The sequence below is a fragment of the Cydia strobilella genome, chromosome 3 (genome assembly GCF_947568885.1).
Source record: "Cydia strobilella chromosome 3, ilCydStro3.1, whole genome shotgun sequence".
In the NCBI taxonomy this organism is placed as follows: domain Eukaryota; kingdom Metazoa; phylum Arthropoda; class Insecta; order Lepidoptera; family Tortricidae; genus Cydia; species Cydia strobilella.
The window spans coordinates 8,284,968-8,408,023 of NC_086043.1; the positions used below are offsets into that span (position 1 = coordinate 8,284,968).

At 39.6% G+C, this 123,056-nt stretch overlaps 4 protein-coding genes, 1 long non-coding RNA gene and 1 other non-coding gene across 8 annotated transcripts; 1 reads left to right on the top strand and 5 right to left on the bottom strand.

Moving 5' to 3' along the window:
• Window positions 1-18,307: 18,307 nt before the first annotated feature.
• Trnap-ugg (transfer RNA proline (anticodon UGG)) lies at window positions 18,308-18,379 on the bottom strand. The gene has a single exon. It is a non-coding gene; the product is annotated as a tRNA-Pro (tRNA).
• Window positions 18,380-19,014: 635 nt separating this feature from the next.
• On the top strand, window positions 19,015-89,609 carry LOC134755754 (solute carrier organic anion transporter family member 3A1). 2 transcript variants are annotated; one of them, XM_063692322.1, is made up of 19 exons: window positions 19,016-19,418; window positions 45,035-45,083; window positions 55,834-55,959; window positions 60,461-60,631; window positions 61,327-61,456; window positions 61,956-62,172; window positions 62,653-62,834; window positions 63,271-63,412; window positions 70,880-70,987; window positions 72,415-72,648; window positions 73,940-74,104; window positions 80,664-80,865; window positions 81,203-81,375; window positions 81,698-81,926; window positions 82,405-82,596; window positions 82,714-82,862; window positions 83,350-83,483; window positions 86,566-86,787; window positions 87,111-89,609. In XM_063692322.1, exons 3-19 carry the CDS (start codon window positions 55,892-55,894, stop codon window positions 87,348-87,350), a joined length of 2,958 nt encoding a protein of 985 aa, XP_063548392.1. In that variant the 5' UTR covers window positions 19,016-19,418; window positions 45,035-45,083; window positions 55,834-55,891; the 3' UTR covers window positions 87,351-89,609. The 2 variants fall into 2 exon arrangements, with proteins under 2 accessions (XP_063548393.1, XP_063548392.1); XM_063692323.1 differs by lacking the exon at window positions 45,035-45,083 and having other exon boundaries at window positions 19,015-19,418.
• LOC134755812 (uncharacterized) lies at window positions 75,695-79,404 on the bottom strand. The gene is made up of 2 exons (XR_010129082.1): window positions 79,276-79,404; window positions 75,695-76,063 (listed from the first exon to the last, which is right to left on the bottom strand). It is a non-coding gene; the product is annotated as an uncharacterized LOC134755812 (long non-coding RNA).
• On the bottom strand, window positions 89,564-91,158 carry LOC134755797 (peptidyl-prolyl cis-trans isomerase-like). 2 transcript variants are annotated; one of them, XM_063692402.1, is made up of 3 exons: window positions 90,976-91,158; window positions 90,336-90,901; window positions 89,564-89,688 (listed from the first exon to the last, which is right to left on the bottom strand). In XM_063692402.1, exons 2-3 carry the CDS (start codon window positions 90,898-90,900, stop codon window positions 89,648-89,650), a joined length of 606 nt encoding a protein of 201 aa, XP_063548472.1. In that variant the 5' UTR covers window position 90,901; window positions 90,976-91,158; the 3' UTR covers window positions 89,564-89,647. The 2 variants fall into 2 exon arrangements, with proteins under 2 accessions (XP_063548472.1, XP_063548473.1); XM_063692403.1 differs by lacking the exon at window positions 89,564-89,688 and having other exon boundaries at window positions 90,225-90,901; window positions 90,976-91,155.
• A 24,417-nt stretch (window positions 91,159-115,575) lies between these two features.
• On the bottom strand, window positions 115,576-118,074 carry LOC134755731 (uncharacterized). Its single transcript, XM_063692276.1, has 2 exons — window positions 116,361-118,074; window positions 115,576-115,698 (listed from the first exon to the last, which is right to left on the bottom strand). Exon 1 carries the CDS (start codon window positions 118,006-118,008, stop codon window positions 116,419-116,421), a length of 1,590 nt encoding a protein of 529 aa, XP_063548346.1. The 5' UTR covers window positions 118,009-118,074; the 3' UTR covers window positions 115,576-115,698; window positions 116,361-116,418.
• Window positions 118,064-122,031, bottom strand: LOC134756204 (uncharacterized). Its single transcript, XM_063693033.1, has 2 exons — window positions 120,768-122,031; window positions 118,064-120,702 (listed from the first exon to the last, which is right to left on the bottom strand). The coding sequence occupies exons 1-2, from the start codon at window positions 122,029-122,031 to the stop codon at window positions 118,064-118,066; spliced, it is 3,903 nt and encodes a 1,300-aa protein (XP_063549103.1).
• Between the last annotated feature and the right edge of the window lie 1,025 nt (window positions 122,032-123,056).

Here is a 123,056-nt window from a genome sequence, read left to right on the forward strand (position 1 = left end):
TTCACATTATCCGAAATATCAATATACCGTATAATTTATCTGACAATGACGGTCAATTAAGTGAGACAGACCGATCATTTGAAAGAGAAGATAGATTCGTAATGTGTGTCGAGACATGTTCAAATACTGACCGTAATCTGAAGCTTTGTAGGTTGTGTACACTCGAAATAAACCGCCTAAATAGCTAACAAATTAGCATCTGCAAGTTTGGTCCCTATTCTAAAGACTAGAAATGTAAAATTTCATTTAAATATACTATTATTTTAGATATATGGCTGTGACGTACGGAAAGACGGACGGACGGACGGACAGAGAGACGAAACTAAATGTGTTCTGTTTATGCCATTTTGGCTACGCAATCCTATAAAAACGATACTAAAGGAAAAAAAACCGGCCAAGTGCGAGTCGGACTCGCCCACCGAGGGCTCCGTACTTTTTAGTATTTGTTGTTATAGCGGCAACAGAAATACATCATCTGTGAAAATTTCAACTGGTGACAGACAGACAGACAGACAGACAGACGGACAGACAGCGGAGTCTTAGTAATAGGGTCCCGTTTTTACCCTTTGGGTACGGAACCCTAACAATCGTTAATGCCCATCACAGTACCTATCTACACTGTTTATGTTTACTTACTTCACGTATGCATTTTATTGTAAAGTAATATAAAGTTGTATTGCTACCGTTATATCCGACTTCAAAAATTGTATGTAAGTTAATACATTATTAATTTCTAACAAACGTAACGTAGTTTCATTAATTTCAGTCAATAAAGTTTATATTGCGTAAAAGTTTGATGTTTTCTTAGCGTTTATCAGGCTTTGAAATTTATACGTAAGTGCCTACAACTTAAAGAACACATGATTACACTGCTGGAAATATTGCCAAGAGACCAAGACCGCGTACACATTAAGCAACAATGCCAAAAGTAAATACGAGTAACATTCAAGATAACACATTCTTACCGAAAGTCGTTAATTCTATTCAATTCAAACAACCTTCTGTGAACTTGTTCAACTGATGAATCAACTAAGTTTATGGCCTCCGATGTTGGCGATCCGTTAAAAAAGAGCAATGGCCTTTACGACTCCGGCATAAAGGTTCCAATTAGTTATTAATGTTATTATGTAAAAAAGGTTACCTATTGCTAAAAAAAGGTTCCGTTTTGTCTACGCAACCGTAAAAATGAGACATTTGAACGTCTTATTAGCATCATCTTCCTCGCATTGTCCCGGCATTTTTGCCACTGCTCATGGGAACCTGGGCTCCGCTTGGCAACTAATTCCAAGAATTGGCGTAGGCACTAGTTTTTACGAAAGCGACTGCCATCTGACCTTCCAACCCAGAGGGGAAACTAGGCCTTGTTGGGATTAGTCCGGTTTCCTCACGATGTTTTCCTTCACCGAAAAGCGAATGGTAAATATCAAATGATATTTCGTACATAAGTTCCGAAAAACACATTGGTACGAGCCGGGGTTTGAACCCGCGACCTCCGGATTGCAAGTCGCACGCTCTTACCGCTAGGCCACCAGCGCTTATTAGCATATGAATAGGTATTATTTGTTCTTTCAAAACCAAAAACAAATTATACATACAATGCAAATTAAAATTATAATTAAGTATATTAAGTGACTCTTTTTCGACGTGGGTGATGATAAACGAGCAGGTATCAACTTCACTAAATGTTTCTAAAATTATAAAAACTACAAAAATATGTATCACGTCTATGTTATTCCAGTTCACGTTACTCAAGCAATGAATAAAATCAACTATTAATGTTTTAAAATAATTATAATGAATTTACCACATAACTTGCCTTAAAAAACTTCATGCTTATAAGTATGAATTATCTCAGATGATTTTTTCGGGCTCCGGCCCTAATCTGTTAAACAAAAGGTATCGTTTCCTTTATGCAGTGGAGTGGTTACACTGCTTACTACTAATAGCCCCGACATAAGTAACGGGAACAAGCCCGTTTAAAAAGCAAATTTACCATCCTAATTATATATGGTTCAAATTCATGAAACAACCCATTCGGAGATAACACGTTTTGCTATCTTCAAAGAAAATACCACCCAGATTGTTCTCTGAATGAGCTGTCACATAAATTTGAACCTTAATACTCACGATATCACGATAGTTGCTTTTTAAGCGACATGGTTGCGACATCGCTCTTAAAAGAAACAAAGACTTGTTTAACAGATTAGGGCCCGAGCCCGAAAAAATAATATAATTCATAGGGTCTCTATTGTTTCTCATAAAGTTTTAAGTCATAATGTATTGTTTGTCCGAATTTTCGTTAGTCATAGTTTTTGTCAGAAATGCGTAACTTTTCAGGATTGCCATAAAGGATGACTCACGTTAGACCGGGCCGTGGCCGGACCGGGGCGGGCCGGAGCGATCCGACACAGGGGCTATCAGGAGCGCCACCGTCGCCGGGCCGTTCCAGGGCCGGGGCATCCGAGCAACGGACTGTTTAAAAACAAACCTAACTATCTACAGGATAACCTTACGAAAATCCTGAAATATTAACGGTTTCAGAGTTATGACTAATGATAATCTGACAATCATTACATTATGACTTCAATATTTATGTCAAAGAACAGGATCCCTAATTCATACTATACTTGGTCAGGGTTCTGTCTAATATTAAAGCCTGACCAGAAATATATGATCATTGTCAAGAGGGCGCTGTTATTCTCATGTATAGGGTGACAGTTCTGTATAGTATGTAAAAATTAGTTCCAGTGAAATTCCGCAACATGGCGCGAGATCATATATTCCTGATATTGTCTTCGGTTACCGCGATAGTTATTCATGAAATAAAACTATGAAAACGGATTATATCGCGTATATTGAATTTATAATACATCCCGACGTTTCGAACCCTTTACAGCGTTCGTGGTCAACGGGTGACTGAGGAAAAATTACAAAGTGCAAAAATACCCACATACTAAAATAATGAACAATCATAGACTATAAACTTTAAGGCTGGTTGTACATGCAAAATCGGTTCATAAGGCTAGTTATACACTACAATTATTTTCAAGTAAAGATATATATATATACGCGATAAAAACTACGCCGGCTCCAACCCTACACCACGGACCCGAGAAGATTTAATTCCCTCCTAAATTGTAGGAGGGTATCCCAATATGGGACCGGCAACAATCTCGGCGGGACACATCTTTTCAAAACATATTATGCTCAGAATGTCCAACATCATCCAACACTAAGGTCTCACAGTCTATGTCTCGCTTGCTCCTTTATCAGATGGACTACAGGATCCCAAGCTGGTGGTAGAGAAAAGCCATCTTCCCTATTAAAGTTTGGATATTTCTTAATCTCAATGGCCTCGCGTAGCATTCTGGGTATGTAACGCTTCTCCTTGGCAAGAACCAGAGGCTTATCAAACTTGATTGAGTGATTGGCTTTATCCATGACATGCTCAGAAACTGTAGACCTAGGTCGACGGTGCTTGACATCAGCTATGTATTCCTTCACCCGAGTGGAAATGCTCCGTTTCGTCTGCCCGACATATGATAGGCCACACTCACAGTCCAGCCTGTACACTCCTGCAATGTGTAGAGGGGTATTGCATTTTACAGGCCTCAGGAATTGTGACATCTTCTTCATTGGCTTGAAATATGTTTTATAGAAGCACGCTTCAAGATGTGGCTGATCCTGTCCGTGACCCCCCTGACAAAAGGCAGAATGGCAGGCCTGCGCTCGACTGTGGGGATCTTAATGTGGGACCTCTGGTTGACCCGCGGTATCCTGAGCTCGTTCGCCTGGAGCGCGCGCCTGGCATGCTGGAGCTCCGCGGCCAGATGCTGGTCATCACATATCCTCTGGGCTCTCTGAAACAAAGATTTGCCTACTGTAACAAGTTGACTGGGATGGTGATGCGATTTGCCATTTAAGTACCTATCAGTATGAGTAGGTTTCCTATACACAGTGCGACCTAGGGTGTTATCAGGATTTCTTTTTACCAATACATTCATGAAGGGGAGAGAACAGTCTTTTTCCAACTCCATAATAAATTTTATTTTGCTATGGATGGAATTTAGGTGATCTATGATTTTTTTTTTATCGCGTATATATATATATATCTTTACTTGAAAATAATTGTAGTGTATAACCTTATGAACCGATTTTGCATGTACAACCAGCCTTAAAGTTTATAGTCTATGATTATTCATTATTTTAGTATGTGGGTATTTTTGCACTTTGTAATTTTTCCTCAGTCACCCGTTGACCACGAACGCTGTAAAGGGTTCGAAACGTCGGGATGTATTATAAATTCAATATACGCGATATAATCCGTTTTCATAGTTTTATTTCATATATTCCTGGTCAGGTTTTACTAATATAAATTATTGAAACGAAGCACCTAAGCAAGTTCATCATTACGCAGTCCAACTTTCCGTAAAATTCTATCACGCGAGTTATTAGGAACACTTACGTTTTACGCCTACTTACAATTTATGACGTCTATTCATATTCGTTATAATTTTTCGTCTTGGCTTGATCTAATTCCAATTTAATCTGCGACTGCATTTCATTTCTCGCACAGGCTTTTGTGGAAGTGAGTGTCAGTACAATATCAAAACAATACCAATCAATACTTGTTAGCTACGTTATGTTTTTCGTTCGAGAATAAAACTTCCAAGATTTAATTTATGCCAATACGAAGAAACATTTCATAATTCTCACACTAAACAAATTAGTTAATTTATCTACATAACATTGTATATACTAACACTAACAGTATTGTAGTTATGCTTGAACTTTGAAGACCCAAACTCATCCATATGCCTTGCCAACCTACCGATTTACTTAAATAAATTATTCATATCATCATGTAGGATGGAGGTACATATTGAAATAAATATTACTTAGTCGCCCATTACTTAACACGATATAAAAATCTACCGGATACGGGTGTTTATCAGCAATTTTGACCATATCATATGAACAAGAAAATGATAACTTATAACTTATAAGTATTATAACCTACAAGACTATATATAAGTAAGTAATAATAAAGATTACCAAGCCCGTGTTAATTTGGTTGAATACTGGCTGATTGTGACGCACTTTATGTAACATAAACATAATTTTTATTACTTTCTAACAATAAATGATTGAAGTTCAGGCCTTATTCCCGCACTTATAAAATCTAGTATAATTTAAAAACGTTCTCATTCCCGCTCACGCGTATAAAAATTATAAAAAAGGGGATCACTTAATAGAAAAATAATAAGTAAAAGAGATCATTCATCGAAAAAACTTCTGCAAACAGGCTTATCTACCCTGTTCACTCGATGCCACCTACGCATACCTATATTACCTATAGTATTTTTCGATGGATACGCTGACAGGTGTCATTTCAATACAATACAATTTTGCGAGATTTGGCGTTTTTAGGATATAAATTATATGGAGATGACACCCTACCCATCCAGATTGAAAAATACTTACTATAATTGGTTGGACCAATGCCGTGAAAGGAGGACCACACAATCCGATTTCCTTGATGCCACAAATGGAAGTTATGGCACTGGAAACGATCGACAGACGCTTTTTATAAACTCATTTTAAAATGACCATCACTTGGCCTAAAATGGTACTTGCTACCGATGAAATGCTTGTACTTATCCGATTTTTTCTAGACATCCATACCATTCGTAAATTGTTTCACAAGTGTGAAACTGGCGAAAATAGGTACTCTCAAATTCTATTATAGAATCCTTCGCTTCGTTTAGGATTCAATTGTACGCCCTCACCGTAAATATGTCATTTTGCTCCCTTGTGACACAATCTACTATTTATCGACGTAAGACGTGTAGTAAGGCCCCCGCCGGGTCTGTCTGTCTGTATGTTCGCGATAAATTCAAATACTTCTGAACGCATTTTCATGTGGTTCTCACCTATCAATATTGATTATTGGGGAACGTTTATTTGCATAATTTGTTGAAGTTCTGTTTAACCCGTGCGAAGCAGGGCCGGGTCGCTAGTTATGAATAAAATATTATGGCTCATAATTAATATTATATAACATTTAAAACTTTCACGTTTTGAACACATATTAAATCACATTTACAAGCCAAGGGATTTATCTTCGGATGTGTGCGTGGATGTTGTGAGTGTTGAGTGATAATTAACATAATTAACATTTATGTGTAGTGGGTGGTTTGAAAATGTGATGTCCTGATATCTACCCCAAACTTTTTCATACACTTTTCGTCGGGTAGTCACACAAATCTCTGTTATGACATTTTGCTGGGACGTCAGTTAGCCGTTAGCCGCGACCACGACCAGTGAAATCTGTGCCTGTGTCGAAACGTCGGTAAATAAAGGTAACAAAATAAATTCGCGATAGACCCGATTGTAAATGTTATAATATGCCTATGTCCGCTGCCCATATCTGTTGAGCTTGGAAGTTTTGGCCGTAAACTGGTTTTATCCGAACCGGTAAAAGTAACGGCTAACACTATTATAAATATTAATGGTAGCTTTGTATGAAAAATTATTTATGATCGTCTGTGAACATTTCCATTTATAAAATACTAGCTTCTGTCTGCGACTTCGTCTGCGTGGAATGATAATGGTGATTGATTAAAACTACCTTATGATAACCCGATGTCATTTGCGGGGCCTTAAACTATGCCTCTATGCTTTAAACTATATTTCCATGCTAAATTTATGTAATCTAAATTGGTTCATCGAATTAAGCGTGAAGAGGTAACTGACAGGCAGAGTTAAAATCCGAATGTCACCTTAATTCCTAGTATATAGGTCCGCGCCAGTTGCACTGCGAATTTGACATTACTCAGTGTACCAGTAATATCAAATCATGAAATCAATATCAAACCTTCAATGCGCCGCGCCGTAAGTAGACAGTCTACAGATACCTACTAGGCACTAGCTATACAGATAGAATAGATTGAGAATTTTATTGAAAATTTGTAAAGAGAAGAGATATATTATATTTATATTTCTTGAGCAAAGAAATAACTCCTTGCAAAAATTGCGCTTGTATCTAATGCCGATAAATACTTACGTACAAGTAAAAGATATACCGAAATTCACGATAGGTACTTTACTACATACCTACAATTTTATTTATAGAGGATGGGACAGCTGCCGAGTCAAGAATAAGGAAAATAAGTTGTAAGCCGTGTAATTTGGCAGAAGGACCTTCACCTTGCAGTTAACTGTTCTTGTTCGTGCTTAATCTTAATGTGTACAAGAGATAAGAAGCTATTTTGAGAAATTTAATCCCTAAGAGGGTTAAAAATGGGATGAAAGTATGTATGGGGTTCAAGTTTTATTTTTAGCTAGCAATTTGAAACTTCGTAAATGATGTATTATTAAAATACAAGAGAACTAATTTCAGCGTTTCGGGACTTGAAACTTTGTATAAAGGCATATTATTAAAATACAAGAAAAAAAAAGCGTTTTTAAAAAATCAGCCCCTAAAATGGTTAAAAAAGGGTTGAAAGTTTGAATCCTTTACAAGTACTTTGAAACTTCTTAGAAAGGCATAATATTAGCCGATTACAAAAAAAAGGAATTTTGACGTATTTGGAAATTCAACGCCTAAGGGGGTTAAAAAGGGGATGAAAGTTTATCTGGGTGGGTTCAAATTTTATTTTAAACTAGGAACTTGAAACTTTGTAAAAAGGTATTATAATAAAATAAGAAAACTAATTTCAGCGTTTTTAAAAATTCATCCCCCAAGGTGGTGAAAAAGGGGTTGAAAGTTTGTATGGAGATCAAATATTTTTGTGAGTGCGGGACTTGAATCTTTATATAAAGGCATATTATTAGAATACAAGAAAAGTAATATAAGCTTTTTTAAATATTCATCCCCTAAAAGGGTTAAAAGGGGTTGAAAATTTGGATCCATTACATTTTTTTGTAACTGTAACTTCTTAGAAAGGCAGATAGAGATAAGATTAAGATTACAAAAAAAAGTTATTTCAACGTTCTCAAAAATTCAACCCCTAAGGGGGTTAAAAAGGGAATGCAAGTTTATATGTGGTACAAATTTTCTTTTAAGCTAGGAACTTATATAAGTTTCTATACTTATATACTCTTATATTAAAATAGACGAAAACTGATTTCACCGTTTTAAAAAGTTTGTATTAATAAAATTTGCATTGGAAGTGAATTTTTTTTAAATAGTGGACTTGAAAATCTTCTAAGAGGGTTGAGAGGGATTATATCGAGAACAATTTTTTTCAGTTAGGGGCTTGAAACTTCGTAGTTTGTGAAAGACAAATTTTATGCGTTGTATAATTATGAACAAATGATTAACCGTCCCTATTAATATCTTATGCTGCATAATGTTATATGCTCATGTATACCCGAAACTGGAATTCAAGACCTAAATATCTACCACAAGGTTGCCACTACAATACAGTGATACAGTATGATACATGTATGTATCATGTATCACTGTACAATCTACATGAATGACTGTTTTCCTGGCGTGTTTTCCAATAGAGTACAACCCTTTTCTTAGCAATGTTAAGATACCTACAAGACATAATTTTACACCCTCTTTTTGTATTTTTTTAAGAGCATTTTTTTTGCTCTATACTATCCAACAGGCGCAATCGAGGCTTGAACTCATTTTTTTTATTTGCCAAGAAAAGATTTAAATAACAGGAAATTTTACAAAATTCACAAATTGTTATTTCTACGTACTTAATATATAGTAGGTAAATACGAAACCGGTATAATTATTTACCTAGTAGAAGCTCTCAAATCCAGAGCATACAATATTCAACCATCTGTCTGCCAGTCCTCCGTCATATTTCAGAAACCAAGTTATCAAGTGAAATATTCTTGGGTTAGCCAAGTATATCCTGAACCTAAGAAAGTAAATATAGCACCTGCACTATACTAAAATTGTATTATACTGCTATGCTATGGTATGAATGGTATTATGCAGGATAACGATATACATACAACTGATAAATGATAAATGTTAATTTTACATGTTTTCGTGTTTTTTAGCTATCGAGCCAACTTTAACATTTTAAGGCAAATATATATAGTATATTATCCATGTATATTTTTTCATGGCAGTTGCCCTAGCTTGATTAAAATGTGTAACAATTCAATATAAAAACCGGAAAAGTGTGACTCGGCCAAACTGCGGACTCGCCCACCGAGGGTTCCGTACTTTTTAGTATTTGTTGTTATAGCGGCAACAGAAATCCACGTGAAAAATTTGCGGCTAACGCAATCAATCGTAACGAGTTTTTTTATATTAACATACAAAAAACCGGCCAAGTGCGAGTCGGACTCGCGCACGAAGAGTTCCGTACCATTACACAAAAAACGGCAAAAAAATCACGTTTGTTATACGTGAGCTCCACTTAAATATTTATTTTATTCTGTTTCTAGTATTTGTTGTTATAGCGGCAACAGAAATACATCATCTGTAAAATTTCAACTGTCTAGCTATCACGGTTCATGAGATACAGCCTGGTGACAGACGGACGGACAGCAGAGTCTCAGTAATAGGGTCCCGTTTTTACCCTTTGGGTACGGAACCCTAAAAACAAGCAAAAGCAACCTAAAGCGGCCCACTGATTACCAGTCCGCCGGACGATATCGGCCTGTCAGTTGTTCGGAACTGTCAAATTTTCGTTCTAACTGACAGGCTGATATCGTCCGGCGGACTGATAAATTGATAATCAGTGGGCCCCTTAAAGATGCCGAGCCATTATAATCTTGTACAGTACAGGTACCGTGAAACTAGCCAACTTCATTCAATTTTTTCGAAAAAACACGAATTTCTCAAAAAGCGAAATGACATCTTATGGTTTTTTTTTGCTCAGCACGTCCCTTGTGATTAAACGCATCAGTTTGAAAAAAATAATTTAAAGTAAAAACTTCTTTAGGCGCGTAGGGGATTTTTTAAGATAGGAAAAAACCATAGAACTCGCGACACTGTGACGGTAATCGACACCGACACCTGTATATAGATAGGTAAGTATCTATACTTACTTTATTTCTAGTACTTACAGTAGGGTGTTTTTAACTGTATTTAAAATAAATTATTCTACAACATGCATGAAATAAAGCACATGCAAGAAGATTTATTGTGAAACGTAGCCAGCAGTTATTTTTAGACACAATTTATATTTTAAACCCCGTATAAAACTATAAAGAGTAGGTAATTTGATTGTGACGTCAGCGTCACATGCTAGTGTTACATATAAATTTCGTAGTAGCAAAATCGTTTTGAAAGTTCGTAAAAATAAACTGATTTGACTAATAGTCAAATACCCTGTTCATAGTTTTTAAAATACGCATCATTATCGGACTATGGTTATAATACTTAATTCACGATCACGAAGGCTGATATTTGCTTGTAATTTCTTACAAAACTTTAAGGACAGTCTACTGTCTACCTTATTAACCTTAAAGGATTTGCCACACTGGATGCGTTCTGCGGTCAGCGGTCAGGTCAAACCCGCATTATGTATGAACAACATTGACGGCAACCTTTGAAGTTGAAGTTTAACCTGACCGCTGCCCGCAGAACGCATCCAGTGTGGCAAATCCTTAAATACGGTAAGGCTACTGTCAAATTCAAATAAATTCCATCAAAATACATAAAGAATAATGGGGATGTACCTACGTTAGTAAAATTCTACTTTATCTCTAGTACCTAAGTATTCCTTATTTTTATCTAGAATATTCGATATTCTAAATGTCAAAGAACATTCGCTACTCAAATTCTACGGTTATTGGCAAATTATATCATAATAGGAAGTTTACACTTACAGTCACATACGACTTTTTGTTTGAACATCACGGACGTCACCTAAGGCAAATTGTCATATCATAATAGGAAGTTTACAGTCGCATACGACTTTTTGTTTTCTAACATCACGGATGTCACGATTCCGTCCACGGTCCAATTCCGTCCAACTCACTCTCGGGTTCTCGTGTTCTTGTGTTCTCGAGTCCGACTCGCACTTGACCGGTTATTCTACAATTTTTTGCCCGCAACATAAACGCTATCGAGAGCGTAACTTACTTTCTATGCATCTCGCTCGTACTCGCATATTAGCGCAAGCGAGATGTACCTATAGATAGCAAGGAAATTACGTAATCGTTTAGCCGTATATGTCAGTTTTGACACTGTCAGTGACTCATGGTACGGGCCCAGTTAAGCACATGTGATATATAGTTTTGGCACAAATATAACCTATTTTCTAAAATAGTAGTGTTACTAACTATAACTGTTACACAGTTATCTACATTAACAAATTTGCTTAAAAATGTGTTTTTGGGCAAAGTTGGCTAGTTTCATGGTAATTTTTTGAGCCCGGAGCGAAGAATTGGCACAGGGACTAATTTTTACAAAAGCGACTAGGTAATTAACTTTCTGGTCCAGGAAAGATGTTGCGCGGTGATTTTCTAGTATATAGAAGGTAGCCGAGTTTTGGGACTAAAACTAGTTTATTTTATACATCTTTACTTACTTAACAGAATACAAATCGGCTTCTTGCAGCCAAGCCTTTAACCAGTCCGTGGTTGACCTTGATAACTTCTTACTAACCACACCAGTAGTTTTGCTTATTCAAAATAATTTAATAATAGCTTAATAACTTAATAGATCTACCTCCAGTGATGAAGTGATGTCCCCAGTAAATGTCCAACCTCAGTGATGTCTCAAGAAAGTAATCTACTAGGTACGAGAAGTAGTAGTAGTAGTTTTTACAACCTAAACTTTATACGTGTATTGTTTAATAACGAGTAGGTAATTAATTGGTTTAAAAAGATTGCCATAGTACATAGTACCGCCTACAAATTATCTGCTTTGCCCGAAGGTTGACTGGTAGAGAATGCCTCATAGCATTAAGTCCGCCTTTTGTACGATTGTATTTTCTTTTGTGCAATAAAGATTAAATAAATAAATAAATAATAGTACGTAGGTACGTCCGGTAAAACAAAATTGTAATGTAATTGACTGTGATACATTATGGATACCGGCTAGCATGACTGCAGCACAATCCGCTTATTTTGGCGAACAAGCGGATTCTGAATAGGTACAACTATGAAGTTGTTAAGTGCTCTCCGAGGCCGATCTACGCATCTTTTGCGTTAACTACCTACTTCAGGGGCGCAAGTTTCCTCAACTTTTCCTCAACCTTACCTATGTAAACAATATCAGTTACACAATATTTGCAGTTGATTGATTAGCTTGTTGTTTTGTTGAAGTAACGCAACGCACGCGGCGCTTCCTACTTGGGCGCTCCTGGCCATGGATTCCCATTTCATACATAACGCAGGCGATTTAAACAATGATACGCACCAATGTAACTTAAGACCCGTAATAACTATGTATTACAACTCGCATATGGTACTGGTTTCCCTGAGCGTCCAACGCATTGACTTTTTTAAGCGATTGTAACAACGCCCCTGCGTGTACGCTTGTATGTAATTTATAATTACCCATCAGCGAATTGCGTGGCCGAAATGATATAAGTCTATCAGTAGATACTAGATAGCGTTTAGCAAACTGTGGAACGTATGCTAGTTACACGCTGAGACTGCGAATAAGGCGATGGTAGAGGCATAGATTGCGTTATAGTTGTAGCATACCAGACGTGCCACGTTATTTTAAAAAGAATCTCGTATTGAAGCAGATTGAAGAATGGAAAATTAAAAAGCAATGTAGTGGAATCTGGATAATTAAATGTAACCTAGGTATCTCCTCGAAAAAAAAGTTCACAGATTAGGTAATACTAGCGCGCAATCGCGATGCAGTAAACAATCATTATACATAATTAAAGATTATTTGAGTGATAGAGTTACTTATTAAAAAAATAACTAACGATACTAATCAAACTCTATGAGTGGTGTATCTGCTCTATTATATAATGTAGGTAATCAGTGGTAGAGGCACCAGAACAACAGTACGCGTGGGACCATCGATAAAAGTCTGTTTGTTAATGCCGTTCCGACTTTCAAGTGTGCCACAATTTCGTGGTTTCGCTAACCCGAGTAGACGGTACCGGTAGTTTGGAATACGAGCTGAGGTTGAGGCACACCTCCTGTTTTACAAATTAGAACTTACGTTGACAACGGTGAAATAGTACTGTAATTTTAGCACGTAAATCTACAAATGTAATAGTCACAAAATGTGAGTGCCGAATTTGTGTAAATAATTAGGTGAATATTACGTAACAAAAGTAGCGCAACACTGATGGAACAACTCATAGTACAATATCTAAACTTTAAGTTTAAACTAACGAAGAGATTCAAAATTAAAATTAAATCTACACATTCATTTAAAGGTTTTAGAACCTCTTTGGAAGTCGGTTAAAATGTAGCTTTTTTTTGTCGCGTTGGCTGTAAAACCAACCACCAAAATCGGCTCGGTAGTTTAGATGCGGGGGACCTATAACAGCACATTTTTTTTCACAGACTAAGTATAACTACATCTTGTCTACAATTGGCAAAGAATAACCGCTGGACGATTACTTTAAAAACAACCAAAAACGTCACGTTTCTGTATAGGGTAACTGCGGCAATAGAAAAACACATTATTTCACCGGGTCTTGACATAGAGTCCGCTGACAGACAGACAGATAGCAATAAGCTTAGTAATAGGGTTCTGATTGTCATCCTTCGGCCGATTCAGATACGGAAACTTAAAATCTGAGTAAGGTGTAGCGGGGGGATTACGACTGGTAAATTATAAAGTACAACTTTGACTACCGAAAACTACTAAATATATACTCGTATTTAATAACAAAATCAACAACGCACAATAAATTCAACAAAACTTAATTACAGAATGAGAATTTTTCAACTTTGCCTCCAAAACGATTTAAAAAAAAACCTAAGTGCTATGCCTACACGTTGTTTTTAGGGTTCCGTACCCAAAGGGTAAAAACGGGACCCTATTACAGACTCCGCTGTCCGTCTGTCCGTCTGGCCGTCTGTCCGTCTGTCTGTCACCAGGCTGTATCTCATGAACCGTGATAGCTAGACAGTTAAAATTTTCACAGATGATGTATTTCTGTTGCCGCTATAACAACAAATACTAAAAAAGTACGGAACCCTCGGTGCGCGAGTCCGACTCGCACTTGGCCGGTTTTTTTCTTTTGCGGTTCGAGTAGACATTTTTACCGTTAATATTTAAATTAAATATTTTAAATGTGTATTTGTGTTATAGTTGGTCAAGCAAATCTTGTCTTGTATAAAAAGGCAGCAAATTTAAAAAATGTAGGCGCGAAGGGATATTGCCCCATAAAAAATTTGAATTTCGCCCCTTTTTCTACTGACATGATTTGCTTGACCAACTTTAGTTAAATTTGCAATAAAAAAAACTATTGGAATTTGTTATTAATGTTTTATTTATTATTTTATACAAATAAAACTGCAAAATATAGTTGGCCAAACCAAATTGTCAGTAAATAAGAACAAAAAAACCGGACAAGTGCAAAACGGACTCGTGCACCGAGGGTTCCGTACTTTTAGTGTTTGTCTTTATAGCGGCAACAGAAATATGCGGCGGCATCATCTGTGAAAATTTCAACTGTCTAGCTATCACCGTTCGTGAGATACATCCTGGTGACAGACAGACGGACAGCGGAGTCTTAGTAATAGGGTCCCGTTTTTACCCTTTGGGTACGGAACCCTAAAAAGAGCCACTTCCCGGCCTAGGCCTGCAACTTTGTATGAAATTTCATTAAAGACCTCTCGTCTAGCCGCGCTCGAGGCGTGATACTTCCCAGCCTAATATGAAGAACATATTATCAATATTTCATTGCAAGTTGAGAAAACTTAAAAATTTGACGCGTAATAAAATAAAAATAGAGTCCTTTAGAGTCTATTTTTATTTTATTACGCGTCGAATTTTTAAGTTTTCTCAACTTGCAATGAAATATTGATAATATGTTCTTAAAAATACTGAGTCCTTTAGAGTCAGTATTTTTAAATGAGGTAAGTATATAAACTTCATTAGATTAAGTGATATACAAACATAGAATAGGCTATAAATATGCGAGTCACCTTTGAAAAATATAAAAACACATTAGAAATCACTATTTTTATAGAATGTTTGAGGAGCCAACTAGCACGTGCACACAAAGGAATTTTGTCGAAAACAAAATAGCCGCGTAGATCACAGAGCATTCGGTCTATGAAAGCCATCTGTGGTGAGATTTAGAATAAGCTTTTCCGCTGTCTGGACATACTCGTAGATAACACCGTAGAAAAAAATGGAAGATATTTCAATTAGTTGAAATTTACCGCAGTCAGGATTGCCCCGCTAAACCCTCAATAATAGATTTTTCCCCTCACTAGCTCGGAAAGTTGTCGTTTATTCTTCAATACAAGCGGGGAAAAACGCGTTTTATCCACTAGTGGGGAAAGTAATTTGACCTTGGATGGAGCGTGATTAAGTAGCTTGACAGATAACAAAACGTAAAACGCTCATGATAATGGTTCGTTCGATATTAATTATCATTAAATAAATGGTTTGAGAATCTAATAAAAAATACCAAATTTAGCTTTATTTAATGATTTTAAGTCATAAACCTTAAAATTCCATAATGTTAAATATAATTCTGAACGCACAAGTTAAGTCGATGCAATTTCAAAACGCATCATTGACATTTCATACGTCAGAAATGTCAAAATTGTCAACAAAAATTTTACTTAAAAACTTCTCACGTAAAAGTACAGAATTTCCAGTTTTTTGTTATAATATCGTAAAAAAAATGAGTGATTCCAGTTGATGAAGATGATCTAACGCCTGTGGATGTTGCACTTTCCTCGCTATAGTGAGGGGAAAAGTTTTGTGTTACACACGGGTGCAAATGTATTTTACTTCTCGTGTGTTAAAACACTCGCTACTCTCGGGATTCTATTTTAGAACCACTCGCTTCGCTCGTGGTTCAACTATAGAATCCTTTCGCTTGCTCGTGTTTCAATTCCACACTCGCGGGTAAAATACAACTTTGCATAACAAATAACTATTTCCGACACGGTCCTTTGTCGTTCATGCTGCGATTACTGCGTTCCTAACGTTCCTTAGATAATTTTTAGGGTTCCGTACCCAAAGAGTAAAACGGGACCCTATTACTAAGACTCCGCTGTCTGTCTGTCTGTCCGTCTGTCATCAGGCTGTATCTCATGAACCGTGATAGCTAGACAGTTGCTGGACAGTTTCGAATCCAATGTCCGATGTAGTTGAAATTGTTAAGTGCGGTCTGAGGCCAGAAATGTGTGATGTACTTAATAAAATAAAATAAAATTTCTTTATTTCGGTAAAAGCATCCATAGAGTGTTAGTACTACAAGCAAAATCTTAATCTAGTGTTAGTATTTAATACAATAGGTACCTACTTATATTATGAATTGAACAACACTTTTAATTTGCTCGGTCCAGTGCTTGAGGATCGGACAATCAAACCTATCGGCAATTTCTCTTAGAATGCTGTTGGGACTACATCTCACACGACTTAGTAATGAGACTATATTTTTACGTAATATAGTCTCAAAACTATCCGTGCGAGCTGCCACAAACATGCCCGATGCAGAGCACCTGCTGGGCAGTCCCATCAGCATTCTAAAAGAATGGTTGTACTGTACGCGCAAGGCGTTGTATGCTCGTTTCGTGTACCGGACCCACAGGCTGCTCGTGTACAAGGATTGACAGTATGATTTAAACAGTGTGATTTTTACATCATGTGAGCAACGAGCTAACCTGCGGGTAATCATATTACTCCGAACCGCCAACGCCCTGCGCTCCCTTTCTAAGTCTAGACTTAAACTAGATTTGACTGTTTACTTTCTTTTAACTTTGTTAATTAAGTCTGATGTTTAATGGGGCGACATATTCGTTTACTCGAAAAAGGCCTTTTATAAAGAATAAAAAAGAAAGGCCTGAACCATGTTACTCGAGTGAAAAGCTCCCCATTCCCTTTATATCACAATATTATTTTGTCAGCGAAAAAAGTGAACGAAAAATCGATCACATTTATTATATGTATAAATAACGCCTTATGGGAATGGATTTCGTGGACACCTAATGGACTCTCTCTCTCTTTATTTATTATTTGCAAGTTGATATTGATGCTGCATTAGCGTGCACTTACCGGCTTTTAATTATTCTCAAAAGAGAAAATCATTAAACTCAGAGCATAATAGTACATTTCGATGCTAGTGCGGAAAGTATGTCATTACTACTACTACGAGTACCGAGATATACAACGAGTGAAGAATGACATTTCCGCACGTGTATCGAACGACGTTTTTTAATACAGATGCGAAAAAATAAGAAAATCAACAAGTAAGTAATAAAAACAATATCGAATGTTGCCTTTGGAAACTCAGCTTGCAGTAAGAAAAAACGCCTCTTCTTTGACAGGCGTTTCGGTAGCTATTCCTACCTCTACCTTCCATAGCTCTTCCGTTCCATTCAGACAACTTACTTGAAGTATTTGACAGAAATCAACTGTCAGATTTCAGAATTATTTAATGTCCCATAGCGCTTATCTTATACCTTTAAACGAGCAATATATATCGGGGATCTCGAAACGGCTCTAACGATTTCGATAAAATTTGCTATATGGGGGTTTTCGGGGGCGAATAATCGATCTAGCTAGGTTTTATCTCTGGGAAAACGCGCATTATAGAGTTTTTATATATGTTTTCCGAGCAAAGCTCGGTCTCCCAGATATTGTAACATTATCGAAGCAAAATGGGAAAAGCTTAAAAATCCCACCGATTCTCGCATATTGATAACTGATGAACACAGCGCCCTAATAATTTGCAAAAATAAAGATTTTTATTAACACAGTAATTATAGTTTGTCAAAGGACTGTCTCATTTCATACATAGACAGAGAAAATCATACTATCTTTGTCTTACCCAATAGAAAAGGATGAGTACCTATAGTTTTTTTTAAATTTTATTTACTGAAAATTGGGTTTGAACAACATAGTAGGTATCGCAATTGCTAAATATATTAAACTGTTACGTTTTATGTAAAGAATTAAAATTAGTTTCCTAAAGCGTTCGAAAATTATCGAAGATTACTCTGCCAAATGAAATTCTTCAAATAATAACAATTGACACTCCTAATTTACCTATAGAGAAGAGATTCTGCGTGTATACGTCGTGGTCGTGGTCGAATAAACTGCGAAACGATGTTCGACAATATAATGCACAAAAAAATTGATAGGGGAATTTATAACGAATTTATTTATTTTACCCATAACGTTCGTAAATTCTCTATTCCAAAAATTCAAAAAAGTGGGCCCCTCCGGGATTTGAACCCGGGACCTCCTGCACCCAAAGCAGGAATCATACCCCTAGACCAAGAGGCCACATATTCACTCGGACGAAATATATCATCATTACCTTAGTTCGTTTTGATAGTTACTTAACATAATGTGTGTGTGTGTAAGCTTGGTGTAAACTCACCATATGATCATTGTCAAAAGGGCGCTATTATTTTCATGTATAGGGTGACAGTTCAGTATAGTATGCAAATATTAGTTCCAGTGAAATTCCGCAACATGGAGCGTGATCATATATATATATACCTGGTCAGGCTTTACATATAAATTACATATATATGCATAAAACATGTCATATGTATATCATACAATTTATACAGATTTTTGAATAATTCTTTATTTCAAGATTTTTAACTCAAAAATAAATTGTTTTGATGATCATTACAAAATAAATAATATTTTCTATTTACAACCAACTTTTACAATCTAAAGCTATTTTTACAATACCTTATTTTTACAAAAAAATACCTGTCATTTTCAGTCTCGGAAAGTACAGCGCCATCTTGGTGTCTAGATTAGAATCAAGTAGTTCATACTTCTTGCCGCATTGTAGATCAGCGCCACCTATATGCAGTAAATCAGATCACTTACTAGTTCCACCGAGCTAGTGTTCCAGGTAGCCAATGTAGCCATCTGTGATTTGTGTAGGCATCATTCAATATTTACCTTAAACAGAGATGCCACTAGTTTTGCTAAATCAGCTGATGGATTGGCGTTTATGGTTCTCGGATAACTTCACACCGCTCACAATATTCTACAAGCCAGCCAACCAAAACTTACGAAAGGCCACCTCCACCAGTAGAACTTTGTACTCGCTTGTGCGAGTGTTTCGAGTCGATTCGTTCTAAATATTTTGTTGACAAATTTTATTGACAAGTGAACCTTGATTTGTTTATTCTTCTTTATTACCTGTGTTTGTGAAAATCGGATTGAAGAATTATTAATACAGTGCATTTACAGATTTTGTGTGACGTTCATTGCCTTTCTCTCACAAAGGAAACACTGGAGTCCTCATCATTGTTCTGTGCCCATTTCACCAGGAGTTCATTTACATCATACATATAACGTAAGTAAAAACCTCTTATTCAACCTAAATTGCGACATTTAATTGCAATAAGAACTCCGTTTAACGTTGAAAATGTTCTTTAAATGTGCAAGCGTTTTGCTGTTGCATTTATTTCGGGATCAGAAAATTCCCGTCTGTCTAGTCTAGTCAAAAACAAAAAGGAGCAAGATTACGGGTGAAACAGGTTTATATAATTACGGGAGCAAGTAAAAAATGGTAACACGCCATCACGTGGGTATTGATTTTGTTATTTTCGTTCTCTGCCCGTGTTTGGCAATCACAGCTGATTCGTCTTGTTGTGGAGAAGGAAAATTCTGCCCCGAATATGATGTTGACTGGACATTTCATCCATGTTTATGAATGTCCCATAAACGCAAAACATACTTTCATTTTATAAAATAATTTACGAGTGATAGTTTATTTTTTATGAAAGTACAGTAGCTTCCAATTTAGAACCAAACAATGAATTGTTAGTGTGAGCTTATCAGAATTGTAATGAATGTTATTATAGCTAGGACACACCATATTGACAAGTATACAACCCAGCCCAGGGAAAGTGTGTAACAGTATGTTACGTAATACCACCCTAATACTTAAAACAGGAGCAACACCTAGGTACCTACATTTTGATAACTAGTCAAAAATACCTACAGCAACTAGTTTCACCATGATGTTATTAAAGGCATCCAATACTCCTTCTTAAGCTTAGTCCTGGGCTAATTGCTTGTAGCATTTTGGTTTTGGACCAGAATAACTTTATTTATGCTCAGACATTTATACTTAAATACATATTAAGTATATGTATTGTGTTTCAAGCATTGTTTACTAAGGGCATTTGGTTTCATTAGACTGATTTAACCATCTGTGATTGATTACAATCTATAAAAATATTTGATAAAATTTCACTGTATGGGAAATGTTATACTTCTTTGTAGTACCTGATTAACCAATTAGTGCATACTTTGGCCCTCGATTAGGACACCAACTCCATAGGGACACCAAAATCTTAGGAATCAATTTAATATCATAGATGACTTCAGGAAGAAGGGGGCACCATGGTGTAGAAATATCTCAGACAACAAAATGTCTTAATCCAACATTGGTTCTCTTATGGGTTATTATTATTAAAAAACGTTTAAATATAAAACGTGTAAGAGTGACCACTTAGTATTTTGTATTTTAAGTCAAAAAAAGAAATTTTAAGGTTGAGTTAACTATGTAGAACGATTTTTACATAAAATTTGTGTGACGGATTTAATGTCTGTCTATGTTTCACGGTAGTTTCGTTATTAAAATTGCTAATCTCTTCTGGAATATTTTAATAAGTCTGCTGATTGCGACTTTTACTCCTCATCACTTTCCTTAGCTTACATCTTATGCGGGGTGTACATAGTCGACGAGAGACCCCGAGACAGGCCGAGAACGAGTATGTACATGCTTCTCCCTTCTTGTCTCACTCTTCTTTATTTCGTCTTGCGCTTCTCCAATTGGATCGGAGTGGTGACGAGTGTGTACAGCCGACATTACAAAAAGCTATAAGCACATTTGTTCCTGAATGCTACTGTTATTGGTCTTTCAGACCCAGAGGGGAAATTAAGTGTTGTAGGTATTAATACTGTTTCCTTGTTTTCCTCCACCCAAAAGCTAGTGCTTAAGTGGTTGCTAGTTTTTTTGCTAATTACTTACACTGTGTCCAATAAGTCCGAATACACATCTTTTTACCTTGGCTCTAAAGACATATGGATTACAGGCCATCAAATTCTTATTTTAAGAGGATCGGTGCACAATATTTTGAGGGTGGATCTTGGATGCCATGCTTATAAAAAACGCAAAGTACATGGCATTTCCGAAGCGACCAAGAAAAAGAGAGTGCAAAGATCTAACTTAATACTAGTAGAGATGGGTAATGAGTAAATACTCACGAGAAAATACAGAGTTAATACTCAGTATTTACTCAATTTACCCGTATTTACTCGTTTATACGCAATTTGGTTTGTATAAACTATTTAGAGTGCTGACACTGCTGACAGGGTATAGAAATTTGAAATAAAGGTGTATTTTGTACTGTATTTAGTAGTGCAATTAGTAAGATATATATTTTTAAGAGGGGTATTCCATGCATGTAACTGTCACAATAAAAAAATCGGAAACCACCAACGTGTGGCACATCATTAAATTGGTCCTTAAAAATTACTTCAATGTTATTATGCACTTTTTCCAATAAATTTAATACTTTTGGGAAAAAACCGTTTCCAAAGGCTAAAATAATGTTCAACTACCTATCTATAACTTTCGGAACAAAGTTCAATAAAATATGAACAAAAACTCGAAGGAAAAGAGCCAAAAAATACTTTCAGAGAAAAATACTTTGAAGTTGGGCCATTTTTGAGTTTTCTTTAAAAAACTTCATAAAAGGACGTAAGTGCCGCGTTACACGTACTTACGCACGGGTTCTAAAAGGCCGACCTGTGATTTCTTTTCCAGTCCTCAGAGCCACTTATTTTGGTGGGAGAGTGGAACATAGCGTAGAGCGACGCTTTCTAAGCAGCAGTTGACCGCAACTAGATGGGTAGTTAGTAGTTAGTAAAAAAAATCCACCTAATATTTACCTGTGTAACCTGTAACCACCTATTTACCACCCAAATTGATGTGTTTGTAACTATGTATTTAGTTTGGTTAAAATATTATTTAATTATAGTCGTTAGTTTTCAAGCTGGCCCTTTCGGCTAACTCTTTGTCTATTGTATGTAAGTAAAACCGCACGTGCTACTTACCTGCAAAAAAGGTTCGCTAGCTTTGACCGGGTATACTATACGGCTATACGGGTATAGTCGTTTATTTTCAAGCTGGCCCTTGCGGCTAACTCATTATCTATTGTAAGTAGAACCGCACGTGCTACTCACCCTAAAGAAAAAAGGTTCGGTCAATTTAACAGGTTATTGATTTACGACTTCTATGGAACTTGCAATAAGATTCCAAATTAACTCTTCCTTCAATTATCGTGATTTTTATGCCTGATAATTATCGATTTGATAATAACCTTTACGAAGATTCTTAGACGAGATATTAAAATTACCTAAACAATTCAAAGAAAATAAATATAGCCCCATCCATACCGATAATTATCAAAGACTATAATTATCTGGATAATTTCGAACCCGGGTCGAACGCTTGAGCATTCCATGAAATCATCAACTTTTTGTCCCTTACGAAACGCTATGGCAGCTACCCTAATAAAACGTATTAGCTGCTAAGAAACACTACCAATCTTAAAGCCGAGTTATGATATTACAATGCTAATATGTAATTAGTTTCCTAATTTTACTTCTCGCAAGTATTAAAAAGGCGGTGTCCCTTACGAAATATTTCATGGAATGCTCCCGCTACAGAACCAGTCTAAAAATGTGTCATCGAGATGCGTAACAAAGGTGCGTTATCCGATATAAAATGTATATATATATGTAGGTATATCGGAGAGCGCACTTAAACTGGGTGTTGGCCTAGGGGGTCATCCATAAATATCATCACACGAATTTCGTGATTTTTTGACCCCTCCCCCCTCGTCATACTTGGTCACATTTAGCAACCCCCTCCCCCTGGTGTGATTTCACATATTTGTAATTTTTTTTTCAACGAAATTACCAAATCGAATGAAACATTATTATTTTAATAAAAAATATTTTAAATTTCATTTCATTTATTCAGTCACAATTTACATTGTATATGAATATAAACTATAATGAAAATTAAATAAAACTTAAATAATATCATGCAACTATTTTACAAATATTAGCAATAAGTGTTAGAAATTTTATGACATGAAACACGAAACAGATTAGGAATAAAATTTTACGAATTCGTAATGTAAGTGAAACTGGCCCACAAGTGGCCTAAGGGTTTTACCATGAACCATTATTCGGAAAGCGGGTAAAAAGGTGATTTATTTGCTTAATTCTGAACATCTGTCCCTGCCTACATTTTTTGTTAGCGGCCGAAGTTTCCTTCTCCCTTTTAACTTTTCCGGATTGCTTGATGAATAAGTATGAAGTTGTTGTACCTACCTATAAAGTCCATTTGTAAAATGAGACAAAACTTGGTTCGAGATTTTTTTGTAAATACACCTAAATATCACGTATATCTCATTGTGGAGCTACTCTTATTATGTATTTGCGATTTGGTAGATTGTATTCTCCGAACCAATCATTTTCGCTGAAGCTACATGGGGTTCAAAATGGTAGCTTTTAAGGTCCCCTATCTTTCCTTCGTGAACCGTCCAGAACGTGGCAACCTATATTGGTATTATTCATTATTCATACATGCTTAATTCAATATCAAAACGAAACAAGGCTATCGAGTAAATCTTCAGCCTGTGCTCCCCCACCTTGTAAAGTTTGCTCCCTTTATCATCAGTCATCGCACCTATTTAAATCAATTCGCACCCAATAATCGGATCGCCCGTCGACAAAGACGGGAGCGAGTCCGCAAACCCTTTCATCCAAATAAATCATTACATTGTTTAGAAAATGTATCTACTTATAACGGTTATTAGTATATTTATAGGTACAATATTATCACTTAAACACAAGAGGATGGAAATGATGCTTGAAATCTTTGGGATGTTCCAAAAATAAACAAGACTAGATGTTTTTTTTCTGAATTGACGCCAAAACGTTTTACACACGTTTACTGGTAATCTTTTTAAGTCCGGTACCGAACTTTACATTTCTCAGTACATAATTTATTATTAGTCACGTTTATGGCATATTATGAAGGATCCGTCGCTCTCTCACTTATTTATCAATTAGATAATGTTGTTTTATCCATTGCTTAGTGACATATCACCAGAAACTTACTTTGCTTAATCGCCTAAAAATCAACATCATTGCAAACGTTTTGAACTTCAGAAATCAAACAATAATTCCGACCGACAGACTAGACAGAATACGGATATAACCAATACGCGTTCTTACACGTGATTCACACGCGTTACGAACTTGGAATGCATGCTTGCATATGTAAATTTTAACCTAAAATTATTCGATTTTGTAACTGCGCACGCTAAGCAGAAGAGCATGTAGCATGTGGGTCAGTAAAGCGCTTCCGCCTCTGCCGCCGACGCAGAATGCACAACGCTTGCCAACTATGCGCTCTTTGCTATAACCTTTTAAGTGGCATACGTCACTTTTGAGTTGAAGGAATTTCGATTTTATTTTAATTAATCAAATTCCAAATTTAAATTACTTAAATTGTCTGCGAGCCGGTTCCTGCCACTTCAAGGGTTATGTAGTAGGTAAACAATTAATCAGAATCAGATACTGTTGTGTTGTTCCTATCCCGTCACGTCAAACAACTTCATGTTAATGTTGCGTTGAAACCGAAATGTTGTTGTGCTCCTGGCGGTCAATAATATCGCGTAATTTTGCCGTCATTACACTACAATGACGGCAAAATTACGCAATATTATTTAATAAAACAACGCCTTATTGTATAAACAATTTATGTAGCACACGTGGATCTTGACCTGCTGACCCGAGGATTCAATTATACTCAATTAATCAACCGAATCATCGTTCCTTACCTGCGCATCACGAGTAATCCGACACATATTGAGGAAATGGCTAAATGTCAAGGATTAAAGTGTCCAAAACGAAACATGCACTAGCGTACATCCACTGGAAACAAACATGTTTTATTTCAGGCAAGAATAATGCCAATTTATAGGTTGTCAACAACGACTAGTTGCATGTTGCATCTTTACGTCTGTAGCCCTCTAGACTCTAGATAAACGTCAAAGTGGCTTAGAACGGCTCAAATAAATGTGCATAAAGTAGAGAGACCCAAGTCCACTCCGGGGCCGCGCCCTGACGCAAGCTGGTTGCGCAAACGCGCTCGTTGCCGTCTGGTCTGGCCGTCGGTGCACTATGTTCCTGCACGGTATTACTGTCTAGGTAGAGGTAGAGTAGCTTTAGTAGTGGCTTGCAGTTACTACTACTGCAGCTTGAATAAGTAGTTGTGGTTGTTCAGTTGTTTAGTGTCATGAAATTTCCTTAAAAATTTTTTTTTTTTAATCAACAGCTGAAAGCTAGAAAAAGCGTAAAACATATTTGTAGAGATGCATCAATGTACAAGTAGATACACAGTATAGTAAATGTTTCAAGTTTTTCAACGTCTTCCATACGGCATGGCCTTGCCTACCCTCAGGACCACGCAGTTTTCCCTGATTTGCATTTTTGACATTTAGAAGATTAACGAAGAGTGCTACTGCTATCTATGACCTTAACATATTCGAACAGTTATTAAAACTAAATAACTAGACATAGGTTTGAAAGCCTTGCTATATCTGTTCCGTAACCAATCGTACAATGCTCACTCTGCTCCATGTAATGAAAGTAAATAACAAGGTCGGTTTGAACGAAGTGATCCGTGCGGATAACATTGTTAACGCAGCAGAATGGCCAGCACGGCAGTCGGCAGTGAAAGACGTTCGATCACGTCACGAGTTCCGCTCAACGACTTGTGCAATTGTGTTATTGGCAATAATATATCGTGAAATAAATCGCTAATAAGGTATTTCTATATAGAAGTATGTGGGATCGGTTTTACTTGTTATGATCTTAAAGATAGAAATAAGTTAATTATTTGTCAAGACTTTAGACCGAATTAAAATTTAAGCGTCTGTAAATAAATATTTACAGTCCATACATACTTTTCTGTACATAGTGTTCGTTTGTCATTTTTAATAAAATTGTCTACGCTCAGTTTCTCAAAGGTTGACTGGAAGAGATCGGACAGGGATAAGTTCGCCTACTTTGTAAACTTTCTGTTTAATTGTATATCTTAACCTGTTTTATGTGCAATAAAGTGTTTACATACATACATACTTAGAAAGCTGAATGAATAAATAAACATAAACATTAGTAAATATTAACATAAAACCAATCCACTTGATGTTTTTAAAATATCATTCAACATATGATAAAATGCTGTTCCCATTAGCTGTAAGTATTGTACAGACATGTAAAATATTTACTTATATTGTATCAATAAAAGATTGATTGATTGATCAAATATAAGAATTCAAAAGACATAAATACAAGGCTACAAAACTCACTAGTTATAACCTATAAGTCATGACAAAATAAAGTACTAAACTAAGTAACTCGTCATTACACCACTGCAATTAATTTCGGATGAATGTTAATCAGCAAGTTTCGTTGGATGAGCGAGTGTCGCAACCTCGCAACTGACCTTACTGTTTGTTAAGTAAGTAGGTCTTCGTCCCGCGGAGGAAGCGGTTAGTTAAGGGCTCGCAATAAACAACGTTAACCGCTTCAACGTGGATAGATCTTAATCGCGGAGGTAACTCTACATTATCTTCCTCGCTGATCTTGCTTCTAGGTACTCTGCTCTAATATGAAGGATGGGCTATAGAAGCAGGAAATGTTAGACATCTTAACAATTAATTTCATTTATAGATAAGCCAGATCTTTATCTTATCAATCTGTTTCATGAGCTGTTTCAATTAAACCTCTGTGAAGGATTATCGTTATTGCTATATACTTTTACAGCCTACAGACACGTTGACCCGAATTTAAACAAATATCTACACCGTGTTTTATTAAACCGTTTTATGCAGCATTGAATTACATTTTATTTAAAAATATATATATACTTTGCCATTTTAGTTTTCTTAAATGTACTTTAGATACCTATATTCCGCCGAAGTTAACGGAATGAAAAAACCGGCCAAGTGCGAGTCGGACTCGCGCACCGAGGGTTCCGTACCCTTCAGTACGTACGTATCATTCAGTATTTGTTGTTATAGCGGCAACAAAAATACATCATCTGTGAAAATTTCAACTGTCTAGCTATCACGGTTGGTGACAGACAGACGGGCAGCGGAGTCTTAGTAATAGGGTCCCGTTTTTACCCTTTGGGTACGGAACCCTAAAAACGGTGTATTTTATCCCCAAAAAAATGCGTCTATTCTACATGTGAAGTATATCTGCATATTCCACTCCTGGGGGCATAACCAAGATGACAATCGTTGATAGATAACGCCAATCGAAACTTCAATAATGTATGGAAATAGTCGCGTGACTTTTCGTTTGGAGTTTGTCGATGTACGATTGTCATCTTGGCTTGGCCGCCTGGCATAGTTTCGTATAAAAATCATGGTTATTTAAGTAATTATTCCATGTCATGCCATGTCTGTAACTAAAGTGGCACCATAACCTACGCATAGCCTACTTCGCCTCATTTCAGAATATCTGCGATTCTTTCCTAAGCTTTTCTAATCATATTCATGCAAACAATGAATAATGAGGTAAAACATCGCGTATCCGTGTCAGAAATCTGAAATAACGTCACATCATTCAATGAATGCCTCGACGTAAGTACAATGGGTTCGACAAGGATAGCGATACCGAATGCGGAGCAGTTGTTTGTTGTCTAGCGTCGCGAACACCGGAACATATAACAACAGTTGATTGAATTATAACACCACTTTATTTTGTTGCAGAAGCACTTTGTTAAATTGAAGCCTAGGAGACGTAGTTCCGCTTAAATATATACCTACAGTATACACAATAGCAATGCAATGGTCTCTGTAATCTAAACGTACAGAGAGCATTTTACTAAAAGATGAATAAAGTTGCTCAGAATACCAGGAGTGGGAATCTTAATGCAACCTCCTACCTAATATGTTCTAGATTTAATAGCGCGTTACAAACCTACGCAGAAAAGAATTTGCGTCTCAAAGGTAGGTTTTGGCGCATGAGGCAAAAGCTAGGGTGGTAAAAGTACGATCTGATCCCGTCTGTACTGCTGTAGTCCGTTTACAACTGATTGCCCAATGAATTAAAACTAGTTGAAATGTCCGACACCTGCATATTGTTATATTTTATAATTTAATTATGTCTAATAATTTAATTGGATAGTCTAATATAATCCTATTTCTACTTGAACAACGACATATTTATAATTGTATGTAAAGTGTGTTAAACAGAAAATGTTAAATGACGTGTAACGCTTGTTATCAATAAACGATTGATTGATTGATTAAAGGGGCCCACTGACTATCAGTCCGCCGGACGATATAGGCCTGTCAGTTAGAACAAAAATTTGACAGTTCCGAACAACTGACAGGCCGATATCGTCCGGCGGACTGATAGTCAGTGGGCCCCTTTAAGCTGTTGACAAAGCGTCAAATTCTTTAGAAAAGGGTACTATTTAAACAACAGCAAAAAAATACTAACGTTACCTAGATATTACCTAATATTTAACCAAAAACCTAATTACACAGCAAAAGAAACTAAATATGTAATTGTAAAGCAAATCAGCATTCTGCTGTGCAAACTAAAAGTTTTTGAAAAAAGGTTTATTGTTAGATACGAATGGTACGATAAAAAAAATTGCGGCAAAAAATCTATCATATCGCTATTGTTATGTATTCATTCGAAAATTCGTGAAATTAGACTTTATATCATATAAACAATGATTTTATCATCTTCACGACCACATATACTTACGTCCCGTTGCACGCGGCAACAGGCAGCCACGTTAGTACAATGCGGATTGGTGACTTCACACACACACCAATTAATGTATGTTATAAATATTGAATTTCTTATTTGAAAACACTCAAAAGCAAATCTGACCAACACTAAAACGAAGATGGATCGATGTTTCGACCTCGTTAGCCTCTGGTTTGAAAATTAAATCGAATCATTACTTTACAATTTAAAACCCACCAAAACTCGGGCAAACTAGGATCACTCATGCGTCTGTCCGTCTGTCACAGCCTATTTTCTCCGAAACTACTGGACCAATTGAGTTGAAATTTCGTATACATATGTAAGTTTGTGACCCAAAGACGGACATGTAACGAAAACATATGAATTTTAAACATGAGGGCCACTTTTGGGGAGTAAATGAGAAAATTAAAAAAATAAAGTTTTTAAACTATATCGTGTTTTATATCAAATGAAAGACCTCATTGTGAGAATCTCAAATATATATTTTTTATAATTTTAGGATAAACAATTTAGAAGTTATTCAAGAAAATAGGCAAAAAATGACCATTCCCCCCCCCCCCCCCCCCCCCCCCATCTCCGAAACTACTGGGTCCAAAATTTTGAAAAAAATAAACAAAATAGATCTTTACCTATAATATATATATTACAGGAAAACCTATTAGAAATTGCAGTCAAGCGTGAGTCGGACTTAATTACTTAGTTTTTGATCCGACCCCTACAGGTTTTTTAAAGACATTTCACTCACGTTTCACATAAAAAATACATTGTTTAAATTGTGTAATATACGAAACCCTTGGAACGCGAGTCCGACTCGCACTTGGCCGGTTTTTTAATGTACCCTAGGTTGATCGAATCGTCGTTTCCATGCGTTGTAAATTGTAAATGTCATTGAAATCACTAAAACCTAAAACCATTTTTGAGAAATTACCAAAATAATTATTCTAATGTATCTGAAAAAATATGATAGATTAGTTATTTGCCGCTAGTGTAGCAGATAGGCTCTACCTAATTATAGTAATAATTGAAAATCATAAATGACGGTGTTGAAATTTCATGGGTTGAGGATTAGATTGGACAGCGTAACATTAGTTTTCTTACATTTATTTTCAGAAATAGGTACGAAATTAAGTGAGCGACACTGGTGGAATGAGCCCCTAATGGTATGCAGAGATATTGATTTACTTGTGCCTCTCATCAGGAAATAAGCTGTTCAAAGCTATTTATGGAACAAGACGACGGAAATAAAAACTACTAGAGCATAACATGAATGTCTGATCCCAAACAATTAACCAAGTTATGGACAGACAGGAATAAAACCTGTGATTATGTAGAAATTCTACAACTATTAAAACTGGCAAGTTTTACATACGTTTTTATCTGCAAGAGGAAATAACGTCGAAACCTCTATCTACATAAAATATATAAATTAATATTGAATTTAATTGACCGAACATCCTTTTTATGCATTTCGACGGAATATCACCTAAATACAGTTTTATCGTAATTGCAATCATGTAATTGGCATACATTGATATAATTGAGGATGTTGGGCCCATCGTTGCTACGAGTATACAATTATATATAAGTAGGTAAAAAAATAATACTGAGGTTGATTTGAGATATACAAACACGATATATTATTATAAATTAAGTTAAACTTTAAAAATCTATATTTAAGTTATTGATATATTGTATCGATACGAGTTCGTATCCATACAATATCGTCGTATCGGTCATAACAAGTTGAGATTTTAAAAGTGCTTGCGATGCAATGGCGTTATGCGAAGCAAATTGTCCAAGAAACGAGAGTCCGTCTAAGCTACTCGTAACTCTGTGCTGACTTTGACATGACAAAAGTAAGGAAATACCGTTATGTCAAAGTTTCATACAATATTCACGTTTATGGTGACACTGTCACACTCTGCCACTGCAATGTCTGTGCAGAGATAGCTTAATCTGACTCTATAATTATTTATTTTACAATTTTTTTTGCAGCGTAGTAAATTATATAGGACCTATCTTCAAGAACGAACTTAAAATTTCACATTGCGGTGCTTGTGATTTATTTGATAGATACTTTCTTACTAATAAAAAATACAAAAACAATAAGTATACATATCATATGTAGGTATTACATAGGTACTTGATTAATGTTAACCACTTCATTCTCATGTTTATCAGTTTCGTGAAAGGGGTCATCCATTAGAAATTAGTGTGACGTAATTAATGGATGACCCCAAACGTGTAACTTTATATTTATACTTAAATAAAATTATACCGCAACTTCATACCTACCCTAAATTAATATTAAAAACATATTTCATTTCAGTCATCGAGAAAACCATAACGTAAACATAACAGCAATGATAAACCTATTAATTACGTCAACAATACGAAATACCGCAGTAATGTTAATTCGAACGATTCAAATCAGTATTTAAAAAAATTTACCTATTTGTTAGGGTTGTCTCTGTGGCCTTGCAAGGTCGTAGCCGCATATACAGTGTGGAAAAAAATTATGGGCCCTGGAGGGAAAGTGCCTTAACGGCCCGGCCACGACATCGCGCGGCGGCGGCAGCGGCGAGCGGCGGCCATAGGTGGGAACGAAAGGTCCGATCGCTGTGTCTCGCTCCAACCTATGGCCGCCGCTCGCAGCTGCCGCCGCCGTGCGATGTCGTGGCCGGGCCGTAAAACCTTAAGCTAGCCCATTTTAATTAAAGGAAACATTCTTTTATAAATTTTATAAAATAAAAACTGCATTCAAAGAATTTTTTAGATTCGCTTGTCTCGCCTGGCAATCTAACAGACTAAAAAAACAAAAAAAAACCGGCCAAGTGCGAGTCGGACTCGCGCACCGAGGGTTCCGTACATTTTAGTATTTGTTGTTATAGCGGCAACAGAAATACATCATCTGTGAAAATTTCAACTGTCTAGCTATCACGGTTCATGACAGACAGACGGACAGCAGAGTCTTAGTAATAGGGTCCCGTTTTTACCCTATGGGTACGGAACCCTAATAAACACGCTATTTTATTCTACTAGTCGATACAGTTAATGTTAATGATAACATTTCTCCAAGAAACATTAGGTCTTACACTCGTCTGTCTTACAAAATATCCAGAAAATCGATTATTTAAGAATATTTTTAGACATGAGAAATTGAAAAAAAAAATGAAAATTCTTTAATTGCAGTTTTGTTTCTTTTTAAAAATAAAAGTATGTTTCTTTAAGTGTAATAAGCTAACTTAAGGTTTTAAGACACTTTCCCTCCAGGCCCCATTAATTTATTCCAACCTGTATATATTCCGTATTCCATACCAGGGGCAAAAGCACCTGTGTCATACTTGTAACCTAGCAAGGTGTCATATTCGACCCTTGTAGAACAGCCAACCGTAGGGAAAAGTAAACCCTGCTGCAAGCTGCAACGTAAATTAAATGCATCGAGGGTTACTTTTATTTTATAATTAGCTTCTGCCCGCCACTTCGTCTGCCTGGGATAATGATGATGATGATGGATAAAAACTATCCTGTGTCCTTCCTCGGGCCTCAAACTATCTCCACACTAAATTTCATATGTATATCGGTTCTGCAGTTTTAGCGTGGAGAGGTAACAGACAGACAGACACGGTTATTTCGCATATATTATCTTAAGTAGGGACTTTAGCTAACTGTATCTGAAGTATCTCGACTAAAGTTGATCCAACTTTGCAGCAGAGGTGGGCATTTTGCAAATAAAATTTCTATGTAGTTTTAGGTAGGTAAATATGCTGCAATAACTAACGATGACGATACCGTGACCTTGCTGTATAGCGGGTTATCGATTTCCAGAGTTCAATGCTCAGCCAATTATTTTTTAATTGATTTATTTTTGTAATTTTTGAGCCTCGTCGGAAATCCTGCCTACGAAGCACGAGATATGGCCGCAAGGTGGCGCAAATTCTAGCAGGCGTCCTTCCTTAGTGGGGCGCGGCAATTACTATGGCTATACACCAAAATTGGTGTGGGCCGCTTGGAGCCGCATGTAAGTACTTGTAGCGACGCGACGAAATAGCGGAGTAGTTGTGCATGCTCGTTCACTGAAAAGATCACTCCCAACGAGTACAATCTCAAAACTGTACTAGTTCGGTCTTTTAGTACAGTAGTACACAGAGAGAGTCGACGTTTAGTTTTAGTTCGGTCAGATGAGTCGGATCACTCGGATCGCTTTGCTGTCGTTGCCACTCCTCGGTCCTCGCTCCCATTCTGTTTCTTTCGCGTGTAGTGTATATACTAAAACGTACTAAGAGCAGAATCATTAGGGAATAGATCGGTCTAGTACAGTGGAGGGAATCGCGTCTTTTTAATTTTAGTACAAGTACTACACAAGCCTATTGCGGAGTGAGCCATGGCTGCTCCCGGGTTCGAATCCTGGTGAGGGCATTTATTTGTTCCTGAGTTATGGATGTTTTCTACGTATATAAGTTCGAGTATGTATAATTATATAAGTTATATATATCGTCAACACAAGACTTATTACTGAGCTTACTGGGTCGTACTGTACTGTGTGAAATTGTCCTCATTATATTTAATTTATTTTCTTACTATGATATGGATTACGTGGATTACTTTTATATTAAGTTATTACCTATAATACCGATAATATATTTTTGTGCTTTACACAAACGACCTGATACAATTAATCAGCAAAGAAATTACGGATATCAGCCTAATAGTTTTTGCAGATGATACTAATGCAATTATAAGCGCTAGTTCACTTGCGGCTCTGAACAGAAAGGCTAATCGAGCTCTGGAATTATTTTACTGGTGGTTCACCTCTAACATAACAACCTGAAGGTGAACCCAAGTAAAACTTGCGCCTTGCTCTTGACGTCTACAGTCAGACAAAGGGACCATTTGAGTATGTCATTCTGTGGCGATAAAATAGAAAACGTAAGCAGTGTAAAGTTTCTCAGTACTCACATAGACGAGTTACTCACGTGGAAAAACGAACTCGGAAGCATAGTAAACTCTATTAGCTTTGTTATATCTTGCGAAGTTTACGAAACATAGTGGAGCAAAGATACGTCAAGATGATATATCATGCACTGGTGGAATTAAAACTTCGTTTTAGTGTCTAGTGCTGGGGGAATAGCTATGAGTATAACATGAATAAAGCCTTTGTTATCCAAAAGCGAGCCATAAGGACTATAGTGCGTATTCCACAAACTGATTCCTGCAAGGAATATTTTATAAACCTAAAAATACTGACTATCCCGAGTCTGTACATCCTTCTGCTCCTCACTGACCTGGTAAAAAGTCTAAAGGAGTAGTAAAAGGAGTAGTACGAGACCAATGAAGAGAGGGAGTCACGCGTAAAGTACAAGAAGGAAATACCTACACTGTAAACTGCAGCCTAAACTTAATATAGTCACACATTGCGCAGAATTTCAGTGTGCAGCTCTACAATAAGCTTCCCACTACTTTAAAAGAACTCTTTTTAAGAGGCCGTAGTCGATTTTGGAGCAAAAATGTAAAATTGATAGATTTAGTCGTTGAAATTATACACGTTTTGTTACGTAATATCTAAATAACAAGTATTGATTTCTATTAGCACGTCTTCTCATCTTGCATTTTAATAATGAGGTCGCGGGCGTGCGTCACCGGTAATGCATGAAGAGAAGGGGCAGTTTTTAAAAATTCATCAAAAAATCATGGTGGTAAATTATACAAACTGATGTATAAGAATAGTTTCAGCAAATGTTGTAGATTGTTTAAGTATCAAAATTACGTTGACATTAAGTCGATTTTTAGAGAAATTGTCACTTGTTTTGAAGTAATTTCTGGAGAAAATTGATTTCGTCTAACTTTCATTTACACTACTTCAAAGTTATAATAGTTAAAATGTAGTCTGATAAACGTCAAGTACAGGATATGTGTAATACAAAATTACCATGTTTAGCAGTCCAAACTTTACGAAATTTACAAATAAGAGCGACAAAATCAGTGCTTTACGCGCGTTTACCTAAACGTCCATCAGAAAAGCAAACATTACTAATTTACTGAGTCTGTTTTCAAAAAATTGGTCTGATAAAAGGTAAGATAAGAAGACGTGCTAATAGAAACCAGTACTTGTTATTTCAATTAGGTAACAAAAGGTGTAAAATTTCACGGACTAAATCTATCAATTTTACATTTTTGCGACTAAAATCGACACCGGCCTCTTAAAGAAGATTACTTTTAAAGATATGACCCTTCATATCTTTAAAAATAAATTAAAAACACTGCTGTTGAAAGAGTGCATTTATTCTATAGAGGAGTTTACGACCTACTTAGTAATTTGTCTACGTAATGTTGATTAGTAATTATTTAATTAATTTAAGTAAATACTTCTGATATTGAGAAGCATGTTAATTGTACAATTCTTAGATTTAAGGAACTTATTATGTAGTTACATTCAAATACAACTGTTATATTGTTCATGAATTTAAAAAAAGTTAATAAAATATCCGCCAATCAAATTAGACAATAAATAAGCTACTTTGTTTGTACTTCTTGTAGATTTTTAAGAATATACACTTAAGATATATAAAACCATCATAAGACCTGTCGTCATGTATGGGTCAGAGTGTTGGGCCCTAAAGGTGACGGATGAAAAGAGATTGCGTGTAGCGGAAATGAGAATGTTAAGATGGATGTGTGGTGTGACAAGAATGGATAGGATAAGGAATGAGTATATAAGAGGAAGCCTGAAAGTTGCACTTATAGTAGAAAAAGTAAGAGCGAATCGCCTAGCGTGGTACGGACATGTAATGCGGAGGGATGAAAGGCATGTGACGAGAAAGGTATTACGAATGAATGTGGAGGGAAGTATCGGGAGAGGAAAACCTAGGAAAAGGTGGATGGACTGTGTGAGAGATGATATGAAACGAATGCGAGTGAGTGATGAGATGACGGGCGAGAGAGAGGTATGGAAGAAAAAGACATGCTGCGCCGACCCCAAATGAATGGGATAAGGGCAAGCGAATGACTTATATTAATTTCCTATTAGTTACCGTGCATTCGACTGCACCTGCACTTTATAGTTCACATACCAGATGCTATCTTAATTATTCTTGATTGAATTTGTTTTAGCTGAAACTAAAGCTACAATAAACAACAATCCTGAAAGATTGTGTGTATGTATAGTGATGATGAAGGATTGTGTGTGTGAATGTGTAGTAATGTTTTTATTATTATTATTTAATATCATACAAAGTGACCCATTTTCATTGCACTGTCATGTCATTTTATTGCGCGTAAATAGACCGTATAAATTAATGAGTTTTCTAATTTAATATACGGTGTTTCTGCTTGGTGAGACAGGAATCGCAAAGATCATTTTCTAGCTTATACAAACACGTGAAGGTCTGTTTATTGTGATACGAGCGTAAACATCCCCGCAATCAAATTGAACAAATCCCAGTGCGGCACCGGCACGCGGCAGCCTCCGCAAACTATGGCAGAATTACACGACCGGGAGTTCTGGCCATGAAGTTACCTGCATGGCAACCTTTTCTCGGCACAGTTCGTAGTTCGTACGCGCTTGGAACAAAAAAAATCATATGCGCAGGCAGATGGTGGCGATGATTGTGATATCATCTAATCTTCTTGCCACTGCCAATACAACTTGTAATTCGATCAATTATTGGCACTAAATCGCCACGATTATTTTTCTCTAAGTCAGAAATTAACTAATACATAATGAATTAAGTTGCGTTGATGCGTGGCCGTCAAAAGGTTAAATCATTAACAAATGTGGTTGCATTGCATACCGTTCATATGCTATAAGGGCATTAAGGACCTACTGTCTAAGGTAGGTAGGCAGTAGTGGTATAAAATTGGTACCGAGGAAGCGAAAACAGCAGCGCACTGCGACAATTCGCCGAGGTCATCGCCTCGCGAACCCGCTTATCAGCACCCGTTTGACCTCTATTAAATGAACCAATATTACGCCATTCGGCCTGATAACCCAACAATATGTGTCAATTTAAAGTAATTTTTTGCCATAATAAGGCTAAACTAATTGACAAATATGTTAATGATTGGGCCCAGTTTTTATGCCACAAAATAAATAATACTTTTTTTTTATACTACGTCGGTGGCAAACAAGCATACGGCCCGTCTGATGTTAAGCACCTCTCTCTCTGTGCAACTCCAGAGGATACTACTGCTCATGCATACAAATTAAATTGTTTCAAACTAATTATAAAGTGAACTTACACGAAAAATCATCACACCATCTTTTTCTCACGTAATCAGCATCGAGACATCTCTTGGTTACCCCGGTAGGATACCAAAAAAATTCAGAAGTCGCTTTCCAAACATCCTTTGTCTGGCTCGTCTTACCCATACTCTAATGTACCCAGAGCGATGCACTGCAACTGCGACATTATTTCAAGCAGCAGAAGCGTCCTTTCACAATGCGCTAGAATTCCATTGTTCCTACTAGAAAGTGCAGGACGAACTGGGATCACGGCTAGCATTCTAATTAGGCTACACATTTACTCAAGCCCACTCGACGAAGGGAACTCTTGTGACGGTTGCCATGTTCATGCATAAACAAGCAGACGAGACGTCATACGTAAACTAGTTAAATAAAGCTAATTCACTGCTCGACTATTGCCACGTATTACGGTATTACGTAGAACGGATTTAGTTACGCATGTGCTGTTCGACTTGTATTACTTACTCTACATAACTGTCTTATTTACTCTTATTTAAACGTCACATGCACAAATCGCTATACATTCAAGTAATAACACAATTCTGTAATCGTCCTACTGGCTCCTTGATATCGTAAATATTAGAACGACTTGAATAGTATTAGACAATGATCAATAATCGTAAACCGCGTATAGGTATGTTAAATTGTACACGGTAACACATGCATAGGTGATATTAGAAAAAAGTTATATTTAATTTATATATCCATAACTTAAACCCACTCTACATACGTATATGAGATGTAAATATTGTGTTAGATAACATACTTACAATACAACAATAGAGCTTAGTTAGTACTTAGTACTGGTACTCACACCACGTCACGTCATTGGCTTATCTGAGTTTGCCATTAACTGATAGACCTACTACATATTTAATATTGCACAACCGCACGTACTACCTGTTTTTATTAATAATGCTTCTGCTGTTTTATACTGAAGAAAAAGAACTTATTAATATTAAGATGAGTTATTGTGTCATAAATTTAAAAAAAATCTCAATCTCATTCGAAGGGAATGTTTAAAATATAAACATTGTATTGTCATGCGTTAAAAGTTTTCGCCGCTTCAAAAAAGTTACGAATTAGAATTTTTACCCGTTTCCCCCGGCCCGTAATTTTCTATTCATTAAGGTCATTACCATTATACCAAAAGTAGTTACACATTATAGGGACAAAGTGTGACCATCGAGGTCATCAAATAGAAATAATAATTGCGCAATCCATCTGCGCTTGCGCAGATGAATCAGAGTTGCTGCGTGTGCGCCGATGACCGGCGAGCCGGTCGCTCACCTCCGCGCTCCGCGGCTCCCGCGGCGGCAGGTTGTAGCCAGATAGCCAGACACAAAAATTAAATATTTTGTCTCGACTGTGACTCTAGCTTGTCCCTTAGCCTCATTCTCATAGCTTATCGGGGGCCGCCAAATCTGGTCTAGAAAAACCAGTGTAAGCTGTGAGTAAGTGTAAGAGAAAAACCGGTGTAAGTGAGAACCTCGATTCACGGACGACGACGACGGAGGTCACCCTTAAACTGGAATAGCCATAGTCTTTAAAGATTTAATATATGTATAGTCAGCCATTCCAGAGATAATTTTAAATTGAGCACACAATACTCTCAAAGGTAATAAAACTAGGTGACTTTTTTTCCTAACAAATAAAATCTATGTGTGTTTTATACGTCTACACTAATAGCAGACGAAAGTAGCTAAAGATGCTATTGCTACGACTCATATGGGCAATAAAAAATATTTACTGAGCAATAAGGCTAAGAGTGTCAACAACTCAACACGTGTTTCTTATTACATATTAGATACATATACCTGATATACCTAATAGAAAGCATACGCCAACGTTTGATCCTTCCAACAATTATTGTTATTTGTATGCTGCTTGCCGCACAAAAGCCACAAAACGGCCATCGCTAACTTGCTATAAAACGAGGACAAACCCGATATTGAAACCGTAAATTAGATAATCCAAAGCGAGAAATCGCAAACTTTCTTTTTTTATTCGAGCAATTTTAAGTATTTTAACCGTTCGGCGGAAATCGATTTCCTCTAATTTGAAATTTAGGATGAATGTTTTCGCAAACATTGAGCTAATCTTATTTCATGTCATCTTAGAATACTGACTCTCGTAAGCTGAACAATCACACGAACTCTCAGCAGCAGGTACAGACGTAGGTACCTATATTTAATAAAATAATGTCACCGGAGATTAATAGTGGAGTCAATATAAAGTTTAAGTTACATTAAATGCACACTCAAATTTTTCTACATGGGTGAATTCTATATCATATTGAATACCCGTCTGTAAAGTAACAACTTGATATCAGTTCCCGTTTTTGAGAAATAAAACTTTTTTTTAAATCTTTTATACTACTTAAACAATAATTCCCACATAAGATATTTTTCGTAGAATGGGTTATGAAGCTTATACGACTACACGGTCAGAATATCTCTCGACAAAAATGTAAATTATAGATTTATTGAAACAAATTATTATTTTGTAAGTTTTTCATGACCGAGGAACTCCCACACCGAGAGAAAAGTTTACTATGGTGGTTATGAAGTAGTTGTATCGATCATGTTTAAAAATCTCCCGAGTCACTACTATATTTGTAGAATAGCAGCAAGATTTTGGAAACAAACAGCAAATAATGTTCTGCACAATTAATGGACATTTCTAGTTTTTTGCCAGTAACTGCACAAGTTATGGAAGAATAACGTATTCATTTTTCTCTCGATAATTAAATCAATTTCCAGCATAAAAAAATTAAAAAGTATGCGGTATTTCCAGGCATTCACAGATGCCAATTCGAACTTTATTTAAGATGTCAATAATATATCATTTTGTTATCATTCGCCCGATCGTCTCGCTCGCTCCAAAACATATTTTAACTAGTACGAGCGAAACGCACACGCAAATTAAAAAAATGATATCTTTAATAACAAAGTTCGAATTAGCCTCAAGGTATATTAGGAAAGTATACCTTATGGCTTATGGCATTGCGTTAAGGTTCAATAGTTCAATGCATTAAGTGTCTGTCTTTATATGAAAAACGATAGCTGTCAAATTTTTATATCTATTCACAAAACGTTTAGAATACTGGATGCTGTGTCAGATATAAATAGACCCTTGAAGTCTTACAACTATCTATTATGCTTGATCTGAATCTTACTGGTTAGTAAGGACCGTCCACTTAGTTATACTTCGAATAGCCGCCCGGACAAATTATAAAGCTAATTTCGAATTTTAAATTTTGACAATTCACGAGAAGAGTAACGTAACGTCAAACGATATGTTTGTCCCTTTTCAACGATCCTGTCATCCGATGCTTTTAGTAGTGGGAGCTGTGAGAGTGAAAAGACGCAAATGTCAGCAATTCTTACCGCTTGGTATTTGTCAGCGAGCGCATCGCGACATGAAACCAGTATGAACCTGGCCCTCGATTACGTATAATTGTAAGGAAACTTGGGATCAAGTTATAATAGTCTAAGGTCTAACAGTTGAGAATAAGACGTGCTCTGAATATACAGTGTGGAATTTTTTTATGGGCCCTGAAGGGAAAGTGCCTTAAAACCTTAAGTTAGCTCATTTTATTTTTAAAAAGAAACAAAACTGCATTCAAAGGTTTTTTGAAATTCGCTTGTCTCGCCTGGGAATCGAACCGACTAAAAATTCCAAACAATAAACACCCTATTTTATTCTACTAGTCGATACCACGTCGATACAGTTAATGTTAATGATAACATTTCTTCAAGAAACATTAGGTCTTACGTCTTACACTCGTCTGTCGTACAAAATTTCCATAAAATCGAATATTTAGTACTCAAGAATATTTTTAGACAAGCAAAATTGAAAAAAAAAATTAAAAACCTTTGAATGCAATATAGTTTCTTTTTAAAAATAAAAGAATGTCTCCTTTAAGTAAAATGAGCTAACTTAAGGTTTTCAGAGAATTTCTCTCCAGGGCCCATTAATTTGATTATTAAATTATAGTGGTAAGTAAGCGCATTGAGTATGCACTTTTGTCTCAGGCGATGCCGCTTGGCACGATTGATTGTTCCTTAGGGCAAATAAAACTGATTCATCCCGGTAGCCACGAGATCGTAACGCCCCCCAAAAGGGGGGTGAAAGGGTCGGCTCCCCAAGTCCAATCTATGCTATATTTCTTCCTGTTCTTAGCAACTAGGGCAACTTATATAACATTTTCGTATAATTTAGGAACGAGGAATTCAATTCATTTTCTTACTAAGCTGCGTTTTAAGTTTCCAAGTTTTTATTCCTTACTTGTTGTTTTTATTCCTCACTTGTTGTTTTTATTATTTTTTCGCAACTGTGTTAAAAAACGTCGTTCGATACACGTGCGGAAATGTCATTCTTCACTCGTCCCGAGTCTTGCCAAGATACCTATCTCGGTACTCGTGAAGTAATGACATACTTTCCGCACTAGCATCGAAATGTACTATTTATTTCATTTGGGCACCAAGAAGTATGTTGGTAGTAAACCTTTTTGCGAGTAAAATAGTATGTAATAATGATTTAATATAATATTGTTAATTAACTAAAGTTTCATTATTGCGTCATTTCATCTCATAACCCTACTACCCATTGAATTGAATGACCTTTTTCACGTTTTCTGCAGCAATGCAGTCGACTGCAGCAATATTGAAGCGCGACATTGCTGTCGACTGCTACTGCAGTAGCCGTAAATGTCAAAATCAAATTTCCTGTCTGGATTTTGACGTTCATTTAAAATAAATAATCAAAGGGGATCATCGATTTTGGGCCCGGAGGACAAACCATCGCGTATATTATGGTACAATACACAGACGGTTACAGTAATTATAAACGCATTTGATTACGGAAAAAGATATAATATTGGGTGTAAATGAAACGGGAATGTATTATATTATACAATAAAATAAATTATATCTATTATTAATTTCCGTAAATCACACCATCATCTTTATTAGCATAGCATAGCATAGCTTAACGCTCAATTTCGCATAAACCGTGAGGTTTTCACTAAGGAGTTTAAAATTCTCTGCACTAAACTTTATGGTTGGCAAAAAAGTCTGTATTCTAATTTGGCACTAACTGCCACTGTCTGTCATTGCTATGTCATAGCCTCATATCTGACATACGTGAGATATATGCCGCAATGTATGCATTGCGCGTTTTATCGGAGCTTTGCCTGAGGTGTGTTAAGTAAGCGCGCAATCAAAATTAAACATGCGTAAACAATCGTTACGCGTACCGATGAAACTGGGTAAGTTAGTCATGGGAGAATTAACGGTCGACCGCATCGCGAACTCTCGGCAGTTCAAGCGGACCGATCGTCTACCGCGAACATTGAAGTGAGACGGAGATATGGAAGTCGATCAAACATTCTCTACAGTGAATCAGTACCCGTCAGTTAGTGCCTGCGTGGGTAATTTAAATAGCTTGGACGTCGTAATAATTATGGTTGTATTCCATACAATATTACATATACGTGAGATTTTTTTTATTATTACACTAACATGAGTAAGAGATTTATGAAGGTGAAACAAAAGTCGAGTGTCCATTTTCTATAAGCAACAAAAAAAAATTCGAAACAAAAATGGTTAATAGTAATTAAACGGATTCATTTACGTTAGAGATTTTTTTGTAGAATATAGTAAATATAAAGAGCTTAATTAACATGTAATTTTTATGTACACATTAGTTGTTATTTTTATGTAAAAAAATTTTTAATAAAGAAAGTTATTGGGGGCAGGTTTCTGTGCCAAGCTGGAAGAAAATATAAATACTTAATAAGTATATGCCTGAGAACAGCATATTAGAAAATCTCTAGTGTGGGGATTGATGTTTTGGTTTATTTCTCTATTTTAGTAATAATTTGGATTTATAAAAACAAATTGACATATTTTGTGGAGATTTTTTTCAAAATATATTATTTGTAACATAGGTAATCACATCTCAAAAAATCTCTAATGTGAGAATTAATGTAGATTTCTCATACATTTTGAACTGTGCGGACCGGCCTATAAGTAGAATGTCTTCTTTTGGGAGTCGGTTCATATGTTTATTGCAAAAGTAATGTATTGCAGAACAGAGACAGTTATAAACCGTCTCCTCTAAGATGTCTATTGTAGTTTCTCAAGTAATTTAGGCGAGATTCTTTTTTAGGGTTCCGTACCAAAAGGGTAAAAACGGGACCCTATTACTAAGACTCCGCTGTCCGCTGTCTGTCACCAGGCTATCTCATAAACCGTGATAGCTAGATAGTTGAAATTTCACAGATGATGTAATATTTCTGTGTTGCCGCTATAACAGCAAATACTAAAAACAGACTAAAATAAATATTTATTTGGGGCTCCCATACAACAAACGTAATTTATTTGCCGTTTTTTGCGTAATGATACGGAACCCTTCGTGCGCGAGTCCGACTCGCACTTGTTTATCTTTCCCAGGACAATGTGTGCGTGTGATGTTTTGACACGATATCAGAAGCATAGACATGGTATATACAAGTAGTTATAGACGCGCAGGGTAAGAGAAAGAATATTCATATAAAATTTGGGCAGCTTAGGATTTTTTCTCTTTCACTCTTATAAATTTCGGTATTTCTCCATCGCCTCCTACCTATGATGCCATGCAGTCGGTGATAAGGATAAGGACAAAGCATGGCACTATTTTTTCTTTCCTCTTATAGGAATCGCCATAAGACTATCTTTCTCTATTAAATAGTGTCAGGCCTTTGAACAGAAGTGTGTTTATAAAAGCCAACTGTTATTGTCTATTAAATTAAAACTAAATAAAAAGTTTATGTTGGGCATCAAAGACCAGGTAAAAACCTTAAAACAAACGTAGAAAAGACAAGTGTGGCTGCCACCAGTTTGGCACTGACATGAACGCTATCGCGCAGATTGTACTCGCATATTGGTGCAAGCGAGATGTATAGAAAGTAAATTACGTAGACGTTAGCGTATATGTCAGTTTTGACACTGTCAGGTTGGTACAGGTTACTGCAGATGGTGTGAAAATGTTTTTCTGTATAATTTTGATCTGACCAACCCGGTCACGATGGAATAATTTACAATATTTTCACTTATTACAATGTTTTCACAGACTTCTTGTCGTAAATGTCCGCCAAACATGACATACTTGTAGTTTGTTTGTCTGTGATAATGGAATCTAAAGCGATAAGCTTGTTACGTTTAGGCGTCACGGCAAATGTTTACCTACACGTAGTGTTTGTTTGAACGGCGATAACTGCGAGGCACTTTACCGCCGCCGTAGCCAAGTGAGTGTAGGTACGTGCTATTAGATTTTTCAACTACTAACACTTAATAACTTGAAAATAATTATATGCCCGGTATACTAAAATACTTAAAATAGTACATTACTACAGAGGCTGGGATTAGGAAGGAAGGGGTTGCCGGCCGAATGCATATAGACGGCGATTAAAAACTTAACAAATCTTCCTTTAACATTTAAATTTTAACTATGTTTTAATAAGATACAGAACCGAACCGTCCAAGTGCGTGTCGTGCCTCTTGCAATTGTAAGGTTCCGATTATTACTCGCTTACTTTTCTTAACACCCTACCTACAGAAAAATCTTTTTCAAGATTTCATTTTATCGCTTTGTTAGCGTGAGATGAAAGTTGCAAATATAACTTTAATGCATTAAGTGAAAAGATAAAACTGTCATGTGCGTTGTAAGCGTGTTTTGTCATGCGGTGTGTAAACTTATTTAAATGTAAAGATATTTTTGTAACACTAAATTGTAAAGATATCTTTGACCTCGACTGTACGTCAAGTTAAAGTTTGTTTTAAATTTTGTTCTAGGTTTTGGAATGAGAGTGAATCACCTGAAATAAAAGTCATTGTTGTAAAGGTATTGTACCATATTTATTATTATCTTTTTTTTTTTAGAAACAAACAGTGTTATAAAACAAGTAGGTAAATAAGCTGACAGCTAGAATTTCTTATAATGTAGACCTATAGTTTCCTGTATGTAAACATATTTTTATTTAATAAACTTAATACTATGAAATGCTATCTGAGTATAACAACTGTGAAATTAATAAATTAAATTAAATTAAATATTCGTTTATTTCAGGCCTGGGGCCCATATAAATAATGAGATTTACCTAACTTTCATACTAATTTAATAAAGAATAAACTTTCTTCTTAAATAACCCTAACGAACTGCCAAATATATCCGCGTTCATACACTTTTCATTATACAACCTGCATGCGCGTACAAAGCGAAGGATTCGGAACGCCTTTTTGTGCTTGTAAACGTGCTTACAATATGTGCCATTTTCATCCAAAAGGGTACTTATTGTCGGTTGTCAATAAGGTGCTATTTCCATATAGCTTCAATTTGAAATCAACCTTATCGACAAGCGACAATGTGGTACCTTTTGGTTGAAAACGTCACATATGGTCCCTGAAATTCAGGTCCGCATTCAAACCCACTCTTAGATCTCTTACTGATTCCACTCGTTTCAATTGCGATCCCAATACCAAATAATTCTAGGATAGTGGTGTTATGGCTCCGATGAATGTACCGGGTGTATTTGTATATAAATATGTCGTAAGTCAATTTTAAGGCACGTGTTGTAAGTCATTTTTATGATTCTTCGCGCGACATGTTTCATTACCTACCTATTAAGGCGACCATAATCGAGATTAGAAACATTGCTTCAAAGACCTCATTGTTACATTAAAATCCCGGACCACAGGGTATCGACCTCGTTCCCGTTTCAAACACGGCGTAGTTGCAACGTGATGCATGCAATCATGGTTTGATTAGCTGCAGCGATACATTCGGCCGTGACGCCCGTGACAACACATCGTTTCTTAGCGGCGGGGCGGAGAGGTTGTCCCGAATTACCTTAGATCAAATCTGTCATAGACACACTTTGATTGGTCAACTGTTGACAAGTTTGCGTTGTTAAACGTTTTCGGGAACCAATAGCCCATGCCGCCCGTAGCTATTATTTGACAAGAACGAGGAGTATATTGTCTATATGACTTCCGTTGTCGTCGCTTGAGTCGCTTCCCTCCATTCATCTTATTTCTCGGGTTATCCCGGGAACGATTACCTCGCGCGCCGCTCAGCTTGCTGGAGCTGTATGCAAACAATAGAGCACTTACAGGGACGTGGTAGGGCAAACACTCCAGAGCTTTGCCATTAGCTATTTATAGTTCACTTTCCACCTGCGTCGCTGAACATTCTTTAAGGAAACTAGAAGCTCTACTTAAAGATGCTGATGAGGATAGCTGGTCTTTGTTATTGTTATTCTTAATTTTTTGTACCTATCTCATTTTTAGGGTTCCGTAGCCAAATGGCAAAAAACGGAACCCTTATAGATTCGTCATGTCTGTCTGTCTGTCCTAGTTTGTCTGTAGTTTCTCTGAAACTATAAGAACTATACTGTTGAAACTTGGTAAGTAGATGTATTCTGTGAACCGCATTAAGATTTTCACACGAAAATAGAAAAAAACAATTAATTTTGGGGGTTTCCCATACTTGGAACTGATACTCAAAAAAAATTTTTTTTTTTTTCATCAAACCCATACGTGTGGCGTATCTATGGATAGGTCTTCAAAAATGATATTGAGGTTTCTAATATCATTTTTTGCTAAACTGAATAGTTTGCGCGAGAGACACTTCCAAAGTGGTAAAATGTGTGCTGTAACTTCTAAAATAAGAGAATGATAAAACTGAAAAAAATATATGTACATTGCCATGCAAACTTCCACCGAAAATTGGTTTGAACGAGATCTAGTTTTTTTTAAATACGTCATAAATCGTAAACCCCAATTTACCTTTCACTCACGTTTCACATAAAAAATACATTGTTAAAATTATGTAATGTACGGAACCCTCGGTGCGCGAGTCCGACTCGCACTTGGCCGGTTTTTTTGACAATAAATGCGGTATGGGTTTGAACACATTTTGTTTATAATTAAATAGATGGTCATTCACCAGAACGAATATACCTTAATAGGCGAAGAGTTGTAAGCGTAGATTCTCAATTAAATAAATGTTTTTAGCGCTTCTATCAACGTTACTGTTCCTAGCTTGTTTGAACTTCAACAGGAATTCTCTACAAATATTCCCGTGCTTGTTTTTTTCCAAACTGCCGCCGCATACCCGTGGCTCAGCCATTAAAGCCTTCAAATTACGGCCCTGTTTTTATGTATGGGTCATTCCAGGGTGATTCATCCTACCTTCTTTCGATTGAGCTGTTGCTCTTAGCGATCTCTGTGAACAATAAACTGACACGTAAGTATCATTCCACGCAATGTTTTATGATACTGCTTCGTTTCAAACACTGCTCATAAAGAATCTGTCATATTTTTTAATGATTACTAATTTCTGGCCGAGTTATCTTGTTACCTTTTTATTGTAACACTGTTTTGCAATCGGGTATTCATGTGTATGAGGCAGTGATATAAATCCGTAGACGTTTCAATATAACGCGCGCACAACACGTGCAGTTAACGTTGACCGACTAGCTAATGATTCACGCTTGTGCGGCTGCGACCGAACCGGCCCTGCCCGATTTGTATTCGTCCAGTCTCCGACTGACATTAGTCCACATGCGGCATTCACTTCTATAATTTCTATATGCACATTAAATAGAAACAAAAGGTTGGCTAATGCTAATATCGAATTACCTGCCTTACTTTAGTAACTTCCTGCTTATAGTTTCTTTACTTTTTTACTAGTTAATAATGTGCTAATGCTGTAAGCTCATTGAATAAAATACTGAGTTCGGTAGCTTGTTTTCGCAATTATTTGATTCTGCTCTGAATCTGCTCATATAACAATGGCTGTCCTTCACCCGGTTCTCGATAAACAGAACACACGTCGACTGCTCTTGGGCAGCAGTAGGTAGGTAACTTTAGATACAGTTTTGTTTACGTCAGCCATCTTGCTTCCTGTCTCTTGCTTGTTATTTATAATCGTGATCACTGAGTTTATTGATCTAGTGCACTATTTCCCAAAGGTGAGGTCTTTAAGCTGTCAGTATTGTCATTGTTTGTTTCCTGAGTAAACAGTGGCAGAAGTCAGTGGAACACCCGTTACTTCGAGTTAATTGTTAGTCCTCATTAATGCTGGTGCTGATCAAGTGATCATAGTTGAGACAAGTTAAAAAACAAAGCATGACGTTAAGCAATCAGCAAATTCTAACCGTTACCTCATTTTTAGTAAAATAAAAAAACTCCTACACACTAGAGATTTTAACAATACCACAGTTTATTTTGGTGCAACTAGGTATTTTGAAGTTAACATATACGGTTAACCAGAAATTCTTGTGGTTTTTTAAGGGCGGGGTGGAAGTTTTAGTTGCATGCAACTGATTTGTAGCAGGTACCTATGCTAAGTAAGTAAAAAAAATAATACTTAAACTAGAATTTTCCGCTACGCTACCATCTACTATAAAACGTCCGCAACGTTCTAACGTAGAACGTTTCGGAGCTTTATCACAATCATAATCGCAAGTGACACACAAAGAAGATTACTTAATTTCCCAAGATACTTAAGCACTGTGTTAAGCATTTAAGCACTGTTGGGCCATATGCAATCGGTACTAACGGTAAAGTTTTAAATCCTAGAAGATTTGAACAATACCACAGTTCACATTCACTACTCTAAATCAGATACCTAAATACGATTAGATCACCCGAACAAACGTTAATAACATAGCTTAACCAGTCTGACCTTGATGTTAATATTGATTGTGAAGATCCTGTTAGTGAGGTTCTGAGGTTGGTATCGAAATGTGGTGTTTGGTTGGATCGATCCTAAGCTGCCGGCAGCGTCGCCCACTCGCGGCCTCATGCCTTTCCCTCCGTGACGGACACGGAGGCCGCGGCGCGGACGCGTAACTACTGCCACACTTTTTGAAACAATGTATTATTAAGGACAAATTTGAATGTTTAGGTGACCTTACATTTTTGATACGTTGCGAACTCATTCTTGCTCGCTTCAGTTTAAAGAAGATTGCACAGCTTAAACTCGGAAATTGTTGAATGCCCTAATTTATGATGGTTGTCTATTTGGATATTCGTCCGTGAAAGCAATTTTGCTATCTGTTTTCATTATTACATCATCGGACCGCAAACATATTACTGATATCCTCGAGGCACCATTATGTTATAAACCAATGCTAGTTGTTGACGTTGTTTGACGAGAGCTCACGCTCAATTTCTGCTAAAATCGCAAACGCAAGTAAGACAATACCACAGATAAGCCGACTCCAAAACGCCAAACGTGACGCAACGGCGACGCAATCGCATCTGAAATCGCAGAACCTAACTGATTGGAAACACGCAACCAGCGTTATGCTTTTAATGACGACTGAATTTTGCCTGTCGTAATTTGAGAATGAATAAACTAGTAAATCTAGTAAAGACGTAGAAAATATCGACCCCACGCATGGTTAATGCCTACGTTAACCTTGAACGCACACCCTGTTTCACATAAATCTTGGCTTCGCATTCACTAATCTAATAGACGCTGTCAGCCTAACGAATAGGTACGCCTTTAATGTCCTGTTTGATCGACCAACAGCACGCTCTATCGAAATTTTCTTGAAATCACAATAGATTACGATCTAATTATTAGTGTCTATCCTTAAATTATACACTCCAGACAAAATAGATCATAGTCCTTCCTTTCATTAAAAATGTCTTATAACTTATTTCATTACAATAAATAAATACTTACACTGTCAATAGTAATGTCAGTACAGATATACGTAATGTGATAATTACTGAGTGTGTGGTTTGCATTATATTTAACCACCTACATTTTCATGTCATTATACTCATTATAGCAACAAAGTGATATTGTTATTCGACATGTTTTTACGTTGCTCAAATATGTTTGGCAGCCAGACGTCTGACGTCTAGTTTACTTACCAAAGGGTGTGACTTTATATAAGCTTTTACTAAATTGTTGTCATATGGTACGTGGCGGCTCCTTGATAGTTTTCATAGCTAGCAATAAAACATGTAGTTGTAGGTAAAAACTGGGAACAACGTACCTATCATAAAATCATTCAGTAAGCCGCTTTCGTTGTTTAATTAACCAGATACATTAAGATAAGCAGCAAACATAGGAGCTAAACGATTTAATGGTTTCCCGTAGTCACGTTTAGTCCGCAGCGGAGTTCGCTATTCTGCCTGAGCAAAATGTGCGGGAGTGAAATTTTGGCAACAGATCTACTCTGCAAGGTTACGTAATGTTGCAGGTCTACGAGGGAACGGATGTTTTGTCAAATATAACTGTTAGGGCCCTATCCTAATGGCCAACCTAATCGCCGATTTTGTTACTTTATAATTTTTAAGAATAAAAAACCGACTACCATGTGGGATGCCGGTGAAAGATTATTGTTGATGGTGCACGATTCCATACAATAAAATGATAAAGACAGCATCTGCTTGCCTGATTATGTAGATAAGGAAGTAAAACCACCCACTTTTCTAGTAGCATTTCGTTTCTGTGTGGATCGCAGTTCTAACCTAACCTAATTTTCTGATAGCAGTTCGGTTCTGTGAGGATCGCAGTTTAAACCTAACCTAACCCACTTTTCTAGTATCATTTCCGGGTCTGGGTTCGGATCCGGGTCCGTGTCCGGGGCCAAGTTTGGGCCCAAGTTCGGTCCGGGTCCGACTCCGAGTCGGGGTCCGGGTTCGAGTCCGGGTCTGGATCCGGGGCTGGTTCCAGGTCTAGGGACCAGGTCCATGTCCAGATACGGGTCCGAGTCCGGGTCCGTAACGAAGAGGACAAATCGGCAATAACGTGAACATGTGTCGTTGAAGAGCTCCATTCTGATTATCATCAGCAGTTCCACTTCATTAGATGTCAGTTTTTTAAATGTTAATGCTTGATTTGATTTGTTGATGAAAATACTAAAATCACTATATGTATGCCTTTAACATTTGAGGAGTTTCCTCGATTCTTCATGGATTCCATCATCAGAACTGCGTTTTGACGAAAACGGGACCAATCTGTATGTATATACTTACAATAAAAAAAAGAATTTTCATAATCGGTCCAAAAATAGCGGCGATATGGAGTAACAAACATTAAAGAGGAAAAAAAACATACAACCGAATTGATAACCTCCTTTTGAGATTTGGAAGTCGGTTAAAAACAGTTAAAAAGTAAATTCAGCTTATAAAGTTATCGGTGGACTTTATCAATATCACTTGAGACCATTGTAATTGTGACCTACGTGACAGGCAGAAACGTCTTGGTAAATTTAATATAACCGATATAACGTCCGCCTTTAAAGTTTCGTTATGTTATAGTACATTGTGCAACATGGGGCGTAAGTTAAATATTGCAAACGAGAGTATAGTTAAAGCGCGACAGCTTGCCGGAGCGATTTATAGACTCGAGTTTGCAATATTATTACGCCCCGAGTTACACACAATGTTTGTCATCACACTTGCGATACAAAAATGAAGTATAAAGAAAAAAAAACTGTTAATTATAATACTAGAAACTTCAACTCCCTAGGGAAAACGCTTTTTCTATAGTTCCCGCTAAGCCTGCGTGCAATTCCACATTTACTGAGCGAGTGTGATGAAAATGTTATGACCCTGTCACCGACAATGTAGCATCATTCACACATGTTGCTAACGTTCGTTCTACATCGTACTTTGTACTGTACAAATAATGCCCTGGAACATGCAATTTTAGTCCCGTTATTATAGGGGCATGACATGACTTCTAGTATACTAGGCAAGGTGTGACACAAGTGTTGCAGTTGACAGCTATGTTGGGACACATTCTCGTCACGTTGCACGAAAATATACGCTGAGTAAAAATATAATTTGTACATTAATATTTTTTTACTCAAGACAACGTAAGAAAAAGATTATCAGTTGACAAATTGCTAAAATAAATGTGAACCCTAAGGGCCGGTACAGACGGACTTCAACCCGACTGCAATGGGAACTGCAAGCCGACTGCACGCCAACTGCAATACAACGTCGGCCCTAAAATTAAACCTAATTCTAAAAATATTAAAGCCCGTTCTATGTTTGTCATTCCATTTTCCCTCCCCATAATCTGAAAGCTCTCAAGATAATATCAAGTGTAACGCAATAACAAATATAGACTCCTGACGCTGCGTGGGTTCGCATTATAGGTATAGTCATGGACTAAATCTGCCTACAGAGTTTACACATGATTGACCCCCACTGTCGTTCACCCGTTCTAATTTTATCAATTGGTGTTATTGATAGCTTGTTGGTATTATTTCTGTGATCGACATATTAAGGAAACTTTTTCCGTGTACAGTAAGCAGCAGAAGTTGTTAAGCGGGCTAGGTGTTCAAAATGATCTTAACGCGACTTTATTGTTGAGAGAATAAGAGCGTGTCAAGGTAATTTTAAACACCTCGCCCGCTTAGCAACTTCTGCTGCTGACTGTATGTCTTTCATATCATTTACAACAACAGTTTGTACCGTAGACTGAGGGGATTTCTAAAAAGAATGTGGCTACTTTGACAGCTTTAAAATTATATTCATGAAACGATGTAATTTTATTAAAATATAAGCCTCTACCTGTCAACTTCTTGGGCACTTTCGCTCGAAGCGATCAGTCATGGTATAGGCATAAGTTCGCCTTTTTGGTAATTTACGTTTTTAATTGCAATTTAACCTGTTTTGTGTACAATACAGTTTTTACATTCATATTATACGTTAACGTTAAGCAACTACGTTGTTATTGTTTGACTGCAATCTTCCTTGCGGTTTATCATTCACTATTCATAACGGTAACGGGGAAATATTTAATCGACATACGCAATTACGCACCTTAAATGTTATGCGGTCATTGCTTCATGTAATTCGCGAAACTTTGACCACGCTCATCGACCGTTACTAAAACCCGTCTACACGCAGGTACTTTTTGAACCCGCATCGTCGATTCAGAATTCATAGTTAACGGCATTTTCAGTGAAACGTTGGCCATAAATTCATGTGACCATAATTTAGTAATTTGAAAGCCCTCGTTCAAACTGGAGATAATAGGAACCTATTGTGAGATGTAGTAAATATCTAATCAACAAAAGGTCAGTCGGAGTAATGGAAGCAAAGATATGAGCATGTACCTTACAGCGTACACCTACTCTAGAACTACACATACTAGGGTGCGGGTAGAGGCACTTGTATCAGATACCTAACATTCGGAACCCTTACTTCCTTAGTATGTACTTTTGTTTCTAGAGGAGGTGCATTCGCCCCGTGGTTTACATACATATAGCTACCTGTGACTATAACTAGCTTTATCACATGAAAGTAATTAAAAGTGACACAATCTTTACTCATTATTTAAACTGCAACGGGCCTTTATCGCGTGCTCTTTTTATATCAGTTTTATTTTAATTAATTGCTTTATGATATTAAACGAACAACACCATCAGCTGTTAATAGTTATGTTATGTACAAATTATCAAAGTAAACCCAACTGTAACGAATCGTGTATGACAGAGGCATATAAATTGTAGACTGCTCACAACATTCAATGAATATCGCAAATATCGCATTTCACCTAGACTACCTATAAAGTAACTCCGAAAAATAGATCGCTATACAGAATTAAATACTTATTTAGGTCTAGGTTGAATGAATGATGTCGTCCTAACAGGCACTACAAGGGATGCTGTTTTAATAAGCGCTATGATGAAATCAATAAAGCGACCCCCCGGTTCGCATGACACAGCCATATTGTTTCACTGAATTACAACACAATTTTCCGAAAGTAACCTCTTCAGACAGCGGTCGTGGGTGTCAGTCACCTTTTGGTATATACAGATTAAAATACATTTATGTTTAATATCGTCCTGACAAACTCTTTAATCGATGAGTAAACACTGTTTTAACAAGTATAATAAGTACTTAAATTATATAAATACGGCTATAAGTACTTACATTATATAAATACAAACATTTGGGCACAAATCGACCTAGCCCCAAACTAAGGAAAACTTGTACGATGGGTACTAGGCGGCGATATAAGTACATACATACATAGATAAATACATTGTTGGATAAAAGGTAACATCCCTAACTCAGGAACAAATAATAATGTTAAAAACACATATAATGCCCTTACCGGGATTCGAACTCGTGACCTCTTGTTCGTTCGTAAGCAGGCTCACTACCGAAGTACCGACTAGGCTAGGCCGTCAATTATAGCATAGAATCCGACTCTCCCAGTTGGAATAACACAGCTATATTTGTTTACTGAGCATAATGTTCCACAAGACAATTCTCAGAAAGACATCTCCGCAGATAGAGGTCACGCGTGACCAGTGTTGAATTAACACATAAGGTCGTATAATAACGTCTTTACTATATTGATAAGGGATACTGCTTCGATTTGTGAATGTGTATTGTGTACTCAATTTACGTACGTATTGTGTATCTATACGTTATTGGATTAATTATTGCGATTTCCTCGTACGTATGCCATCGTATCGCCATAGGTTAAGTAAACATATTTGCTGAAAATAATTATACTTGGGGTAGTTAAAAATCTTCTTCAGCTTCTACACAGGTCGTGCAAATGCCCCTCGTGAGCAGGTGTTGGAATGTATAATGCAACTTGTGTCCGAAAACTCCGAAATCGAGGCCTTTCCTGAGGAGGTATCCGATTGGGGTATTTGGGGTAAACGTAATCTCGTCCAGTTTAACCCCAGTAAGACACATGTTTGCGCCCATTTGTCGTAGCGCCAAAATTCCAGAACATTCCTCTTACCATATCCAAGAGTATCGGGATTGTGATCGGGATAGTCGGTGTCGACATTACGAACGAAGTCCAGTTTCCGGGTCATTTGGAACTCAAAGCCAAACAGGCCTCTAAGAAGCTTGGGGTGCTTAATAGAGCGAAACAGTACTTTACAGCTGGTCACCGGCTTTCGTTATACAAAGCGCAGGTTCGACCACATATGGAGTACTGTTCTCATCTCTGGTCTGGAGCACCGAAATACCAACTTCTTCCACTTGACTCCATCCAACATCGGGCAGTTCGTATTGTTGGTGATCCCAATCTCACAGTCGGTTTGGAACATCTTAGCCATTGGTTCTTTGTGCTTGTTCTACCGTCTGTACAATGGGAAATGTTCTGAAGAACTTTTTGATTTGGTGCCACCGTCACGTTTTTACCACCGCACCTCCCGCCAAAGAAACAAAGCTCATCCTCACTTTCTTGACACGTGGAAAACAAAGAACAAGCTGGTATCTCGCTCGTTTTTGCCAAGTTGTGGAATGAGCTACCTTCTGAGGTGTTTCCCTTGACATGCTATGACATGGGGTTCTTCAGGAAGCAGGTATTTAGGGTTCTCAAAGGTTGGCAACGCATAAGTGGCTCCTCTGATGTTGCTTATGTCCATGGGCGGCGATGACTGCTTCCCATCAGGCGGCTCGTTTGCTTCCTATTACATATAAACAAAAATAAAAAAATATATAATAATAAAAGGAAGGAAAACTACATTACATACTCAATATGTAGTTTTCCTTCCTTTAAACCCATGCTGTTAATAGCACAAGTACACGGTAAGTAATAAAACTATTTTATGTTTATAATGATTATTATTCTTATACAGGTGGAGCAGTTGATCACAGTCGGTAATGGGCACGCGGTGAGCCTCGCGGGACTCCAGCATGACGGATGACCGGGCGCAGAGCGCGGGCGGCGCCAACGCCGCGCCGCAGCACAGGAAGGGCCACAGGTCTGTCAGCCATTTTTAGGGTTACGTACCCAAATTGTAAAAACGGGACCCTATTACTAAGACTCCGCTGTCCGTCCATCTGTCCGTCTGTCTGTCGGTCACCAGGCTGTATCTCATGAACCGTGATAGCTAGACAGTTGAAATTTTCACAGATGATGTATTTCTGTTGCCGCTATAACAACAAATACTAAAAACAGAATAATATAAATATTTAAATGGGGCTCCCGTACAACAAACGTGATTTTTTTGCTGTTTTTTTCCGTAATGGTACGGAACCCTTCGTGCGCGAGTCCGACTCGCACTTGGCCGGGTTTTTTTTATTGATAAGAGGTACATGGGGCACCACCAGCGATGGAAAAGCGGTCAAAGCACAAGAAGGGGCAAAGGTCTGGTAGTCATATTACCTATCTATAGCCCGAAACCTTTTACATTTTCTTGGTTGAAAAAAACAATTGACTACAAACAACTGGTTATATAGATTTACGGAGACGCACTGTGCTTACAGTTGGGTCCCTTGTACCGTCAATAAAACAATTCCTGTGAAGCTTTGCTAATTTAATTATAGACTACAAAGCAAAACCTATCATACTATACTTCTCAGTACACTTTCGAGTGTCGAGTAATTAACTCGATAGCATTCCCTCTCTATCGCACCAATACATCAGTGCGATCGAGATTACGAAGTCGCGAACGTAAACGTCAAGTGTCAATTCGTGGTATGGCCAGTGGGGTGACATTGGCACAGAATAAGTAATAGGATTATCATACAGAACGGCCACCCACCGCCCCGCCCCGATTCGAATTACCTGGCCCCGCGACAGCAGATTGACGGCCGTTTGCCGGCCGCTCAGTACTGTTTTTAAGCAACTTACTCACACAATGACGCATGCCGCGTGTACAGACGTGCCGTTCACACGTAGAAACGCAGGTGATTTTTGATGTATATCGTGTCCGCCCTGTGACACGTTACTGGCTGGACCTTTCAGGCGCTATCGGCTCCGATTGGCTCAGCGTTGCAACCAGCAATTATTAGGGTTGGCAAAACTTTATTACTATATAGACTCGTACATATTTATATATTTCGGGGATCTTCGAAACGGCTTTAATAATTTCGATGAAATTTGCAATATGGGGCGGGTTTTCTGGGGCGAAAAATCGATCTAGCTAGGTGTTATCTCTATTTTATATGTTTTCCGAGCAAAGCATCTCCCAGATATTTATATTACCTAATATACATATCGAGGATCAAAACAGGTCCGTTCGAGCAGAACGCTCATCTTTATGCTGACTTCGTTAAATATTATATTATACTATACTCCGTGGAAAATGTTTTATGCCGTTGCTAAACGTTAACTGTGTGTAATTGATTAGGTTTCATTTCACGGCTAAAGTTCCAACATACCTACATATACATACTGTTTTTCTACACTCGTGCATGGAATTGAAGGTCTTTGCTTTTAGTTATACATTTTGTAATTAAATAAATACTATGACATCACAACACAAATGATGTATGTATGATGTGATGTCGCAAATGTTCATGGGGCCTCTCATTCTCATTGAAAAATAATTGAATGATTTAAAAGTAACAAAATAAGTGTAAGCATATTCGCCAAAGTTACTTATTTTTACGATTCCGTACCCAAAGTGTAAAAACGGGACCCTATTACTAAGACTCCGCTGTCTGTCTGTCTGTCCATCTGTCACTAGGCTGTATCTCATAAACCGACATGACCGGATGAGCTAGACAGTCGAAATTTTCACAGATGATGTATTTCTGTTACCGCTATAACAACAAATACTAAAAACAGAATAAAATAAATATTTAAGGTGGGCTCCCATACAACAAACATGATTTTTTTGCTGTTTTTGCGTAATGGTACGGAACCCTTCGTGCGCGAGCCCGACTCGCACTTGACCGGTTTTTTGTATAGTTTATTTGCCAAAACTCATTAACTGCAGCTGGTGTCGCTGCAGGTATATTCTGCCCTCGGCTTATGTAACAAATATTGTCCCTATGATGCAATGAACTTTATTAATCTTTTAAATGTATTTTGGGTAGCAAAGTAAGCTAAAACTGCAGAAGACGAGATAGTGACAGCATCAATTGCCGGCTGAAAAATGCCACACGGGCGTTTACCTCGGTTTCGTTCGCGTTTTTCAATAGTTATTTGTGCAACAAGAGAGGAAAGTTGGTTTTTCTTGCGAGTATTTATCTTGAGCGTAGCGAGGGACTCAAAAGCACGAGATGTAAAATAACTTTGCTCTCGTGCACACATAATTTTTCACCTCAGTAGTGAGAACATTTTAAAGGTTAAAATGTATTTCGAATTACACAGAATAATTCAGAGAAACAAAAAAAATTGTAATCAAAGTATGAAGTGAGAGTTCATGGCCTTCACTAAATTAAAAAGCTACTTTGTTTCACTCCCTGGAGTGAGGAAAGTCGCACTTTCTTCACTCCCTGGAGTGAGCAAACTCGGCCTTTCCTCACTCCAGAGAGTGACGAAAGTAGTCTTGTTCCAGCTGCTGAGGTGAAAACGTAATTTTGGCCTCGCCGAGAATATAGGAATAAACGTTGACAATGATACTTACTCCCACTTTAAACATATAACCATGCACATTTACTTTAAAAAGTCATGTCATTATTAAATTTGATTTAGGTACTTCATTATAAATAGGTAGGAATTACCTATATAATAGTACGAGATTTGAAATGATTTACTGCTGATGCTGATATGCTTAATGCGAAAGATATAAACATACGTTGTTTCCACGTGAAAATTTTATCGTATATACCTATTACGGTTGATGCTACACAGTGAGTCACCATTCTTATCAGATCAATTGATGGCTCAGTATAGGTATACAATTGAATTATCTCATCTGTGCATGTCTAATATGTCTATCTAAGTGTCAACAACATACATTATTTGTCCAGGAATAGATTAGATATTGTTTTTTCGGAGCTACTGACTTATTTTTCTTGAAGTTTTCCGAAACATACTCGCATTGTATATTACAAATGCTTTAAATACATACAAAGACCTATATAACTATAAGATGAATAAAGTCTAAGTTCTCGCACAGATGGCGCTACCACATTTTTTTATATTTTTAGTTTTAATCGTGTGTCGATAGATGGCAGTAAATTTACTATGACAGTACCCCTCTATTCTATATATTCTCTTTGATACATATTTACACTCCTTCAACCACGACGCCCTTTCAGCAAGAAAAATCATTAAGTTTTATTGGAGCATAGGTGTATTGGTCGCATCTTTAACAATTTATTAGACAGCCAATTACATAATATCCATATTATCCTATTATGACTAAGGTTAAAAAGTCATGACTAATAATAATTATGCGTAACGCTTATAGTTAGGTAAAGTGTAACTATATAGTAGGTATATACCATGCAGCAATGAGCCTTTTTTCGTTTGATTGCCAAAGCTAATATCTTAATTCTGTTCTTAATATTTGTGAAGGCGCCGAAAAAGTCAGAATGTAGGTAGACAATTCATCCTCAAAACGTGGACATTTAAGAATAACCTAATACTTACGTTGTAACATTTGTAACACGATATCCGTGACGCCCCGCCACGTGTGTCACCACAGCACCCGAGCCACCGGCCTCTTACCCGATAACTCATCGCCGTATCTTTGCGACACCTGGCCCACATTCACATCTTAATCGGGCGATATCACTTCAGACAACAACACACACGCTTTACTCATTCTGATATGTTTAGTAGACCAGGTACGCTCTTCGAGCACGCGCGATACGCCTTCCGGACAAATACTAATTAGTAAGGAACAACGCGCTCTATGATGTGATCCAAAAGTATAAAACCTGTGTAAATAAGAGTCCAATAATTGTGAGTGTTCGTTGTTACAATAAAATTTTATTCGTTCGTTCGCATCTCGTTCTCCTTTGTTGTTGAAGCAGCTAGTTCATTGACAATGACGGAAAAAACAGAGGATCAACTACGTGGTTTCTTACACAGGTACCTACTCATCTCCGTGGGGCTTAAATGCATCATTAGAACTTCCATTTGTGTTTACTCCGTTTTTAATACGGAGCATGTTGAGGAAATGATTCGATGTCATCGATATGTTTACAGTTTTGCACCGTATGCCACTGTATTAAGGCGAAACATGTGTGCATACTTTTGACATCGACTATGCAATTGTTTGTTGTACGTGATGATTAACAGAAGCTTCCCACAGTTATCTACCTACTTTCCACCATTAGGTTAAATATGTGTATTGTAATATTATAAATGTTAATACAATTACTTCGAAATTGAGTGTTATGATGAACAATAAAAACTGTTAGTGTGTCATAAAACTGCTATACGATAACATATACATAATAGTCAGTTAGGTACATAAATTTAAACTTTATTGCAACTATTATTCTTGAACACTGAAATTGTAGGACCAAATGTTGGCCATGTGTATATTAACGTTATATTATTACCTACTGTTTGTTCAGGAGGCAAGAGTCAATGTACGCAATGACGGGACTCTACGCGGAGTCAGGTGGTGCGGAGGCCGACGACGCCGGGCCCGGGCCGAGCGCAGCGCATCCCCCGCTCCCCGCGCACCCGCCGCGGGACCCCGTCAAGTGCCATAGCCGGAACCCCTCGGCCGGCATATGCGACAGGTATATATGAAAGAAAGAAGAAGAAAGAAAGAAAGAAAATACATTTATTTGACGCCACAACATAGTACATAAAAAAGAAAAGCATGCAGACAAAAAACATTTGGACGCCAAAAAGGATCCCCACTCAGCATAGTGCCGCGGCAAACCGTGGCGCTGGTTTTCTGTGGGGACCTGGCTTAATCTAAAAATAATGGCGACACGTACGCCAACGACACACAAATAAAATTTACATTGACATAAAAATACAAACATTATTAAACAGAAAATTAAGACAACAAAATATTAATAACCGCCTTTTTTAAATATATGCACTTCAAAAGCATTTTTTACCCTTTTTCAAAGCTCTACATATTACAAAGCAGACATTGATGTCATATAAACAATTTTCATTACTGGGAAACCACTAATGTTTGAGTAGTTAAGGACACTGAAGGCTAACATTCACTCGGCTTTGTATACGCATACCCCGTGTGCCAAACAAATATTCAGGGTATTTTTTAATTAAATTTTAATCCAATCTGTCGCTAAAACTTATTTCTACCAGTCTCCTTTCATACAAAAATCTAAAGCAGGCGGACATACAATCGCACGGTATTACATATATATTATAAGGTGTAATAAGGGATCTTCAAGGACCAAGCTCCTTGCAAGGTTCCTTGAAAATGATGTGTGTTGAACATGTGGTTTCTTTACAGAGAACGCGAGAGAGAAAGAGAGAAACCTCACCAGTTATTCCCAGAAATATTGGACATTCCTCATGATGCGCGCGACTGCGGTATCCTTTCATGGAGACCGCTATTCATTCAGAGTTTTTCTAGTATTAAAGTAAGTTTTTTTTACTAAACATTAAAAATTTAACACGATCCTAGAATATTGTAAGAGGTTAAAGCAATAGTAATTAAACCGTACTTTATATTCACAAAGCTGATATGAAATTCGTACGTATTCTCTGTAAAACGAATTATCGCAGTCCTAAATTTAATCAAAGTATTAAACAACACTTATTACATGGGTTGAAATGTATAAAACAACTACAAACTTGAATCATTATATCATTCTGCAAATATAAACAGCCGATATCTTGTAATTTGACTTTATTTTGAATCTTGACTTGACTTTAACTCGAGAAACTTGTCGAAATTAGTATAAACAGTTCTTTCAAGCTATGACTACCTTACTTACTTTAGTCATCTTATAGGTTTAAGATCGATCACAAGGCAACGACTGTTTGATAAGTTACATACTGCTCAGCTATTAATCAACTAAACCCGCAGACATGCCAAGCCGTTTAAAAGGCTGTTTTTTAATAATGTTCCATTTGCAGGTATTTGTATTTTTCCTCTCGATCCTCGTGACGCTACAACAAGCCCTAAGCTCCGGCTACATAAACTCCGTGATCACGACGATCGAGAAACGGTTCGAGATCCCGTCGAGCCTCTCGGGGCTCATCGCGAGCAGCTACGAGATCGGCAACGTTATTACCGTAATCTTCGTGTCGTATCTCGGCAGTCGACGCCACATTCCTGTTTGGATCGCAGTCGGTATGAAATTCTATGAACCCATTATCTTATTGAGTCTCATCGCGAATAAGCAGCGAACGGTCTGTTTTTGTTGTCAATTTCTTTATTATGTACATCAATAGTAATAGAACTAACCTACGGGGCTAGTTATGTGTTTCGGCACTCGTTCGGTTTTGAAAATATAAATAAGTATAGTATAAAATAACTGAAATGCATCTCTTTTCTTTAGTCATAGTTTTCACCAGTATGGTGCAGTGTTTTTTTTATGTGGTCCAACTTTCGAAGCTGCAATGACAGTTCGATTGCCCAATAAAATACATAATCTGGCAAGTTTTGTATGATCACATATTAGATAGATATTGATGAGCAATGTTGCTTAGATCAATCACAATCGAACATGTATATTAAGATTTTATTTATTTACAAATATATACAAATGAATTTATTTCATTACTTTTTACAGATTTTCTTAGTTGTTATTGTTATTTACGTTTTTTTTAGGTGCGGTAATAATGGGCATCGGTTCATTAGTATTCGTGGTGCCTCACTTCATAGCAGAAATTAATAGTGAAATGACAGTTAACAATAAATCAGCCGATAATATTTGTTACCGGCCACCGGAGAAGAATATTCTAGCCCAAGGCCTGTCTCCTAATAACTTGAGGCCGGAAAATTGTATTAAGGTAAGAACTTTACTTACGCTGCTCTTTACGAGCCCCTGTATTTTGAAACAGTGCATTCATATTTTCTTTTTAACAAACGCATTCATGTCATTATTATACTATATTTATGTAGAGAACATAAAGCCATATAAGAAAGGAAGAGAGTGAAGAAAAGAAAATACCTACATTTATTAGTCACCACGGCCGTATAGGAATCGATAGATTTGTCTCAGTTTAGGACGTGACATTAGGTACAACCGGGATACACGGCACGGCAAAGCCGCCTAACCTATCTTATAAATAAGAAATCAAATATAAATAACGGGCACCATTATCCAATATTTTTAGTGTCCTGTCCTGTATCACTTAAGCAGTCGGGTCGGGTATCAGAAGTCAAGTTAAAAATAAATCTTAAAATTTTATTGTTCAGGAACTCATAAATAAATATTGTAAACAGAGCTCACCGAGCACATTCCTGCCGGTGATGGTGTTCGTGGTGGCGCAGCTGCTGCTGGGCTGCGGCGGCTCGCCGCTGCTCACGCTCGGCACCACCTACGTCGACGACCACGTGCGACCAGAGTCATCCAGCATGTATATAGGTACGTTGTCATGTCAATCAGAAAGACCTCATAACTCGCACACCTTCCTGTCCTCAACGATGCTCTTGGCTTCGCTTCAAACTCAATCTTAACAGCTCCCTCACTTTCGATGGACCGCCGATATGAGTGGTTTCGATTGCCGCTTACTATCGTCAACACAGCTTTTTTTTTATTTTTTTATTTATTGAATAAGGAAGCAAATTACAGTTTTTTAGATCATTACAAGACCCATCGTAGGCAAAACCTTATGGAGGTTTGTGTGCCGATGGGGAGTTCGAGAATAACATAAAGAAAAACAATATTATATCCTATATCTTATCAAAAATATGATTCTTAGTATACATAGCTTGTGTCGTTAGTTTTTAATAAGTGCATTTTAACGACATTTTTTATATGTTTACCATTTAAATATTTAGCACAAACAACTTCTGGCAGATCATTCAATATTTTAGGTAATATATATGTGTACAGCCTAGTGCCATATATGTTGTTATATTTGGGTATACAATATTTGTTTTGGTTCTGTAGACTTGTAGCTAATTAATCTTAAACCCTAATGCTTAGTTAAGAGTGTCGCTGCTAGGCATTAATCAATTTTACAATCCCGTAACTAAGTGGGATATCTAGTACCTACTTGAATATACCACGCAGCCACGAGGAACCCGTGTGATTTTAACAGTATACTTATTCCAGTAATTCCTGATCATATTTAAATACTAAAATGTTCTATAAACTTTTTTGGAATTCGCCTAGTTTCAGAGTTAAAACTTTTTATTATTACTTAGTGCAAAACCAGTCCAAATATCCTTAATTGATAAACTCATATAACATTTTTTCCTTCTCTAGGCCTCAAAAATGCGTCGTTGAAATCTCTCGGGTTCTTCGTGGGCACCTTTTATATCTAATGTTTGTTTGTATATCTTCTCCTTTACGCGCTCTTATATGTATACATAATATATGCTCGGTATAGAGATGTTAGTCTAACATTCACGTCATAATTTTTTTTGTCCGCTACAAACATGGACGAAGCAACGGTTTAGGTACAGTACAGTACAGTCAGAGACCAAAATATCTCATTCTGATGTACACCTGGTTTCATAACGTCATTACGACGCGTTCATCCTAACATATTACATTACGAACGAGTTGTCCGAATTCTTTGACCGTGTTTTAAATACGAGTTCGGAATGCGCCGTACCTCATGTCACTCCGTAGAAATCGCAGTTCGCGAACAAATTACAGTGAACTTCGCCATTTATCCACTGCTATAAATCGTTGACCTTTCTGTTCCTTTCGACCTTAGGGAGGTGGCACTATATTCCACGGCTTTATTATCATGCCTTGACTAGTGCCGTGCGCTCGTATAACCGCACTGCTTTGCCATGTACTAGCAGACATAAAGAAGTTCGTCGAACCTTGTGGCCAGATTTGCTTTATTAATTCTACCCTATCTCGCCCCGAAGTACATAAATTTCTTGATCGCGCTCGGTCAGTAAATTCGAATCCGTACATTTTTATTACAAAATTATCCAACTTGCCTGCTCTTTTAAATGAGGATCTTTGTTTATTTTAGCACTATTAATATTACTTTCACGTCCCACACGAGCCCATTACATCCATAATGGCAATAAAAAACAAGCACCCGTCAAATTAGTATATTGCTTTAGTACCTACCTTTGTTACTTAAACTAACTTGCCGCAGTGAAACTGTCGCAGTATTGTTCTGACTTAACAAAGTACTAAAATAATATGATAAGGAACTATCCTCGTAGTCCCTACGCGTTTGTTTTGTATGAATTAGACTTGCAGATTCAATTTGCTATTGAAGAGTTTTTAGTGTCTATTGTTTATGTTACTAGGTTTTATACGTATGAAAAGGCTATAAACAAAATAGGTAACTACTAAATAACAAGACAGTGGGTTACTTCCATTAATCACAAGAAATGAGAAAGTAAAAATACACGACTCACTTAAAAATATTTTTAGAGGTCCATTGCCACTTGCCGTGAGTTACTTATTTACGTGCTTTACATAACATTAAACCAGATGTTATTAAAAAAACAGTCGAATAAAGGATCTCCATCTTTATTTGGAAATCGGTGAAGTCATAATTCCTCGAAAAAAAACTAATATCGCAAGACGTACCCAGGTCGGAGTACGTACTTCTATCTTGAATTCTCGCTGGGGTCGTTACGTTACTTAAATACGCTACCGCTGAATCATGGATGTGGGGCGTCGTAACTCGTAAAACTGCAGGATACATTTAATAAATGAAGGCTGTTGAACCCGCACATGCTATTCTTGCATGTCTTGTCTATATTGTTGTATACAATTATTATATTACATCATATGTATTTCCTTTGGCTCAAGGGAGAAGTAAAAAGCAATGTCTGTTGAATGTAATTTAAATGCATGTGTTATTCTACCCATTCTTATTAATATCGCAGCCCAGTCCAATGCTTACCTGCTTGGTAGGCTAAGGATATTATTTTAGGCGACTATACATACTCGTATGTACCACATCAGTAGTGCCGACTTAGGTACCTAATAGCGTGTGTGCAGGAACTATGACGATATTAATCGTGTACCTTATAATAGGTATAATTCTCGCACGTATCAATGCATTATTAATTGTGTTAATATGACCCAATCCAATCTGGGTGGCATAATTTAAGCGTCAAGTTCCGTCATCTGTTAAGACCTTGAAAATCCTTACTCATTGTAACTGCCCGTATAGGTATGTCACTCACCGTACATTTAATATGTCGCCGCTGTTCAATGGAAAATGCAAACTCATATCGTTTTATATGCATTAATCAGTATACTTTAACATACTATTTGCTGTTAATCGTCAAACAAATGCCAAATATTGTAGGTTAGGTGAGGTGCAATATGTCATTTGGTGAATGACGCTCCCCACGGCCGTGACTAACAAACTTCACGCGCGCCCTTGACCTACCCACCACTGCCATCAGCTCGCCGGAACTATCAGGCCTTTACGTATACAAAAGTGGAACCATCTAGCATTAGGTACTCACTTTTGAAAACAAATATACTTTTTGATGAATAAATCTAAGTTTAAAAAACCGCCTACACAATTTTAACAGCGCCACCTGGTGAGTGAAATCTTAGCTAGAAGGGTCAGAGGTCGTTTGTAAAAATAAATTAATTTAATGAATGTCCCGAAAAGTACCTCCAAACCAGATCCACACATTTATTTGCGATTTTCTGAAAAAATATTCAACGGCATTTGTGATATTATGGGGTTTTTATTAAATTTTTAATACTTTACCATTTTAACTTATTGGTCAAACCCTTCAAAGATTGCATATGCACGTGAATTTTGACCGCCGTGATACGGTAACGGATGGCTAGTGGTTGTGGCGTCTGCCACGAATGCAGAAGACGCTGATTCGATCCCAGCCCTGGGCACCGGAGGTCCTTCTTCTTTAAATTGTAAGTTATATTTAGTTTATAATTTTACAGTTATTAAAACACTGAGTTAGTAAAATGGTACATTCAATCAATAAAATAAAGTTTAACGCAAAAAACGGCTTTCTGAAAAGATATCGGAATAAATGAATAATTTGAAATCGATTCAGATTCAGAACTAACTACTTACGGTCAATCATGATGACGATGATCATGATGTTATTTTTAGCCTCTGTTATTTCGAAATTAAACTATCGTGAGACATATTTCAAAATATTTAGATCAGTACGGTTTCACTCGCTATTATTTTTAGTCGCTTTTGGCGACATGTTTCGGATTCTTTGGGAATCCTTCCTCAGGCACAAGTGTCCGCGGCGGTTGTACGTCGTGACGTCGTGCGTGGTGGTGGTGGTGGTTGTGCGTGTCGTGAAATACTCTGTTATTTCGTCAATTACAGGTCACTGTTTAATAACTGGCCACCTTATACTAAAAATGAATTCTAATGACCTATAAACAGAATTCATTTTAGTACCTATAAGGTGGCTAGTTATTGAAGGGTGACCAGTTATTGACACTTTATACTAAAATGAATTTTGTTTATATGTGAATAGAATTCATTTTTAGTATAAGGTGGCCAGTAATTGACGATTTACCCTATTTTATTAACAACACAATGTTTTCGTAGAGCAAAGGTCAATTAATTTTTAGGAAAAAGTATAATTACACAAAATAGTCTACGTAGTCATAGGCCAAAGTTAGGCGGTGGCAGCCTGAATATACTGAATATAAATGAAACCGCTTATTATTCTAATTAATATTTATTAGGGTATAATTTATACCTAGTTAAATTATTAATAGGTACACCAGGAATAGGCATTTATTTATTGGGTCGTTATTTTCTGTTGTTTTTTATGAAATGAACTTTAAGTACCTACGCAAAATGTTAAATGCTACTTATGACTTTGCTAATCATAATAACCTATAACATCCGTAATTATCATGTCAATTGACAATGTTGACATAGTCACTGCCAAGTTCGAATTAAAATACCCTTTTGTTATGGACGTAGATTTAATCATATATTACGCCATCGTATATAGAATTGTAGAATTAGTGTAGGTATACTGTATACGAATTAGAAATACATGACTTCAAACCAAATATAGGTACGTATGTCGATGACAATTACTTTAGGATTGTCGTGATTTTATTTTCAATTGTATTAGTGACCGACCGACGAAGTTTCGGTTTCATTTTCGGCATAAAAATGATGTACCTATTAAATTATTTTAAAACCGGTCACTCAGGTATTATTAAATCGAATAGCTCGACATCTTTCAATCCAATTTACGAGAATCCTCTTCGTAAAACGTAAATTGGATCGAAACATGTCGAGCTATTCGACTTAATAATACGTGAGTGACCCATTTAAAAATACTTTAATATGTTTAGTAATAAGTCCTTATCGTATGGTTTGGAATATGCATAGTGATCTCTCAATTCCAGTCTAAAACCAATACTGGGAATCGTTCATTTGTAACCGAAATCGATTTTTACTCCGTCGATGTATTGCAGCTTAATAGCAAAGGGTTTTAATAAGGCCCTACAGGTGGGGCGGGCTCAAGAGACGCTTGAACCGTCTGGAATGATCCCTTCCCGTTTCCTTTCCGACCCACTTTTAATGTGAAGGACACTTACCTATTTTAGACGTTCACAAGTGTAATTTATATTATAAAAGTGATTATTCAAGGGACCTTTCGGACTTGTTTAGAGCAGACCTACCTAATTGCCATATGAATGGAATATGAAGTGAAAACTAGAAGCCGAACACGCGATGCCAGAAGCTATTACTTTGAAAAACATTCCTAGCGTCGAGGACAGGGTGTGGCTAAGATCTATTAGGCTATTTGCGTTGTTTTTCTGTAGAATTCTATCTGTGTAGGTATTTATACTCGTAATAACATGATTGAGCTAACCAACCTTTTTTTTTCAGTTTAATTGTAGGCCTGCACTAAATTTATGTAGGTTTGATCTTGTAACTGTAAGGCTAGGTTCACACGGCGTTAATTTTTCCCGTATACGTATACGGGATTGTATCGAATACCGTTGTGACAGCAAAATTTGTATACGTTAAAAATCGTTCACACGGCTAGACGACTTTCCCGCATAGACGCTGTGTGAACGACTGAATGTTTCCTTACAAAATTTGCTGTCACTACGGTATTCGATAAAATCCCGTAATATACGGTATACGGGAAAAATTAACGCCGTGTGAACCTAGCCTAAAGTTAGCGCTGTATAGCACTGTAGCACTTGTGTAGCTGTTTGTGTGTGTAGCACTTTATAGAGTTCTCATAATCTTTAATACAATATTTTAAATAGTAATTAAGTATGTGAACTTTGAAAGAGTACTCATTCTTGTTGCTCAACTTGGCATTTGGAAAAGCTGAGTCCACCTAGAGCCCGCCGACCCCAGCTTAAGGCTTTCAAGTTTAAGCCTCGCCCGTCGAGATGAAATGTTACACTTCCTAGTATGGAGGTACACCTATATACTCTTTTCGGAGTCAGAAGACTTTAGTTTAGTTTATTTATTTCGCAATACAATGTTCGTTGTTAATGTACGAGAATACAATTAAGCAATTACTTGTCGATCGTCGGATACAAAGAAAATAATTCAATTACAATTTATAAGTATTCTTTTGTTTAGGAGTAGTCAATATACAATGGTATTGATCTATCACAATATATTAGTCATGTCAAATTATTTAAATAACTTTTTATAGATTGACGCAATGTGATGACACTAATGACCCATACATAGAATGTAACGAATATAACTGCACTTAGTAACTCCTATATATTGACCAAATCAGATATCGCATAATGGGGGCTTTTAGTAATGGAGAAGCAGTGTGAATTGCAAAAAGCTACAATACTTAAGTAATAAAAAAAAGGTTTAGCTTTACAAAATATAGGTAGGTTGGTATAGACCTGTCATATTCTCAATCTTAAACAAACCTTCACCTCGCTCAGACCACGTTCATTTTTTCGAGTGTCAGCACAATAAGTACCAAGTACCTACGATTCCAAATCAAATCCATAAAACTGCAATATTTAAATCTAGCCCGAAGTTCAAGGTCCACGGTGAAAAAACAAAATGGGTGAATGCAGCGGCGCGCTCACGCGACGCCTGGGTTCGGCCCATCAGTCATAGATATTTGTTACCAAAGCCTGCCGCAACGGCGAGCAACACTGACCTAGTTTCAGCCGTAATGTCTACAAGCGAATCGCAACGCTGGGCTGTTTGATATCACTCATTTACCGCATAATCCCAGCCTTACCAGCATAAGTATGATCTTCTTAGCAACGGATGTATAGGTCAAGTCAGAGTAGATACTAGTTTACAGCCGAGACGAAATGTTTCGTTAAGGATGGCGCCTGGCTAGCTGCATACACGCTCCCTCGATGCCGCTGGCTTTGCTTCATAACTTTCATAAGCTTCGTTTTGTGCTTTCGCCGCAGCGGTTTCCTTTCAGAGCACCTGCTTCAATGATTTGGAACTTCTTTACGCTATTATGAACGCGATTTTATATAACAATTAAATCATACGGACACACGGTTGAATTGAAGTAAGATAGTTTTTTGCTGTTTTACCAGGAAAGGGAATAATTTATTAAACAAACATACGAAGTTTTTTATTATACTTTGCCGTGATTATCGGGCTGAAAAGAATGGAAAAGTTTTGTTTATGAGTTCATACATAATTATGTATAGCTACATCGTTATTGGGTTGACTGGATGACAATGTGGCGAGTGGTGTATCTAAACAAGGGCTCTATTCTAAAAATCCATACTATACAAATATAAAGAAAGCGTATGGTAAACTGTGATGTCGTCTTATCAGATCACAAAATCGGTAATGACGCAAGAACCGATAACTTCCGCTAAAGCTGCGGGAAACAACACGCTTTATGACCAAATGTGATGAAACATATATTATATTTTTTATTACTAAACGCTACTTATTCCTTGCAGGGTGCATGTACAGTATGGCTGCCTTCGGACCCGTGCTTGGATTTCTGCTCGGTGCCTATCTGCTCTCCTTTCACATGGATTCATTTTCGGGACAAATAATAGAAATAGGTAAGATATAGCATACCGAAAATAGCGGTACTAATCTTATGAATATTTTATGCAAATGTTGTAAAGATCAACGCTTATTCATAAACTCAGTAATTTAAAAATAACAAACTAAATGTGGAAATGATGGATAATTTTAGTTATTTTAGATTTTTAGGACGTTTTTGAATAACGGCATAAAATACATACGTAGGTACTTTGTACACAATTTTATATGCTAGGTAGGTACAGGTTCAGTTATCAAATGAAAACACTATAAGGAAAAAAAATTGCGTGGCCTGTGTATGTGTTTGGTTGCGTGAAACGAAATAATTTTTATTCCGATTTTTAGTCACGGAAGTTTTAATTAACCATTTTAATAATTTTGTAACAATTCGGTCTTATGTTGAAGTAGAAAACAACGTAAGTATTATAAGCCTGCTTTCAGTTTAATTTACGATAAGATTGCTACGATGTACATAATACGAAAATGAGAAAGTTGAACCTATCAAATTAAATTTCGCGGCAATATTGGCTAACATGTATGTGTTGTGTTGCCGCATAATCGAATTTGACTGGATACAATCTTTTTAGACACAGATCAACTGTTATGATCCAATAGGCTAGTTACCACATGTTGAATTTTATTAGTGTGAATAGTGTGATGGGTAGAAAATTAGCAACCAAATTAAATAGTAGGTAATGTAATGGCGTTATTCATAAACATCTGTGAATCTAAAATGCCGTTGATAATCGTTTGTTCCTATTTACCATTCTGACACTTGTGTTTATTAGAAAGTGACAAAATTTTACTGAGGTTTGCTAAGTTTATGGATAAGGAAATGACCCAATAATACCTTTTAATAATACATACCTAAGTTTCGCAATTTGAAGTTTTTAATGTTAAAATTAAGATGTAGGTACCATTCCATGTAGAGTTGCTTTATGGAAGTAAAACGTGGACAATGACCCTAAGAGAATGGAAGCATTTGAAATCTGGTGCTGGAGGCAAATGGAAGGCATTAGTTGGAGAGACAGGATAACGAATGAGGAGGTGCTAATAAGAAGAGCGAGTGAAAGAAGAGCTATTCTGAACACTATTGCATATAGACGCGGGAAAATGATTGAACACTTAATACGACACGACTACTTCTTTAAAACTATCCTGGAGGGGCGGATAGGAAGCAAGCGGGGTAGAGGAAAACCCAGACGCAGCTTTTTAGATCAAGTCAAAGAAAAAGTAGGGGTCGTGTCGTATCAAAAAGTCAAAGAGCTGACGCAGGATAGGGAAAGCTGGAAGATACTCCACCGACAAGAGAATAACTCTTAAATTAATAATGATGACCAGTCCATTTTTTACATTTCGACTAAAATATATTGTGCATTGTACTTACACTCAATACTTGACAAAAAAATGTTTTGAAGAATATATGTGAAATTAATTATTTTAGATCAATACGACCACCGATGGGTCGGCATGTGGTGGGGCGGCTTCCTGCTCTGTGGCTTCCTCCTGATACTGGTCGCCGTCCCTTTCTTCTCGTTCCCGAAGGTGCTGGTGCGAGAGAAAGAGAAGATCAGACTCGTGGAGAAAGCGGCCGCGGCTAGCGGCTCGGGGACCGCTAAGCCTCCAGTTAAACCGCCGTCCGATATAAAGGACACGGGCTATGGCAAGGATATAAAAGGTAGGTTGGTCAGTCATGCTGTTTATCATCTGGCTCTGGCATTTCATAGCCTAAAGTTGGATTAGGTAATACCTACTAGTTTTTATATGATTTATTTTATTTTATTTATTAACCCCTCGAGCGGCAAGCTACCTCGAATGGGACGCTCTCTGACAACCGCGCGTGCGGCGGGCCGCCATTTTTAATATGGAAAACACGCCGCATTGCGGCTGCGCGCCGCACGGCGCGAAAGTTTAAAAATATTGCTTTGCCGCTCGAGGGGTTAATACTAGGTAGGTATACTAGGTATGCTAATAAAAATTTATTAAAAAATGGTGCTACATATTGTAAAGCCTGACAAAATTCTATTTGGCCCTGAGATAGTGTTGCTACACTAGCTACAAGCAGCTTACATAATTATGGCAATAATGTGCATAAAATCTCACTCGATCATTTCGACGACTAATTTCATAATATTGTATAATATACACATATTATGTGAATACTACGCAATCCTTTGTCCTTTTGTTGATGTAAATGTTTTATTGTATTTGAAAATATTTTTTCTTACACCTTTGACCATCTTTCTTGGCATTTTTGTGGTAAAATCGTTTATAATTGCGAAATCTCTTATTCTTGTTTACATTATTTGTGACATTCCATAACTTTCAATGTCTGTTGTCAAAGTCTCCTTGCCAGTAAAATAAATTAGTAACACTAAGAAACCGCAACATGGCGAAGGCCAAATAGAATCTTGTAAAAATATAATTAAAATAAAGAAATATCTATTCATAATTCACCATAACAAGGATCATTTCATGACAATATGAATGAAACATTCACTTGTTGATGTTTTGAGTCTCTTAAATGTTTACAAACAGTGATTGCTCACGCATCCTAGATAGCTCGTCTAAGCAAACAAATGCATCGGCTCCTCTGAGATTACTAACAAACAATTCGATTGTCTTGAGACAGTGGATATATCCACGTCGTACATTATCTATTTACTTATTGTTACATTCTAAAAGGTATGTTTTCATTTGGTTTGTTTAAGTTTAAAATAGACGGAGTAGTTTGTTTTCGTAAAATCATCCACACACTTTTATTTGTCGCTAATTTAAGCGACTACAAAACGGCGGACATATAGGCTGTAAAAAAAACCCGGCCGTCGGACTGGGTTTTACAATATCAAAATATTATAGTTTAAGAACTGACATCACACAACTTTACTTACCGCCTTCATTATCTCATTATTTTTTTTGCCAATTAATAACAGTATATTGTAAATTTCATCCTTGTCATTGTATTTCAGATATCCCGGTATCAATGTGGAGACTGCTCAAGAACCCAGTGTACGTTGTAACGTGCCTCGGCGCTTGCATGGAGCTCATGATTGTATCCGGGTTCGTCGTGTTCCTGCCGAAATACTTGGAGACGCAGTTCAGCCTCGGCAAGAGTCAGGCCAGTGTTTTCACGGGTGAGTCCATTACAACTAGACCCTTACTTAATAACCCGGTGTATGTTGTGACGTGCCTCGGTGCTTGCATGGAGCTCATGATCGTGTCCGGGTTCGTCGTGTTCCTACCGAAAAACAAGGAGACGCAGTTCAGGTTCGGCAAGAGTCAGGCCAGTGTTTTCACGAGTGAGTCCATTAAAACTAAACCGATACTCCATAACCCGGTGTGGTGCCTTGCCTCGGTGCTTGCATGGAGCTCATGGTCGTGTCCTGGTTTGTCGTGCTCCTACCGAAATGCTTGGAGAACAGTTCTGTTTCGGTAAATTCAGGCCAGTGCCTTTACGGGTGAGTCTAGAACCATTACCCTTAGGTGTCCTGGTCAAGAACCTGGTTACATGCCTTGGAGCCTGTAGAGTTTAATTTCTAGGTATTTCTCATTTATAGCAACGTTTTACATCCAAAATACACACGCCTATATGCTGTACGTATGCGCCGGCAAAAACCAGTGTACTCTAAAAAATACGTTTTGCAATACGGTCAGACTTGTTTGTTGGTCGACGATCTAATTCTGATAAAATAAACATTGACCGCTGACCGCGCTGCATTTTAAATAAATACTGTTGCAAAGAAACACGTGCTATTTTATTCATAGACGTTCGTTTTTAGGGTTCCGTTCCGTACCCAAAGGGTAAAAACGGGACCCTATTACTAAAACTCCGCTGTCCGTCTGTCACCAGGCTGTATCTCATGAACCGTGATAGCTAGACAGTTGAAATTTTCACAGACGATGTATTTCTGTTGCCGCTATAACAACAAACACTAAAAAGTACGGAACCCTCGGTGCGCGAGTCCGACTCGCACTTGGCCGGTTTTTTGTAAATAAATGTCAATAAAAACATACATCTACATTTCATCCGACTTTAATATTTAGTGTAAAACTTTTGGAAAGGTCTGTAAAGTTTTATTACTCGTATGCACGCTAGTTTAGATACAAAAAATAATTTAACAATAAACGAGAACTATTGGCAAGTTTTATGTTCATTTAACCTTGGCGTAACTTTGCTGTCACGATACGATAAGACGCGGCATTTAGCCCCAAACCCATGTGCTTTATATGAACTATCTATCAAACATGTCAAGGCCTGTTGTTTAAATTGGTTCCTCGATCAATAGGTGCCAATTTACAATAACAATATTACGGAAATTGCTGTATAGTAACAGCAAAAATTCCTACTTAGATAAGACTAAAATTCAAACCATTTCAACTTTAATGCGTCATTGCGCCGCTCTTTAGAACAAGGAATTTAGATTTCCCTTATGGGGTCAGTTCTAGTTTTTAATCGCGGAACATTCAAACATGTAACACATTTGGTTGACCGTGTTAGAATGTCTATTTTGAATCATTTTTGTTTATTGACGTAGTAAGTTTGCCGGATTATGCCACAGAATAGATACTTGCCTCCGAAGTCTATTTCTGTGCAACAACAACGATGTATTCATAAAAAAACCGGCCAAGTGCGAGTCGGACTCGCGCACCGAGGGTTCCGTACATATTACACAATTCAAACAATGTATTTTTTATGTGAAACGTGAGTGAAAGGTAAATTGCGGTTTACGATTTATGACGTATTAAAATAAAACTACTTACTAGATCTCGTTCAAACCAATTTTCGGTGGAAGTTTGCATGGTAATGTACATCATATATTTTTTTTAGTTTTATCATTCTTTTATTTTAGAAGTTACAGGGGGACACACATTTTACCACTTTGGAAGTGTCTCTCGCGCAAACTATTCAGTTTAAAAAAAAAAGATATTAGAAACCTCAATATCATTTTTGAAGACCTATCCATAGATACCCACACGTATGGGTTTGATGAAAAAAATTTTTTTGAGTTTCAGTTCTAAGTATGGGGAACCCCCAAATTTTTTTTTTTCTATTTTTGTGTGAAAATCTTAATGCGGTTCACAAAATACATCTACTTACAGTCCGTTAACTCTGAGAACGACCTTCGGATTTTAGAAAGATACATCGGGTCTAGGCGGTAACACGCGAAGGTGATACTGCTGTTCTGCTTTCTTATTAACTCACAAAAAGTTTTAAACTTACCGCAAAAAGTTAAGGATACCTATTGTCTCAATGTAAAATAAGCCCTAATTTAATGACTTTATGCTTATTATTCGGTTGATGACTATATTGCGATTTGACTTTTTGTCATAATCTAAATATAAAATAGAATCAGAATTTGAAATTCGAAAACCAAATTTGAAAACAGAACGTCACACCGTCATTTACTACTTCTGGCGGAAATTATATAGAGTTGATAATACCAGTCACATATTTCAGTTCATATTTTATGGTAAAATTATACAATTGGAAAATTGTGATATTATTGTAATTTTTAAAACTACCTATTCAACATCAGAATCATTTGTATTAATTATAAATCGGTCACTATAATCGTCTATTTTATTTTCATATATACGGAAGTCTTTTTTTTTATATTTAGTTGCGTGTTGACAAACTTTTTTTCCAATCTTCTGGAACAATCATATTGACCTTCTCTTGTAGTAGATTCGTTATGCTTGTCAAAGTCATGTCAACATTACGTTGAGCTACGTATTGTTTTAATTGGGCCCATATATTCTCAATAGGATTAAAGTCTGGGTGGTACGGGGGTAAACGCAGAACAGAATGACCATGTTCAGCCAGTATTTTATCTATGGAATATCGTATATGTTCATGTTTATGTTGCAAGATAATATCGTAAATTCGTGGTTTTGTTAAGCTGGGGTCTACTGGAATATCATGTGTTGTCAACCAATCTATCATGTTTTGTTTCCGGGTATTAGAATTGGGCAGTTTTTCGGTGTATTTGTTGTGATATGGGGCATTATCAACAACTAACACTGAATTCGTCGGCAAATTTGAAATAAGCTGAATTATAAGCCATTTTTCATAGTTCTCGCTATTAATCTCTTCGTGATAATCGCCTGTTGTGTCTGTAGATTTATACATAAGCAACGCACAAGGTATAAAACCATTTTCACTGCCGGCGTGAGCTATTATGAGACGTTGGCCGTTGCTAGAGTCTGACCAACCTTTGCTACCAACGTGCGACGTGTGTATATACGACTCGTCCATATACCTAGTCGGCTCATAAGTTCTGTCATATACATAGTATCAAATAAAATCAAAAGTTTAAGTTTATTCCGTATAATTTGTACAGCGTTTGAAAGCTTATAAACTAGAGAATCTAAATGTATAACATTTATTCAAAATTACCGCCATAATTATCTACACAGGCTTGAAGTCTTCGTGGCCAGTCGTCAATGGATTCACGCACCACTTTCATGTCGATATTGGCCACTGCCGTAGCAAGAGATTTTTTCAGCGAGTCTAGATTTGCATGAGGTTTTGAGCACACCTTTTCCTCTAAATATTGCCATATTTTATAGTCTAAAGGATTAAGATCTGGGCTAGAGGAGGGCCAATCTTCATGCCGTATAAAGTCGATTTTATTGGAGGCGAGCCAGGCTTGTGTAGACTTTGCCTTATGGGCTGGAGCAGAGTCCTGCTGGAAAACCCAATGCTGGTTTAGAAACATCGTATGGGATAGTGGTTTCACAATATTAGTCAACACCGTGTCTTGGTACACTTTGGCACTAGTTTTTACTCCTTTCTCACAAAAATGCATACTAGTGACGCCCGCATAAGAAACTCCCAGCCAAACCATCACAGATGAAGGGTGATGACCTCTTTGAATACGGGGAATGCTATTAGACGCTTCTTTACTATTGCGAGCGTACACTCTATCATTTTGTTTATTACAGTTTTCTTCTATGTCAAAAATTTTCTCGTCCGAAAACAGTATACAACGGTGCTTATTTTTAGCGTACTTCTTCAATAAAGCTTTAGATCTTTTAAGCCTTAAAGCTTTAAGCCGACCATTGAGAAGATGGCCAGTTTTTCGTTTATAAGCACGAAGCCTCAGGTCTTGATTAAGCACTCTTTTCACCGTGTTTTTGCTCAAACCCATCTGGAGGGCCATAACTTTTTGTTTCCTAGCGGGATTTCTGGCAATGCGTGCCCTAATTGCTTGTACAACCGCTGGAGTCCTAGCTGTACGCGGACGACCGCTTCTTTTCTTGTCATTTAAACTAGAGACCTCACTGTATCTTTCTATGGTACGATACACAAATCTTAGAGAGAATTTTAAATTTTCAAGTAGCTTAAAAATTTTAGTCGGCGAGTGACCACAACGATATAGTGCAATTATTGCGGTACGGCTATCTTTAAGCGTCCACTCCATGTTGAAGAAAACAGAAAATTGCAAAATTATACTACTCAAATATTTAATAAAGATTCGAAATTCAAATGCAGAACGGTTTTTGTTTTAGGAGTTCCAAATTTAAAATTTAAAGGCCAGTGACAGAACTTATGAGCCGACTAGGTATACTATATCCCTTCCTTCATTCCTGCTTATTTTAATTTTATCAAAATTTTTGGTCCTTTTCAGTCGCACATCATGCTTTTCCATCAAAGTTTTTCGATTATCCCTTGTTTTACAGTACCGAAATCCCATTTTTCGTAGAATTTTTCGTAGCGTGACTGTAGAACCCTTGAAATTAATGGCTTCTATTAGCTTCAAAACGCATTTTTTTCTAATTGGGGAGTTCTTTGAATCTATTATGGAAATCATATACCATCCTCCTGATTTAACACAAAGTCCTTTCTCGGACTCTTTTTCTTTGACGTTTCAAATGGCATGGATGGAGGTTTTTGGTCGGCTTCGCTTAATATTTTTATTAATGTATGTTTTGAAATTCCTGTTGCTTCTATCACCCGGTCTTGAATTTTATTAAAATATTTACAAGTATCACTATTCTTAAAAGTTTCCGCTTCTTTTGAAAAATATTTGTATACATTACCTATATATATGATCTCCCGTGATTTACCATTTACAGAAATACCCTTTTTGAGACGAGTCCCCATTTAGTTATGAAATTAAATATATTGTTTACCTACTAATTATGGTGGTATTAACTACTCTATATATTTTAAGGCTGAAAAGACGACTGCACTCTTTGGGTGTTGGATTGCAACTAAATCAGTAAGAAACTGTCACTTTCTACTACGCGATTACGTCCGATTTTACCCGAAAAACGAATGTCGTTCTAAGAGTTAACGGACTGTACCAAGTTTCAACAGTATAGTTCTTATAGTTTCGGAAAAAAGTGGCTGTGACATACGGACGGACAGACAGACAGACATGACGAATCTATAAGGGTTCCGTTTTTTGCCATTTGGCTACGGAACCCTAACAAGCTGAACATATTGCTATGTGATGATACTGACTTTTATTGGTGTTTATTGATTGATGATCGGATTGATCAGTATTTGTAAGTAAGTAAGTAAGCTCTTTATTTGCGTTAAATGCGGTTAACAAAAGGTTAACAAAAGGTCTTAAACATTATAAATCAAAAAAGTATCACACATTTAGCTGAATTGCAGCATGCAAAATATACACCTAAATCTAAAATCTCTCACAACATGCAATATGATGTACACAAGTTATCTACAATTAACATATCTAAGAGTTGAGAGCAAGAAAAACAGAATTTAAATCATTAACAATTTGGCTATTTTGAAATCTAAATCTATATGAATTTTAAAAATAAGGTAATAATTAATACTAAATGTCAGATTATGTAATAAATATGTCAATTGCTAAGAATTATTATTATTAAAGAAATCATTTAATGAATAGTAACATTCTTCAATTAACCATGTCTTAAGATTTGTATAAAATTTGTGTCCAACTAAACTAGTAATAGGTTTCGGCACAGTATTATAAATTTTGCTTAGCATATAATAGGAGTTCTTTTTAAATAGACTCAAATTTGCTGCTGGCATGTTCAAAGGTTTTTGTGTTTTGGTTTAAATATGCCTATACATTTTATATACTTTCATAACCGGGAGGTCAGCACACTACCTAGCTACCTACTTTTATATTTCTTAAGAAATATTAGGTTCCATTACACTCAGTTCTCAACTTTGAGGAACTAAATGTACGATGATTTGCTAATTATGGCATGTATTATAGCTTAAGTTATGATGCCACTCCGATAGCTCGGGCACGTAGTCCGGATGGGTGAAGATCGTGCAGTCTGGAAAGCGTACTCTGGAGAACCAAATGGCCGAAGACCGTCTGGTTGCCCTAGGTACCGCTGGAGAGACGAAGTACAAAAAGACCTTAGCGAACTCGGCGCCGTCGACTGGACAGAGAAGCATGGCGCTCTTTTGTTGTCGGAGGCCAAGATCCACTTCGGGTCGCTGCGCCACAGCAGTAAGTAAAGTAAGTAAACAGTGGTGGCTGAGTAGTCCATGGATCTAACTTTCAACCCAGAGGTCGTAGCTACGAATCCTGGCTTGTACCAACGCTAATGATTCCAATGATTTTTTGGTACTTATACAGAATATCATCTAAGTTTTCGGAGCTATCGATGCGTAAAATCTATTCTACTTCACGGAAACGCATGCATCTCATTCTTTGTTATTCTATAACGAAATATTCCCAGGATCCATTGCTATCCCCGGAGCATGCATCGGTATCTTCATGGGCGGCTGCCTGCTGAAGCGGCTCGAACTGCGACCCAAGGGCGCCGTTCAGTTCGTACTGATCTCCAACACCATCTGCCTTTCCTGCTACGCGCTGCTGTTTTTCCTTGGCTGCGATAACATCCAGATGGCCGGGACTACTATTCCGTATACGAATGCCAGGTTAGTTAGCATCGATACCCCAGTTCAGGGGTCAGGAAACTTATAAGAAATAGAACCAGCCGTAGTAGGAAACTCAAAGAGTCGCAAATGTTGTTTTTAGTGATTTAAGAACATAGTGTAAATTCGTTGAGTGACGAAGCCGCATGCGGTTTACGAGCCGTGGTTTGCTGACCCCTGCTCTAGTTGTTACTTACACACAACAGTGTATCACTAATTTGGCAGATAGCTTCCTAGCCCACGCTGTTTCAGTTGTTCAGGTAGTGTTTGTGTATTTGTATGTTGAAAATTGTAATTATTTTATGTTTTACTAAATACACACGTGTATTTGTGTTTATAGTAAACTGGAGCCGTTCAAGGTGAACCTGACAGCGGCGTGCAACTTCAACTGCCTGTGCACGGAGACCGACATGGAGCCGGTGTGCGGCAACAACGGGCTCACGTACTTCTCACCGTGTCACGCGGGCTGCTCGGATTCCTTCTCCTCACGATCCAACTTTGCCAACTGTGCCTGTAAGTGAACCCACCGTTTTTCATAAATAGGTTATTGTAAAAACTGATACCTTTAAACTTTTCTGTAATTTGGAACTAGACTAGCAGCGTCACTCTCAAACGGGGCGATGTTCGGTTTTAGTTTTGGAGCATCCAAGTCCACACGAATGGCACCTAGTTTTATTTTAAAAAGTCTAAAGTGTTTCTGATATTTGGGCTCTTTGCTAGTTCTGCACTGGACACAAATATTATGGTGCTTTGGTCTTTTAGCGCTACGTGAGGTAGCTCACCACCACAGTCGTAACGCATGCCGTCGATATTACAGCTTGTTTATGTTCTATAGGCGTGGCGGGCAACGCGCGCGGCATGCCGGGCGTGCTGAGCGGCGCCTCCGCGGCCGCGCTCACCGCCGCGGGCGCGCGCGAGTACAGCGAGGTGACGGTGGTGCCCGTGGCCACGGCCGGCGCCTGCAACCCGCCCTGCAACACCATCTTCCCCTTCCTCGTGCTGCTGTTCTTCATGACCTTCGTGGTGGCCGTCACGCAGATGCCGTTGCTTATGATAGTGCTCCGGTAAGCGTTCCGAGACGGAGTTATTGCTGCAAAGTGGTTACTTCAATCACCAATTAATTGACCATACGCTTTTCTCCAAACCCAACCTTACAGAATTTTTACTTTTGACGGGTCAGTCAATCATCATGTCATTTGACATTTTTATGAGATCTCATCTCGATCTTGCGCAGAAACTTTCACTAGATATTAAATTCAAAAGCGACGTGACACAACCCTAATCTTCGCGATAGCATTATTAAAGCACATTATAGACTATAGTCTGCATCTTCTCAAATGATTTTTACGCCTAAGACGGTAATCTGTTAAACAAAAGCCATTGTGTGCCATTGAGTCTGAGCGCGTTCTACGGCCATGGCACGCGTATGAATATTGAGGAATTTCGTTTTTAAGAAACGGGAGATTGTCCTACTATACTTACTTTACTCGGACTGAACTGAACTGTAAATGGCATTAGTCTAAATAATGCCCTCTTTTCCAGGTCTGTGAGTGAGGAGGAGCGTTCGTTCGCGCTCGGCATGCAGTTCGTGATATTCCGGCTGTTCGGCTACATTCCCGCGCCCATCGTGTTCGGAAACCTCATCGACTCCACCTGCATCCTGTGGAACAAGTCGTGCAGCGGCGAGACGGGCGGCCGGTGCTTGCTCTACGATATAGAACAGTTTCGGTTTAGGTACGCTATTTTGTCTTTGTAGTTAGATCCTATTGTTTTATGGTTACATGTGCAAGTTTTTGGTCATTATTGACTAAATTAGTTTAGAGAACAAAATTGAATAAGACTGTGTTTTAGATACGTTGGTCTCTGCGGCGGCATCAAGATCGTGGCCCTGGGCATCTTCCTGGCGGACTGGTGGCTCGTGCGCCGCCGCCGCCACCTCGAGCAGGCGCCGCCCGTCGACGCGCGCGACCTGGCCGGCTCCATCATCAGCCTCGACAAACGTAACTACCCATACCGACCCACTACACGTCTACCTAACCTACTGGGCACCCAGTGTGCGTGTGCGTGGGCCTATGCGGCGTTTTTGGCTATTTGATTTAGTACCAAACTAGAATTTCTAATTTACTATATGGCGACACGGGACGTTGTTTCTATTGACCCCACGAAGTTTGCGTAGTGGATATACGGCATATACGCCAAGCATTCCGTATTGCAGACGATTTGTTGTGTAACATATGGAAGTCATCGTTATTGGTGGAATTGACGCGACGGACATGGTCTACTGCAGGCCTGACAAAAGAAGTTTGCGGCAAATGGTACACCCGGCCGCAAAATTACATAGCCACATTATGAATTAATTCATTTATTTGCAGCTCGAAGTACTTAATCGCCTATCACGTTTATATTTCTGGTAGCCCTAATTACCTACTTCTACCAGATTTTAATAATAACCATTCAGTCGTATAACGTATTTATCGATAATTTCAGTATTCGAAGAGTTGCCGTCGGCGGACAACGCGAGCGGGTTCCGATCGGGGCTGAGCTCGGCCGCCACGTCGCCGCTCGACGCCGACGCCGAGCCCACGGCCTCCATCCAGCGCACCGACTCGCAGTACTCGCAGGTATGTTACTAATGATACCTACTACCCACGTCGCCGCTCGACGCCGACGCCGAGCCCACGGCCTCCATCCAGCGCACCGACTCGCAGTACTCGCAGGTATGTTACTAATGATACCTACTACCCACGTCGCCGCTCGACGCCGACGCCGAGCCCACGGCCTCCATCCAGCGCACCGACTCGCAGTACTCGCAGGTATGTTACTAATGATACCTACTCTACCCACGTCGCCGCTCGACGCCGACGCCGAGCCCACGGCCTCCATCCAGCGCACCGACTCGCAGTACTCGCAGGTATGTTACTAATGATACCTACTACCCACGTCACCGCTCGACGCCGACGCCGAGCCCACGGCCTCCATCCAGCGCACCGACTCGCAGTACTCGCAGGTATGTTACTAATGATACCTACTACCCACGTCACCGCTCGACGCCGACGCCGAGCCCACGGCCTCCATCCAGCGCACCGACTCGCAGTACTCGCAGGTATGTTACTAATGATACCTACTACCCACGTCACCGCTCGACGCCGACGCCGAGCCCACGGCCTCCATCCAGCGCACCGACTCGCAGTACTCGCAGGTATGTTACTAATGATACCTACTACCCACGTCACCGCTCGACGCCGACGCCGAGCCCACGGCCTCCATCCAGCGCACCGACTCGCAGTACTCGCAGGTATGTTACTAATGATACCTACTCTACCCACGTCGCCGCTCGACGCCGACGCCGAGCCCACGGCCTCCATCCAGCGCACCGACTCGCAGTACTCGCAGGTATGTTACTAATGATACCTACTACCCACGTCACCGCTCGACGCCGACGCCGAGCCCACGGCCTCCATCCAGCGCACCGACTCGCAGTACTCGCAGGTATGTTACTAATGATACCTACTACCCACGTCACCGCTCGACGCCGACGCCGAGCCCACGGCCTCCATCCAGCGCACCGACTCGCAGTACTCGCAGGTATGTTACTAATGATACCTACTACCCACGTCACCGCTCGACGCCGACGCCGAGCCCACGGCCTCCATCCAGCGCACCGACTCGCAGTACTCGCAGGTATGTTACTAATGATACCTACTCTACCCACGTCGCCGCTCGACGCCGACGCCGAGCCCACGGCCTCCATCCAGCGCACCGACTCGCAGTACTCGCAGGTATGTTACTAATGATACCTACTACCCACGTCACCGCTCGACGCCGACGCCGAGCCCACGGCCTCCATCCAGCGCACCGACTCGCAGTACTCGCAGGTATGTTACTAATGATACCTACTACCCACGTCACCGCTCGACGCCGACGCCGAGCCCACGGCCTCCATCCAGCGCACCGACTCGCAGTACTCGCAGGTATGTTACTAATGATACCTACTCTACCCACGTCGCCGCTCGACGCCGACGCCGAGCCCACGGCCTCCATCCAGCGCACCGACTCGCAGTACTCGCAGGTATGTTACTAATGATACCTACTACCCACGTCACCGCTCGACGCCGACGCCGAGCCCACGGCCTCCATCCAGCGCACCGACTCGCAGTACTCGCAGGTATGTTACTAATGATACCTACTACCCACGTCACCGCTCGACGCCGACGCCGAGCCCACGGCCTCCATCCAGCGCACCGACTCGCAGTACTCGCAGGTATGTTACTAATGATACCTACTACCCACGTCGCCGCTCGACGCCGACGCCGAGCCCACGGCCTCCATCCAGCGCACCGACTCGCAGTACTCGCAGGTATGTTACTAATGATACCTACTACCCACGTCGCCGCTCGACGCCGACGCCGAGCCCACGGCCTCCATCCAGCGCACCGACTCGCAGTACTCGCAGGTATGTTACTAATGATACCTACTACCCACGTCGCCGCTCGACGCCGACGCCGAGCCCACGGCCTCCATCCAGCGCACCGACTCGCAGTACTCGCAGGTATGTTACTAATGATACCTACTACCCACGTCGCCGCTCGACGCCGACGCCGAGCCCACGGCCTCCATCCAGCGCACCGACTCGCAGTACTCGCAGGTATGTTACTAATGATACCTACTACCCACGTCGCCGCTCGACGCCGACGCCGAGCCCACGGCCTCCATCCAGCGCACCGACTCGCAGTACTCGCAGGTATGTTACTAATGATACCTACTACCCACGTCGCCGCTCGACGCCGACGCCGAGCCCACGGCCTCCATCCAGCGCACCGACTCGCAGTACTCGCAGGTATGTTACTAATGATACCTACTACCCACGTCGCCGCTCGACGCCGACGCCGAGCCCACGGCCTCCATCCAGCGCACCGACTCGCAGTACTCGCAGGTATGTTACTAATGATACCTACTACCCACGTCGCCGCTCGACGCCGACGCCGAGCCCACGGCCTCCATCCAGCGCACCGACTCGCAGTACTCGCAGGTATGTTACTAATGATACCTACTCTACCCACGTCGCCGCTCGACGCCGACGCCGAGCCCACGGCCTCCATCCAGCGCACCGACTCGCAGTACTCGCAGGCATGTAACCGCCATGTTAATCCAAATCCCTCATACTAATGAGCCAATGGTTGAACCATCAACCAATATCCAGATTTCTGAAAGGATAGTATACCTTACATGTGATTGGTCCTCTTCATGCCCATGTATTTTGATTCGTCTGCCTTACAGCAGATGGCGTCTCTAAAGATAACATATGAATAAATTAAAAAGTTCAATGAAGTAGTTTATTGTATTTAATTAATTTAACAATAAATGTTACTTAAATAATTTAAATTAATAAATATTATATTATATATAATATTACATTTTTGCAGTAGTAAAGCGTGAATCAAAACTAGACGACTACTAGTTTACTAATTAAAAGATAGATGGCGCTCCGACTCCACTGTCGCATTCTCAGTGCAAATATAACGCGCGAAATTCAATCCTAAGAGATTCAGTAATTTCCGAGAGAATAAATAAATAAATGTTGATGTCAGTCTGTTACAAGTTATCGTAAAGTACCTGTTGACATAAAAAGCCACATATAACTATAAAATACTACTTACTATTTTGCTGTAACTCAGAGAATTAATTACTTACATCTACTCGCAGGAATCGCAAACAGCTCGCAAGAGCTCCCGCGTGCTGGTGGCGTCGCGGCACCTCCGCAACGACTCCAAGACCATCCAGCTCGAGAACACCAACTACAAGTCGCACTCGCGCTCCGGGTCGCGCGACCTCAGCCTCGACCAGCTCAAGCAGCTCGCGCTCAAGAGCGTCGAGAACCTAGACCTCAGCGTGCTCCCGCTGGCACCACATTTATGTGGCGACGAGGTAAATGCTACTGTTTTTTCTTGACACGATTAACTGGTTGACTTAATGTACCTAACGAGAATATTTACTTTTGACGGTATAAAAATAAGGACATTAGATATTGGGTTTTATAGGCCACGGACCGAGCTAACTTTGTAGGGACAGAGCGTGAAACGTCAATTTTAAATTACTATGAAAACATAACGTTTCTAATGGCACTCTCAGACTTTCTCACGTCAAAGTCATAACACAGATAGTTATAAGTCAGGACTAGTCCGTTTCATAATCGATTCAACAACCTGATTAAATGGTCAATAAGTAAATGTGAATTAATATTTTTGAAGGAGAGCAAGCGGTTGCTGGAGTCCGGCGCGCTCCGCCACCGGCGCACCGGGTCCCGGGACCTGCGGCCGCCGGGGGGAGGGGGAGGGGGAGGGGGGGCGCCGCAGTCCCGCCACAAGCGCACGTCGTCGCACCACATCACGCTGGAGCCGCACGAGCTCAGCCTGCAGCTGCAGAAGGGCCGCAGCGTCGACCAGCTCGCTCCCTCCCAGCCTCGCCCGCCGCACGACCCCTGCGCCTGAGAGGGACACATTAATCCACCGATAACTCATTTCTCCTAACGTGCCCGTAAATCTGAAAGCTGTTTTCTGTCGTAGATGTTATATATAAAAAAAAACTATATTTACTTCTAGCGGTAGTCGTTTCCTTCAGCAGAAAATGTCTTTCGACGGATGTGAGCGCGTTAGAAAAAGTGCGTTTTCTGTGGTCCCGCTTCCGAGCGTATAGTGATATTTAGTGAAATTTGGGCTCCGCTCGAACTCCTATCCTGTCGAATAGTAGCGATAGTACCGAATGAGTGATTTGGATCATATCGATGTAGTTACGACGCTTTAAAGAGATCTATCTCTGTAGAAAACCCCCCATAGAACTATAGTGAACTCGATCGATCGGGAGCCGCTGAGAATGAAATTTAAGAGGATATACCGCAGTTTTAATGTACGCATTCTCTATACAAATGGTAGCCTTTCAATGTAAACTTATTTAAAGAGTTACAGTAGGCGTCGATATCATATCGGTTAATAAATAAAACCGTAAGAATGGTAGTTTGGGACTGCGATATAAACTTTCCCCGTGTGCTTGTGTTAGGGTGGTATTGCATCTGTCCAATGTGTATTTGCGTCTCAAATTCTGCTTAGTGAGAGAGTGAGACGCAATGCACATTGTACAGGTGGAATACCAACCTTAGATATAAATACTCAGTATATTTACACTCGGGTTTTCACCGTAGCCGTTCTTACATATAAGGCTAAGGATTCACTAGCTAGGAAATAAATGTCGAGAGATATCTCGCGACATGACACAATATGCCAGGCAAAATTTTGTCAAGACGCTGTTTTTTCTAACGTCTTATGACATGACGCCGACATTTGGCACGGGACTACATTTGTCCCCCCCCTAATGACTTCTTGGCTTAATAGTTTTAATTAATTAACGACCTTGTTCATAGATTATTGTTGATAAAAATAAGAAATACTTCAGACGTATTCATGTCAATGAGTTGCATAACAGATACGATATGCATTCACTTATAACTACTTTATTGAATTGGTATGTTAAATTGTAAATATTATTTTCTGCATTAATGCAATGCACTATTTACAGACCATTTAGATATATTTTGTACTTAATATTATCAACATATTACTTTTCATAAATATGAGAAGACTAAAATGAAACAATATAGCACATGATAGATGGCTTAGTGCTCAATCATATTAATTACCCTTTTTTTTCTTACAATAATTATAACTTTATTTATGCACAATAAACAGCTTTTATTGGTTAATTATTGTAATTAGCATGATTGTGCTTTAGACCATCTAATTTCTGTTGTGATATGCCCACACAATAACTGCCATTTTGTTGTTTTTTTTAAATCAAAATATTACATTAAAATCACAAAGTGCCACATGACCCAAAGTTCAAGTTCTCTTTTGATTGCTGGCCTACAGCTTTTGTACAAATATAATCTATCCTGCCTTCTTCTATAATTGAAACTTCTGTATGCACAAACAATAAACACTACCTTTCTTTTAAAATTGTAAAGCACAATATTTTACACTGAAACTGACATCATTACATTCCTCCCTTAAACTTATAAAAAAAAACCTCAACATTTTCAATGCAATAGGCACCAATCACAAGCTAAATAATAAAGATGTGAAAAAAAAGATATGTATATGTCAATGTTATATTTATTTAATATGATCTCAAGATGGTGATGACTGCTGGTTATAATTTTGATTGTATAACTTGATGTACATTTGTTTATGATTTTTTATATTTAAGTTGTAAATATTATTTTTATATTTAGATAATGTTATTTAAAAAAAATTAAGTAGCGTTTTGATGGCTCACTTCCTGTAAATTTTATATGATAGTAAATCTTATTAGAAAATATGTTCTACAAATTTTCTTTGGTGAGTTAAACAAATGTCAATTCTTGGGCTGATGTGTTGAAATAAATAATCAATTATTATGGTAGAGTATTATTTTATTATGGAACAAGTATTTTAAAGCAATATATATTTATGGCAGAAAAGACAAAGGAAGTTAGTAAGTCATCCATGTAATATATTTGTTAAAAGAGATAAATAGTTTGATATGAAAGTGTGTTTTATCTAAAAATGCCTTATTACAATAGATGTTTAAGACTTGATACTGACTTAGTTGTATTTGTAAAGTTGTTATCTGAATCTTGGAAGGGAATGGTTGAAGATAGCAACTACAAAACTAATTTGTTGCATTTAGAGAATAATAAAATTGCATACTTATTTTAATATCTTGTTTAATTTAAATTCTTAGAAGACTTGACAGATCACTGAGCCTTCTCCACAGCAATCTCTTCTTCCTTCTCTCCTGATGAAAAGAATAGAGAGAACTATTTATTATTTATTACTATTCAGCTCAAACACATACTTTTTACTGCATGTGACCTAATTAGCTATACTTATAAAAGAAATCCACATTTACTAGCACAAAACTTTATGAAAGTATTATTTTTTTACTAAGGTGGACTTGACACAAAAAGGTTCCTGTTAAACTATGAATAGGTTCTGAATAAAGAGGTATTGGTATGATGGTCGCTAATGTGAGGAAAATAGAAATTCAAAATTCTACTCCCTTTCCACACACCAGACAACAGTGAAAGAAGTATCGGTTTGAGGGGCCTGCAAGGAGCCAAAGCCAACACAGAGACCTCTAGAAAATGAAATGAAATATAGGAGGTACGGCCTGTGTCATGGGACAGCAACAAGTTATAAGGTTAAGGTTGTGAGGTTTAATGGAATCTAAATCTAGTTATGGGGTACAAGGATAGACTAAATGTTGGGCTATAGGGTCAAAAACTAAAGGCCTGCATAATAAAATTATAATGACTGGTAACAAAAACAACATTCTACAAGATCTACACTTTACTCAATAGTATACTTATTCTAGACTATTAACATAACAAATGACATGATAATTACCTTAACTGACTAACTGTAACACTTAATCTAACTCACCACATTCTTTGACAACAACTTTCTTGGATACTTGCCCACCCTTGGAACCCAACTTTTCCATCTTTTGCACAGTATCCATCCCCTCAACTACAGCACCAAAAACAACATGCCTGCGGTCCAGCCAGGGAGTGGCGGCAGTTGTGATAAAGAACTGAGAACCATTAGTATCGGGGCCAGCGTTAGCCATGGACAGGATTCCGGGGCCGGTGTGCTTCAGCTTGAAATTCTCATCCTTGAAGGTGCGCCCGTAAATGGATTTGCCACCAGTACCATTATGGTTAGTAAAATCGCCGCCCTGGCACATAAAACTGGGAATAATTCTGTGAAACGAAGAACCTTTATAGCCGAATCCCTTTTCTCCTGTGCAAAGTGCTCTAAAGTTTTCTGCCGTTTTCGGCACGTCTTCAGTATGAAGTTTTATCACAATTCGGCCAAGAGGCTCGCCGTCCGCAGTGATATCAAAGAAAACCTTCTTTTCCTGTTGACTTGAGGCATAACGCAGAGCAGCAGCTGAATACACTGTGCCGTTAATAATAGAGCGCCGTAACATAGTCGCGACCGACATCCTGAAATTAATAATCATTTAACATATTGTAATTCGTTTGTGGTATAGTATCATGTTCACCATGAATGTTTTTACCTTAAACACGTTGATGTTCGGGACTTCGGGACACTAAAGCAAAAAATACGACCAGTCTGCTAGCGATATCAATTTATCAATTCGAATTCGAAAAATTATAACCTAAAAGTATCCTCTCCAATCACACCTAAATTGACAGCTCAAGAATATTAACAAATTGACAAGTTTAGTGAAGTAAGTGGCATATATGAGTGGCATCCACAGACTAATAAGAGATACTGGTGGCATCAAATCAAAGATCAAACAAAACCATGAAACAAAACAAATGTCAAACAGAAAAATATTAAAATGAGGGCTACTCTTTGGCGTGTCTTTGGCTAAGGGGCTAACCATGGGCTAACGCGTATGAATTCGCCGCTAGGGGCGCTAGTGTAGCTGGTGGTCTTTTCCATAGTTCGAAATGTCAAATGTCACTTGTCAAGTTGTCACTTCAATGACTGACAGCTGTGCTTTAGTCTTTTGGACCACCCTCAGAATAATGACTAAAGCATAGAAGTCGGGCACTCAGAATAATGACTAAAGCAAAGAAGCCGGGCAAAAATAAAAGCTTGGTAAAAGATATCGTATTCACAACACGTTATTACTTTTTGTCTATGAGTGAGTGAGACAACAATCCGCAAGTTCTTTCGTTTTTTTCAGTATTGTCATAAGATGAACTGAAGGAAATGTCAAATGGTCCTATGTGGTTCTATAATATAATCCAGCCAAATAAAATATAAGTTCGTTATTTCACAGGTAGGTGTCAACTGTAACAACTTGACATAGTCGTATTATTTTAGTTGAAATATTTCGGGATGTTTCAGCGGTCATCTTGGTTTATTTTAATTATATTCTTGCTATTCCTGAAAGATTGTTGGAAAACGTGTTGAGTTTTTATTTGTAATGGTTTGAAGTTCCCTTTGTGATAATGTCTTGTGTGATCGAGGGCTGTAATCGCATACAGGAAGAAAAGAAAATACGCACGAACCGATAACCTTTAATCGGTGAGTTTTGTTCAATTTTGAAGAAATTAATTTATAGGACCTGACCCTAAACATAGAAATCGATATATTGTTTATGTAATTATTACTTGCATTCAAGTTGTAGCGCCAGCTAGCTCGGGGTTCGATGACGAGGCTATATTTTAAAGTGAAAAGACACACATATCAGATTAAAAATGTATTCTGTTAAGTATTGCACTGGTAGCGTACACAATGGGAAAACTTAAGAGTTAAACACTGATTACTTTTATGAATTAACAAAATAGTAGATAGAGGTGTATCAATTGTACCGCGTCGGTTGCCGGACTGCGCGGGAGCGGCGGGAACGTATCTGTATACGGTCGCTCACGCGCAGCGCGTTGCGATTCGGAGTCGTGATTGGCTCATGGGGTGCAGCAATGAAGTCGTCCAATACGCGAGCTTGGCTTGACGTTTGTGGTTGGCGCGTTATACACTCCCCCTCCAAGTTCCCAGAACGACCCGTTGGGGACTTGGTAACATTATCATCTCGCGCTAAGTTACGAGGGCGACCACGTAGTCGCCGTGGTTGGACAGGCACCGAAGGAATACCTTGACCTGGTGTGAATGGTGTCAAATCAGAACTATGGTATTTACCCAGGTCGGTATTGGTTTGTATGTCAGCTATAACATAAGAAGTTGGACTAATTACTTTACTAATGCGATAGGGACCATCCCGTTTTGGCATGAATTTCTTTGTTAAACCTTTAGAAGCGTTACTAAGCAAATGAGTGTCTACCAGAACTAGGTCATTAACGCAAAACAAAGGTGACTGCCGTCGGTGCTGGTCAGCGTCGCTTTTCTTGTTGTCCTGCTGCCGTTCAGCTCTCTCCTTTAAGACACACCAGTTTTCAAGAAACTTATTTAAGTAAGGTGTGATTTGTGGCAGAAAGTTTTCTTTCTGTAGGATGGCCTTTAAATCACGTTGGGCATCAAACGGAGTCCTCAACTCTCGTGCGAACATCATATGCGCTGGACTGCATCCAGTGGTGGCACATAGAGCACTATTCATCGAAAACCTGATCTCTGGCAGGAACTTGGGCCACGCACGATGATTGTTCTTCACTAGGATGGAGAGTTGAGTCTTGAGGTCTCTATTCTTGCGTTCTGCAGGGTTGGCCTCAGGATGATAAAGTGGTATTAAATTCTGTTTGATTCCTAACAAGAACATAGTCTGCTGCATAACAGCTGAGACAAACTGAACTCCATTGTCAGAAATGACTCTTCTTGGGAATCCATACCGTAGGAAGTACTGCTCGATCAGGGCTGGAGCGCAGACTTCTGCTGTGGCGTCCTTGAGGGCTATCAGCTCAACCCAGCGTGTAGCTGTATCCTCGATGAGCAGCACCCATTTCTCCCCATTATCTCCTTCAGGTAGAGGGCCAAAGAGGTCTATAGCTAGCACCTCTCCTCTTTGATTAAGCACTGGGGTCTGTAGTAGTCCCATAGGCTTCTGGTTACTTATCTTGTAGCGTTGGCATTCTTCACATTGTTTTAGATATTCCGTGATGTATTTGCGCATTCCTGTGAAGTAATACTTTTGACAAATGCGTGCGAGAGTCCTTTCTACGCCCTGATGACCAGCTGTTGGGGCGTCGTGGTACTCTTTTAAGACGGCCTCCTTCATAGAGTTGGGTACTACCAGCTGAGCTTCCTCCGACTCAGAGTTGGGATTGTAATAGTAGAGGACCCCTTGGGCCATGACATATCCTCTCTCTAGCCATCTGGTTGAGTTAATGTGATCAGAGTCTTCCAGGTCTTGAACAATCTTGGCGACTTCTGGATCATTGAGCTGAGCAGTTCGTAGTTCCGTCGCGTTAACTTGTGGAATATCAAAAATAATAGAGCAGACTCCACATTCTTCTTTGGAGTTTTCATCGCAGACCGGTCGACTCAATGTGTCTGCTATGACGTTGGCCTTTCCAGGTGTATATTCATATTTGATGTCAAAACCTTGCAGTTTAAGTGCCCACCGGATAAGGCGACCACTTGGTGACTTGTGAGTCAACAGCCATTTCAACGGCTGATGATCCGTCTTCACTAAAACTGTATGACCATCAATATAGGGCCGGTACTTCTCAACAGCCCAGATCACAGCCAAACACTCTCTTTCAGTTGTACTGTAACGGCGTTCTGCCGGAGTGAGCAGCCTGCTGGCATACTCAATGGGACGCTCATCATGGCCTTTGCCTTGCATAAGGCAAGCTCCAAGAGCATAGTTGCTCGAGTCAGTCCGTAGAATAAAATGTTTGCTGTAATCCGCTTGCACCAGGATTGGAGCAGAAGTTAATCTGGTTTTGAGCTCCGTAAAGGCCTGTTGTTGCTCATCTTGCCATTTCCATGGTTCATTTTTCTTGGTAAGCTTGGTGAGCGGCTGAGCTACCGCTGAGAAATTTGGAACAAATTTTCTGAACCAAGCGCAGGTCTGGAGAAATGTCCGAAGATGCTTGAGGTTATTAGGCTCCTTCATGGCTAAGATAGCTTCAACTTTCCCATTATCTGGCTTTATACCGTCAGGGGTGATGAGGTGTCCAAGGTACTTGACCTCTTTGCAGGCAAAAACACATTTCTCTCGGTTTGCTCTTAAGCCAAACTGACGTAGTCGGTCAAACACAAGTTGCAGGTCTTGCAGGTGTTTCTCGAAACTGTCAGATATCACCAGGAGATCGTCCAGGTAAGCTAGAACTGTAGTATTTTGCAAGCTGGCACCGGATTTGAATTTATCCATCAACCGCTGGAAGGTTGCAGGTGCATTCTTTAAACCGAATGGCATCCGTACAAAACGGTAGGTACCGAATGGTGTGATCACCGAGGTCTTATCTCGATCAGCTGGATTCACACTTACTTGCCAGTATCCGGATCTCAGATCTATGGTACTTATGTAGCAATGTCTTCCGGTCGACTGCAGCAGCTCATCAATTAAGGGTAAGGGATAGTTATCTGTCTTTGTGATGCTATTCAGCTTTCTATAATCAGCACAGAATCTGACAGTATTATTCTTCTTAGGGACAAGAACTGCCGGTGAGGTCCAAGCAGATTCACATTCCTCTATTATCCCTTCCCGGAGCATCTTCTCAATCTCCGCTTTCATTATTTCCTTCTTTGCAGGTGTGAGCCGGTATGGAGGTACAGATATAGGTGCATGGTCTCCAGTGTCAATATGATGTTCAACAATTGGAGTGGGCGCTCCCCCTAGACTGAAGACTACACTATTTCTCTCTAACACTTCGGCTAATTTAATCTTTTCACCTTCGCTGAGCATTGATCCTTCTTCAGCATGAAGTATATTGCTTGTAGCAATTGACAATTGCGTTGGCATGTCAGATTCATACTGTATGGGATACCTCTCACCACCAGGAAAACACCAATTATGGGTATCAAAGTCCAGGTTGAGGCGAGATGCTTTTAGAAAATCGATTCCCAGTAAAGTTTCATTTTCTTCAGCTTCAGGTAAGATCAGGAACTCTTGAGGTATTACTCTATCCTTCACTTTGACATCTAAGGTAATATTGAGCACATTTCTAATTTGAGGTAAACCATCAGCGAATCTCACTCTCATTTGCTTCTCGCAGAACTGTTGCTTTTTCTCAAGTAACAGTGAGTAGAGCTTCTGACTTGCCAAGCTTCTCTTTGCACCAGTATCCACTAAGGCAATACCTTGCATGTCCAGGATTCCAATCCCTAAAATTGGCCGCTGATGTCTATTTGTGTATTCCTCATAAGTGTCAAATAAATCCAACACGGGGTCCTCAGAGTCATTCTGGTCAATCTGGGCTCCAGGTGCAGGCTCCGTGGAGTCCTCAACCTTCTGGTTTGTCCCTGAAAAATTCACAGCTGAAAATAGAATTCCCTCACAAGGTGTGGTTGACATACTGGAATTATCTATACTGTGACCCAAAGATGACATACTGTAGTTAGTTATACTGTGACCATTCTTAATACTGATATCAGCTGTTCCAAAAACAGCTGTAGTCAACCTAGATTTGGCGTCAATGACCTGCTCTGGCAGCACAGGGATGTTACTAATATTATTTGATACAGTGCAAAATGACATTTCCTTACTATGGGAACTATTTACTTGCTTATCACTGTTATCAATAAAGGACTTTGCAAAAAGTGTGCACGATTGTTGAACAACTACGGGGTCGTCCTGGGAGCTGTCGGCGGCGCGGGGCGTCACCGGCCTTGCTACTAAACCGTCACCAAAAAAATTTGCAGGAAGTGCATGTCGAAAATCAGTGAGAGACAAAAAGGTCTCGTCAAGCTTCTCATTTTGAACATAAGGTATAGTGTTAAGTGAACTACTCACCGGGGAGAGCTTCTTAGACTGCTTACCAGTGCCCTTTAACCCTGGATTGGACGAATCCATGCTGCAGTTGACAGTATAGAATGTAGCATTACATTTTTCGCAATTTGCGCGTATAACACCAATTTGACCACATCCATAACAACGTAAAACATTAACATCTGATGCGTTATTATTATTATTATCGTTAGACGTGCTAGAGTCTTTACTTAACTTTCTACATTCTTCTTTTACGTGCCCGTAACGTTTACAATACCCGCACTTCTTACTATACGACTTTTTCGCGGCGGACGCGTTATTGTTATTATCACTGTTATCATCTGAACGACGCGGCGGAGGCGCGCGGGGCTCGCGGGGCGGCGGCGCGGCGCTCGCGCTCGCGGCAGCGCGCGGCGGCTTTGACACGGCAAAGGGAAGACTCGACGAGGCGTGGCTCACGTTCTTGGAAGCGGCGGCCTTTGTATCGTTCGTACTCTCGTTCAACGATTCTTCGACAGCGCGCGCCTTTTGTAACAATATCTTAAACGTTGCGCACTCTTCCCTCTTAACACGTTTACGTATTCGTTTGTGTAGAAGTCCGTACACCATGTCTAACTGTATTTTCTCAGTTAACTCGTTGCGCGGCAATTTTGAAAACAGCGCTCGACACTTCGCGACGTAAATATGAGTGTTTTCGTCGCCTTGAGGTGTAGCAAATAAGTCGCGGTAAATGCGCGGCGGAGCTCGGTTGTCGCCGTAGGTATGGCGCAAGCTGTCAATTACTTCGGCCCATGAAGTTGTCTCAGGTTTTATGCCCTGCCACCAATCTGCGGCTGAATGCGTTAATAGCATAGATAACCCTCGAATGGCGTTATCGTCCGAGATATTTGCACAATCTTTGTAGGCTTCAATGGCGTCAATAAAACCTTCGATGGACTCCTCTGAATTTCCAGCGAATCGAGCTTTGCAGCGAGAGAAATTTCCTCCTTCTACTGGAAGCGGAAACGGTGTCGATGTAGTAGACGACGACGGGTGCCTAGAGGTTGTGATGACGCTTTCCAGCAGTTCCCTGAAGGCGTTGGTTTGCGACCGTTGTAACGACTCCACTAGCGTCGCGACGTCATCTCTGGTGAAAGAACCTTCTCGAGCGGGCTCGAGGTCATCTGGCGTCGGCGTCGACACACGTCGATTTCTCCTTGATTTAGGCGGCATTTTATTACACTATATTGTTTATTTTAACGAATCACGGCACAAATGTTCACTTTTTCACTATAGCCTCACACTTGGGCAGCCATTTTGTAGCGCCAGCTAGCTCGGGGTTCGATGACGAGGCTATATTTTAAAGTGAAAAGACACACATATCAGATTAAAAATGTATTCTGTTAAGTATTGCACTGGTAGCGTACACAATGGGAAAACTTAAGAGTTAAACACTGATTACTTTTATGAATTAACAAAATAGTAGATAGAGGTGTATCAATTGTACCGCGTCGGTTGCCGGACTGCGCGGGAGCGGCGGGAACGTATCTGTATACGGTCGCTCACGCGCAGCGCGTTGCGATTCGGAGCCGTGATTGGCTCATGGGGTGCAGCAATGAAGTCGTCCAATACGCGAGCTTGGCTTGACGTTTGTGGTTGGCGCGTTATAAAGTCTATATAGATTTTTGCATAAATTTTCGAACTTTTCTGCTAAGTATGAAAGGTTATATTTTTGGCATAGTGATGTATCGACCTCAGATCAATAACCTATACATGATCAAACGAACTTCAAAGTGAAGTTCGATCAGTATTATATGAGTAAGCTTCATTCGAAGATATAAAAACCAGGTAGTCCTTTAACCTACTAGGCAACTCATCGCATGTTTAAAGTGGGTTGCAAAAACTTTAACTCAAACAGGTCTATCCCTACTTTTCCCCCTAGTCTTCATGGGGCGCGCGGCTTGCCGCCATTGCTCATTATTTTTAGAGACTTTACTTTCTAAAGCAAAACTTTCTTTCCGGGTATAGGGGAGGGAGGGTAGTTATATCTTCGAATGAAGCTTACTCATATAATACTGATCGAACTTCACTTTGAAGTTCGTTTGATCATGTATTATATTTCTCAAGCTTCATTCTTCAGATATAAAAACCAGGTAGATGTTAAGAGTTGAAAGTTTTGCTGCATTCTTTCCCATTATCAATATTATCATAGCATATTTATTTCTGAAAACATATTTGTATGAATAATTATCTACCATGTACATATGTGTATGTTATACACAAGTTTACTGTTCCAATTGAGTTATAAGGCATTGTTAAGAAGCACGGGAAAGTTTAGCAATGCAGGTTCAAAAAGGTATACATATATTAGGTATAGCCAGGTTGTATATATATATATATATATATACTTTCACGTATTAGGATATTTAAACAAAATCTAATTTGTTCTTCATAAAACCTAGTTGACTAAGATTCCATACAATTAGTGGTCAACTTTGCATTAAGTTTAATTCGATTTGAAAAAGTTTAATACGAGTAAACTCATAAGACATATGTCCTTTTGTGAAATGTATTAAAATTCACTGGCAGTGCTTGTCCGCGATACGGAATTTTTGAACGCTCAGAACAGTACACTATTGATGACAAGATTCAGGCTCGTCTAAGTGTAATTATCTACGAAGATAAGACGTAATTTAGGCTAACGATACAACCCAGCGTTACCTCCAGACAGGGTGGGATACGCTGTGGCTGTGATGTCTTTCCCCGCGTCTTGACGCTTATGACGCGTAGGCCGTGTGATGTCTGTCTCACGCCGACTCATCCTGTTTACGATGATCTCTGAGCAGACGACGACAATGAGAAAATTCAGTTATTAGGCGTGTGCACGCGCAAATCGGCTTACAGCAGCTCCTGATCAACGAATAGTGACCCGACGTGCAATGGACAAAGACTCACGCGGCCTAGCGCGTTTTCGAGAGCTTCAACTTAACAAAAAAACATGTATTTGCTCGAAACATGTCTAACGTCGTTTATATTTTGATTTTTATCAAATTAAAAAATCCACCACGTTCCTGAAATCTAAAAAATATATGAACGTGCATAAATTATGCTTTCTGTTCAGTTATTAAGCATAAAGCATGTCATATGTGTGGCATCACCAAAGGTATTCTAAACAAAAATAATTTATAAGACTAGCAGTCTACTCAGCTTTCGAAGTAATCTTTCAAATAAGATTGTAATTTACTCAAACTCAAATGTTTATTATTGCGCTCATATTACATATAATGAATGGTCCAAGGTCCATTAATGGTAACAGAATATTTATTTATCATTTAATTATATGTACGTACCTAATGTACATATATTCGAGCTATTAAAATGCATAATAATATCCAGTTAAACCTGAGTAGGTAAAATCAGCGTTTAACAAACATCATTAGGAATTAATTTAGTATATATTTATAAATAGCTGCATGTGACGAGCACCTTTAAATAGAATATATAAATGATATGAACCTTTTTTATTTTATTTAAATTACTATTATTGACCGCAAGGCGCGATTGACCATATTTTCACAAATAATGGTGTAGCGGCTTCTATTCTCGCAACGCGAACGGGACAAGCACAGCAATCAACCACGCAATCAATAAAATGAAATGAATATCAATCCACAGAAATTCAGATATTAAGCATCAAATCTAAAAACTTATGCCCTCCATTCAAGTATTCGCTCTGCAAGGAACGAAAGACTGTGCGACGTAATGTTGTATATTTTTAAAATGTAAACATTAAAGCCGGAATAATAATAAAAATTGCCTTTGCTGTATTGCTACTATGGTTGTATTGTTGAGTTCAGAAAACAAATATTATATTAAGTGGATTCATCTTAATATTTTAATCCATGACTTTTGTCATGAATGTGCTATATTAATGACATAGCGGTATTGCAAGTGGTGGGTCCCCACCAACTACAGTTACTAAACTTATAATATCAAGGCACATATATTTTAAACTTGGCAAAAACGTATTGCATGGTAACATCGTATTGATGATGGCTGAAAGAGTATCGCGACCGACACATGAGAGTTGAACCATAGGTGCATTAGTCATTTATTGATTTTTTACGGTTTCTATTAGCTTCTTAATTATGTATTTATATTTTTATGTGCATAATCTGAGGGTGATCAATACAATGCAATACAATCATTTATTAATAAAATTAAAATCCTTTAAAAGATAATCGGAAGGTAATCGTTTTGTAGTTTTGATACAGGTTAATAGGTATTTACCTAGTTACCCATTATTTACGACCATAAAAATTAAATTTTAAATATCTGTGAGAGATGCGAACAAATATATTCATGTGTGTATTTAGCCAAATTGTACCGAAACCGCTTTATCATTAACTCAGTTAGATGGTACTCTAATGGTCACTTTGTCAGGCTTCGGCATGAACTTGTATTTATGAAGAAATAAGCGTAAAACGTGTTTGCGTTTGTTTCTTAGCTTTCGTTGTAAGTTTAGTTTTTTGCATGCCAGATGCTGGTGAAATATGTGTTACTTATGTATAATATTGTCTGACCACCTTTTGTACCATATTTCATGCAAAATAAAGTTATTTTCTTTCTTTCTTTCTTTCATATTCAGTACTCACAAATTGTTTCATTGGGTTTATTAGATAGATAATGATGAATAAACCCATTTTCCTGTAATTCAATTCAGTTAGGTGTCTTTGTTACAATTGGATGATTCAAATTATTTAATTATTCAATATCACTTAAAAAAGTAAAATCATATTTTTAAACAGACACAAGGTACTTAGATACTGACATCGCCTATGCCTTTAAGCGATCACGGTATTATAAATATATTTATATTTTTATATATCCCATAACAATATTAGCGTACGTATCCCAATAATTTGTATGGTTATATGCATATATAAACATTCAAAAATCGTCACCAAAATATATGCATTGTGCATGGTATTACCACTTAGTTTATTCCATTTCATTTGTGGTAAAAGAGATTTTATCCAGCTTAAGTTTAGGAATTTCGATCAGATTCACATCACGTGACGTGATGTAGGTACACCTATTTAGCAATTCCCAATTTTAGAGACAAGTTATACTTATGTGGGTAATATAAAAACAATATAGGTACTATTGTATTGTTTCAATTATAAATTTACGAGGTAGTCTCGTGTTTATTCAAATTCAACCTCTGGGCGGATAAAAGTACCGTACTATGGGTTAGGTGTGAGTAAAATTTATTGTCACATATAATTGGATATTAAAAATCCAAATATATTTTATATGTAAGGATTTATTTTAAAAGGCAATGTAGTCTTGTGCCGAACGTTTCGGCAGCTAGACCGACGTGTCTCTGACACGCACAAATCAAAAATGAACCGCGGAGCGCTGGTGAAAAAATTTAAAAGAAATATTTTTAATTCGAGGGTAGTCTTCGAATGTTTTTCAAAATAAAACCCGCAAGGTTTTAGATTACATAGATAGGCCTATACATGAATAAAGTATATTTGAACTTGAACTTAAAAGATAATTCTTTATTGCACATAGAAAAACTTGAACTTGGTGTTTTAAAATGTGCGTGGTTTTGATCGAGAGCCGCTATAGATTTATTAAATTGTGTTATGCATTGCTATCGTGTTGACTCACGGCCGACCCCAAGCAAGTACTATCTTCGTGACGACTCTAGGCCGCCCCCCAGGTTTATAGTTACCAGTCGTGGACTCACGGCCCGCGCGGTACTAAGTAAGTGCAAGGTATTTGATCACAAAGTGTAAGTTTTTTACAAAAATAGTTAAAATAGTTACACTTAAGTAAGTATCTGATTTTTCTTCAGGATCTGAAGAATCTATTATCACTCGGCAATTTTGCTTGAGTTTCTTCTGTTGGGCCATCTAAAACCAAATAAAAAGAAAGCCTCCCTCGTCTCTTTAACACAACACAATATGATTATTTAGGACCCTTTGTTTCGTTGCGCGCTGTCCGATCTAAATTAAACCTGTGGTTGGTTCACGACCAAACCCCGGGCGCAATCGGTGTTCGAAGTACGAACAGACTTTCCATCGTGTTGGTTCACGACCAACCCCCAAGATAATTTTTTCCTTCGTGTTGGTTCACGACCAACCCCCAGGATGATTTATTCCTTCGTGTTGATTCTCGACCAACCCCCAGGATGATTTATTCCTTCGTGTTAGTTCTCGACTAACCTCCAGGATGATGAACAATTTTAATAACAAATATATTGCACAACGAATAATGAGCAATGGCGGCAAGCCGCGCGCCCCATGAAGACTAGGGGGAAAAGTAGGGATAGACCTGTTTGAGTTAAAGTTTTTGCTACCCACTTTAAACATGCGATGAGTTGCCTAGTAGGTTAAAGGACTACCTGGTTTTTATATCTGAAGAATGAAGCTTGAGAAATATAATCGACATTTACAGCTTTCTTATAGTTTGGCCCAGGACTGTCTCATTTTAATTGATGAGTACAGTCAAGGGCATAAATATATATACATTCCCAGTCTCAAAAATATGTGTACGCTCAGACAATAAAATCGTGTTCACATATTTTTAAGCCATTTGTCTGGATCGATATTTTTGCCTTCGACTGTACCTATAGTTTTCTTTGTTCTTACTTACTGACAGATTGTGTTTGCCAGACTATAGTTTAATACTAAAAACCGGTCAAGTGCGGGTCGGACGCGCGCACCAAGGGGACCGTACTTTTTAGTATTTGTTGTTATAGCGGCAACAGAAATACATCATCTGTGAAAATTTCAACTGTCTAGCTATCACGGTTAATGAGATACAGCCTGGTGACAGACAGACGGACAGCGAAGTATTAGTAATAGGGTCCCGTCTTTACCCTTTGGGTACGGAACCCTAATAAAAAAGACATTAATGATCATTGATGAATGTTCCTTTTATTAATATTGTTGGTCACAAAACTCAACTTTTTATTTCAGATTTCCAAAGGACGAGGAATAGGGACGAGGAACTGCAATGTTCTGCCACCAGAGTGCAGCACTAGCTTTTTTAGTGCACCGTATCGTAACTTATTCATACTGTACCTTTAACAGGTTTTTGACAAGTTTTCAGGGGACCTACCGGAAAACTCGAATCCGAAATTTCGTTATCTAGCTGCCTCTTTATCGCTCGAATACGCAAGAGTGACAGAGATGTTAGATAACTAAAGTTCGATTTTCTTGTTTCGCGATAGACCCTCAGATTGTGATAGTGGCGCCATCTACGCCGAGTTTCCCTATTATTAAATAAACTAAATAAACTTCTATGCTTTAGTCATTATTCTGAGGTCGGGCAAAAATGCTTCGCAAATATGTATACCCGTACTTTACTTCCTTACGAATTAGATAATGTGCCGAAAAGAGATGCATATATGCTTGTTATTTCTCATTTACGTACGGTGTCATAAGTTTGATAATTTGCTAGGGATGTAACTGTGTCGATTTTTTATATCGATAGATTATGCATAAGTTTATGTGCCGTGTAAAAGAATAATCACGAAATTGGCAAATTGATAATAGTCTGGCTAATGAAAGTTGAACCTGAAAAAACGCGGCAATTTCAAGAAATCTGTAGCAGGCGGCTCGTTGAAATGAAATGAAATGCGTGGAATACAAGGATTGCATAACTTTTATACTTTTTATAATTTTCATATTCTAAAAATCATTAAAAAGTATAAAAATTATGCAATCCTTGGAATCAAAGAGCCGCCTGATATGAGGATTAATGCATGTACCTAATATAGCTTTTATCTCATTTGCAGTCTACCACTCAGAACCGTCTAACTATACCTCTCGTTTTTTTATCATTAGAAAGAAGGCGAGCGATCTTAACGTGTCGTTTTATCGAAAAACACTTTGAAAGTAAGTCACAACAAATATAATATACGATCATTTACATACTTTTGCTTTCATAAGTAAAATATTGCTATATTTATAAAAAAACTTGTCAATAAAAAGACACGTGGAAATGGTTTACCGTTTTTTCTAATGCTAAAAGACTAAGTATAGTTTCTAGTCACGTACAGTCAGCTGCAGAGAAAAGGCACCCCCCTGCATACAAAGTTCTGTAAATTAGTATGGACGTGGGGTACCTTTTCTCTGCAGCTGACTGTACCAAATAGGAAATGAAAAAAAAAAACATACGTGTAATATTTTTTATTTATTTAATAATAGGGAATATTACGCGAAACTCGGCGTAGGTGGCGCCACTATCACAATCTGAGGGTCTATCGCGAAACAAGAAAATCGAACTTTCGTTATCTAACATCTCTGTCACTCTTGCGTATTCGAGCGATAAAGAGGCAGCTAGATAAAATTTCGGATTCGAGTTTTCCGGTAGGTCCCCTGAAAACTTGTCAAAAACCTGTTAAAGGTACAGTATGAATAAGTTACTCTACGGTGCACTAAAAAAGCTAGTGCTGCACTCTGGTGGCAGAACATTGCAGTAATATCCCCTATTCCTCGTCCTTTGGAAATCTGAAATAAAAAGTTGAGTTTTGTGACCAACAATATTAATAAAAGGAACATTCATCAATGATCATTAACGTCTTTTTTATTAGGGTTCCGTACCCAAAGGGTAAAAACGGGACCCTATTACTAATACTTCGCTGTCCGTCTGTCTGTCACCAGGCTGTATCTCATGAACCGTGATAGCTAGACAGTTGAAATTTACACAGATGATGTATTTCTGTTGCCGCTATAACAACAAATACTAAGAAGTACGGTCCCCTTGGTGCGCGCGTCCGACCCGCACTTGACCGGTTTTTAGTATTAAACTATAGTCTGGCAAACACAATCTGTCAGTAAGTAAGAACAAAGAAAACTATAGGTACAGTCGAAGGCAAAAATATCGATCCAGACAAATGGCTTAAAAATATGTGAACACGATTTTATTGTCTGAGCGTACACATATTTTTGAGACTTTGGGAATGTATATATATTTATGCCCTTGACTGTACTCATCAATTAAAATGAGACAGTCCTGGGCCAAACTATAAGAAAGCTGTAAATGTCGATAGGTTATTGATCTGAGGTCGCTACATCACTATGCCAAAAATATAACCTTTCATACTTAGCAGAAAAGTTCGAAAATATATGCAAAAATCTATATAGACTTGAATGCAAGTAATAATTACATAAACAACATATCGATTTCTATGTTTAGGGTCAGGTCCTATAAATTAATTTCTTCAAAATTGAACAAAACTCACCGATTAAAGGTTATCGGTTCGTGCGTATTTTCTTTTCTTCATGTATGCGATTTACAGCCCTCGATCACACAAGACATTATCACAAAGGGAACTTTAAACCATTATAAAAAAAACTCAGCACGTTTTCCAACTATCTTTCAGGAATAGCAAAAATATAATTAAAATAAACCAAGATGACCGCTGAAACATCCCGAAATATTTCAACTAAAATAATACGACTATGTCAAGTTGTTACAGCTGTCACCTACCTGTGAAATAATGAACATATATTTTATTTGGCTGGATTATATTATAGAACCACATAGGACCATTTGACATTTCCCTCAGTTTATCTTATGACAATACTGGAAAAAACGAAAGAACTTGCGGATTGTTGTCTCACTCACTCATAGACAAAAAGTAATAACGTGTTGTGAATACGATATCTTTTACCAAGCTTTTATTTTTGCCCGGCTTCTTTGCTTTAGTCATTATTCTGAGGGACCACCATCAACAGAGGCGCCAACTGGTGAGCAAAAAAACGATAGCCCTCATTCTATAGGGCTCTCCACACTCATGCGCGAATCACGGCGCGAAGCCGCGAACGCGAGTGTGGAGACTAGTTCTCTAATCAGGGAAATCGACTCCACACTCACGTTCGCGGCTTCGCGTCGCGTAGTCTGAGTGTAGTTTGTCAAAGGACTGTCTCATTTTAAACTTGGACAGAGAGATCACACTATCTTTGTCTTACACTAGTACTATAGTTTATCAAAGGACTGTCTCATTTCAAACATACACAGAGAGAATCATACTATCTTTGTCTTACACTAGTACTAGCACCCAAAAGAAAAGGATGAGTATAGTTTTCCTTGTTGTTATTTACTGCCAATTATTATGGACATCTATAGGATCCATAGACCTAGTATTATATAGATCAGCTATACGTGTGCGCCCGTGAGGGACAAAACATACGCAATGCGACAATATAATTGGTCGATTAGATTTGTAGCCCACCATAAACCATACAAATTTACGGTGGGGAATAAAAGAAAATGCGAGACTGTGACAAGGGCTAATAACAGCGCTTTCTCTGCTACTCCTACTGAAAGATACATAAGACTATCCCGTTCGGTCATTTCCCCCCACCCCTCATGCCCAATTCTATGAATTCGAAGTATCATGCCTCCCTTCATCAAATTTGCCTGCATTAGGGTGTAACACACCAACGCACCGCACCAAGGTCATTGTGCGAAGCATCCATAAGTAAGAGCGAGAAAGGGATATCGGTTTCTCGCTCTTACTTATTGGTGCGAGAAAGAGATATCGCTTTCTCGCTCTTACTTATGGGTGCGTCGCACAATGACCTTGGTGCTGTGCGGTGGTGTGTTACGCCTTTACTTTCGTTTAACTGGAGGAGATCCTTTAGGGTGGTATTCCACTTGTCCAGTTTCTTTGTCCAATGTGCATTGCGTCTCATTCTCTCATTAAGCAAAATGTGAGACGCAAAAACACATTGGACCAATATATTGGACAGATGGAATACCATCCTTGGTTAACACACCGTCGCACCGCACCAAGGTCCATAAGTAAGAGCGAGAAATTCGGTTGGTAAAGTTTTATGCAATACTAATGGAATTAAGCCTAGGGCCTGCATTGTTTTTGGCAAGAACATTGACTTTCTACCTGTTCCAGAGTTATGCACAGACGACCTGGTAGCAGCGTATGTAAATCTCAAGGGATGGAGCGGGCAGAGAATTATACTCTGCTCGGCATACCTCCCTGGAGACAGGAACGACCCCTCTGCGGATCTCACAGCCGTGGCCGAGTACGCCCGCAGACACAACGCAGAAATGCTGGTGGGATGTGACGCTAACGCCCATCACACCAACTGGGGAAGCACCGACATCAATGATAGGGGTGAGTTACTACATGACTTTCTTCTATGCAATAACTTCCAAATTCTAAACATGGGATGTACACCCACCTTTGTCACTAGGGTCAGGAAGGAGGTTTTAGACTTGACTTTTGCATCTTCAAATCTAGCCAGGCACATTCAGAACTGGAGGGTAAGTGATGCGGAATCGTTGTCAGATCATAAGCACATCTGTTTTAATATAGCTTTTTCTCTCAGCGTTCAAACGGTCACCTTCAGGGATCCCCGGAGGACGGACTGGGAAGGCTACAGGAGCAGCCTAGAAAGTAATCTGGAATCCGCAGCGAAGGTAATCAAAACGCGGGAGAGTTTAGAACTTGCGGTGGAGGTGGTCTCAAATGGCATTGTAAGTGCCTTTGAAGAAAACTGTGCTCCCAAGTTCAAATCAACCAAACGTGTGGTCCCATGCTGGAACTCCAACCTCAGGAGGCTCAGGGACAAAACACGCAAGTTATTCAATAGGGCTAAGAGGACACAGGAGTGGGAGGTCTATCGGAAAGCCCTAAATGAATACAGTAAAGAGATTAGGAAAGCTAAGAGAGCGTCATGGAGGAGGTTCTGCGAGGAAATTGAAAATACGCCTCAAGGAGCGAGACTTCACAGGATACTCTCCAAAGCTAGAAGTAATCAAGTAGGCCTTCTCAGGAGGGGGTGCAGGGCTGGTAGACCTCCTTGTGGTGCACCCTGGGAGGGGGAAGATAGCCGCTCAGTTGCGCGTTTGCTATTCTCCCTCTGCAAACTACCAGTCACAGTCGGCAATGGCAGTCGAGTTTTTCTCCTGCGCTGGCTTTAATGCCGTGTTTGTGTGCTCCAATGATCCTCAGGGCTATGCCGGACAGGGCCTCCCAAACCGGACAGGCCTGAGGAGAGGGGTCCCGATGTGCGGCTCCGCGTGTCCCTCTGAAACCAGCAGAGGGCACAGTGTGAGACGCCAGGTCCTCCCGGGACGGAGTCGGTGCTCCAAAACGAGCTGCCGTGGGCTGGCGCAGACCGCCTGGTGCGACGTTGTGGTTACGGCCACCGTCGGGCAACCCGTAACCCGCACTGAGCGGACCGGGGACCTGCCTCACTGAGAGGAAGGTCACGTGGAGTTAACCACTATAAAAAATCCCTAATCCTAAGGTGTGGCTGGCGTGCCGATAGGATGCGTGGCTGGGAGGAGCCCAGTCACTAACGTCGCAGGAGGGGCATACCTCCCTAAAATAGCAAAAATGAGTGGCAATAACGAGAATATACTACCCCAGGAGGTTCCAATCTTCGATGTCACCACAGAACGGGCAAGTGCCCGCGCTGTGGTGACATGCCGCCCACCGTATTCTGGGGGGGCAAACCACTCGCGAAGGATAAACGACGACTCTGGCAAATGTATAACGGACACCGATTTTGCATTACGGCTGCGCGGAGGGAGTGACTCTGAGGACAAGGAGCCTTTTCCGAGGCCCGGGCCCCCAGAGTCACGCCCGATCCGAGATGCATCAGGGCGCTTTATAAACCATGCCGTCCCCGATGGCGAGGCCGGAGAGGAGCAGGCACCCGTGGTACCGCAAGAATATGTGCGGACCCCCACACCAATCCCCACGAGGGTGTTCTGTGGGAGGAGGGCTCGTGCCGCGGAGGCCATCCTCTCATCACCTGGGAGGGAGGAGTTCTTCTCCCCCACAAGGGTGGACATCCGTGACATTCCCAGTGGGGGAGAATTCTTTTCCCCCCGAGAATCGGACGTCAGTGATTCCGAGGGCCCGGCGGGGACGAGCGCCCCGAAGGTGTATACAGAGGAGGCTACCGCGGCACCAGTGCGAGAGTGTCGGGTGTCGCTGGAGCGCCTCGACATAGTAGGTGCAAGTCCCCACGCGATCACAGCAGTCCGACCCCTTCGCTTGCCGGAGTCTGGATCTGAGTCCAGTTCCTTATCGTTTGGGCGCTTCTGGGTTGAGGAGGGTCAGAAAAGGAGGCGGTTAGAGCTCTCGGAGCCCAGCGATGAGGAGCTGGAGGCGAAAAAATCTGTCGAGAACCCTGAAACAAGGTTTAGTCCCAAAACTACTGGTAAATATGCGGGCTTGGGCAAGACCCGAGAAGCTTATACAGCGGCGAAGAAAAAACTCAGCCGGCTGGCGGCTGAAAATGCTGAGGTGGAGCTAGAAGATATGACCATCCGCATGCGGCCAACAGCGGATCGCAGATTTGCGCATGGCACGGAGGCAGAGAGCCAGCTTATGTCGGCTCTAAATACACAAGTCCTTGACAGCGTGGCCGTAGTAAACCAAGTGGTTGCTACGTCCAAGAACTTGAAAGGTACCTATCGGCGGAAGTTAAAGGAAGCGGCCTCTGCTATCGCTGACTTTGCCCAAGTGATGCTTGAACGCACCACCACAGAGGAGACCAAGATGCTGCAGCGGACTGTCGCTCGACTGCAAACGCAAATAGGAGACCTCCAAAAGGAGCAAGAGGAGTTAAGGAATGAGCTGCGACTCGTTAGAGCAGCACCATCCCCGCTGACCCCGGCCCCACAGCAGTCGCTTGTGACAACTAGCGTGTCCCAAGATGAAGCCGAGCGCACGATGATGACGAGAGTGGGCGCAATGATGAACGCCCGTCTGGAAGCGTTAGAAGATAGGCTCCTTCCAGCGAAGACTGTGCGGCCACCGCTGGCCGCAGACAAAACAACAAAAAAGACGACCCAACCTGCATCTCAGGTGGACAACAGGCAGGCTGCAACAGCTCGTGAAGCTCCGGCGATACAACCAACCGTTGGATCTAGCGGGCTAAACAAATCGAAGGCACCCAATACTCTGCAACCATCTTCTGCTACTGGGAATGAGGGGAAGAAAGCGGCAACAAAAAAGGGCAAGAAGAAGGGAAAGAAGGCTCAACCTGCGGAAGTACCGCGTGAGCCTCGTCCATTACCGCCTGCTCCGGCCAACATGGACGAGACATGGATAAAGGTGGTTAAAAAGGGCACTAAGAAAAAGGCAACGGGTCTTCCAACCCAGCAAGCAGCTCCCAAGAAGAAGAAGGCCCGTAAGCTGCGTCCTCCACGCTCATCGGCGATTGTCCTCACGCTGAAGCCGGAAGCTGAGGGAGACAAAACCACCTATGGGGACCTTCTTAAGGAGGCTAGGTCCAAAATTGACCTAAATGAACTGCAGATCGAGGGAGTCCGGTTCAAACGAGCAGTCACAGGGGCTACCATCATTGAGGTTCCCGGTGCAACCAGCGGCGAGAAAGCAGATGCTCTCGCCGATAAATTGAGGGAGAAATTAAATAATGAGGTGGTACAAGTCTCTAGGCCTACAAAAACCGCTGAAGTCCGCATCTCAGGCCTGGATGACTCTGTCACGCCTGAAGACGTGAGAGAAGCTGTGGTTAAAGTGGGCGCGTGTCACTTAGACCAAATAAAGTGCGGCGAAATCCGACAGGACTTCTCAGGTCTGGGTTCCATTTGGGTCCGCTGCCCAATTACGGTGGTCAAAAAGTTGACTGACAGCGGCCGACTGCTTGTTGGATGGGTATCGGCAAGGGTCCAACTGCTAGATAAAAAGCCTATGCGCTGTTTCCGCTGCCTTGAAGTGGGCCATGTCCGCGCGCAGTGTCGGGCTCAAGAGGACCGCAGCGACCTGTGTTACCGCTGTGGCCAGTCCGGCCATAAGGCGGCCACGTGCTCTGCCACACCGCACTGCGCTGTTTGCGCGGCGGCCAGTAAACCGGCAGGACACACGATTGGGAGCAAGACATGCGCTGCTTCCAAAATCAACAAGAAGGGGAAGAAGAATGGCGATGGCTCCCGAGCCTCCTCGCAATCCGTCCACCAACCCGCCACTGATGCGGCCGAGGGTGAGCAGGCAGCGCCAATGGAAATTACATAATGGCGTTAAAATTTGTGCAGGTGAATCTTAACCACTGCCTCGATGCTCAGGATCTCTTGTTTCAGAGCATGGCGCAGTGGTCGGTACATGTGGCTATCCTCTCCGAGCCCTACCATATCCCCCAAAGGGACAATTGGGCTGGGGATCACGATGACACGGCGGCGATATTTACCCAAACAGCTGCTGGTTCACCGCCTTTCGAAAAGGTGGAAAAAGGGAAGGGATTCGTGGCCGCGCTCCTCGGTGGCATCACAGTGGTCAGTGTTTATTTCTCGCCCAATAGGAGTGTGGCCGAATTTAAAGCCTTTTTATTAGAAGTAGGAGCGGTCATCGGTCGCTGCAATCTGGGTCCCGTGCTTGTTGCGGGTGATTTTAATGCCAAGTCTGTCACATGGGGATCACCAGCAACGGATGCACGTGGGCGGGAACTAGAGGAATGGGCGGTTGCGGCTGGCCTGGTTGTTGTCAATCAGGGGTCTATCAACACATGTGTGCGACAACAGGGTGGTTCCATTGTCGACGTAACATTTGTTAATGCTGCCTTGGCCCGTCGTATTCAGGGTTGGGAGGTGCTTGAGAGCGTAGAGTCCCTATCCGACCATCGTTACATACAGTTCAGGGTCTCCGCACTCCCAGGTACTCCGAGCGGCCCAATTAGTCAGTCCCTGCGAGGTGACGGCCCAAGATGGGCGCTAAAACGCCTAGACAGAGAGGCATTGGTTCTTGCTGCTGAGGTCCAAGCATGGAACCCGATTCCCGTGGATCCAATAGATGTAGAGGAGGTGGCGAAATGGTTCGGCGAAGCCATGACGAAGATCTGTGATGCAGCGATGCCCCGAGCCAAGCCTCTTCCTCCTAAACGTCAGGTCTACTGGTGGTCTCCGGAGCTCGCACAACTCCGAGAGTCATGCGTTGCGGCGAGGCGTCTTTATAGTCATCAGCGAAGGCGTAGGCTCCGAGATCCTGCCCGGGAGACAGAATTATATGCAACATATAGAGAGCGTGCAAAAAGCCTGAAGATTGCTATAAAGCAGGCAAAGGAGGACTCATATCGGGAAATGCTCGGAACGTTAAATAATGATCCTTGGGGGCGACCATACAGGATGGTCCGAAACAGACTTCGCCCTTGGGCTCCCCCCCTAACGCGAAGTCTTGAGCCGGATCTACTGCGGAATGTGGTGGAAGCGCTGTTCCCGGCCTGCGATAACTTCGTACCGCCAGTAATGGCAACCCCCGCAGAAATTGAAGGTGACGAGGAGGGGATACCTGACGTGTCTGGCGATGAACTTGGTGCAGCTGTGCTAAGACTCAAGTCAAAAAATAAAGCTCCTGGGCCTGACGGCATACCGGGTTGCGCCTGGGTCTTGGCCAGCAACGCTCTGGAGTCACGAATGCTGCAAATGTTCACAGCTTGCTTTCATCAAGCCAGGTTTCCACGGCAGTGGAAGACAGGCAAGCTGGTCCTCATAAAAAAGGAAGGCCGACCGGCAGACTCTCCATCTGCCTACCGCCCAATAGTGCTACTTGATGAGATTGCGAAGCTCCTTGAGCGCATAATAGCCAGCCGTCTTACCAAGCACCTCGCCCGTGTCGGGCCTGATGTGGCAGACTGCCAGTTTGGTTTCCGCAGCGGCCGTTCAACAGTCGACGCCATTCAGCGTGTTAAGGCCCTCGCTGACGAGGCGGTGTCCCGAGGCGAAATCGTCTTGGCAGTGTCCCTGGACATTGCCAACGCCTTTAACTCCTTGCCTTGGGGCTGTGTTAAGGAGGCCCTGCGGTACCACCAGGTACCAGAATACCTAAGGCGAACAATTGACGCCTACCTGTCGGACAGGTTCGTCACTTACCCGGGTCGGGAAGAGTGGGCAGGATACTCGATGTCTTGCGGTGTTCCACAGGGGTCGGTTCTAGGGCCACTCCTGTGGAATATCGGGTATGATTGGGTACTGCGAGGCGCAAACCTGCGAGGCATAAACCTCACCTGTTACGCCGACGACACTTTGGTGACAACTCGCGGGAAAACCTTTAGGGAGGCCGCCATACTGGCAACGGCAGGAGTCGCTCACGTCGTCGGTCGGATCCGGCGATTGGGGTTAAAGGTGGCCCTACAAAAATCGGAAGCTTTATGCTTCCACGGGCCCCGCAACGCGCCACCGCCGGATGCGCATATAGTGGTAGGTGGAACCCGGATCGGCATCGAGTCCACGATGAAATACCTTGGCCTCACACTCGATAGCCGGTGGAATTTCCGCCCCCACTTCCAGCGCCTGACGCCGAAGTTGCTGGGAGCAGCTGGCGCTCTAGGGCGTATACTCCCAAACACGGGGGGGCCCAAAGCGTCATGTCGACGGCTGTACATGGGTGTCGTTAAATCCATGGCCCTGTACGGAGCCCCAATCTGGGCTGACGTTTTAAAAAGGAAGGAGGTAGCCCTACTTAGGGCACCTCAAAGGGCAATAGCAACGAGAGTGATAAGAGGGTACCGCACGATCTCTTTTGAGGCAGCATGTGTTTTGGCAGGGTCTTTACCGTGGGACCTAGATGCGAGAGCCCTCGCAGCGGCTTACCGTTGGCGTAAGGAGGCGCATCATAATGGAGACTCGCTAGCTCCGAGAGAAATTCTAGGACGACGAGACGCAATCCACCTAGAAATGGTGGAGGTTTGGGAACAGAGGCTGGCGCATCCCAGCGCAGGCCGTCTGACCATCGAAGCGGTTCACCCGGTTCTCAAAAAGTGGCTAGACCGGACCCATGGCGTGATGAGTTTTCGACTGACTCAGATCCTCTCGGGACATGGATGTTTCGGGAGGTATCTAAAGGATCTGGCCAGGAGAGAAATGATCGCAGTATGCCACCACTGCGACTGCCCGGAGGACACTGCCCAGCACACACTGGAAGTATGCCCAGCCTGGGAGGAGGAGCGCCGCACTTTAACAGCTGTGGTGGGCCATGACCTCTCGCTGCCCACCGTGGTCCGAAACATGGTGGAATATGAGAGGTCGTGGCAGGCTGTGCTGGACTTCTGCGAGGCGGTCATGGTGCAGAAGGAGATGGCAGAGCGCGGCAGGGAAAACGATCCAGCTTCCCAGCCAATGCGCCGAAAGCGCGTGGGACGGCGGCGGCTGGCATATGACCGCCGACTTCCCCCTTAAGGGTCCCTGTGGGCGACAGGCTCGGGGACGTCTGTCGCCTACACAAGGGTCCCTGGGATGGCGAGCACGCTGATAAAAAGGCGCGCTACTAGGGAGGTAGGGGGAATAAAAAATAAAAAAATCCCTCCAGAGTTGGGTCCGGAGTCCGGACAGCCGCTGGCGAGGCTGCGGAAGAGTGCTCCAGTGTTCCTGTGGCCTCGCCTTACAGCCCTGAGGCGGTCAAGAGGGGTTTTTAGTGGGTAAACCGTGGGTCCCATGAGCCTATACGGGAGTCCCACATAACCATCCCAGGCCCGTCCCCGCGCCTGGGTGGTATGCGAAAAGCATTTTCCCCTCTATAAAAAAAAAAAAAAAAAAAAAAAAAAGGCCTTCTCAGGAGGCATGATGGCTCCTTCACTGCTAGTGAGATGGAGACTTTGGAGCTCTTGGCTGAAACTCACTTTCCGGGGGCAGGACAGTCACACGAGCCCCAGCTGGTCAGAGGCCTGCATAGGCCTCGCCCAGAGGACTGGAGGCAGGCTGCCCTCGTCATAAGACCTGGGATAGTGAGGTGGGCTATAAACTCCTTTAAACCTTACAAGACGTGCGGCCTGGACGGAGTAAGCCCTGTGCTAATGCAGCGAGGAGCTGAAGTCCTAATCCCGCATTTGGTCAGGATCTTCAGAGCTAGTTATGCCTGGGGACACCTACCGGAGCAGTGGAACATGGTTAAGGTATTATTTATACCGAAGGCTGGGAGGAAGGATTACGCTTTAGCCAAGTCCTTCAGACCCATCAGCCTCTCCTCGTTCCTCCTTAAAACCTTTGGAAAAGGTAATTGATAAGTATATCAGGGAGAGCTGTCTTCTAAACAAACCCATACACGACACCCAACACGCTTACCGTAGGGGCAGATCTACAGAGACTGCCCTGCTGGAGCTGGTTGACAGAGTGGAAAGGGCTTTGGAAGACAAGGACATAGCCCTGTCGGCCTTCCTAGATATTGAGGGCGCTTTTGATAATACACCCACTCGGACACTGGTGGAAGGGTGTGGCCGCCTCTCCCCTAGCCGCCTACGGTATATAAATGAGACCGTAAAAAGGGGAAAGGCGGCAACAAATATAATGTTACTATGGGTGTAAAAGTTATAGAATGCTTAGCATACATACCTTCATATACTATGAAGGATTCTTCATCCTCGCTCTCTCTGGACCTCTGCTCTACTCCAGGGCCAGAGGAGCCTCAGTCTCTGCTTCGCTTAATTTATGGCGGCTGTATTATCGCACCGAGATCTGTGGGTGAAATTGCCCTATGAACATGGTATTCTCCTAACAATTAACCCCACACATAAATATAACATCTTTACTAGCGAGCCACATCTTACCCGGCCGGATGTAGGATATATCAGCTACCAATGTAGTCGCCCTTCGCAAAGTGTGTGCTCAGTACATGCATAATACGTGCTGATAATGGAATACCAAGCGACCGTAGTCATCTCTGCACTCCTGCACAGGATAAAGGAGAACCTAGCAGCCAAGGCCACAGAACTCCTAGAGTCGGCCACCGTTGTGGTCACTCTTACATATTGATAAAGGAGACGTCAGCAGCCGAAGCCACCCCTCTCCTACATAATCTATAAATTACCTAGTCCGCCTTACCTAAGATGGGCTCCACACAACTTCCACGGCGGAGACCGTAGCAAGTTGTACTCACACAAACTTATTGCTTCCACGGCGGAGACCGTGGCAAGCCGAAACAAATAAGGAGATAATCGTATAGAGAAACCATACCACCACTGCGAGCCACTAAGCAGATAAAATACTTAGCTTTAGATGATTCTGGACAGCTGTAGACTTCCTCACTTTATATCACTTTCGAGAACTCGCGCGCCTTGCTCATTCACACGCGCCATATTGTCTTTTACTGCTTTAACCTTCACATCGGATTAACTTACCACAATTCCACCTAGAGGGCGCTGTTAGGTGTTGCCGCAAGGAAATTCGTCTTGGGCGTTATAAATTCGCGTCTGTCGCGACACTCCCCGCCTCAGGCAGAAGCACAGCGACTAGATTGCTGGTCCATTCTTTAATCTTTTCAAGGGCCCGAAGAGCTGCGGCTCTTTTAGGTCTTGATTCGTCTTCTTGTCCTTCTGGCGCAATTTCCTCCAAGTGGTGTAGCTCGGGATCAGTGTGGTCGTAATACTCGGGGTCGACGACCGCGAGTGGTTCTGGTTCGGACATAGACTTAGGCTTAGGCTCGTTTAACTTACTAGATGTAGACTCTACTACTTGTTTGAAGGAACTCCTTTCCTCTACTGGCGAGGCATAGGGTAGAACTTCTTCTTCTGGATCATCTCTAGCTGTTACTGGAGTGAATCTTTGTTCAGAAGGAGACTCAGCAACGTCTTGGACGTCAACGTTCCCGCAAGATGGAGGTGGAAGGTCAGGAAGCTGCAGAGGTTCTTCTGCGCTTTCGTTATAAGGTGATGTTTGTTTACAGTGTTCTTCTCCCTCTTCGATCTCTAAAGGGTAGAGATGCGTGATAGATCTTGTGTATTCGGTATCTCCTACTCGTACCGTGGCAACCCTACATAATCCATCGGCGCTTTCCCTTAAAGATACTATTTTCCCAACTTTCCAGTTGATCCTATTCCTCGTGTCACCTTTAATCTGCACGATTTGACCTATCTTCGGTTCTAACTTTGAAGTCACCCTAGGTTCTTTAGGGTGGTGGGAATATCTTTCTCTCAAATTTAGGAGGTACCTGTTCTCAAACATCTCTTTAAACTCTCGTAGAATTATCTGTGCTTTCTTCCAACCTTTAATTAGGTTATCTTTAGTCACCGTCCCTTGTGACGTAGGATCCTTATTCGACGTTTCCATAGTAATACACTTTCCCATGGTAAGGAAGTCTGATGGTTTTAGTACATGATCAGGCTCTGAATCCACGTATGTTAATGGTCTTGTGTTCAGAACTGCTTCAATTTCTTTTACCGCTGTAACGAGCTGGCTGTCGTTCAATAGATGTTTCTGTAAAGTTTTCTTCATACAGTTCTTAACTAAACCGACCAATCTTTCGTAGAAACCTCCATGCCATGGTGCTAACTGTGGTATAAATTTCCATCTTATCTCCTTATCTAAGCAGTATGGGATCTGAAGAATCTCTGAGAGTAACTTATAGTGAGCCGCGTTATCAGACGTTATCAAGGAAGGTACTCCTCTTGTTGAGATCATTCTACGTAAGGCCATTAAACCTTCTTCCGCCGTTAGGTCCTTTACAACTTCTAGATGAATGGCTCTTACAGCTAAACATGTGTAGAGGCTAATCCACCTTTTGCAACTGCCATTCCCATTGTTAACTAGAAGTGGTCCCAGGTAGTCTGTGCCAACGTATGTAAATGGAGAACTATAATTAACCCTCTCTTTCGGTAAAGCAGGAGTTTCCGGTAGTTTATATGGCCCTCCGTCATGTTTCTTACATTCAGGACATTTCCTCAAAATATTTTGAACTTTGCTTCTTCCTTGTGGTATCCAGTAAGTTTCCCTTATCTTGCTTAACGTGTGACTCACGCCAACATGCATATTTTCTCGATGAATCTTCATTATAGTTTCGTTGGTGAAGTCTGAATTTTTCGGTATAAGTATAGGGTAGCGTTTATCAAATGACCAGTCTGCAACAGTCTGCATGTTTCATACGTAAGTCATCTATGTCTTTAAATACGCCTAAATTCAAACTTAAACTAGTTACTTTTCCTTCTACCTCTAGAGGAAAGTATTCAGCTTGAATTTCTTTCAACCTTAGAAACTTATCATCTGGCGTCTGATCATTTTCTTGTGCGGTTACTTCTTTTGCGGTTGCACTATGTCTCGTTTCCATCGGACTAACATCGGGTATGTCTGGATCAACTGTTTCCATCGGTTCTTCTTCTTGGATTCCAAGACCCTCCCCAATCAAGAGAGAACTGGTTGGTCCACTGCTAGTTGTAGTTGGCCACGTCTTAGGATCTTCTACTATAAATTGTGGACCAGTCAGCCATTTCTCTCTGTCCTCTCTCGAACAGGTGGGTCTGGTGCCTACGTCTGCTGGATTCAGGTCTGTTGAAAGGTATCTGATCTCCAGATCTTTATTCTTTCTGATCTCTTCTACCCGCCTGGCAACGAAGGGTGGCAACAGTTTATCAGATTTGCACCATTCTACAACAATCTGGCTGTCGGTCCACAAGACTTGCCTTACTATCTTCTGCTGAAGAAACTTAAGAACGAACTTTATTAGCCTACTGCCAATCAGTACTCCTAAAAGTTCCAGACGGGGTATCTTGAGACTCTCCTGGTCTTTTACCGGTATCAGACGGGATTTTCCCATAATGAAACTTCTCTTTGAACCGCAAACTAAAAAAACTGATGCTGCATAAGCCTGTAGAGAGGCATCTGTGAAACAGTGTAGTTGGTAGTTCCTTTCCATTGGTGTCTTTATGTAGCATCTGTCCACCGACACTTCTCCAATGGCTTTCAAATTCTGTCGGATTATGTTCCATTCTTCCGTTAGTTCGCTTGATAACGGTGAGTCCCATGATACTCCAGCCTTCCAAAGTCTTTGTAGAAAAAGTTTAGACGCTAGGGTATAGGGTGCAGCATAACCACATGGATCGTAGATTGATGCGATAGTCTTCAGTACTCCTCTTTTTGTTACCGCTTCCTCTTGCAAGTTAGGCTTCAACTGAAGAGTATCCCTTTTGATGTCCCATTCTAACCCAAGTACCTTTACTTTATCTTTTTTATATGTATCAGAAACCTTCTTCATGAATTCCTTAGAATTCGAACTCCAATCCCTGAGTGACATTGAAATATCTTGAAAAGACCCTTTTAGGTTTCTGTAGAGCTCCATCGCTTCATCCGTAGTGTTGGAACCCGATACAAAGTTATCTACATATATGTCATTCGCTTTCTGTTTGACTTGTTGGTCTTCCGCTTTGGACAGGTGGTGTTTGATAGTTGCATTAAGTAAAAACGGTGAAGAAATGACGCCGAATGGTACTCTACAAAATCTAAGGTATAGTAGGTTGTCCTGAGATACCGGTTTAGAGGTATCTTTGAGCCACAAGAATCTGGTAACATCACGATCCTTTTCATGCAACGCCATCTGTAAAAAAGCTTTCTCAATATCTGAGGTTAAACCTATTTGATGGGTTCTAAATTTTATAAGTAAGCCAGTGAGGTCTTCTAACATGAGTGGTCCTCTGTACAAACATTCGTTCAGACTTTTCGTATCCTTGCTACTCTTAGAGCTAGCATCATAAACTATCCTCATAGGTTTCCCTCGATGATGTACTCCGTGGAAAGGTAAGTAATGCACGAGGTTACCCATTGACATTCTTGAAGTAGGTACTATTTCTATTATACCTTTATCTAATTGTTGTTTAAAAGTATCGCTATACGCTAGTAACGTGTCTTGATCCATACGCTTCAATAAGCTTGATAAGCGACCAAAGGCCATTCCAAAATTGTTAGGTAAGTCAGGTGGATAAGTTATCCAAGGCCAGCTTACCGTGTAACGATTATTTAGGTTAACTGTAGTATCGTTGAAATACTTGATCGCTTCTTCTTCTCTAGTTGCTCTTGGGGAATCACTGATACCTATACATTCTAGTTCCCAAAGGCTCTTTATGTCAGCATCACAAAGAGGTGGGTCTGGTTGATGAAGCTTCGTTTCAATGCAAGTCTGAGTGTAAGTCACTACGTACGGTTCGTCACTAAGTTGTGATTCTGTTCTACCACTTATTATCCAACCAAGGGCAGAGTCGATCAGAAACAGGTTACTATCCAATTGTACTTTCTTCTCATATGTTATGTTACAATAGTACTCGTTTCCGACCAGAATCTGTACTGGTCCGCTTAACGAACCGTCATCCGCTAGTACATATGTCTCCGGTAAGTCCTTCATCTTGACATTAGGTATGTACCCTCTTGAAATACGTTCTACGCAGTTAACCCGTATAACTATCTTCTTATTTGTTCTTGACAGCAACTGTAGAGTAACTATAGGGCTGTGTATTTCTTTAGGAGGATCATCACCAAAGGTGAACACTACTAAATGACTTTCTTCTTCGACGGGAAGCTTCAATTCTTTGGCCGTTTGAAACGTGACATAGGAGCGTTGAGAACCGGGATCTAAAAGAAGTCTATATTTATATTGTTTATTTTTATCATCTAAGGGGTTTGCATAAACTATTGCTGTTTGGAGCGTTGTAATACCCTCTTCTAGGACAGTCACAACTGTTTCTTCACCGGGCCTTCCTTCTGAAAATTTAAAGGACATAAAGCTCGGTTATGCAGTACTTCACCGTGGCAAACGGTACACTTACGACCGATCTTGCAATCTTTCATAAAGTGATTTAACTTAAAACATAGGAAGCATCGTTTTCCTAGTCGTTTCTTTCTTTCTACCAAGGTAGTAGCTTCAGTGCATTTATCATTAAAGTGATTCCCTTTGCAAAAGACGCATACCCATTCTTTCTTCTCTCCAGAGGGGCCTGGCTGAGGTTCGGATTGACCTTTATTTGAAGTTTGAGTTTGGTTCGGTCTGTTCCCTTTATTCTGTTTCTTAAAACCAATAAACTTCTTGATCTGCACCGATCTTCTATCAAAGCCTCCTTGTTGGTTTTGTTTCTTCTGGTTACTGTGTTGTGGTTGGGGTTGGTTTGCGTATTTCGCACGTTTTGCGTTTATATGAAGAGTTCCAACGGTACTATCTTCCGTTTCATGAGGGCGTTTCCTGCCCGAGATCCTTTCTGAATCCTCCTTAGCGGTGATAATTCTATCTAACTGGCCTCTGAGTTCCTGTATAGATTCATCATTAACTTTTAGTTTTATTTCGTATACTAGTTCCGAAGGAAATTTCTCCAATAGCATGAATCGTAGATGATTGTGGTTAATATCTTCACCTAACGACTCTAAAATTTTAAGATGCTTCTCAATTTCGTTGAATGTCTTCCTGCAATCTTCAGCGGAGCCTTTTGCCATCTTAACCTTATATAGTGCAGCATAGTGTGCATCTATTAAATGAGACGTCTTGCCAAACCGCTCTTTCAATATCGAAACTGCGATATCATAGTTGGCATTAGTAGTTGACAGTCCGTCAATGGCTTTCTTGGCATCTCCTGCCACTGAAGTCTTAAGATATGATAGCTTGTCCACTTCAGGCAGGTTCCTTGAATCGATGTTGCTTCTGAAGACGTCCCAGAATTCACACCAGGCTAGTACGTCCCCGCTGTACACCGGCAGTTGAAGTTTAGGAAGTCGGCACGAGGAGTTCGGTTCTGTTAGTTTCTCGGAAGGTTTGTTCGTCGAAGTCACTTGGTCGATCTTCACCTTAAGCTCCGCTAAAGTCTCCTCGGCTTGAAGTTGTACTTCACTTATTAAGCAGATTTCATCGGACGCGGGAGTCGAAGCTAGTCTGAAATATTCTATCAGGTCGCTGCCAAGCCTTTTCAGAGACGCTTCCAATTTACTGTATGCAATTTGAGCCTGCATTAAGTTTTCTGAATTTACTATATCAGGAATTATTTCTAAGTCCGTAGTGAGTTTGTCGTTAATGAGCCTAAGCCTTCTTAAAAGAATGTCGTCCATTTTGATGTTTTGTTTAAGCTTTAGTCTTGTCTAAGCCTGTAAAGTACAGAGACAAACCTATATAACCTAAATTCCTTTAATCTAAAATTTTAATGATATTAACTCAATAATTTTATTTTATAATAATTTAGTTTTATTAATTTTTTAGTAATTTCATTCATTATTTATTTTAATAAAATCAAATATTGAAATCAAGGTTCAACTAAAGACCCTTACAAGCCTTTCAAATTTGAAACTTAAAGAGATAAAGTTGAATCCAATTTACTTTATCTAATTAAAATCATTGACTTAATCGAATAAAAGTTTCCTTCAAAATTACCATGAAAGAAGACAAAATAAAAGTGATTAACAACATAACATACATACTGACATATGAATGTGCTCGGCGACCTACCTTTCTTTTATATCATTTATAGGTTCCACCAGGCCAAGCCTGAGGCCTTGTTAAAATCAGTAAGTGACGATGACGTTTGTACACTGTTACCACAATACAAAATCTACCGTTAACGTTAGCTACCACTTGAACTCTTGAAATAATTATTATTATTTTATTTGCTTCACTTGTTTGATTATTTATTGGTATTTGAACACTTGAAAGAAACACTTATTCAATAAATCCAGGAACACATAATTATAATTATAATACCTGCAAAGAAAGTGTCAGCTTATATCTATACACAGCACAATTGTTATGAATGATATAATATAACATAACCTGGCCTTTCGTAGCTAATTTATGTAAAATAAATTGGGTATAAATTCCCTCAAGTAATTTTAGTTCAAATGACAGGTACTAAATCTTTCCATATCTGTGATTATTCAAAATAACCTCAAATAAAACTTTACTTATGAACTCATAAGATCAATTAGAAGGGAAGTTAACTGTATTTTGAATTTCCAATAAGAGTATAATGAAATGGAAAAATACCGAACTATCTATCTTAGAACCCGTGAGAATGTTCTAAAAGGTCCTGTAACTTGTGAAAATATTAAGATCCGCCATGTTCTAGAAGTTTCTACGACTG

What these genes read in the sequence shown, in the direction of transcription:
- LOC134755754 (XM_063692323.1), top strand. Translation starts at nt 55,892, where the DNA reads ATGACGGATGACCGGGCGCAGAGCGCGGGCGGCGCCAACGCCGCGCCG. An exon ending in GGGACAAATAATAGAAATAG is followed by an intron (nt 70,988 to 72,414) that starts GTAAGATATAGC and finishes TAATTATTTTAG; the next exon opens with ATCAATACGACCACCGATGG. An exon ending in TTGCTTATGATAGTGCTCCG is followed by an intron (nt 81,927 to 82,404) that starts GTAAGCGTTCCG and finishes CCTCTTTTCCAG; the next exon opens with GTCTGTGAGTGAGGAGGAGC.
- LOC134755797 (XM_063692402.1), bottom strand. Translation starts at nt 90,900, where the DNA reads ATGTCGGTCGCGACTATGTTACGGCGCTCTATTATTAACGGCACAGTG. An exon ending in AGTTGTTGTCAAAGAATGTG is followed by an intron (nt 89,689 to 90,335) that starts GTGAGTTAGATT and finishes TCTTTTCATCAG; the next exon opens with GAGAGAAGGAAGAAGAGATT.
- LOC134755731 (XM_063692276.1), bottom strand. Translation starts at nt 118,008, where the DNA reads ATGAAGATTCATCGAGAAAATATGCATGTTGGCGTGAGTCACACGTTA.
- LOC134756204 (XM_063693033.1), bottom strand. Translation starts at nt 122,031, where the DNA reads ATGGACGACATTCTTTTAAGAAGGCTTAGGCTCATTAACGACAAACTC. An exon ending in GAAAGATTGCAAGATCGGTC is followed by an intron (nt 120,703 to 120,767) that starts GTAAGTGTACCG and finishes TTAAATTTTCAG; the next exon opens with AAGGAAGGCCCGGTGAAGAA.